General features: G+C 47.3%; 7 protein-coding genes and 3 long non-coding RNA genes across 23 annotated transcripts; 8 read left to right on the top strand and 2 right to left on the bottom strand.

Annotated features, from left to right (window-relative positions):
- The first annotated feature begins 1001 nt into the window (after window positions 1-1001).
- Window positions 1002-8335, top strand: HOXA7 (homeobox A7). Of its 2 annotated transcripts, XM_014841020.3 has the most exons (4): window positions 1002-4156; window positions 4752-4895; window positions 5273-5860; window positions 6800-8335. In XM_014841020.3, exons 3-4 carry the CDS (start codon window positions 5482-5484, stop codon window positions 7123-7125), a joined length of 705 nt encoding a protein of 234 aa, XP_014696506.1. In that variant the 5' UTR covers window positions 1002-4156; window positions 4752-4895; window positions 5273-5481; the 3' UTR covers window positions 7126-8335. The 2 variants fall into 2 exon arrangements, with proteins under 2 accessions (XP_014696506.1, XP_070367118.1); XM_070511017.1 differs by lacking the exon at window positions 1002-4156 and having other exon boundaries at window positions 4209-4895.
- A 1294-nt stretch (window positions 8336-9629) lies between these two features.
- HOXA3 (homeobox A3) lies at window positions 9630-54325 on the top strand. Of its 11 annotated transcripts, none has more exons than XM_070510933.1 (6): window positions 9630-9769; window positions 21850-21953; window positions 35110-35289; window positions 39573-39655; window positions 50829-51474; window positions 52895-54325. In XM_070510933.1, exons 5-6 carry the CDS (start codon window positions 50949-50951, stop codon window positions 53701-53703), a joined length of 1335 nt encoding a protein of 444 aa, XP_070367034.1. In that variant the 5' UTR covers window positions 9630-9769; window positions 21850-21953; window positions 35110-35289; window positions 39573-39655; window positions 50829-50948; the 3' UTR covers window positions 53704-54325. The 11 variants fall into 11 exon arrangements, with proteins under 11 accessions (XP_070367034.1, XP_070367030.1, XP_070367020.1 ...); XM_070510919.1 differs by lacking the exon at window positions 9630-9769 and adding an exon at window positions 11613-11749; XM_070510941.1 differs by lacking the exon at window positions 9630-9769 and adding an exon at window positions 11613-11749 and having other exon boundaries at window positions 39573-40071.
- On the top strand, window positions 11746-16401 carry HOXA6 (homeobox A6). Of its 2 annotated transcripts, XM_070511029.1 has the most exons (3): window positions 12399-12527; window positions 14498-14759; window positions 16133-16401. In XM_070511029.1, exons 1-3 carry the CDS (start codon window positions 12414-12416, stop codon window positions 16390-16392), a joined length of 636 nt encoding a protein of 211 aa, XP_070367130.1. In that variant the 5' UTR covers window positions 12399-12413; the 3' UTR covers window positions 16393-16401. The 2 variants fall into 2 exon arrangements, with proteins under 2 accessions (XP_014696509.1, XP_070367130.1); XM_014841023.3 differs by having other exon boundaries at window positions 11746-14759.
- On the top strand, window positions 16425-20987 carry HOXA5 (homeobox A5). Its single transcript, XM_014841024.3, has 2 exons — window positions 16425-18975; window positions 19961-20987. The coding sequence occupies exons 1-2, from the start codon at window positions 18081-18083 to the stop codon at window positions 20209-20211; spliced, it is 1146 nt and encodes a 381-aa protein (XP_014696510.1). The 5' UTR covers window positions 16425-18080; the 3' UTR covers window positions 20212-20987.
- Window positions 31327-33618, top strand: HOXA4 (homeobox A4). Its single transcript, XM_070511003.1, has 2 exons — window positions 31327-32052; window positions 32586-33618. The coding sequence occupies exons 1-2, from the start codon at window positions 31419-31421 to the stop codon at window positions 32930-32932; spliced, it is 981 nt and encodes a 326-aa protein (XP_070367104.1). The 5' UTR covers window positions 31327-31418; the 3' UTR covers window positions 32933-33618.
- LOC123283133 (uncharacterized) lies at window positions 33780-37430 on the bottom strand. Its single transcript, XR_006523679.2, has 3 exons — window positions 37019-37430; window positions 34665-34795; window positions 33780-33915 (listed from the first exon to the last, which is right to left on the bottom strand). It is a non-coding gene; the product is annotated as an uncharacterized lncRNA (long non-coding RNA).
- An 893-nt stretch (window positions 54326-55218) lies between the features above and the next one.
- Window positions 55219-61534, top strand: HOXA2 (homeobox A2). The gene is made up of 2 exons (XM_014841016.3): window positions 55219-59492; window positions 60137-61534. Exons 1-2 carry the CDS (start codon window positions 59111-59113, stop codon window positions 60874-60876), a joined length of 1122 nt encoding a protein of 373 aa, XP_014696502.1. The 5' UTR covers window positions 55219-59110; the 3' UTR covers window positions 60877-61534.
- Window positions 61535-61681: 147 nt separating this feature from the next.
- On the bottom strand, window positions 61682-65456 carry LOC106831032 (uncharacterized). The gene is made up of 2 exons (XR_001398047.3): window positions 65173-65456; window positions 61682-61820 (listed from the first exon to the last, which is right to left on the bottom strand). It is a non-coding gene; the product is annotated as an uncharacterized lncRNA (long non-coding RNA).
- A 186-nt stretch (window positions 65457-65642) lies between these two features.
- HOXA1 (homeobox A1) lies at window positions 65643-68252 on the top strand. 2 transcript variants are annotated; one of them, XM_014841018.3, is made up of 3 exons: window positions 65643-66002; window positions 66206-66300; window positions 66760-66893. In XM_014841018.3, exons 1-2 carry the CDS (start codon window positions 65643-65645, stop codon window positions 66263-66265), a joined length of 420 nt encoding a protein of 139 aa, XP_014696504.2. In that variant the 3' UTR covers window positions 66266-66300; window positions 66760-66893. The 2 variants fall into 2 exon arrangements, with proteins under 2 accessions (XP_014696504.2, XP_014696503.2); XM_014841017.3 differs by having other exon boundaries at window positions 65643-66300; window positions 66760-68252.
- A 4825-nt stretch (window positions 68253-73077) lies between these two features.
- On the top strand, window positions 73078-79151 carry LOC123288222 (uncharacterized). Its single transcript, XR_011503598.1, has 3 exons — window positions 73078-73645; window positions 78146-78187; window positions 78543-79151. It is a non-coding gene; the product is annotated as an uncharacterized lncRNA (long non-coding RNA).
- Window positions 79152-108713: the final 29562 nt, after the last annotated feature.

Here is a 108713-nt window from a genome sequence, read left to right as displayed (position 1 = left end):
GGCTGGGGTCCTGGGGATCGCCGGCCCCTGGCAGTGAAAGACCACTTTTTCACCTTGGCGCCCCAAGAAATTTCCCAAATCCGGGTCCACGGAGACTCCTGGGGCTTCCCCTGGGCTGGGGGGCCATGGGGACCAGGAGCCAGAGCTGAGGGCCTGCCTCCCAAGGAAGGCAACAGGGGCCCGGCTGCCCCAACAGGACCCCGGGACAGACATTTGGGGGTTCTCAGGGGACCGAAGGCTGGCGCCCCTGCACCCCGCGTCCTGTCCGGCTCGCCCGGGGGATTCCGGGTCCTGCCCCGCAAGCCCCTCCAGAGCACAAGTCCTGGCAGAGGCAGAGCCCAGGCAACCGGCGAGCCCGGAGCGCCATAAAAGAAAATGAGGGCTGTTACCATTTATGGGGTGTAAAGGGCTGCGGAGGCCCCAGGGTCTTCTAGATGTGGCCAGAGGGTTCAGCCTCATCTCCCCCCTTTTCTTTTCTCGCCCTTCCCACCTCTCGTCCCCATCTCCCAGCCCCCACCCCCTGCGACTTCTGCGAAGTTATCTGCGTTCGGGCGCGAAAAAGGGGAACCAGGGCGCCTGGGCATGGGGCGCCCCCTCACACCCCCACCCCCACCCAGCCGCCAGGTTGGGACGCCCTCTGTTGTTGCAGACAGAAGGAACTTCAAAGAATGGGCAGTAAGGGTGTGCCATAAAGGCCGGGTCTGCGAACTGTCTGGAATTCGGCCCTTAATGAGTTTACAACTGTCCAGCCCCTATTAAGATTTTCCACCAAAGCCTTTTCATTTGTTTGGTCTGTCTGCCGCCGATAAAGCGGCTGCGGAAACAGCTTTCTTTTATGGGCACTCTCGGCAGCCTAGATTCCCGGCCCCACGCAGCCCCCCGGGGACCTGGCCCTCGCCCCGCTCCGGGAGTGGGGCGCCCGGCGCGCGGCGGCTGCTGAAGAAGTTCGGGCCGCACCGCTGGGGCTGCAGTACCAAGGCGCGGCCAGCAGATGACAGTATGGCTCCACGCAAGAGGCGACCGCGCCGCCATCTCCCGCCGCCGCGACCCTGGGAAGTTCCTAAGATGTCGACTTGACGCGAGCCTTCTGGAATGGGAGCCTCAGATTTGAGTGAACAGCTGTGGTATATTTTCGGTGCTGGTCACGCCGGGCCAGAAGCCTCGCTGGGAACGAAGCAGGCGGCGGGGGCTCACCGGACCTGCGCGGCTCGCGTTCCCTTTTCCCCCATTGCGGGGGCCTAGCGCTGCGGGGCTGCGGGGCTGCAGCTCCGGGGGCGGAGACGGCTCTAGTAACCGTCCCCAGCCCGGGACAAGCCTCGGGGCAGCGCGGCGCTCGGAGAACCAGGCTGACTGGCAGACAGACGCAAGGACTAAGGCCTACGCCCGCGGAGCTGGTGACCCCCCCAGAGGGTGTGCAGAGGATGCACACTGGGGTCAAGGGTCCCTCCGCAGCCGGGAGGCCCCCGAAGGCTGCGCTCCGGGACAGGGCCCGGCCAGCCAGCGCCCGCGGGCTAGCCAGGACCCCGGACTCGGCCGCCTTGAAGACGTGACAAAATCAGGCGGCTGGAAATTGGGTGTAAAGGCGCTTTGGTTGACTGTCTAGGGTGGGTCTGGCGCCTGAGTTCGTGGGATGGGGAATCCTTGGGGACAGACCAGGAACTGCTTTGGTTATTCTAAAATAAATGCGACATTTAAAATAATTATAACCTCCTAGCTCCCGGATAGGAGCTCACGTCGTGAAAGCCGCCCGGTTTTCTCTCGCCTCCGACTTTCCTCGGCAGTGGGAGTACTGAGGCTACTCTGGCGTCCCCTGCTCAGGAGGAGAGAGGGGACCCCAATCCAGGCCCAGCTTATCCCCGACCCTGGAAGGGGAGCACGCCCCGCAGCCTTCCCGGAGGCAGCCCCGAGCTCGGGTGCGAGGATCAGCCCCGGGTGCAAGATGGTTTCAGACGGAAAACGCAACAGCAAACAGAGAACCTTCGAAGCACCCCGGAGGCCTGTGAACACGGCACACGCGGTGCATTTATTTGGGTTGTAATAGAGTGCGCCAAGCCCACAAAATGTTTACAACCTGCTTCTCCTCTCTGTACACGCTGTAAAACTGGGGACTGGACTTAGGCTGACGTCTCTCCCGGGTGTTTCTCTCTCTCTCCCTCTCCTCCCTTCTCTGTTTATATACACACGTTGGTGTTACAGACACACGCCTTCATTGTATTTCCTTATATAATACACAATATTTCACAGCATCCGATTGTAAGAAGGGTTTTATAGCTACCCCGAGAGCCGCCGGTGGCCGTGTATCCAAGCCGCAGATACAAAGCTCGATTTGTGTCACTACAAGTGAACGGCAAAGGAGCAGATCGGTAGCGACCTCTTCTCTCTCCCCACCGATCGCGCAGGCCCCAGGTAGGTGCTGGCCGGCCCGGGATCTCAGAGGACCGCCACGAGCGGCCTCTCCTGCCCTTGGCCGGCCAGTGGCTGGGAGGCGGTTCTCCATGCTCGGCTGCCTGGGAGCGGCTTCCCTGTGAGCCGCCCAGCCCGGACCCCGCGACAGCCCGAGCTCCTTCGCACTCGTCAGGGATGGGTCTGTGCCCGCAGCGACCGGGGACCGCTCAGTGGATGGAGAACCGACGCGCGGCTCGCGCGAGGGGCGCGGTGGGAACGTTTAGAGAAGCAAATCGCCAGCCGCCCCGCTCCCAGCAGGTTCCATTCGCTGCCCTAGAGCCGAGTTTAAAGATTGAGGACTATTTACTAACAAAAAGCAGAGGACGCATTCCGCTCGGGTAGGTAGGAACCCAGCTCCAGGAGAGCGGTGGAAAATGTCTACCTAAAGATTACTGGCCTGATTAAAACCCCGCCTACACTTGCCTGCTCCAGGCCGAGCGTCAACCAGTATTTCTGTGTATGTTGTCACACATAACACACTGCATTTGTGTCATTTCAGCCAACTAAGAAGGAAACCAATGGCTCGAAAACACGCCATTAAAGAGACCTTATTGAAAGCCTAACTTTGGCCTTTTCGTTTTAAAAACCCTGCCACAGAAGGCAGGAGAGAGACAAGCAGCGCAGAAACGAAAGGGAGGTCTCGGCACCCGCGGGAGTCGGCCCAGCTGGCTGACTTGGGCCCGGTGAGGCCGAGGTCTTGCCGGCAGTATCTGGATCATCCTTGGCCCAGGCAGAGGGGCAGCGCGTCCTGCCAGGGCCGCTTGGACCTGCGCCGGACAAAACCCGGGCAGAGATGAGCCTGTGACACGGGTTGCCAGCCCTCTTGGCCTGGACTGCGTTCCTTCCTGCACTCCTCGAAATCGCTCCTCACTCGGTCTGTCGGGTCGCCTCGCTGACGGCAGGTCCTACTTTAAACGCCATTGCTGTCGGCCGCTCCAGCCACCAGAGTCTAGACAGACGGCGGCGGCGGGGCTCGGTTCTTTCTCTTTGCATCTTGCTCTGTGTCACCCGAGGAACAATTTATTGGTCTAAAGCCGTCTAATTCCGCCTCTTTGATCTCCTAGCCTACCTCTTGTTTGTGGGTCTTCCTTTAACTTTCTTAGATTTTTATTTCCTGCCAGAAAGCGATACTGTTGGAATATTTGGCTTTTTCTTCCCTACTCGGCTTGCCCCCAACATTCTCCAACCCAGACACGCTATCATCCTGATCCGCCATAAAAGGCATCCCCGGATATTGCACCTCCCCCATGGCCCCTGTACTCCCAGGGGAAACCACCGTGGCCCCACCTGCCGGGACAGCCCCAGCCTTCCCACCCACGCCCCAGGGCGGTCCACTAGGCGAGAGCTGGGATGCGGTGCATCCGGGTCTAACCCTCACGCCGCTTTTGTGCTCCTGGGACCCCTGAGAGGGTGCGGTCTACGGGATGGCCTGGACCCTCTGAAAGTGATGAGGAGCGCTTTGTACACGAGGAAACAAACTCTATAATTTAGAGGAGAATTTCCGGGGCAATTCCATTGTGAGGTCGGGTTTATGGTGTGCAATCGAGCTGAGCAGTAAAAGGCGTACTGACCTGGCGGCTGGGCTTCCAGCGCGGCCTGGGCAGTTTATGAGGAGCTTAGAGGAAGGATTCGCCCCACCAGCCTCCACGGAGCGGGGGCGGCAGGGGCTTCGGCTGTTCCAACCCTGCGCAGGGTTTGGAGGCTTGAGAAGGTAAGCTCCGTGAGTTGGGGGCCTGGATGTGAGGGAGTGAGTGAGTCTACTGTGCGCTCTACTCTCTGCCAGCCAGTCCTTGGAAAGGAGAAGCCGCCAGAGCTGGGTGGCCTTTTCGGGAGGAGCTCCCTATCTCTTTTTGGGGTCTCCAAAAGAAATGGAGATCCATAGTGGGCTGCCGTCCTCAGGCGCCTGGGCCGCCCTCTGTCTTCTCCAAGTTGGCTCTATAGCAGGTATAGCTTCCAGGCATCCAGGCCCATGAGCAGCTGGAGGAGGCCCAGGGGTGGCCGCGGTGACGCCTACCAGAAACCTCAGTGTTCTAGGATTACCTAGAAAGGTGCGGGGCCTGAGGTTCCTCTAAGCTGGGGGAAAGAGACTTGTTTCCCATTCAGCCAGGGAGAACTAAGCATTTCGGGGAGGACGAAAGAGTGCCAAGCCCCTTCTCGGGCTGTCAGAAGCCAGCCAGGTGCCCAGGAGCTAATGCACAGAGTCTGCGGAGCCAGCGTGTCTAGGAGGAGGGAAGGGAACCCCATGTTAATAAATCTGTTGGCAAATGAGGCTCATTAATAGATAAATATTTCACTGCTTCCTCTAGGGCGGATAAACAGTGCGCCGCTGATTAAGGAAAGGAAGCTGGGAGACCTTGACTTTATTCGAACCACATGGTTCCAGTTTGCGGTGGCATTCTCTCTGCAGCTGGAAGCGACGCTGCGCCTGCCCCATCTGGATCGGAGTCTAAGTCGGTTTATCGCCCACTGGATCTGGGCGGGGTAGATGTGGGCAAAGAGTCGACTTGCCCAGAGCTGAGATTTGCCCACCAGGCCACCGTGGGGGGCGGGCGGGTGTGCGGGGTGCAGAGACCCTCCCTGGGCTGGGTCACTGGGCAGAAGAGGGGCAGGGAGGATCCCCAGGCTTGGTCCAGGGTTCGGTAATAGGCAAGAGGGGGCTGTGCGGGGTCGGCCCCGCGCGGCCTGTGCAGGCCAAGCGTCCAGGTTGGCGGCGGGCCGAGCGCTCTCGCGTAGCCTGGGGGTCCTTTTCCCGCAGGACGCGCCAGGCGGGCCTGGCGCGGGCAGATTCGTTGGCCACATATTTGAGCCTCTTCCCCTTCCATTCTAGGCTGCCGCGGGCCCCGCCGAGCGAGACCACCTGTGAGGGCTGCTGAGATTGGTGGAGGCGGTCATGTGGGCGGTCACGTGTTGCGGCGAGCTCGGTCCAAAAGAAAATGGGGTTTGGTGTAAATCTGGGGGTGTAATGTTATCATATATCACGCTACCTCGTAAAACCGACACTGAAAGCTGCCGGACAACAAATCACAGGTCAAAATTATGAGTTCTTCGTATTATGTGAACGCGCTTTTTAGCAAATATACGGCGGGGGCTTCTCTGTTCCAAAATGCCGAGCCGACTTCTTGCTCCTTTGCGCCCAACTCGCAGAGAAGCGGCTACGGGGCGGGAGCCGGCGCCTTCGCTTCGACCGTACCGGGCTTGTACAATGTCAACAGCCCCCTCTATCAGAGCCCCTTCGCGTCCGGCTACGGCCTGGGCGCCGACGCCTACGGCAACCTGCCCTGCGCCTCCTACGACCAAAACATCCCCGGGCTCTGCAGTGACCTCGCCAAAGGCGCCTGCGACAAGGCGGACGAAGGCGCGCTGCACGGTGCGGCCGAGGCCAATTTCCGCATCTATCCCTGGATGCGGTCTTCAGGTAGGCGCAGCCGCTAGGCGGGCCGGGTGGGCGGGCGGACTGGGAGCAGGGAGCGCGGGACTGGGGAGCAGAGAGAGTCGGCTGCGAGCCGGCGGCCCCGTGACTCCTGGCGGCGCTGCCTTTCTGGTTTTAATTAGAGCTGAGGCGCCATAGCGTGGAGAGCCCACAGCATTGTATGTAAATGAGGCTCATAAAACTTTTTATGGCCCAATTAATGGGTTCGTACCTCGTAAATTTATTTAACTCCATTTGCCTTGGAATTTTAACGTTAAGTTTGTTTGTTCGCTATTCTCTCTTTTTTCCCCTCCCTTTCTTCTGTCTCTCTCCCTCCTCCTTTTCCTTTTAGCCTGGCTTTTCTTTCTCAAAAGCAGGGAGAGACAAACCCTTCAGGGCCCCTCTGTGCTAGGGGCCATTTAAAGGCGAGAGTGGGGGAGCGGGGACAGAGGTTCGGAGCGCCCTGGGAAGGTCTGGGGATGGGGGGCGCGGGCTGCTGGGGAGAGAAAGCGCCCCTGGAGTGCGGGCCGCCCGAAGGTCGCCCACTTGTTTAGCAAGGCGGGGAAGCAGCCCGGCTCGCCTTTGAATGGCAAAAGCGCAGCGTCTCCCACTTGCCCACACTCTATATTTACAATTTCCCTTTGTCAGGGGGAAGCAGGACATTGTGGAAGCCTAGCCGGCTGGAAAGGGCGGTTGTAAAGTTGGGATTCTGCGCCTTCCCTCCTCACAGAGCTGCCTGCGGATCTGGCACCGCAGTTGGGATCTTCCACTAACACTCCCGGTCCTCCCCCAGCTCAGTTTGGGCGCGCAGGGCAGAGGGGGACGCGCTCCTGGGTCAGGGCCGGGAGGAAGGGTCGGGCTTTGGGATGGCGGCTTGGCTAATGCACTGCTCTGTCTGTATCCCTGTCGGCTTGTCTGTCCGTGCGTCCGCATGTCTGCTCGCAGGGCCCGACAGGAAGCGGGGCCGCCAGACCTACACGCGCTACCAGACGCTGGAGCTGGAGAAGGAGTTCCATTTCAATCGCTACCTGACGCGGCGCCGCCGCATCGAGATCGCCCACGCGCTCTGCCTCACCGAGCGCCAGATCAAGATCTGGTTCCAGAACCGCCGCATGAAGTGGAAGAAAGAGCATAAGGACGAGGGTCCGGCCGCTGCCGCAGCCCCCGAGGGCGCCGTGCCTACCGCCGCCGCCACCACCGCCGCCGACAAGGCGGACGACGAGGAGGACGACGACGAAGACGACGACGACGATGAGGAGGAGGAGGAATAAGTGGCCGAGCCGGGGCCCTGCCTGCACCACACAGTCGGGAAAGCGTCTTTAGAGACTCGCTGATTTTATTTACAAAAGTAGAAAAAATAAAAAAATGTAAAAAAAAAAAAAAAAGCCCTGTCCCCAACCTGCACCCCATCTACCCCATTACCCACTTCAACTCCCAACTTTTCTGGACTGAGCAGCCGCCTAGACTGGGTCTCCTTGAGGATCCCCTCTGCCTCTGAGGACCCCTGACAGACACTCCCCCAATCCCGGGCCGCCAGCTCTGTGCTGGTGCAGAAAAGATACTACCTAGCACAGGCCTCCGTGAGAGGCACCCCCAAACTACCTATGGGCCCAGCCCCAGTGGGCCTCCACTCCAAGGAAGCCCAGATGTGTTCCAACACTGGCAAACACCCAGCAACCCCCCCCCCCCAATACCGGCAAGGACCTGACTCTCAGTACTACCTACTGGCCCCAAACTACCTATTTTATGCTCACTGGCTTGCCTGCTACCTAGTGCCGGCCCCTGCCCAGCCAGGCCCCTGCTGCTTCCTGCTGGCAGTCTTTGGGGACACCCCCCCCCCCAGGCTGCGCCAAGAAGGCACTGGGGTCTGGGGATCAGGGCATTGGCTTCTATTTAAATTGAAAAATAATATATTTATTCCAAAGCATTCTAAGTGCTGCAACCTAGAAGCCCTCCTTCTCTGGCCTGGGCACCCCAAGTTCAGGCCCGTCATCCCCCCAATTCTGGAGGGGAGCATTCCCAAGCTAGCTGCAGATCTCTGGATTAGCTTCTGCTTAGTAGGACTGCAGAGATGCTCCCAGCCTCCTTGCCCTCTCCTCTGGCCCCTGTGTCCTGCTGTCCAGCCATGTTGAATATGTACACCCTGACTTTTCCTACAATAGCAAATATTGTATATTTGAACAAGATTTTTTTTTTGGTCATTTATATAGTCTTGGAGCTCATTTGTAAGGCAATGTCTTGAGAAGGATGTGTTACTGGGGTGACTTTGTAGCATGGTGTGTTGTCTTGAGCTAACTCTCTAGCGGGTGGAGAGGGCCATTGCCCTCTCCAGTGCCCTTCATCTCCTGTGTTGTCCTGCGTCCCCCTAGTCCCCCTCGGCTCTAGCCTGGGGTTTCAGGAACAGGAAGGTTTGCTTCCCGTCTTGCCCAGCTGTGTTTCATGTAACAGAAAAATAAAGATGCTTGGTGACAAAGAAACAAACATGACTGCTTTATCTAGAGGGTCCTGGGGAAGAGAGGGTGAGCATATGGGAGAGCAAGCTCTGGTTGTGCCTGTGTGCCCAAAGAGGCTTTGGGGAAGCAAAAGTGGAAGGATGAATAGGATCCAAGTGTTGGGTTCCATGTTGTGGTGTATATGTGTGTCGAGTCCCTTTTTGTGTGGATTTTTTATGTGTGGACTTGTATAGGTATATGTGTACCTCTCTTTGTATGTGTAGTTTGGTGTATGTCTGTGTATTCTTACATGAGAACATACTTGTATGTATTTCTGTGTTCATGATTGAGAGCATGAGCTTCCGTGTGTCCATAATTGTGTATGTGCATTTCTCTGTGTGGAGATTTTTGTCCGGTTTTTGTGTGTATGTGCCAACATCTTCCAGATCCCTTGAAAATAGAATCTTCGATGGATACATTCTATCCTATGAACCTCCCTAAAAGCTTTCATAAACTCCGTGAGCGAATCTAAAATCTGCCCTTTTTTCGAAGGCTCTGCGGTGGGCTTGGAAAGGAATATTACCCTTAGACTGATCCCGAATTCTTCCTGAGCCCTGAACCCGGCCCCAGGCTAGGAGGTGGGATTCAGGGCCTCTGACGCAGCCCCCACCCCCACCCCGCATTCAGGCAAGTCAGGGCGCCCCAGGGCCCAGCACTGCAGCTAAGGGGTGCGGGAAGGTGTAGGGGCCGCACCCCATGCTGCAAAGCCTGAAACCTCGGTAGGGGTGTCTGGGCGCGGGAAAGGATGAAGGGCCGGGGAAGGAGCGAGGGGCGGTGGGGACAGCGCAGAACAGCGTGAGCTCAGCGGGCAAAGACCTCGACTCCAGTCTCCTGCCCGGGTTGGGCCCGCTTCTTATTGCTCTTTTAGTAAAACCCGGCCCAATTGGGTCCGTGAAACCTGCGGCCCCAAGTCGGGGCGGCCTCCGTGGTAAGATGGCGCCGGTGTAAGAGCTGCCTCCTCTTAGTGATGGGGAAAGGGTCATAAATCCGTTGTTGTTTATGAAAATTTACAACTTTGCAATACAACTTTATGAGTTGTTCGGCCCTTCCATTGGCCGCTGTCGGTCATGTGGATGGGAACCGTGAACATGAACTTTTTTATAATTTCCCTTGCGAGAATAGAGCCGCATTCTTTCGCTCCGCTCCGTCCTGCCTGCTTCGGAGCTCTGCCTTCCAGCCTGGCTCGGCTATGCTTTGTCCGGCGATGGTGAGCGAGATGAGGCCCCTGCCCGGCCTGGCCCGGCCGCTCCCGCTGGAGGTGGGGCGCGCCCAGTTCCCGGCGCCGTGGCGGCCGCTTTGCAACTCGCAACCTGGCTAATTTCCTGCGTCCTCTGGCACCAGGAAGGAGGACAATTCGTCTCCTCGGGCTGCCCAAGCGACAGCTGTCAGAGGTGCAGGAGCTTCTGGGAGCCGCCATCTGAAGGTGAGACATGTGGGGAGACAGGAGCAAAGGTGGTGAGATGGCGCCGGGGGCGGTGGGTGAGGGCACCCAGGGCGGCGCTGAAGAGGGGCATACTCAGCCTCACCCACACTCACCGTTCACATTCGCCCCCCCAACACACACACTACAGCACACACACTACAGCGCGCGCACACACACGCACACACACACACACACACACAGCCTCTCTCTCCTCTGCCTGGCTCACCATGGCAGTAAAGGCCGCCTTCCCTCCATGGCACAGCGCCTGGCACCGCGTGGGAGCACTGAGGTCTTCTGTCTCCCCTTCCCCAGAGACCTCAGGAAGACCAAAAGGAAGTGGCTCTGCACCCTGCCTTCCCTACCAGCCCCTCGGGTTTGGATTTTTTCTCTCTCCCCTTCATGACCAAATTGGTTTGATTGAATTCCCCAACAAGTGGAGACAGTTCCCGACATGGGAAGGTGGGAAGAGGTGAGGGCAAGAGTGAATTAATCGACAGACATTTTATTAGCATAAACACACCACCTTCTATTCCATGGAAATTGGTTTCTGGAGAGAAAGGGGGAATGAGGGAAAAACAAACAAGGACTTACTAATTCAGCCAGAGTCCTCTGCTGATTGCCTGCTTCCCTTCACGCTGTTTTCCGATGAGAGAAGTGTCTGAAGCAGCGGGAGAAGGAATAGGTGCCTGGGTGCAACTCTGTGTTGGAGGAGATGATGGGGTTAATTGGCTGGGTGTTACTTGGCGGGAAGTTTCGGCGCAGAGGATGTAGTGGTGCTTTTGCGAGTGGCAGGAGCCCACAGCTAAGGTGGAAGGAAGGAAGCAGACCGAGTTTGGGCGATAGGGGGACCCCCCACTCACCTCGGCGCGGCGGGCTGGAGACCGCGCGCCCCACTACCCGCCGGCGGGGAGAGGACGGCGGCAGCGCCCGGGAGTCGGCGCGGAGGGTGCCGCGGGCATTGTCTTTATGTAGCCCGGTGACCCAGACTGTGGCTTGGCCTGGGTGCGCCTTGGCCAGATTTGCCCCAGGGAGCTTCCCGGGACAGCGAGTAGAAACGATCCTGAGGTTCTGGGCTCGTGTTCTTTTTGTTTGTTTTTTGGCTTTGGCTGTTGTTTTCCCACCTTAAGATAATACTTTGCTGTGCGTTAGATAATTAAGAAGGGGTTGGGGATGTCTGGGACGTCCACTGGCGGTGCGGGTGCGCTCAGGGCGGATAAAGCGGCGCGTTTGCATCGCAGAGCCGCGGGCTGCCTGACTGCGGCTGCCGCGGGCAGATTATTTATTGCGACCGCGCTAGCGCTCGCTGCTGCCACGCTGTGGCCGTCGCCGGGACCGACGCCAGCCACAGCCCCGCGTCGTGCAGCCTGGCGCAACTGCTGCGCGGGCCCCTCAGAGATTCCCTAGCAGGCCGAGGAGAGAGGGGCGAGGGAGGACCTAAGGGGCGGCCTTCCAGGGCTGACGGGCCCGGAACCTCCCCTGCCTTGGTCACCCTTGGCAGGAACTGGACTCCCGACTAGACTCGGGTCCTCCCGCCCCAACCCCAGCACCATGGAAACTGGTTGCACAGGCCGCCTGGCACGTCATGGCTGCTTCTGTCCAAACCGCGCGTCCCAAGGCGCCCCGGGGGCGCACGCTGGTTCGAGGAACGCGCCCGCTTTGGGATTTTGAAATCGGAGAGAGCACTCCTAGTCCTGAGGCCTGCAGGCCTGGCTGGCCCTGAGGAGGATTGTCTATGGCAAGGAAGGCGGGCTTTGGCTCCAAGCGAGGGCCTGTGACAGGCAGAGGCCGCACCTGTGTGCTATGGGCTCTGGCCTGGGCTCGAGATCCCGGCGGACAGGGTGGCCTTCAAGGTCCCCCCAACACACCAGCAGGCCGCCCTCCAGGCTGATGGAGGTGGAGGAGCTCAGTGGGCAGCCCAGGGAAAGGGCGGACTATGGGGCCCTGCTCGCCATCCTGTCCCCCTTGAAGAGCAGCTGAAAGGTAAGTGGACTTTCTGTGTGGCTTTGACCGAGAAGAGAGCCCTGGTGGCCATTCTCACCATCCCAAGAGAGGCTCCCTCCAGCGTCTGGGGCTCCTATTCTTGCCTGAGTGGGTCTCTCTTCCTCTCTCTCTCTCTCTTTCCATATATATATATAGGCACCTAATGCTGGTTGGAGAAATAAATTGGGCGGCTGCCAACATGATATGTACCAGCCTTGGCTAACACGCAGGGATTTCAATTTAATATATTTCTTTCCATCATAGTGCCTGTAGAAGCTAAAAATACGGGTTTTTTTGCTCTTAGCTAAGAAATCAAATTCTCTCGTTGGCTAGTACAATTATTAGATCGAAAATTCAAGTCAGACCATAACAAGCAATAATGGTAGTAAACTGCCACTGGCCCTAACACTGTGTGGGACCTGGGGGAAGGAAGCAGAAATTATAAATGTAAACATTTATGAACATCTCCAAATGGTTATTTTCGTCTTACATGATAACAACTTGCTTGGAATCACTGTCATCTGATGGTCTTATTTAAGAAACTATAACTCAAACAAGATTTTCTTCGAACATAACTTTTAAAAAACAATTCCCCTTTTATTTTTTGGCTCATAAGCTTTCATTTTCACCTTTCAGATCCTTTTCCTGAGGAAATGCAAGGGAAATGTTAAAATCTATCCTCTCCCTGGAGGTCTTTCTTTGTATATGTAAAGGAGAAACTTTCGGGGCTTGGATGATTGGGGCACAGTCAGAAGGCTTCTGGGCGAACCTCCATCAGGTGGGCAGCTGCGGCTTTCCATGGTGTACTCTAGGCTCTGTGGAGGGCGACCTTTCCCAATTTTTTCCTTTTGGGGGAAGTGAGGGCAGGAAAAAAAAATCGAGAAGCAGGGAAGAAATTAAGGAAGTCATTGCCAGATTCCTAGGGGGGGTATTGCCACTCTCCCCAATTCCTGAACCCCATCAGCCTGCATTCACCAGTTTTACAGGTCTTATAAACACCTTCCAGAAATTCAACCAAATCGTATAAATAGTCTTTCTTCAACCTCTACAGAATTGAGGATTTTAAAGCTAATTCAGGGGATTTTACAAGCCCAACAAATACAGTGGTAAAAATGCCATTGGAAAGATATCACATTTTACAAAACGAGATTGATCCATGTGCTGTAAAAGTCAACTATCTCCAAGGCACACCTCTCAGGGGAGAGACAGCAGCCCAGCACAGGCTTTTCATGTCCTGTCTGGGGAAGGCCAGGCGTCGGACCGCGGTAAAAGCAGTTCAGACGATTTCTGGAGCCGATGAGACAACTGTTCCCGGTTTGGGGGCGACTGCGGGTGGCAGGCAGCCGGAACGGTCCCAGGAAAGGCAAGAAAGAGGGCACATCCCAGGACAGTGCGTGCTGTCGGGCGCCCCGGAAACCCAGCACATCAATTATCCCGCAGCCTTGCGCCGGCCGAGTTGCCCTCTATGCCTGGCTGGACCAGGCACCCTGGGTCGCCCGCGCCTCTCGAATGAGAACAGAGCTTCCACCAGTGGATCTGTCTCAGCTCTGAGCTGTCCGGGTGACGGAGGGCGAGTCCCGGGGCGCTGGGTGAGGGGAGCAGGTTCCCGGCTGGCTTCGGAGTTAGTCTCACGGCCACTCCTCTGCAGGTCCCTTTCTCGTTCAAACCAGTAGCTTCTGGCCTCTCGGTTCCTGACTTCAAAGACGGGGCGGGGGTGCACAGCTTGTGGGGGTGTTCTGAGGCCAGGCAGTCGCTGGCCATTGGCCGGGAGTCCACTGGGACTCAAAGGAGACATATCCTATTGTGGGCGGAGGGGGCCGGCGGGGAAGAGACTACGTTTGGCGACGTCCTGGTCAGCTCAAGGTGAGCCTTCCGCTCTCAGCGGCCAGGCCCAGGCCCTCGGTGGCAGTGGGAAAGGCGGGACAGAAGGGATGCACCGATTCCTAAGGCGCAGGAAGGCCTGGTTTCGCAGAGCCCCCTCTCCAGCTCCGGAACCCGCACCCACTGGTAGGGAATTGCGGGGGGAGGGGCAAACTCAGGGCCTGCCGGGAGGGAGGCCGGCGGGGAGCAAAGCCACCCTTGTCACCGCCCCTCCCGGCGCAGAGCTGTCAGGTTTCCTGTTTGGAGAGAAAAAACCAGCCAAAATCCAGCAAGGCAAAAAAGGAGGAGGAAAGAGCGGGCCTGGTGGGGCCTTTGCTGCGGCCTGGACGCTGGTGCCCAGACCCCGGCCCCGGCCGGAGCCGCGCGACCCTGCCCGCCGGTGCCCGCCGCCGGCGTTAGGGAGGACAGCCGGGCCGGCTGGCTGTGCGCGCCCATTAATCTGCCGCGCGGGCGGCGGGCGGGCGGGCTGGGGGCTGTTTGTAACTTTGCTGCCTCGGTCGCCGCGGTCCCCGGGGAGCGGGCTCCGGCGCTCACTCCCATTGGCCGCCGCCGCGTCAGCTGGTGCGATTTGCTGCTGTCGCTTTTGGCGTTCGGCCATCCAGAAACAAACCAGTTCGATGACTACTAATAGTTATAGCCAGATGTACTAATACACAACAAATCACAGTCCTGCAGAGGGGCGCGCAAATGAGTTCCTATTTTGTGAATCCCACTTTCCCCGGGAGCCTGCCCAGCGGCCAGGACTCCTTCTTGGGCCAGCTGCCCCTCTACCCGGCCGGCTATGACGCGCTGAGGCCCTTCCCGGCCTCTTACGGGGCGTCGAGCCTCCCGGACAAGACATACACCTCACCTTGTTTCTACCAACAGTCCAACTCGGTCCTGGCCTGCAACCGGGCGTCCTACGAGTACGGGGCCTCGTGTTTCTATTCTGATAAGGACCTCAGTGGCGCCTCGCCCTCGGGCAGTGGCAAGCAGAGGGGCCCCGGGGACTACCTGCACTTTTCTCCCGAGCAGCAGTACAAACCCGACAGCGGCAGCGTGCCAGGCAAAGCCCTCCATGACGAAGGCACCGACCGGAAGTACACGAGCCCTGTTTACCCCTGGATGCAGCGGATGAACTCCTGCGCGGGTAAGGCATTTCCCTGCAGACCCCCCCAAGAGAGTGGAGGGAGAGGGGGAAGGAGGCAGGGAAAGAAGGAAGGAAGGAAAAGACAGAAAGTAGAAAGAGGAAGTAGAAAACAGGAAAGAATGAACAAAGTTTCTTAGTTTTTTAAAAAAGGTTAAAAAAAAAAACCATTCCCAATGAGGCAATCAAGCTGTGGCAGAGTAAAGGCAGGGCATTAGTGTCCATGTAAAGTGACACCTCAGGGGACCGTGGGAGGTCACTGCCACGCTATGTGAGACCCATGACAGGGGCAACCTGAAGAGAGAGCCAGGCTGGATGGGAGGGAGCGCCTGCCCACACCGCACCCTGGTAACATCCTGCTCAGATGTCCAAGCGAGATGGCCCTTCTGTAACCATCACTGATAACACCCCTTCACTTCCAAACCCCCTCTCCTTTCTGCCCTTCAGAAACGCAGTAGATAAAGGCCCTCATTTGGGCTCTTCCAGCGTCTCCCCAAAGCCTTGGAGGGCCACGTCCCCAGCCTCAGGATTTTTCTCTCTCTCCTCCCTCCCCTCCTCCCCCTTCCATTCAGCTGCTCACTCAGCCAACTTCTGCCTCCTTCTGAGGCCCTGCCTGAGTCTCACACACCCAGCTTGGGGGGAGCCCCCCACCCATGGACCCCTTTGGCACCAGAACAGATAGCCCATCACAGTCCTCCATTTCCAGAAACCTCGGATGGCCCATAGCTCCATCTCTTTGCCCCTGGTTTCCAAAAACTCCACAGGGAATCCTTGGAGCAGGACAGAATCTAATGTGGATTCTTAAACTTACAATGTTTTGCTTTAAAATCCACTTTTATTATTTTTTTAAAGGGAGCTCTGTGTTTCTCAGAAGGGCCATATAATTTGGGGGAGTTTGCAAAGATTCAAGAGGGCCGACCATTTTAAATTTTCCAAAAAGCATGTTGAGTCCTGACATGGCTGGCCACAGTAACATCTTTATGGAGATCCATGTGTGAATTCAATGTCTATTCTACTCACAGGGTTCCACACCCACCACTCCCAGACATACACACACTGCAGTCCCACAAAAACACGACTTAGGTACCCCGAATTAAGAATGGTTCGTTCTATTCTTTTGCTTGTAGTAGTTTTCTTACAGAGCAGATTTTTCAAAAACAATAACTTCCCACGCCAACTCGTTTTAAGTGGAAAACGTCTCGACTGGTATGAAATAATTTTCTCCCATCCAGCCCGCTTTTGGCCCCAGATATAGTGGGGGAGGCTGAAGTAGAGGCGGGTGATTCCAGCCCAGAGGCCTGGGGCGCGGGGCACGGGGCTGACCGGTTGGGCTGCCCGGATGCTGGCTTATCCAGGCCGGCCATTTCTGCCCGCAGGTGCTGTGTACGGGAGTCACGGGCGCCGGGGCCGCCAGACCTACACGCGCTACCAGACGCTGGAGCTGGAGAAAGAGTTCCACTTCAATCGCTACCTGACGCGGCGCCGCCGCATCGAGATCGCCAACGCGCTCTGCCTCACCGAGCGCCAGATCAAGATCTGGTTCCAGAACCGCCGCATGAAATGGAAAAAGGAAAATAAACTCATCAATTCCACACAGCCCAGCGGGGAGGACGCTGAGGCAAAGGCGGGCGAGTAGACGCCTGGGCAGGGACCAGGCCAGCGCCGCAACATCTCTCGGCTTTGCCCCTTGCCTTCGCCTGCTCCCCAACTTTTCTCGCCGCCTCCCATCGGGGAGCTTCCGCAGCTTCAGAGGAGCCCGGAGTTTTGCAAACGCCTGAGCATTTATTTCTTACAAATAATAATAATAAAAACCACACACAGCCAATCCCAGCGGTGGAGCGGGGCGCACTGCACGTGCAGTCCCGCTCTCCAAGGCTGCCCAAGCTGGCTCCGCATCCCAGGGCTCGCCCCGAATTCGTCCCCGGCTCTTGTGCTATCGCCTCTGCGCGCCCCTGAGCTCCCGACGCAGGGTTGCTGGAGAGGAAAGAACCCCGGGCTGAGCCCCTTTTGGTGTCTGGGCGTTTCCGCCTCGGCCCCTCACCACCGAATCTCGGAGGACACCACCAAATCAACTCTGGCCACTGGAAAGAGGGGGCCTAAAGGCTGGGGCCCCAGCACTGTGGTGGCCTCCCAGGCCGCCCCCAGACAGGAAGAAGCGCAAGGAACAAAGGGGGCCCTGAGAGAGCCTGGTCTCTCGGCCCCGCGCGCAACCGTCCGTGGAAGAGAAGCAGCCTCAGCTGAGCTGAACCAACCTGGGCGCGGGTGGAACTTTACAGCCCCGGGAGCGACTGGGCTCCCGAAGGCTCTGGGCTTCGGATTCCGGCTCCCCGCCTCCGACAGTGCCGGTGCTGCCACCAGAGCAGCCTTCAGGACCAAAGGAGGCGGCCCAGGGCCATGGGAGCCGCAAAAGTCCTGGTTTCCAAATGTGCCAGGGGTGCCGGCGACGCCCGGCCTCCAGCGGGGAGACTCCCCCCATGCCTTTCGGCTGTATTTGTGGTTTGCTTTCGTCTTTCAGAACCCAGGAAAAGAACAACGGAGATACTAGGCACTGCCACGAAATGCTTGCATTAGCGCTCTCATTTTACTCCTGGAGGTCTAAGCGAGACCCGAATAACTCGGCCCACGGATTCCCAGCCCCTAAGCAGCTACTGTGGCTACGGGGAGCCTCGGCCCACTCGCTGGGTTCACTGAGAACCCTCCGATTTGGGGCCGGCTGGCTCGAGGAAAGGGACCCTGTGTGAAGATTCTCCAGGCTGGATACTTCAAGCAAATCAAACAGCAAACTAATGACACGAAAACCATATTTACACGAAAGAAAAATCGACTCCGGTTATAAAAGTGTATGGAATTTGACCTCGCCTCGGAGAAACACTACACAAAAGCTATCTTTAATAGACGCTTGTCATTTAAGAGCGGCAGGGACACTGTCCCTCATGCGCTCGCAAAAACAGAGCCGTAATTGTAGCTACTGCTGCGGGCAGAATTTATTTCTCCAATTGGCTAAATAGCCTCCCCCCTTCCCTGAAGGTGATATCTGTATTTTCAAATTTCGGAGCTGCCGGCACGACGGGCAGAACCGACCCCAACCTCGACACAAAAATAAGAGGGGCTGCACGGTGGGGAAATAAAGTTGTTGTAAATAAAATCCAAGTCACCATCTCCCCCCAATCCTCTGCATCCTCGTCGGGCACGCGATCGGCAGCTGACGGCCTCACAATTGGTACATCCTAATGGAACTGCGAGGGAAATGCAATAATTTTGCCATAATGGGCTGTAACCTCAATTCGACCCCGGCCCTTGCAGCCCTGGGTCGGAAGCGGAGCGATGCGCCCTGCCTCCAGCGGGTGGCGCTCGAGTCCGACTGAACGGCAGCAGCGGGCGGCGGGCACGCGCCTGGGGCGCGCGCGCCACCCCTCTCGCCTCCACCCAACTCCCCCATTAGTGCACGAGTTTACCTCTAGAGGTCATCAGGCAGGATTTACGACTGGACAACAAAAGCACGTGATTCGAAGTCGTACCCCATATTTGGGTGCCTACGTAGGAGGGAACCAAGTACATGTCCCAGTCATTTCCATAATTCATCATAAATTGTGCAAGGGTGCTATAGACGCACAAACGACCGCGAGCCACAAATCAAGCACACATATCAAAAAACAAATGAGCTCTTATTTTGTAAACTCATTTTGCGGTCGCTATCCAAATGGCCCGGACTACCAGTTGCATAATTATGGAGATCATAGTTCCGTGAGCGAGCAATTCAGGGACTCGGCGAGCATGCACTCCGGCAGGTACGGCTACGGCTACAATGGCATGGATCTCAGCGTCGGCCGCTCGGGCTCCGGCCACTTTGGCTCCGGGGAGCGCGCCCGCAGCTATGCGGCCGGCGCCAGCACGGCGCCCGCCGAGCCCAGGTACAGCCAGCCGGCCACGTCCACGCACTCGCCTCCGCCCGACCCGCTGCCCTGCTCCGCCGTGGCCCCCTCGCCCGGCAGCGACAGCCACCACGGCGGGAAAAACTCCCTGGGCAACTCCAGCGGCGCCTCGGCCAACGCCGGCAGCACCCACATCAGCAGCAGAGAGGGGGTTGGCACGGCGTCCGGAGCCGAGGAGGACGCCCCCGCCAGCAGCGAGCAGGCGAGCGCGCAGAGCGAGCCGAGCCCGGCGCCGCCCGCCCAACCCCAGATCTACCCCTGGATGCGCAAGCTGCACATAAGTCATGGTAAAGCCAGCCTTTTTCTAAATCCACGCGGCCGCGGGGGCGCGGCTCTCAGTCCTCCCTCTTTCCTTTACCGCCCTCTCTCCCCGTCTCTCTCCTCGTCTCGCCTCTCCCAGCCCTGTGGAGCCTCTCCCCGCCGTCCTCCTTCCCCTGCCTTCCTCCTTTCTCCTTCTCTTCTCCGCAGCGCCCAGCGCTCGCAAATGAGGGGGAAAGGGCCGCTGGCCAGGCAAGTTTAGACGTTGCAAGGCGGGGAAAGGAAAAACCCATATCGAACCCCAGCGCCTCGGAACGTGCTCCCGGGTCAGGCCAGCCAAGCAGGGCGCAGAGAGGTAGAGGATGGCAGTAGGGCTGTGAATCGGGCTTGTCAGGGTGGATAATTTATGAGGAGGGCTACGCTGGGGAAACAGCGTTACTAATTAGAGTCCCCGAAAAGGGGCTTGGGGGGGAATAATGGAGACGAGAGTCGGCGGGATTCTGAAGTTTGGGGGCAGGAAGGAGAACAGAAAAGGAAAGGGAAGAAAAAAAGAAAGCAGGCGCCCCAAGCGTGCAGGCTGGAACAGGAGGCGGCTCGCGGGGCTGGAACTTTAAGGGAGGGTGACCTGAAGGCCACTTGGGCGCTCAGCAAGGGGCCTTGCTTTGGTGGGTGTCTGAGCGGTGGGCAGCCTGGGAGGGCGGTGCCCCCGCCTCGCCTCGGGGCTCCAGGGGCAGGGCCAGAGGGCAGGAGAGGGGTGAGGGAACGCCGGGCGAGCCTCCGGGACGCGGCTCCAGCCTCAGATGGGCCGATTGTTCCCTGAGTCCAAATCGTATTGTTTTCTCTCTAGAAAGGAAGAGGGCAGGAAATTCGGGAGGGGTGGGCAGGCGAGGAGGGAGGACTTGTTGAGCTTTTCTCCCCTGTTCTCTGCTCAGGACCCTGGCTCATCCTGCTGGCGGGCCTTAGTAGCCAGGGACTGACGAGTTGGTGGCTAAACCGCTGACTTTTCTGTTGCAGACAACATAGGCGGCCCGGAAGGCAAAAGGGCCCGGACGGCCTACACGCGCTACCAGACCCTGGAGCTGGAGAAGGAGTTCCACTTCAATCGCTACCTGACCCGCCGAAGGAGGATTGAAATAGCACATGCTCTTTGCCTCTCCGAGAGACAAATTAAAATCTGGTTCCAAAACCGGAGAATGAAGTGGAAAAAAGATAATAAGCTGAAAAGCATGAGCATGGCGGCGGCGGGAGGGGCCTTCCGCCCCTGAGTATTTGAGCGTTTAAAGTACTGAGCAGTATTAGCGGACCCCGCGTAGTGTCAGTACTAAGGTGACTTTCTGAAACTCCCTTGTGTTCCTTCTGTGAAGAAGCCCTGTTCTCGTTGCCCTAATTCATCTTTTAATCATGAGCCTGTTTATTGCCATTATAGCGCCTGTATAAGTAGATCTGCTTTCTGTTCATCTCTTTGTCCTGAATGGCTTTGTCTTGAAAAAAAAAATAGATGTTTTAACTTATTTATATGAAGCAAGCTGTGTTACTTGAAGTAACTATAACAAAAAAGAAAAGGGAAAAAAACACACAAAAAGTCCCCCTTTGACCTTGTTAGTGCCAATGTTGTGTGTTGCACTCCAGTTGTTTAACTGTGCATGTGAGTGGAAGTGTTCCTGTCTCAGTAGCTCCAAGCTGTTAAAGATATTTTTATTCAAACTACCTATATTCCTTGTGTAATTAATGCTGTTGTAGAGGTGACTTGATGAGACACAACTTAACTTGTTCGACATGTAGTGACTAGTGACTCTGTGACGAAAACTGTGACTCTGAGCGGTGTGTCCCTGCGTGCCTTTGTAGGACCCTTTGCACGAACTCTGGAAGTGGCTCTTATAAGCGCAGCTTCAGTGATGTATGTTTTTGTGAACAAAGTTACAAATATTGTCCAAGTCTGGCTGTTTAAGCAAACTGTGATCAGCTTTTTTTTTTTTTTTGTATTTGTTTTTAAGGAAAAAATACTGACTGGAAACAAAAAATAAACTTTCTATTGTAAGTTCTCTTGGTCTGGTTTGTGCCAAATAGCAAGCGGCTCTTTCTGCTCTTCTATCTGTCTGTCCAGTGTGGAAGGCTGTGAGTCTGAGGCTACCTGAGCAGCCTGCCTGTGCAAGGCGCCCTCAGACCGACACCCTGACCCGCGGCCTCCCTACCTCTGACCCATCAGAGAGTTCAGGGCAGAAGGTGGAAAAGCTGGAGGTGGTGGCAAAGCCTGAGTCCAGCCTGCCCATCTCTGAGGAAACCAAATTAACTTGCTGGGTACAAAAAAGAGAAAGAGAGAGAAAGGAGCAAAAGCCCAGGGCTTTGTTAGCCGCCCTCGGGGCCCGCACAGATGCTGCCTCTTTCCTAAGGCCATCCTAGGCCTCCACTTGCTGAAGAGGCTGCTGTGCCAAGTTGTGGCCCCCAAACCCCCTGCCCCTGACCCACCCAGACACCCCTTTCCACTCCTCGCCCTGGACCCAGTTGGCGTCTTTTGCTACAATTAATTTGCTGCAAATGGAAGGTACTTACCCCATCCTAGCTCGATTGGGAAACTCCTCAGAGCAGCTAAAGCGCAACTAGAGATTTGCACATTTACCGACTGCTTACTCTGATGCCGTCTTTCCTTTTAAAAGTTATAAAACAGTAAACTTTATAAGCCCCAGTTCCGGCTATATGACATTTGGGTGCCAAATGAATAGGGTTTTGTCTATGAATTAGATCGTAAAATCATCCATAGCACAGACAGATCGGCTCACTGGCTATAAAACGTCACGTGGGGCCATTAAAGTAAGTTTTATGGTTTTGGGGAGTTGACATCCAACATTATATACCACATAACATATAATCTCACTGACGCTGGACTCCATTTGACTCTTTTGCAGGCTACGTGTGCCGCCTGGTCATTCAAATTGTCAATTTTAGGTCCAGAAGTGTCCAAACTACAAGTTCTCAAAACTCTCTGAAAAATGGCTCCCTCCGAGTTAAGGTAAGCTCGCCTCTTGAGCGCTTTCAACTTTATTTGTACTCTGAAAACTTTCTTCCTCGACCTTTCTCTCTTTCTCTTTCTGTCTCTGGTTCAATACCTCTGTGGTCGCCTCTGAATTCTAAAGGGGAGAGCAAACTTTCCCCCTGCCCAAAGGAGCAGCGCCAGGAGCCAGCCCTGCGGAGGCACCACGGGGAAAAGCGCCTGTGGCCGCGCCGCATCCCCAGGCCCAACTTTAATTGCTGCACAACCGCGGATGTTAATGACTTCCGCTGCTCTCGCAGGCGCGCAAAAAGATGATTTTTGTGTGCGAATGGGCCTGTGTGTGCAGCCCTAGCAGGGCCGCCTCCCATTGGGGCCTGGCGGGGCAGGGCTCCTGGGAGCAGCGGAGCCCTAGGGTGGGGGCTGGGAGACAGCGGGGCGCCGGCCGCGGGCGGGCGCCGAGGGCCGCGCTGCGCCGGGAGTGCTTGGGCGTTGGAAAGAAAGGCCGGGCAGGGGCGAGGCGGACTCTGGCGGGATTCCTTACGGGGCTGTGGCAATGTGTCTTCGCGGGCCGGGGTCATTTGGCAGCCCTGAATTGAGGCGGCTGCCTTCGGGGACGATTTCAGGCTGGCTGGTGAGAGCCCGGAGGGTGGCAGAGGCCGGCGAGGCGCGGGCTGCACCTCAGGCTGGGCCCCTGGGTTACGAGGCCGAGCCCAGGGCACTAGCGCCCACGGGACGCTGGGCACCGCGGGTCGCCACCTGGGGGGAGGGCGCAGCAGCCCCTGCCCCGCACCGGGGACCAGGCCCTGAACCTTGTTTGCCTGTACGTTCTTTTTATTTTGGTGGGACTATTCTCACCCGCCTGTGAGTCTGAAGCAATAAACTTTATGGCCGGATTTAACTTTAGTCTTTGAATCTCCAGGCTAAATGAAAGGAGGTAAAGCGCCTTCTTTTCTTCGCCTTGCCTTTCTTCTCCCTCTCTTCTTTCCTTTTCCTCTCCTCCTTTGTAGAATTAAAACATCTAGTAGGCACAGGACCCTCAAAAGGCAACTTAGGCATCCCCCTGGATAACACGGAAGATTAGAGAAATTTACTCCCCAGCAACATGCTTGCAAATTCTCTCTCCCAAACTGTGCCCTAAAGTTTGGGGGGAAATCGAGGTGTCTTCAATGCCCAACTTAAAAGTCCCCAGAGCCATTAGGTTGTTTTTCCTGACACGTCATAAAGGGTAGTATAGGGAAGAAACTGGTTGTTTGTCAGTAGGAGATTTCCGCCGTTCTTTTGTTAGCTGCTCTTTCTGTTTGATCCCAGGAAATTTACATAATCTATGATTTCCAAAACAGTCCCCATTATTGCACCAACGGGTGAAGTAAGGTGAAATAAATTTTTCCTGGGTACAATTCCAGCTTGGCCTCAGCTACCCACTCTGGCCCCAACCCCCCACATTCTTCAGTGGCAAAGCCATGACTGGGGATTGCTGGGGTCTTTCTCTGGATGGGTACCCACAAGGGACCTCGCAGATTTCCCCGTATTCCTTCTGAAGAATTAAGCCATATTCTCCAAGTCAGAAATGAAACAAAAAATGGGATCTTCTGTCCCCAACTGCTTTTCTCCTTAGAGGCTGGGTAGTTTTCTGCAAGTGCTAATTGATAAAGATATTTACTAAGTGCTTAAAGTGAAAAAATTTAAAGTGTAGATTTGGAATTTCAACAAACTTTATTGTGCAGAGACCACTTTCGCTCAACATAAGTCCAACAGATGTCCCCAAAGTCAGAGGTCCGAAAAGCAAAACCTGGGAAGTTTTTAAAAAAAAATTGAAACCATCCCACAAGTCCAGCTTCTCTTGAATAGTGGCAAGGTGAATGCCTGAAGTCATTTTGGGTAACCTGGTAAAGCGAGCATTGATGCTCAGCACTCAGGAAGATGGGTCTGCATCTCAGGGGGAGCCAGAATGTAAACTCTATTTGGGTTCTCTTTTATTATGTCTCTCTGAGAACTCTGCAGTCTTTGTTTTACTGCTTTCAGTTTTGAGTTCTTTATTGGAAAATATTGGGTTAAGATTTTATTTTAGTTACTCATTTGGTGATCTTGCTTGAGTGATTTCTTGGTGACTAAAAGTAGTAGCAGAAAAAAGAGTGATAGGGCTGCTGGCAGGTTCATTTGAGTAACTTCCCTGGAGGAAGCGTCCACACCATCTCTGTGTCCACATCCCACCCTGGGGTGTGGGAATGGCAGAAAGGCTGTTGGACTGATATCCAGCATCACACAATCTACAGAATCTTTCTCATGAATTACAAAAATTACAGGCTATAAATATTGTCAGCCTGCTTATTTCTGTCTGTTGTAATCTTCAGAAAACTTTAGAGTTTAAGACAGCAGGCCAACTCACAAGGAGTTAAATGACCTTTAAAAAAAGTACAGCCTCCAGTCAGACTTATGGGAGCATTATTGGAGGATTTTTTTTCTTTCTTCCTATTTTCATAGGAAGCATAGTAAAGAGGATGGCTGGCTATCTGCCCATTTTGTAGATAAATTATTTCTTCTTGTGCATCCTTGGGGTTATTTTTGCAGAAGAACTTACTTAGAAAAAAATCTCTGTCATTGGGGGTTTTATGAAGACATCCAGCCTCAGCCAGTGGCAGAAGTGTCTGTCTGTGCTCCTCGTCTTGTAAAAGGAGAAGGCGTCTGAAATGTTCAGGGCCCCGTGTTTCTACAAGCTACAGAGACAATATTTCCTGAACTATAAATATAATAGGAAGCTTCTGGTCACACTTACTTAGGGGTTTGTTAGGGTTTCCATGGTCTAATTTCACAACATTATGCCAAGATTCCTTTTCTCCTGCTCTTTCCCCTGCTTCATTGTTGGCGGCTCTGGGAGAGCAAGACAGAATTTTCTACAAAAAATGGAGTCATGTTCATTTGTTGAGATGTGAAGAGTATTATATCCAAACAATTAGTGAGAGGAGAGCAAATTTCATCCCGAAAGATGGGCTATTAAAAAGGAAAACAATCCTTTTAGCTTAAAAGATGCCCTTTGAAGCCTCTCGGGCCTTAGCTGGGCAGTCTGTCTGAGTTTGCCCATCATGGAGACTGCAGAACATTGTGGGCTCCATCCCTTTGGCTTCCAAGGCAGAATTTCTTTCTAGTCAATGACAAAACTATAAACGAGGCTTCCAGATGGGACTGAGGGGGTCAGCCTAGGCTCCCACCCACACAGGAGAGGGGAGCCACAGTCCCAGCCATTTGAAAACCCCAGAACTGGAAGATTTGCCTAGGTCTCTTTTGTTTGGTGTTTTTCACAAAGAAATCTGTTTTTCTCCCACCAGGTCCCCTCCCCACAAACCAGTCTTTTCAATAATAATATTTGTTATGAAGGTTATTGGGTAATTATTGCGATTTTGTGAAGCAGCCCTTGCTGGAGGTGAAGTCTGTCATCGCCTAACAAATGATGCCCGCGCAGTTCACTGCCGGGTTAAGTAAATGCAGAGAAGATAAATCTGCACACCCTAGGAATCGCCAGCAGAGCACGCTTTAGTACAAGTTCACAGTCAACTCGCCTGCCTGGGCCAGCTCTCCCAACAATTAGGGCTGCATCTTTATTTTTAAATAAAGAAAAAAAAATGTCTCCAACTCCCATTGCCTGCTTCCTCCCCATCTTGTTCCTTTCACTTTTTTCGAGGTTCCCCGTCCTACTCCAAATTTTCCTTGTAAATGTAATGATGAGTAATTTCAAAATAATCTCATTTCTATTTAAGTGCTGACAAAAAGAGGTAGGAGGCTGATTTGACAGGAAATACAGTCAGAAACACACAAAAATATCCAATTCACCCTTTTATTCCAAAAGGCCATGGCAGAAGCAGAGCATCCCTGAGATCCTGGGGCAGGGGTTGGGGGGGGGGGCTTCCCCCTGAAAGAAGAAGCGCAGCTTTGTGTATTTTTGTGGTTAGTGCGTTACAACTGCAGGTCAAAAAGTTGAGGGTCAAAAGTTTACGTTGTGCAGCACTCTTAGCCATCTGCCCAGACAGAGTTTGATGTCAATGTTAGAGCTGCGATCTTGACTATCAGCACAAAAGATAAAATGGCTCGAAGTGACGCGTGTATCACGGTATGGACTCCAGGTGAACCCTAGTGGTTGAATGACCTCAATTACGGAGGAAAGGATAGAAAATTCCTCTTTTCAAGAGTAATACATGCTGTATTTCATCTTGAATTATCGCTCCCATTCTGAGGGAATAGCAGCAGGTAAATAGGCATAGATTACTGAAACACCAACACCTTAGATGTTGGAGAGCCAGGAGTTTGTTTGGGGGTTTGTCATGAAATAAAAAAGCTCAAAACTCATCAGTAGACTTTTAAGAAATAATGCAGCAGGTTTCCAATGTTCCATCATACCTTCAAAGGCAAGAGAATGGGGCAGGAAACGTCCTTTATTTGAAGCCGGTGATTGTGATTGGCCAGGTTTTTTTTCTTTTTAGTACATATAATGATCCCCAAAGTGTGTGAGAACAAGGGCAAACACAGGCACTTCTTGCAAAATGTATTCTTAGCAATTTTCAAACACAGAATGCTTTGGAACTGCCACCCACTAAATGCAAAGGGTTCTTATTGCTGAGAAGGGGAGGGAAGGAAATGAAAACCTTCCAGAAGAGACAGGATTCCTCCACCCCTCCACCAGTGAGAAAGTGCTTGTTGGTTCCACGAAAATGTTCCTGTTGTTGGAAATTTTTCATTATATTTGTTGTTAAACCTAAACTGAATGTAAGAGAAATGCTACAATCTATAATTGAATAACTAAACTGTAAAGAATATGGCATTTGAGCAGGAAGGTGGAATCCACAAATGCCTTCCTTCCTAAGACCACCCATGACAGACTTCTATTCTCCGGAAAGTAATCTTTAAAAATACATTGGGAATAAAAGCTAAGGAGAGGGGAAGCAAGCTAAGGAGGAAGAGTGGGAGAGTAGAAAAGAAAGGGGATAGTGTCTTAAGGAAGCGACTGGAACCATGTCTCTTGTGTGAGTTGCAACTGGAGAGCTAAACAATATTTTATTTGTCATGCACCTATATTAGCTGTAAGTGCTGGTGCCATTAGAATCTATTTTCTGGGGGACATATTTTCCTTTTCTATGTATTGATCTTCAGGTAATTGATCTTCAAGTAATCAGTGTACTAAAATAGAAGAGAAAGATGAAAATTGTTTTCCTAGACTTTTCTTTTCAACTTTAGACATAAGCTAATTCAACTACTCAGAATGTAGACTCTTGCAGGGATGTGTAAGATCATCCCAATATGTTCCAGTTGATTGGATTTGCTGGTGCCAGGTACATCCAGTAGTAAAGTAAATATTTCCCAAACACCGCTTTCATGGAAGTAGTCAGATTGCTTCCACTGTGCAATGTGTAAAGTTTTCATGCCAGTCGAGAGCTTGAAGCCAAATGGGAGTGTGCCAGATGAAAATAGAAGACAGGGAACAACTGTGGTGACTGCTGCTGCAGCAGTGAACACTTCACCACATCTGGGCTATGGAAATGAAGAAAACTGAAACCCCTCTATTACTCACCAAGACAATTAAGTGTCTCTTTGAGAAAACCTCGTTATTGTATTATTGGTTAAAAAGGTGCCACAACTTAGCAACATGTCGGCTTCAATAATCATAGATACATCTTAACCAGTTTTTAAAGTAAAAGAAAAAGGTATCTGCAGAAGTTAGTTGCTTTAGAGTGCTTACTTTTTATTTGGAGGATTTTGATTTTTAGGACTCTCACACAGTCCTGGTTAAAATTCATGTATAATCCGAACATGAATTTCTCTTCTTATGCCTGGGTCGTGTACATTGTTTTAAACTACTGCAAGGAAACAACCCCCAAACAATTAATTGGTCAAATGGCTGATAAATTACTGCTTCTCTAAAAATCATATGCCTAGTGTAGGTCGGGGGAAGCCCTCAAATGCGACCATCAGGCATTTTGAAATTCAGCCATTCCCGTGTGCGCTCCAGAGACGTGCTTCAGATAGAGAACAGTCAGTCTGGGGGACTCTCGCTCTAAAGAACAAAGGACAAATACAGTCAATACATTCCATAACGTTTACATTTCCTTTGCTTTTCCCTCCTTGGTTTTCCCTGAGAAGGAGTGACCTGGGCAAAGCACCCTGCTCTCTAAAAGACACTGTATAGACCTTTTAGAAGCACAAAGTCCAAGGCCGAGGTGAACTTCAGGTCAGCGCGTCTAACAAATATGAAAATGTCGGCTGGTGAAGGGCGAGCCTTGTGATTTAACAAAGACTGTCAATGTGTAAGATTAATAAGAAACAAAATGCACACGGTGTCACTGTTCGGTCACTTTGAAACTTGGGACAGGGTTGCATTCAAGAGGGAAGGCTGTTCCAAATATATTCAAAATGATTCAAATCAGATTCAAACTAGGCTGCAAATACTGCCTCCCTCTCGCCCTCCCTCTTCCTTGGACTCCCTTCGCTCTCCTTCTCCATCTGGGATTCGAGGACATGATGAAAAGTTATTTCACTTAATGGGATTTTAAGAAAGCTTTTGTTGGGAATATATGTTATCCCTGCACGTGGAAATGAGCAAATGTGCTTACCAGTTTCCCAAGAAAAGGATAACGCTTTCACCCTGCTTGGGACTGGAGCCAGTTGGTGTGCGAAGATTAGCACGCTCCCTCTCTGCTCGATTTCAGAGCATCCCATCTTTTCTCGGGCCAGATGCTGCTGGTAAACTTGTTTATTTATTAATTGAGTTAGTTTCTTCCTGGCTTTACTTTGGTGTCTTGAATCTTATGTGAAGGCAAGAGTTTGGTGTTTTTTTAAAAATGTTTTTCAAAAGATTATTTGATTCAATGGAATGATGCTATGGCTTGTAAAGAGAGATTGTGGAAGGATCAGAAAAGGTACTGAGATTGTTTATTACAGCCATAAATCTTGCAGTAAAATGTCAAAATGTCGGTGTGTGAGATAACACTTGGTGGTCCTGGCTCCATTTGTGTTTATGATACGAACCACAAAGACAAGTTACAGGCCATGGGGGATTCTGTGTAAGCCCATCTTCCTAAAGTAATAGAACCACATGAAACACAGGCACAGTTAACTCGTTTAGGTTAACCATATACAAAACAGCGCCCGTGCCTCGTTAATACTTTAAAATAGAAACTCAGTAGAAGGTTCTGAGGCTAAACAACTTGAATTTTGTGTTTTAGTGTCTGTAAATAATATTAAACAGATATGGGTAGGACCCTAGTGCTGAAGGCTGATGACATGAGGAGGAGGGTAAAATTTCCTTGTCATGTTTTTTCTCCCTCTGAAGCTTAGAGAGCTCTGTTTTGCAAATTACATTATGTATGTATATATTATTTGTATTATATAGTATTTATGTATATATTATTTTGTCTTGCTGTAGAGAGATATGGGTTTGGGCAGCTATATCACAGGCTAGATTCTTCCCCGAGTCTAGAGAGGGGGCTCTAAAGATTACACTCAGGGTTGATTTCTGTCTGTGGCTCAGATTTCATTAAAAAAAATTTTCAGGGTGCCCCACATGGATAGACAGCACTCTTCACAGACACACATCCAATGTGAAAAACCTCTTTGTACCACTTCAGGGTGATTCCAGTTAGAAAGCTAACATGATCCCTTTTTTAACCTCTTTTCCTAAATTAGTTTAAAGATTAGTCCCATATAATAGGCTTTATGTGGCTAAGCATTAAATGACTATCCATCAAATGGATATATTCCAGCATTTAGTAACTCATATGAGTAACCGATATAAATGAAGATAGAATTGACATTCCTTTTGAAGTGTCTCCAGGCTTAGGCTATAACTTTCCTTGTCTGCGTTCCAGACTCAGTTGCGAGAAGGCTGTTTATACTGTTCTTTGAAAAATCAGCTAAGGTACACCAGCTGAAATATCCTTGCTTTTCATGCCAATATGAAACTATTTTTAGAATGGTAACTATGCTAGTTTGCACTGCTTTAATCTACGCTGAAAAATAGAGGATCTAGGTGTGTCTCTCAGAAAAGGAAAGAGAAAGTACACACTACGAGTAAGGCATCAGTATTTACTTCAGAGATCAACATTAGGTGGAATTAATATGTAATTTATTTGTTAATAATGGCATAATTAGTTTACCCATCAAATTTCAATTACTAAATGGCAGGCAACAGTCCTCTCTCCCCCGCTTCCAGAGCTAGTGATATCGTTAATATGCTAATTTTCAGCAATTCAGAAATTATAGACTGGCCTGTAAATAAAAGTTTAGCAGATACAGCCTGAGAAAGCAGCATCCAAAAGACAGAACATAAAATTCTTAGCGGATAAAAACTCCTCGTTGGCGATCAGCTGGGGACACTCCCTATCCTATCCTTAGCTTGTTTTTGTTTGCGGATTGTTCCAAAATAGGAAGTTGCTGATTTCAAAGCTCGATTTTGTGGAGGGGTCGCTTCTATCCATTCCCATCCTTGTGACACCTTCTCTCTCACAATCGCATCTAGTAAACGCGAGCATGTTTAACTCTCACTTCACCACTTTCATCAAATAAGTGACTATTAGGAAAGTTCTGATTTTTCTTAGGGAAAAAACCAAATGGATTCCGTCTCTAACAGAAAGAAAAAATAAAAAGTGCCCATCTGGTTATACTGGAATAGACTGGCTTTACATCCTTGGCCCGATATCTCTCAGCTGCTCACCCACCCACCCCTTGCGGCTCCTGCCTGGCTTCTCAAAGCAGGGCATCTCGGGCGCGGACGCGGTGAGTGCGATATAGGGAAGGGGATCAGCTGGTGAGAAAACCCGTCTGTTGGCCTCATTCGTTTTCTTCCGGGGCCAGGATTAAAGCCAGGATACCTCCTTGGTCCTGACGCCATTCCCTCCCCCAGGCGGCCTCGAACCCTGGAGGACGCCAGGCCAGGCTAGGCTGGGCCCGAGGTCAGCGCCCGGCCGCGGCCACCCGGCCGCCCCGAGGCCTGGACCATGAGTGGGGCACGCGCAGGGCCAGGCCTGGGTGTCCGTGAACACTAGAAGGCTGGCTGGCCCCGAATTCCCCGCGGGACTCAAAGTTGGGGGGTTGGGGGACCAAAGCGCCAGCTCCCTCCCTCCGCCCAGAGCCGGACAGGAGCATCCATCACCCACCGGCGCGCTTCCTGATCCGGGTTCGCGCGGGCAGCACACCCATTGGCAGGACTGGGTCACGTGGGGGCTACTGGGCGGGGAGCGCGCGGGGCCGAGAAGAAACGCAAGCTCGCGCGCGCGAGTGGGCGGGGGAGGAGCGGCGCGAACTTCGGTGGCGTTGGCGGCGGCGGAGGGAGAGGGAGGGGGAGAGAGAAGGGGAGGGGGAGGGTGGGCGCTTGACAGCGGGGGAGGGGAAGGGAGGAGAGGAAAGGGGGGATGGGAAGCGAGACAGGAGGGGGAGGGGCCTCGGCGAGCCCAGAAAAACGACAACGCGAGAAAAATTAGTATTTTTGCACTTCACAAATTAATGACCATGAGCTCGTTTTTGATAAACTCCAACTACATCGAGCCCAAGTTCCCTCCCTTCGAGGAGTACGCGCAGCACAGCGGCCCGGGCGGCGGAGACGGCGGCCCGGGCGGGGGCCCCGGCTACCAGCAGCCCCCAGCGCCCGCGGCCCAGCACCTGCCACCGCAGCAGCCCCAGCTCCCCCACGCGGGCGGCAGCCGCGAGCCCCCCGCCTCCTACTACGCGCCGCGGGCTGCCCGCGAGCCCTCCTACCCCGCGGCCGCGCTCTACCCCGCGCACGGGGCCGCCGACGCCGCCTACCCCTATGGCTACCGCGGCGGCGCCGGCCCGGGGCAGCCGCCGCAGCCCGAGCAGCCCCCGGCGCACGCCAAGGGTCCCGCGCACGGCCTGCACTCGAGCCCTGTTCTGCCGGCCGGGCGGCAGCCCCCGCCGCCGCCGCCGCCTCCCCCGCAGCATCGCGCGGCGCCCCCCGCGCCCCCGCGGCGCTGCGAGGCGGCTCCGGCCACCCCGGGCGTCCCGGCAAGGGGCAGCGCCCCCGCGTGCCCGCTGCTCCTGGCCGACAAGAGCCCGCCTGGCCTGAAGGGCAAGGAGCCCGTGGTGTACCCCTGGATGAAGAAGATCCATGTCAGCGCCGGTACGTGGCGCCGCTGGGGAGGCGCGGAAGGGTGTGCTGGGGCCAGGGCGGGGGTCAGGAGGCGAGGCAGAGGGGAAGGGGGCCTCGGGAGGGGAGCCCCCATCTGGCCCAAGCTACAGTGAGATGCGGGTGTGTGCGCGCCAGCCAGCCGCCTGATCCCAACGTGAGAACCCTTTTGTACCCGGGGTCCCTTTATCGGGAGATTTACGAGACGCCAAACTGTTAGGGCAGTAATTATAGCCCCCATAAATTTAATTGCCCTGGCAGAGGCTTCAGGCCATGTGTCTTTGAAGCTTTTCTTCAGCCCCAATGCCCAGCACCATTCTTTATGGCTCTCGGGTGTTTCCCGTTGTCAATAGCCTGTGAAACATTTTCTTTGCCGTTTTATGTATCTTGCGTGAACTTGGTGTCAGGTTATTATATAATGATGATGTCCAATTGCTCTTCCCCACCCCACCTTCTCTCTCCTCCTCCTTTCCCGCTCTTCCACTCCCTCCTCCTTGGCTTTCTCCTTCGGGGTTATGGGCTTTCAGTCAACCCCAGTTATAACGGAGGGGAGCCCAAGCGCTCTCGAACCGCCTACACCCGACAGCAGGTCTTGGAGCTGGAGAAGGAGTTCCATTTTAACCGCTACCTGACCCGGCGGCGCCGCATCGAGATCGCCCACACGCTCTGCTTGTCGGAGCGCCAGGTCAAGATCTGGTTTCAGAACCGGAGGATGAAGTGGAAGAAAGATCACAAACTGCCCAACACTAAGATGCGATCCTCCAACTCGGCCTCGGCCTCAGCAGGCCCGCCAGGGAAAGCACAAACTCAGAGCCCGCACCCGCATCCCCACTCCCACCAGGGCACCTCCACACCCATTCCCTCCTCCATATAATCTTCTGGAGATCTGGATCAGTTTCTTTCCCCCACCTGCTTTTCTCTCTTCTCCCCCTTTCCCCATCCACCCCTCCCCATCTGGACCATAACAGACCCCAAAACAAAACCCAACTTGGTGAAAAGGATAATAGAAAAGAAGACATTATCCTGGTAAGAGTTTACTGGTTGCCATCCAAGAGAGGACAATAGCCAGGATGCTGGCTGGTGGAACAACCTGCTGGCCTGAACAAGGCTGCCAGGATTGGGTACCTGAGAAGGACCACTTGGCATCAGATACTTTTGAGATGGCTAAAGTCAGCTAGACAGCCCAAGCTGACTGGGGACATGTACATGTATATTTGTTGCAAGCAGAAGAAAACAGACCTCTTTCCCTCATTCCTTACCTCCCCCTCCCTCGTTAAGGCAGCTCATACAAGCTTGCATTGAACTGAATAAATGAGTAGACATTGTGGACCTCACAAGATTATTTAATTCTGAAAATGTATAGACTTTGATGGTAAATGTGACACATGTTAGTTTCCCTTCTTTGCATTTATTTAAAATATTGTAGAGATATTGTTGTCTTATTCTGAGGCACAATCTCCGGGGAGAGGGGAGTGCGTTTAGACCCATGTGCAACTGTACAAATTGTGTTGTGGCTATATAGAAAGCCATGTGCTAAGAATAAACTGTTTTAAAGTTCTAAGACATATTTGTGTGTTTCTACTTTAAAAAAACAAAAGTTCTTTGGCTTGAGATGCTTGACCCTGGATATAAAAATCTTGTAGATGGCTTGAGTTGTATTCACTTAGATTCTGAATAGTCACGTCATTTGCGTGAGTGTGTTCAACTTGAGCTGAACTCTTGTCAGGTTTGACCCACTGTGGGAAAAGTTCCAAAGAGCATGAAGGCTCTTGAGCTCTGAGAGGGCTCCTCTGCTTCCCAAACTTGGCCAGGCTTTCGGGCTTCCAGTCTCTGTAAGGCATAGAAACGTGTCCTTCCCTGCAATGAAAGGTGAAACCATGCAGTGCTTTGGGCCCAGGAGTTTCTGCAGCTGTTCTACATGCTGAACTCTGAGCACACTTGGAAAGAAGTGGTCCCTGTGGTATTTATTGCACCTTCACACTTAATCTGCCTGTTTCCCTGGAGATAAAAAATAGTTTGTGCAAAGGGTTGAGATTGCTTTTTCTTTCTTGCTGTTTTTAAGATTCTCTTCACTAACTACAGCTTGGGAATTTTTATTTGTTTGCTTGTTTGTTTCTTTTCTTTCTTCCTTTTTTCTTTGTTGAAGCAAGAGCTTTCAAGATAAACTGAATTTTCCCAGTACACCCTCCAAAGTTTATTCTGAGGGGAGGAAAAAAAAAATCATAATGACATTCCACAATGCACCCCAAGCAAGGTAGACCTCAGAGTATTAAGTCCTGGAAGAAAGCCAAACTCTGAACCAGGGTCACTTTCCTCAAATGCTCCTGGATCTTTCTGCCTAACCTAGAGATCTAGAGTCAAAAGTTTGAAAATCAAAACCTACCTCTCAATCTCTATAACGCTAGTATTTGTCTACTGATTTACAAATCAGCAGAGAGGACTTAGACTTGGTTGTCACTGAAAGGAGTACTCTGCAACAAGAGACAGAAAACCAACACACACTAGCCCCAGAATATTAGAATGGTCACCTGGCCTTGAATGAGTGTGATTTTTAGTTCATGTAGTAGTAATTTTAGCAGAGATGGGAGGGGGTGGCACTCACCTACCTCTGCAATATCAGAGGAATTTTAAACACATTTTTCCATCAGTGGCCAGTGCTCAGCCAGTGGTCAGTCCTGTTATTCCTTTAGCCTCTGCTGCCCGGTGTGTGATACAGGGTGGGCGATCAGCTCTTTACCTGTGAACAAACCAGATCTGAGAGGAAAGTGAAGGACACTAATCTCCGAGGGGCCTCCACCTCTCCCCAAGAAAATTCAGGGACAAACAAATACGTGCCTTCCGGAATCAGGCCAAACCCAGCCTAAAGTGCATTTTATAAGGTGTGAATGGGGGGCCAGGGATTTCTAGAGGCACTGCAACTGCTGCCGAAACTTATTAACTCTCCCCTACTACACGCACTTGCAAAACGAAATTAAATCACGCTGAAAATAGCAATTTTCCCAGGAATCATTAATCACCTCATACAATAAATACTTCTTTGTAATTCAACAGCAATTCTGAAAGGCATTCTCTGGGAAAAGTCTGTGGAGAAGCGAGGGATCTTCTTGCAAATAATATGGTCTCAGGCAAAGACACAGCATCTTGGCTGTCTGCTCAAAAAATGCCTAGACTCATGGTGGAAATTGAGTGTCGAGCTGCAAAACCTCAAATGGCAGATAATCATCATTTAAGGTAAATTCTCGTATTTCTCCTTTGTAGTGAAGGAGGGGTATGGGGGCCTTCATTAGCTTCATACTGGAGGCAGTTATGGGGATCAAGGGGGTAACTTTCTTTCACTCACTCACATAGTCTATCCAGGAAAGGAAGAGAGGATGGAGATTGTTTTTCTAATATTCCAGGACAAAACGGCATTTTTCCCCAAATTGTCTTGATTATTAAAGTATTGCTAAGTTTTACAAAGCCAAAGTGATACAGAATGAACCGAATGATCATGTCATTTCTTCACAGTGTTTTGCCTGTTTCAGTTGTGGGTTTTTAAGGGAGCTTGTTATAACAGCTTAGAAAATCCCACTTCGTGCTTTAAAATCAAGCATTGTCTGCGCTTTGCTAGGGCAACCATAAGAGTTCACCCAGAGGACAAATTTTCTATCTCATTAATTGTTTTTTTTTTTTAAGCAAACCCTACTGGCCCCTCAAACCCTTGACCTTTAAAGACAGTATTTTGTGTAAGCTCTATAATTCTCCTACCCAAGTGACCCTTACACATGCTCTCCTCTTCTTTCTCTCTTTCTCCTTCATTCCCTCTAACACACACTCATCTGCTTTAGTCACAGAGCCAAGCTGTGCATGACTCTGGAGATAAAAGTTTTGTCAACATCTGAAATCAACCTAAATCGGATCGGAGACACTTTAATGGTCACAGTTTGAATTAGGTACTTAACACTCTCCCCCCTGAAGAAAAATGGCACTTTGCAGGCTCTCTTTCCTAGTTTTGCTGAAATCTACGATATACCCGGTGTTTTATTACAGCGGGAATTCAACTGTGACAGGCATAGTAGAGTACTTAATACCCAGGATGGAGCTCACGGGAAGATTACCTAGATATATGGGGAGCAGGCCCTCCGCCCTGCATCTCTCTGACTTTATACCCAGCTGTCCCAGGGTGCCCACATTCCCCCCCACCTCTAGGCCTCCTCCCCATGGGGTGGGTATTGCCATCTCTCCTCTATCCCCCTGCTCCCCTAAGCTTCCAAACTGTTCTGCTCTTCTCACTGCTGGCTTCCCTCCAGCAGTTTCAACATAGAAACAGATCAGTGACTCTTTAGAATGGAAGGAAAGAAAACCCCCAAAGAGTCAATGTAGCAAACAGAAACCTGGGGCTTCCCATCTGAATGAGTGGGCTCTGTGCAGCAATAGTCTGTTCTCGGCACTCCTTTGGTCTCTGCAGCGCTAGCTGTGGTCCTGTATTCAAGAACACAGGCTCACCCTTCCCAACTACTGCTCTTGTTGCCCCTTCTCTATATTATACACTGGCCCAAGAATAACTCTGCTTCCTCTTTCAAAGAGTATGGGTTGGGAAAAATAAGAGGAGGAAGAGAGCGAGTTTTAGCTCCTTAATAGCGTCAGGGAGCCTGCTAGGGCTGTTGTGAAACATCCTAGTCTGAAGCTTCTGTCTTGAAATTCTGTCATCTCTTCTTAAGAGCCTAAACTCATGGAATAGCCTTCTCCCCTCTTTCAAGCCAACCCTGCTTTCTCTGGAATTGATTCCTGGGACTAAAAGAGATTCCCTGATTGAAAGAATGTGCAAGGCCAAAGAGATCTGGAGGCTATTTTGGTTCAGTCTTCTCAGTTTACCGATGAGGAAACTGAGGCAGCTGAATGTTCGCCCCTGCCCCCCATGCTCCTTGTGTTAATGTTTATGTTAATGAGTACGGAGGTTGAATAGAGCCTTTGGTCTCACCTTGGATAGGGATAAGTGCATCTTTCCTCAGCGGAAGCCTGTTCTGCCTGGAATGGACCCGTGCGTCGTCGGGCTTACACTTGACACGGATGGCCACAGGTGTGCGGGGGGCCAGGAAGGAAGGGTGGGTTCTTGCCTGTTGCGCTGTCACAGCGGCCGCGGGAGATTATGTAACCAAACCACTTTAGCCGGAACGCTGAGGCAGGTGGGCTGACCTCTGTGCTCAGGAGGGGAGGGACATCAGGGTGTCTGGGAGTGCGGTGGGCACCCCACTGTCCACAGTTCTTATAGTCCCAGAGTGACTAATGCTATGCTTGCCCTGGTATTTCGGTGGCGGGGGCTTGGAGTCGGACAAGGGCATCTGCGTGCCTGGGAACTAAAACAGCCAAACAAGGACCCTGGTTGCAGCAGATAAAGGTGTAGCGCCTGTTCGAGGGAGATATTGAAATTGTAATCTTTGAGGTCACGTGACTCATTAAATAATTAATGCGGATCGTCAGGAATGGATCGGCGTCGTCAGGGCCTCACTAGGAATGAATCTCTCAGAAGGGAGACCCCAACTTACTATTTGATTTTTAAAAACACACGTCCTCAGATTTATCTCCAAAGGCTTTTAACTCCTTCAGGAGAGCTGGAGAGAGCCCTTCAGCGGGGAGGACCGGAGCTGGCGGGCCCACGCGGGGGCTTGGGGCTTTTTCTGCAGGGTTTCTGCGAGTCCCGGGAGCGCGCCGCGTCCGGGGAAACGTGAGTTCGGGCTCGGGTTTTCTGCGGTCACAGCCTGGCTTTGGTGATGAAGTGGGACGGATGCGCAGACAGTTGGTAATGTTCTGATTCACACTGGGGAAGGCTGCAGAGATACCACAGGAGCGGCGCGCGGCTTTGTTCAATTTTCCCGGTGTTCATAAATCACCCGCGCCGGGCGAGCGAGGGAGCAAGCGAGCGCCAAAAACGCCGAGAGAGAGGCCACAGCGGCGGCGGCGGCCATTGCAGAAGGAGAGATCTGGGCAACATCTCTTTGTGACTCATTAGTCTGAACGATTTATGGGAAACAGCAGCCATGAATATTTGACTTGGGGATAAGGAAATAGCAATAATAATAATAACCATAATAATTACAACACTCCTAAGCGTCGCGGGGAGATGTTGGAGAGTGGGTGGCGGACGGTGGCATAGTGAATCTTTCTGGGGTGAAGTTGGGTGGCAACGTGCAGGGTAGCTAAGCCCCACCTTCCTCAGGGTCACACCAGGAGCCCCAAGGCCAGGGGGCACTCCCTTTGGGGACATAGAGGGCGAGTTTGAACAAGAGAAAGTGCTTCAGTGTGGATTCTGAGTCCCGGGTGCTTTATGGAGAGGGGGCTGCAGGTGGAGGTGGTGGCAGAGGGCAGCTAGCTGCTGGTTTTCTGCCACTTGTTCAATGTGCTACGGAGCCCTGAAGCCTGAGGGTCAGGGGAGTTGTCAGCTATTTGGTAGCTCTCTTGGTGCTGTCAGCAGGATTGCATGGATGCGGGGCAGCCATCGAGGGCTGGTTTGGGGCAGGCTGGAGTATAGGAAGGCTACCCAGACCTGGGTGAAGGGGCAATGGGGCAGGGATAGGGCTGTGGAAGCAACCTGCCCCACAGAGTCCCAGCCCAGCCAAGGACTTCCTCAAGCCAGGGCCCAGAGCCCAGGACAATTCTTTGCCCCTTCCCCAGTGACTTCTCACTCCTGAAAGTTGGCTGACCATTTGCTAGTTAGAGAGTAAAAGAGGGCTGCAAATATCTTGAGGGATGAGGTGGCAGCAGAATTAGGGCATCAAGCGGCTGGCTGCCCTTGCGCAAGGCCAGGCTGGATAGGGCCCCCAGATCGGGTATTCTCTGATGCCGGCGTCTTTCCCAGTTTCCCCCTATTACCAACAGCCTTCCAGTTGGCCGGCTCTGAGGGACTGGGCACTGCCGTACTCCTGCCAACCCACTGGCACCGAGAAGTGACGTACCCAGGGCTTGAATGAACCAGAAGACAAAACCTCTCGTGACTACCCCAGGCCCATGGTCTGAGCCGGGGTCTGATTTCGCGCCAAACAGAAATGAACGCTATTAGTGAGGTTTCAGGAGAATCCGTGATTGAATGCTCCCAGACAAGGCTTCCCTTTGTTAGCAAAAGAAAATAAAGCGTGCATTCACATTCCCCAAGTTGAGGTGCGTGAGGAGCTGTCCGAGCAGAGCCGGCGCCAACAGCAGCAAAGCCTCTTCCACCTTCCTATCTTCCTTTGCCTCGTCCCTTTTCTTCCCCTCCCCCATCCCCCACTCCCTAAAAAGAAAGAAAAAGGAGAGTGTGGGTGCAGAGATGCAGTATGTATTTATTTTAGAAAAATAAATCACCATCATCAGGCCATTTGTAGACTGGAACCTTTCGAGCAATGAGTGCGCCGCATGGACGAGTGCCCTGGCGACTCCTCCGTGTTCGTGTCACCCCGGGGGCCACCCTGGCGCCCGCGCCGGCCGCGCTTCCAACTCCGGTCCTCTAACTCCTTTCTTTGGCAGCCGCCGTTCACCCTCTGCTGTTTGTTTGTCCGCAGAGCGCCTGGACACCGGAAAAGACGATTCCCTGAGCGCCCGGAGCTGGAGACAATCTCTGGTTCAGTCTTAGACATCTTTCGAGGTAAGCGCTGCGCCAAAAGTCTTCACTGCGCCGGGCTTTGCAGCCGCCCTTTGGGAGGAGTTCCTCTCCCGGGCAGCTGCAGCCCTTTCAGAAAGGCTCTGGTCAATATTTAACTTCAGAGGAGCTGGGGAGCTGGGTTCGCTTCAGCTGCACGCCCCGCGAATGCGGGGCTTCAGGCAGACAAAGAGTCTGCCCCCAACGCTGGCCCGCGTTGTGCTGGAGGGGCGGTTGCAGAGATCAAAGATGTGTGTGCGTGGGGAGGCGGGGGTGTCAGGAGGGTGTGTTTGTTTCTGCCGGCAAGCCCCAAACAAACCACTACACGGAACAGCAGGGCCAAAGCAAGTAGAGGCCACGGGCGCGGCGGCCGCTGCGTGGGCCGCTCTCCCTGTCGACCGTTTGCGGCGCCTGCGGAGACCGTGAGTTCGGAAATTGTCGTCAGCCCCAGCTCTGCGTTGAGGAAACTTGCCTCGCCGCCTTGTAGTTTCTTCTATTCTTTTGCCTTTCCTCGGCATGAGGGAAGTTGCTGTATTTCAAATGTGTAGACTGTGTCAGGCGGCGGGTCTTCTCGCTTCCTTTAGCCGGGGTGATCCGCTCTTCTTCCTACGGGAAAAGCACGGGTTTTCTGGGTCTCGGCGTTTTCTTTTCCTATTTGGAACAAGGGAAAACTCTTTAAAATTCTTTTCAAGTTCTGGCTTAATTTGTTCTCTTAGTTTGGGATGCAGGGAGGTAATTACTGTGGTTTATTACCTTGTAAAAGATCCATAAATTTCGTGCCTATTTGGGGGAGGGGCTGTTGGAATAGCTTTCAGAAGCTTGGTATGAAGGAATGGGTTTGCTTTGTTCTTTCAGGAATTACCTATTTTAAACAGTTTTCTGAGATTTTGTTTTCTATTCCCTAGGCCTCAGTCTTTCCTAAAATTTGCTCTGCAAATAGATATCAAGTTATTAATTGCAACATGCTATTCAGTGACACTCTAAGGCTGATGTGGTGTTCTGCATACAACTATTATTTTATCAGATAAGGAGTAAATAAAGAAATAGTAAAGCTGGGTTACTTTCTCAGCTACTGTATGTCTATTTATATCAGGTATAAATGGAGCATTTCAGGAATTTGCAACTCAGTGTGTACATATGATTTGCAATTCTGCACACAACAGAACCATTGCATGTATAAATAGTTGCAGGAGTTTGAGACCATGAGTATAAAATGATATACACATCCACATATGTCCAGAGAACTTGGAACCCATTTGCACTGCAGTTGCACCTACAGGAAATGTCTCATGTTAAATAATGATCTATAACCTCCACAAAAAAAAACAAACCAAAAAAAGTGGGTTAAGAGGGCCTTACCCGATGGCGAGTAGAAAAACTACTAGAGTTAACTAAAGGGAGAAAAATGTTAAGTGTATTTTTGACAGAGAAATCAGATTGTAGTATTTGAATACAGATAAATCTAATCTGCCAACAGCCTTGCAAATATTGACTAAAGCTTTGTATCCTTGGTCACCTGCTCCTTCCAAGACAACTTTCTGCCTATTTTGACTCTGATGGCATGGATCCAGGACATGTGTCCCAACCCTGGTCAAATTAGGGGCTAAGGGAGTGAGTAGAGGAGGACGGGCAGCTGGGTTTCCCAATCTGGGCCTAGATTCTTGAGCATCTCTATTCTTGTTTTCTGGAACTGAACTTTAAAAGGCTCATAGCCTTGCTCCGGGGAAGTGGATTTCAGAGTGGTGAAGGAGGACTCACAGCTGCTGGTTCCTTGGTGGTTTGCCCAGACCAAGGTCTCTCTTAGGGAATCTGTTTTCACCTCAAAAGTTGAGTTTCCTTTGATTTCCTCAGATTTTTCCTTTCACATCCCACCAAATCACCCCTTCCTACCCCAACTCATTAATGTTGATTGCTAAACAGCAGTTGGAGCATTAACTGGGCTGTTAATGGTCGCATGGAAGTTCCTGGCTAGAGCTGAGATGCCGTTGGGCCTTGCTGGCGTTAAGGCATTTCTCTGAAGCAGTACCAAAGACTTCTCTCATTGATTTATGGCCTCAGGAGTTTCGATTTGCTGCAGATTGTTCTGAGAGTTCTGAAGGGGGCCCCTTCTCATCTCTGACTTGAAGCCTTTGCAGAAAGTTTGGTTAGGGGGGAAGGGAGTTTACCAGCAATTCGGCAATACTTCCAGGTTCTTTTCAGGCTATCTGGAGATCTCAGTGTGAAATATTTATGGGGGGGAGCAGAAGACAGTGTATTAGTGATCTGAGTCCTTGGGGGACTGGAGAGAGCTTTTTAGGAACCAACCTTTGGTTCTGTCCCCTATCCCCCAAACCTGAGAGATCCAGGGTTTCTCTTTGGGTTCTTGCTTTCCAGCTTATGGCTTAAGTCAGAGCTGGGAAAGTTCACATAGAGGTTCTCTCCTAACTATACTACAGACAGAACTTTACTGGAATTCTGCCACCAGTTTAGGCTAGGCCTCACTTCCAAGGGATTAGGTCTCCTCCACTGTTATTGCCCTTCTGATTTGGACACCTCCATGACCAGGCCCCCTTACTGAGGGCCTTACATTCTCACCAGGCCCCTTCTGTCCCCTGCAGGGGAGGAGGGGAGGGGAGAAATCATGCACAGCCCCCTGCAGCTGCTACAAGTGAGTCCTCACACTTAGAGAGGCCTAGCCAGCTGAAGACCCACTCTTAAGGAACAAAGGAATATGGCATGGGGATCTCACCAGCTCAGAGCACTCCCAAAGTTCAGAAACTAAGACCTGAGAAGAGGAACTTTTTAGACAGCTCATGAGAGAGTGAAGTGTTGAAATCAGTGGACAGTGTCACCAAGCAGAAGGCAGGAGTAGGAGGGGGGAGGGGAGGGGTGCTTATTTGTTTCAGCCATGTTCCTCCTGAGCAGAGTTGGTCCAGTTCAGTTTCTGTTGGTGGACGTAGCGTTGCTATAGGAAATGGTAGACAGACCCATCTGCAGAGAGGGTCCCAGGTTGTCTTATAGGTTAATTTAAGGGATGCCAGCAAAGGTTGGTTCTTTCTTTTTCCTCTTGAAGAGACAACCAGACCATTTCCCCTTATATTTTTCATCATTAGAAGCTTATAATTTTGTGTATCACCCAGCTATGCACTGAGGAAATGCCCAAGTGCAGGTTTGGCCAGGACACTGGGTCCCTCCAGATTTTGCAGAAACCCTGACCCACCATTCTAGAACCAAGCACCTCTTTCCTAGGGGGCTCCCATCTAACGAAACCAACTGGACTGGAAGGAGGTGCTTTAGCCTTTTGTCAGGTAATTATGGGCCTTTTGGGTTTCTCCAGTGGCTGTAGTGTATGGCATGGGTGTTAGCAAACTGCATACAATGACAGGCCATGAGGGAATCCACTGACTAGGCCAGTCATTACTGGAAACAGTGGCCTTGCTTTTTGATGTACTGGCCAGCCGGCCAGAGGAGACTGGAATGTTTGGATGTGCTGGGTTCTGCTTGTCCGTGAGTGGAAGACTTTATAGAAAGTTATGTGGACTCTAGAATGGGGACGGCATTGCTGTTCCCTTGTGTTTGGATCGTGTGTAAAGAAATATAAGCAGAGATAAGTGGCCTTGTGTGGCACTTGTTAGGGGGGAGAGATGCCCCCAGCATCCTACTGCCCTAGACAAAGCTCTTCCCCACTGCTGGTCAAGGTCCCCCCCTTCTGCTCCCCCAAAGCTAAATGTTCTGCTTGGAAACCTAGTTCCTTCAGTGATTCCCTATTTCAAATAAAAGGATTTAAGTTGACGTATGACCACGTGAGCACATAATACAGCGCATTATTGTGGCATTTGGAGCGGAGACCCGGGCGGGCTTCGCCTGTGATTACGTTTTCTAGATTCTCTACAGAACGAGAGCTTTTTTCCCCCACCCCCACGCACCCACCTCCTCCTTCTCCTTCCCCTTCTCCGGAGAGCGCTCTCCTAGCGTGTTGCAGTTTTCAGCGCTCATGGAGTGGTTCTGGACGAGCTAGCCGATGGGATTGGAGGCTACACCGGGAGGATGGAATTTATTTTAAGGTATTTCCGCTGATTGTTCATATCTAGAGTGAGTTATGGCTGTGAGAGACAAAGGTCAGGCAAGGAGATCCTGGTTCATGGACAGGACCCTCAGCCCCTCTCTTCCTTTGTTTCTCCTTTAGAACTGAAACCATTTGAAAGATCCTTAGTAGCACCTCAGACTGAGTTTAATTCCCTGGAAAGTGTTAGGGGATTAAAGGAAGGGGCACTTGGGGGCTACTAGGTGGGCCCGGTGGCCTCCAGCACTCCAGTGGCTTTGTCCACTGCAGCCGGGCTTAGTCCCAGGAGCTGAGCCCCAGGCGGAGGGATGTCCCGAAGAGCTGACGCGGGCCAAGGTGGCCTGCGCTGCTCTCACTGAGAGAAACTGCCTGGAGGGGTGAGGACTGGGTGAATGAGAAGGGGCATACTGTGTTTGCCAGCCTGGGATGGAGGGTTAGGGCTGACCTGGGCAGCCGGAGCAGCTGGGAGAGGGAAATCAATGAGTGTGCAGATGCGCTGCCATTTTATTGATGATGCTTCAGGCTACTTTGCTCAGTGCTGGGTTGCAGGACATGCTCTCCTACATGCTGGACAGAAGGAGCCAAAGAGGACACACCATTGTTCTCCGGAGAACCCTCTGCCTGGGTAGGGGTGGAGAAGGACAGCTCAGATCTAGGAGAGGCCTGGGATAGGGGAAAGCGCGCTGGATGCCCAGAAGCTCTGTTACTCTAATATTTGGGAGACAGAGGAAGGAGGGAGCCTGGAGCAAGGTTTGGGCTTCATAAATCCGCATGGCCTGGGTGCCCCTTTTTACGCCCCCAGCGGGCTTGGAGAGTTTGAGGACTGGCCACTGTGCCCTAGGCTGGAGGGAAGTTCGGAGGCAAAGTCTTAGGGAAGCAGAGGCAGACATTTCTCTGGCTTCAGAGCCTCAGAGCTGTGCTGTAGCCAGGATGGAGGCAGATGAGAGTTAAACTATGTGCTTCCAAATTACTGGGAAAGCTCCAGCTAATTGGGCTTTGGGGACCCAGCACTCCTGGGAAGGATGGAAACTCCCTGAAAAGGCGAAGGAAACTTCACTTTCCTCTGCTCCTGGAGCTCTTGGAACAGAGGAAAGGGGAGCCTACAAGGAGTTGGGAATCGGATTTGCTCTGTGACTTTTTAAAATAATATTTCTTTCTGTACTTGAAAAAAAAAATCAAATCAGGCTTCCCTTACTTGAGTGGGATTTACTTCCCCAGAACGGAAGGGCTGCTTCTGCCCTCCCCGGCTGCCGGCTCGGTGCTAACTATGTTTAACTGAGGCTGGTTCAAGTGCTCTAAAACACCCCTTGGAAATAAAATGTAAGCTTTAATTGCTGTTCAATTACTTGTCAGCATTTGGTATGATTTATGACCTGGTTCTGGCGCATTTTTGACCCAGTTAAAGACTCATAAATAATATAGTTTCACTAGAAAGAATGAGATAGGGAATATAGGTTTGTTAAAGGCATCTTTTTATTGTCGCTTCAGTGCCAACAAGCAAAATAAACATCTAAGGATGGATTCTCGAGCTGGTTCTGTATGAAAGTGTGCACAGTGAGAAGAAGCCAATAGTCACATTTATAGAGCACAAGTTGGTTTTTCCTCCACAGAAAGAGCTAAAGCCACTCCATTATAGCTAAACTGCAGCTATAAAAAAGGCTAGTTCCCTCTTACCCTCAAAATGCCAGCCTCACCCTCATAGGCAAGTGTATTTCCTCATTAATTTTGCTCCCTATTCTGGGATCTCGATGCCTCTTCTTGCCAACAATTATTCCTTACCTTCCTTCCTGGCTGCACAGCCTTGGAGCCACCCGAGGCCCTCTCAGACATGCTCACAAGGAGACCCCTGTGAAGGGTAGAAAGGCACCAGCGCACCCTTGCTGCTCCAAATAGTCTAGTGCTGAGAAAATATTTTCTTCTGGTCCCCATGAGTGAGAGATCGGGGAGCACAGGGACTTGGGGGAATTTGGGGAGCCAAAGAGTACTCTCAGCAAAGAAAACCTCAGTGGTTTTGGCGGAGCCGGGTGACTAGCTGTGGGATTTGCCTAGAAAGGGCAAGGCGGCAGGGCCGGTAATTTCTGGCGGTGGAAATCGACAGGCGGTATTTTTCTCTTAAAAAACAATAACAAGCAAAAAACCTTCAGCTACTATAAATTGCTTTAATCACCTCGGCTACCTTGTTCCAAAAGCCAATCCTTCGGATTTCAGCAGAGAGGCCCGAACCCCGGCAGTCTGCGTGCCTGGGGGCCAAAACCGAGTCTTGAGGTCGGAACCCGACCTCTGCCCGCTGCAGCTCGCCGCCCAGAAGCCGCTGGTCGAGGGCGGGCGGAGGCTCTCGCCCGAGCTCCTGCCCGCCTTTCCCCAGGCTCCTGCCGGTTGGCGTGTCCAGTCCCCCGTTGTGCCCGGCGCGGTCTCGGTGCCGGTGGAAAGGTATGCGCCCCGAGCGCCCCAGCCCTCACCTCGGTGCCCTCGGCCCCTGGGCCCGGGCCGTCCCCTCCCCCGGCAGGTTCTCACGGACTGCTGGCCTTCCTTGCAGCTGCATTAGCTGAGAAAGCGGTGAGAGGCGCGTCAGCAGTTTGGAGGAGAAAGTACGGGTTGATTATTGACCCACGCCTTCTTTCTTCAAATGCCACATCCGACCCGGCCGGTTTGAAGAGAAATTGCCTCCGAGCGGATTTTTGCGGCCGGCTCTCGCCTCCTACGCGGCCCGGCTCCCCCTTTCAAGTCGCGCTGCCGCAATACGCCATAAGGAGCAAGTGTTTGCTGTTTTGTGCTCTGTTTACAGCTTTGGGGCGCCGAGTCATAAATCTTGCCCAGCCATAAATGACAAAAACCATTGGTATGCATGAGGCCACCCTGGCCCGGAGTGCTTTTTGATTTCTCCCTTTTCCCTTGGCTTTGTTTTTGCTCTAAGGTGACACTTTGGCTCCCTGACAGTTTAAACATACTACTTATATTTTTAACACCTTCCTTTGAGAAGGACCGGCCGTTGACACCTTGGAATTGCACGAAAGCTCCTTTTCTCTCTTTTTGCCACACACATACCGTTGCAGAGTTTGCTGCTGAATCTGGGGAGTTGAGGGAGGCGTTAGGAGGGAGAAAGACCATCCTCCTTAAAGTTGTGGCAATTTTACCGGGCACACTCGGGCCTTTCCTCTGTGTATACCACTGACTAGGGGGGAAATCATCATAGATGTCGGTTCGTGGTGGGGTCAGATCTTTATTCGTCTTTTCCTGTGAGTGAGCTGCGTGTCTGTGCTGTGAAATGGGCGCAGACGAGCTGGAGACCCAGGTTCCTAGGCACCCATGTGTGTACCTGAGCGCAGAGCGTCCCATTTCACTGCCGGGACAAATGAGCATCTCCCCAGGCTCCTTCCCTCCCGGCTGCCAGGATTTCAAGGGTTTCTGTCTTAAAATATAACCAAAGACAGCCCAGTTGGCTCTTGAGGAGGTCTCTCGAGAAAGGAGACCCTATTCCAACCCCCAAAGATGGCTTTAAGGTTCTTGGATTGGGGGGCAGGTGAGGTATACTGCCCAAAGTCTGGGGAACTCTCTTCTCCTGGTTTTCTTTCCCCTAGCCCCCCAACTGGAAATGTCCAGGGCAGAGGGTTACTTGGTTTCTCAAACGGATTCCTAAGAAATAGAGCCCGGCCAGAGAGCCCCTTTGTGAGAGCCATTTGTCCTCATTAGCATAATTTTCCTGGACTTTAGTGACGCCTAGGAGTGAGGAGAGGGAGGGCGTTGGGGGTTGGGGGGAGGCCGCCCTCCTCCCGCCGCCGCCGAGCTCCCCGTCTCGCTCCTGTCCCTCCCCTCGCCTCAGCCCCATCCCCCACGCCGGCCCGCGCTTCCCTAGCCGCCTCGGCCTCCCCGCCCGCCCGCCCCCAGCACCCCCCAGCGCACCCCCGACCAGACGCTGCTCCGCGTGTAATATTCATAAGAAACATACCCAAGTCGGTGCCACTAGCCCAGGCAGAGCCCCGCGCCGCGCCAGCGCTTATCTGCGGGCCGCGGCTGCTGCCCTCGGGAAGGGCAGGGGGCGGGGGGTGTGGGGGAGGGGTGGGGGGGGCGTCCAAGCAGCCCCAGTCCGCCCTGGGCGAGCCGTGCTGGAGCAGCGAGGCGACCACGCTCTGCGCGCCGCGGCGTCCGGGCCTCGGGGTCTCCCGCCCGCCCGCCGTCTCGGCTGATGCTGAGGGTCGGTGCCCATCCCGTGCCGAGGGGACCCGGCCGGGCTGCCGAGCCGGGCCGGGGGCTGGAACCCGAGTCCGAGCCCGAGCCTGCGCTCGTGGCGCTCTTCAGAAGTTAAGGTAAGCAGGGCCACAACCGGCCGCTCTCAGCGCTGAATGGCGGAGTTTACGTCTCGGTGATTTATGGCTGCAGACTTAAATCTCGGTTCAAGAAGAGTTCACAAGCCGGAGCTTCCTTCCCGGCAGTGACTGATACCCTTACACTTCGAGTTCAAGCCGCTTTCCCATCCCCGCCCCCACCTCTTCTCTCTCCCCTAGCCCAGCCTCAACTTTTCTGGGTCGGGGAGGGAGAGAGGGATGGGAAAAGGGACGTGGGGACTCTTACCCGATGTTCCCGCTTAAACTCGGGGTGAAGGCAGGCTGAGGAAGGGGCAGGAGCGAGAAGAGGGAGCGGTATCTGAAGGAAGGAGGTTGAATTTGGGCAGATCTTCCAGAGAGACAATAGGGCTTGCTTCCTGCACTCAATTTAGCCTCCTCAACCCTCTTTCAGCTCTTGCACCTGGGGTTATCGTCCAGAAACAGATCTTTTCGGAGGAATCTCCTCATATCCCCAGCCCTTGCTTGGGGGTGCAAAGTAAAGTTTCTTGGCTGGCAGATCTCCAATTCAACTTCTTTAGATTGCAAACTTCGGGGGCTGGGTTGGGGAGGGAATTGTATGGGCCCCAAGGTGGTTGTCTGCTGACCTCAAACAATAGGAAGGACTTTGGTGGTATCTCCGAGGTGAATTCATATTTTAAGTTTATGGCAGTTGTTGTATGCTCTTTGATTTTTAAGGTATTTTTGTTATTTTACAAGACAATGCACAAGTTGATTAAAAAGGACTTAAGTAAGCAGCAGGCCGGTGTAGCTTGTGATAATGTATTAGCAAGTCAATGGAAATATTGCACATTCCAAATCAACTTAATTTTGTTTTATCTAATATCTTGCTGTTCAAGTGTCTGGAGTAATTTTCTTAACCTGTTTTATTTTATACAAGCCTAGCGTCTTAAAAATTTATAATGGCAGACATTAACATTGCCAAATGTAATAGGAACTGTTTCCAGTGAAAGGACAGGAAACTGAGACATTAAATTGCTAATCAGTTTTAAATTTTATTTTATCTTTTATTTACTTTCGATCATGGTATCTATAGCTTCCTATCTATTTCCAAAAGAGAAACAATACTCCAGGGCTCAAGATTATGCACAATAACTCCGGATAAGGGATGCTGTAATTTTTAATTGAGGTTCTGGAAAATTAATTGTGCCTATTTTCCAGATGTTGGTCAGATTGTTGGTTTAATAATGAAATCCGAAGGAGTCCATTATTAAAAATGAAATTAGAATCATCCACTGGTAGATGCTTATTACATTATTTTTTTTTCTAGTTAAAGTGTCTGCTAGTCCTTGAAAACTTGAATAACTCCAGGACTCAAATACATGTAGTTTGGGCGTGAAGTGTAAACCATTTTCTTCATGAATTTGTCATTATTTTCTTAAATGGTCAGAGAGACTACCATTCTGAGTGTGTGTGTGTGTGTGTGTGAGTGAATATATGAACTCACATGGAACTTTTCTGAGCTGAGAATCAGAAGTAGACCATGCAAAGGTTGAAAATAAAAATAAAACACAGATTTCACTTCTGCAAACTGCTTTCTAAATAAAAAAAGGGTTGAGAAGACTTTCAATTGCTTTTTAGATTTCCAGGCTTGCCCTTTACTTGGTGTTTCTGAAGCAGGTAAATAGGCCAAGGAACAAATATCAACAACAACAACAGCACACAAAGATCAGGGAACTCTGGCAGGATTTTATGGCTTGTGCTTCCATCCCTAGTCCGGAGCCAAATGACCCCCATACATCAAATTACATAGCAGTTTCTCAGACAGAACCTATTATCGTTAAGTTGGAAGGAGAGTTCAAGCCGTGGTCATGGAGATGAACGCTGGTTTTTCAGGTTCCTGGTGGGTTGTTTTTTTCTCTAATCCATCATGTTTTAACAGGTAGAATTTGATAGTTGCCCTGAATAACAGCACCTCAGAAAGCCGAAGGCAGGAGGGTCTAAGGACCTTCTGTATCAGGGGAATTGAGGTGGGAGTGGCTTGCTGGGACATGCTTGAGAAATAGGAAAGGAGTAAAGAAGTGTCCAGGATTTGAGTTTGACTTGCTGGAGCAAGTGTTGTTGGTCCCACCCCACACAGGATGTTCCATCCAAAGTTTCTCTCTCCCCTTCTTGGGCGCAAGGAGCTCATTTGGAAAGGTGTGTCATATCCCTGCCTACCAAGCTCAGCTTCTGAAATCAAGCAGGGTGGAGTAGGGCAATTGCCTGAAAAATTTTTGTGCATACCTCTTTTGGGTGCTGGAAGGTCCAAGAAGGGGCTGGATGGGAAGTCACCCCGTGTCAGGGCTCTTTTGGCAAATACCAGTCCTAAAGCGAGGATTGGAGAAAAATTTGGCGACCCAAGCTCCACTTTGCCTCCTCGCCCCTTCCCTGGGATCCCCAGAGGGAAGGAGTCGCGTGGCTCGCTGGATGAGGCCAAGGAGCGGAAACGAAGGGACACCCCAAGTTTCTTCTTCCCTGGAAAAGAAGGATCCCAACCCTGTTCCTTTCTGGCCCATCAGGCCTTTCTTCTTTTGGACTCCAGCTCCCAAGACTTGGCTTTCAGCCCTCACTCACTGTCCTCCTCTCTCCCCGGAAAACCCCCCAACTCCAGACACAAGTTAAGCAAATATTTGTAGCTGCCAGTAAATTCCAGCGGCTTTTTATAGCGCGGCTCTCTGCGCCCGGGGCCAAGTCGTGCTGCTAAATATTGCTGACCACTTTTTCTTTTATGGCTTTCATGTCACTTAGCTATTGAGAGTAAGATGGATTTGCGCGGAGCCCTCACCGCGCTGCGATTCTCGCCCCCCCCCCCCAGGTCTGCGCGGGGCGGCCATTGGCGGCGGAGCGTCACGTGACCGCGGGGGCGTGCCAATGTGCGCCCTCACGGGTGTCAAGCCCCTGCCAGTGTGTGCCATCAAGATCGTGAAACAACGCGATGCAAAAAGCGACCTACTACGACAGTTCGGCGATCTACGGTGGCTACCCCTACCAGGCAGCCAACGGGTTCGCTTATAATGCCAGTCAACAGCCCTACCCAGCGTCCGCGCCACTGGGCCCCGAGGGCGAGTACCACCGACCCGCCTGTTCACTCCAGTCGCCCGCCAGCGCCGGGGTCCACCCCAAGGCGCACGAGCTGAGCGAGGCATGTCTGCGCACCCTGAGCGGCCCGCCCAGCCAGCCCCCGGGGCTGGGCGAGCCGCCTCTGGCCCCGCCACCGCCCCAGGCCGCGCCCCCTGCCCCACAGCAGCCTCAACCCCCGCCGCAGCCCCCTGCGCCCGCTCCTGCCGCGCCCCCGCCCCCCTCTTCAGTCTCCCCACCTCAGAATGCCGGCAGCAACCCCGCCCCCGCAAGCGCGGCCAAGAGCCCCCTACTCAACTCGCCCACGGTGGCCAAACAAATCTTCCCCTGGATGAAGGAGTCTCGGCAAAACACAAAGCAGAAAACCAGCGGCTCCAGCTCAGGTAAAGGGGTGCCTTCTGGAGGAGGGTCCTCTGGCCTGCTCCCAGGCCCCCCAAGCCACCTCCAGCCACAGCCAGCACTGCCTAGGAGCGCTGGAACATTTCCAAGAATTCACTGCTCCTCCTCTCCCCACCCCACAAAGATTTCCAGAGTTTTTGCAACTAGGAAGGTGACAGGACACTGTGTGCCCAGGAAACCCCAGAGGAGTCTCTCTGGACTTCTCCAAGAGTAAGTGAGGCCTAGTGGGTTTGGAATCCCTTCTTGTTCCACTCTGGAGTTGGGACCTTTGAGCAGAGCAAAGCCGAGCTCCACTCTCTCTTTTTAACGCAACTCCTCCTTTCTAATGAAACAGTGACATGCACCCCACACTGAAATGTGGCAGAATAAAAGCGGGCCTAATCACCCTCCAAGTCAGAATCAATGCTTTGCCTACAATCAGAGCTTATTTTTAATTTTTGCTCCAGCAGATGGAGTGGCTGCCTTACCTCTGGGAAAGCCCTACTCAGACTCAGTACAATGAAGGCAGCCAGGGATCTCCTGGGGAAAAGGCTTTGGACTTGTCATCCTAATAGGAACCACATGGGCCTCCTGGAACTGGACTCCAGTGCAGGATAGGCCCTAGGTCTTAGGCTTCCCAGCATCTTGGTCAGCTTTGCCCCTCCCTTCTCCCGTTCCCAGTGCTCTGCTCCAAGCCTGAGCATCTGGAACCCTCTGGAGCCAGGATTTGGGGGGCCAGGGAGGACAGGAGGGCACAAGATTAGTGGGCAAAGCTCAAGCAAACTGCTTAATGACATGGGGAACCCTAATTAATAGGACCCAGCATCAGGGGCCTGGGCCTCCCGGCCAGAAATGGATACTTTCAATGAGATCTCTTCCTTTTGGCAGAGAAGGCCTTCTAGATTGGGGCTTCCATGCCACCCTTCTCCACTAGGTAGATTAAATAAGTGGCTGGTTGAGGCAACTTTCCAATCCTTCAGTCAGATAGTGAGCAAGGGGAAGGTTTACTGAGTGTGTATGAGGTGCCCACGTTCCAGTTACTGTGAAGGGAGTGAAGACGGTGAGACCTGCCCATAGGGAACTTGTGGCCTGATAGGCCTGAAGGATCAGTAAAAGAGTCAGGAAGTGAAGGCTCCAGAAATACAGACCAGGAAGGCAGACTGGAGGTCCTGCTTTTCTGTCCCTCCTCCCTCAGAGAAGCCTATGATTTGCAACTTGACTGAATGAGGGGCTAACTACTCAGTTACCGACACTGTTTCTCCACCAGAACAGAGGACAGCACCTAGTTCTTCCTCCCCATTTCTGGGCCCTGACAGATGGAGGAACTTTGGGGCCTGGAGCAAGGAGGGGCCTGGCTGGGTCAGGGGCGAGGCGGGCCGCGGTCGGCCCCTGACGCCATTCTTCCTCTCTCCTCTGTCCTCGTAGGGGAGAGCTGCGCCGGCGACAAGAGCCCGCCTGGGCAGGCGTCGTCCAAGCGGGCGCGCACGGCCTACACGAGCGCGCAGCTGGTGGAGCTGGAGAAGGAATTCCACTTCAACCGCTACCTGTGCCGGCCGCGCCGGGTGGAGATGGCCAACCTGCTGAACCTCACCGAGCGCCAGATCAAGATCTGGTTCCAGAATCGCCGCATGAAGTACAAGAAGGATCAGAAGGGCAAGGGCATGCTGACATCATCAGGGGGCCAGTCCCCAAGTCGCAGCCCTGTGCCCCCCGGCGCGGGTGGCTATCTGAACTCTATGCATTCGCTGGTCAACAGTGTCCCATACGAGCCCCAGTCGCCCCCGCCTTTCTCCAAGCCCCCCCAGGGCGCCTATGGGCTGCCCCCCGCCTCCTACCCTGCACCCCTGCCCAGCTGTGCACCCCCGCCACCCCCACAGAAGCGCTACACGGCGGCGGCGGGGGCCGGCGCGGGGGGCACCCCCGACTATGACCCGCACGCGCATGGTCTGCAGGGCAACGGCAGCTATGGGACCCCACACTTACAGGGAAGCCCCGTCTTCGTGGGGGGCAGCTATGTGGAGCCCATGAGCAACTCTGGGCCGGCCCTCTTCGGCCTAACGCACCTCCCCCACGCCGCCTCGGCCACCATGGACTACGGGGGTGCTGGGCCGCTGGGCAGTGGCCACCATCACGGGCCTGGGCCAGGGGAGCCGCACCCCACCTACACGGACCTTACCGCCCACCATCCTTCTCAGGGAAGAATTCAGGAAGCCCCCAAGCTCACCCACCTGTGATGGTGGGTTCGGGGCTGCACGCCAGGAGAGTTCCCCCCCCCTTTCTTCTTCGTTTACTTTTTTTGTTTTGTTTTGTTTAAGGTTCTTCCTGTCCCTCCCTTTTCTCTCTCCTCCAGCCCCCGCTTCCCACCCCTCCCCCCGTTTTGTTTTCTTTGGTAACGCGTTTTTATAGTTTATGTGACGTAGCAATCTTGGTTGCTGGAATGGCTGTCAGTATCAGTAGCGATATTTATCTCCTCCCTCCCCTCGCTCGGCCACTGGCCCTGCACCCTCTTCCTTCTCTACTCTTTGATCAGAAACAGGGTATATGAACAAATTTTCTAGCCGAGTTCTTCAATGTGAATTTGTTCGTACATTATGGCTCCCGAGGGGAAGCGATTACTTTTAAAAATTTTTTGTTTTTTTTTAATTGCACTTCTTGTAAAGAGCGAGAAAAATCAAAGGCGCTTTGGAACAGGGGCTCCCTGTGCAAGGATGACTAAGTGTACGTCTTTCCGTGTGTGTATGCTGGTGAACAGTCAGATTTATTTATATTTTTTTTGCAAGCATTGAATAATCTAAGTTTTAAATATTATTTATCCCCATCCGTTCGTATTTATATTAAAGAAATTCTGTACCCTGATTGTTCAGAAGGTTTCTTGGGCCTTTTGTTCAATGGTGTATTGGCGTACATAGTAAATTTTTTTATTTGAAAGGGAAATATAATTCCTTTATAAAAACGGTAATGATGCAATAATACCAGAGAGGATCCAGCTTTTGACAGCGGTGATTTAGGTTTAACATCCGGCGAAACTGAAAAAAAAATCTGTAAACGTAAAAAACGCTAGATTTGTTTTGAGAGTTCTACATTCCTTGCTGCTCACATTCTGAGAAACAAAACAAAAAAATAAAGTTTTTATTCTGAATAATACCCGTGTTCAGAAGGGGTTCTTTGGCCGAAGACGGGGTTCTGCGTGGAATTCAAGCTGAGGCAAACTGGCGGAGCAGGCCGCGGCAGCCCTCCGGTCCCGGCGTGTGGCCTGCGAGCACGGCGAACTCTCGGGACGGCAGCCGGAGCTCGCGGCGGCGGCAGCTCTGGAAACGCCGAGCGGCCAGCCCGCGGGGCTGTCTGGTTCCCAGCTGCCACGGAGGCCGGCCGCGGACGCACAGGCTGCGGAGTGCTGAGTGCGGAAGAAACAAAGGCAGCCGGCCCGAGGCGCGGCGGGGGGCGCACAGGTGCCCGGGCGGCCCGGCGGGGAATAAGGCAGGGCTGTGTTCTCCACCATGTTCCTCGGGTCGAAGCGGACCAGCCAACGCCTTAAGCCGGAGAGTCGCCAGCCGCGCGGAGGATGCCCAGCACTTTCTAAGAGCAACCGGACTCTCCGCGAATGCTTGGAGGTTCCTTATCGCGCCGCTGAGCGCGAGGCGGCTGGAAAGAGACTGAAGTTCACCCAGGTCTTCAGCAAAAGAAGGACTGAGCTCCGAGAAGCCTCCCTGAGCCCTCCTCTGGACTGCTTGAGTCCCAGCATCGTCTTCCTCCCGGAGTTTGGGATTTGGCATTCTCTGAATTTATTTCCTCTCCTTCTTCCCTCCCCGCTTTCCTTTTATGGCCCCAGGGGGAGGGGGAGAGAGAAAGGAGATTAGTATCTTTCTAATAAAAATGCAATTTTATAAGTACTTCTTTCATTTGGTGCTACAGGAGCTAGACATTACATTTCTACTCCTGGATTTAAGATAGGTCTGCCTACTGATGGCTGGCAGAGGCAAAGGCACGCATAGAGATGGGAAATATTTTCATCTTCAGATTGAACAATTGTTTGGAGAAGGAACCAAATTCAGAAAAAGCAAACCTCAGAACTGCATCCCCATCAGAATCCCCCCTCAAAGCTGGAAGTAAGGCACCACCTGCGTCTGGGGATCAGGAGCATCTGATGTGAGAGAGAAATCCCCCTTCTCCCTGGATTGTATCTTTCAAGAGGCAGAAGTGAAAAATGTCGCCATTTTGTTTGCAATCCAAAATATCTATCATCATGGCCTCTATGTTCCCCCTGAGAAGCTCCCTCAGATGATCTTTAGAACCAGGCACTGGAGCCATTTCTGGGTACCTGCTGGGTCCGCAGGAGCTACTTTCAAGGAACCTCCTCACATTTTAAGAAAAAGAAAAAGGCTCGGAAGATGCAAAGCCAGGCAGCTGTAGAGATCTGGGTTTTTCTCTCACAGTGAGAGTGCTTCCCCCACATCTTTCCTGGGGCTCCTGATCCATGCTTTTTTATTTTTAAAAAGTTTATGCTGTGGAACAAGGAGATTTTCTCCCTACCCCACCCCAGCCCACCCCACCCCACCCTAATCTCCCTGCCGAAATATGGCGCTCCTCAGAAATGCAGAGGCTGGAAAGTCAGTCTTTGTGAGAACTGGAGCTTCTGTTCTTTTGGTTGTTCAAATTTGAACTGAGCAGGCTGAGCAGACACAGGGGGCTTCTTTCAAGTAATAATTTTAGAGAAGTGTATAAAATTACCTGGGAAATAAGGAACAGTAGAGGGGGGAGAGAGACAGCTATCCACTCAGAGAGGAAAATCTTTCAGAGATACCACCATTTGAGCCCATTTCTAAAATCCACTCTTTCGCTGCGGGAGAACTGGTTTTGAGGCCTCCTCCTTGCCTCAGGGCACAGATTTTTAAATGAGATTCCAATATGATTTCCCATATCTGGCCAGTCAAGACATTCATTTTGGCTTTCAAAGAAAAAAACATCAATCTCACCCCCAGTTTCTTAGACATTAAAAAGAAATCCTTATTAAAATATCTCCTGAGTTAAAGTAATAGATTTGGGGAAGATTTCAGTGTTTCAGTGTTGAATGGTCAAAGAAAAGGGTTTTCTTCCAGATGGTATTTGAATTAAGGCCACTGAGTCGAGCAGACAGCCCTCACCCACGCAGCCCCTGACAAAGCCTCAGCGATATGGGGGCAGCGCTGCTGCTCCCTCTCGGTAGCCCCCCTCCCCTTAACCCCTCAATATTTCTGGAAAAACCAAATGCCCAAAGCCACCATCCCCAGAGTCCGCAAAGCACCTTTCCTAAAAGCAGTCTTATTACTCTCATAGTGCCAAAAAAACATCTTTAAAAAGACTAGTTTTCCTTGTTTACTTGCGTTTCCTGCTCTCCTCTTTGCTCAGCCACATTTGATCTTGGAAAGAGGTTGAAGCTGAAATGTGTTCTTAAGGGCCAGAAGCTGTCAAGGCTTTTGGTGAGCAAGATTGATCATGCCCAGACTTCCTTCAGAGCTTTGTTTGGAATAAAAGCAAGAAAACTGAAAAACCTCACATTTTCCAAAATAGCATCTCTATCTGTAAGGCGATGCTCTGGGCTAGCCAACGATGGAGGCCACTTTATATCTAATTTCCAACCCAAGCCCCCTTTGATGCTGGCCTCAGAGATGGAGTCCTATCCTTGTGCCTCGGCCGGCCTTTCTTGTTTTCTACGTAGATTTTTCTCCCCCACCAACCTCTCTCTCTCTGGCCATCAGAATGATTTATTTTCCTGCCACCGATGCCTGCCGGCCTGGGGGAGTCTGATCACTTGGTCCATTTCAAAGGAAGCAAAAGCGAATCATCATCCTCAGGGGGGAAAAGAGATACCTCCAGATTTCTCTCTCAGCCTGCTCCACTCTTTCTGGCTTGGTGGATTTTTAAAAAGTTATTGTCTGCTACTTAAAGGTGTTATCTTTTGAACCCTCCAGCACAGTCTAAGATGCGCTCAGTCTCAAGTCTCCGAATTGGAAAAAAGAGAGAGTGGACAGAGAAAGAGAACCTTTATATTCTTCCTTGGGTCGCCCTCTCTCACCCGCGGTGCTATTTCCCACAACAGAACCTGGTGCAAATATTCCTGGTGGCCAAGGAGCGGGAAGGTGCGGGAGGCAATTCGGGCTGCCAGGGAGCACCCACCGCATCTGAACCAACAAGTCCCTAGTCACAGCGACAACGACAAGGAGAAGAAGGGGAGGAAAGAAAAAGAAAAAAAGAGAGGAACAAACGCCTTCTCCCTGCTGCTAACTTCCAGCAGACTTCCTGGAAATCAGAAATACTCACCGCACCCGAGCCCTATGGGTATGAAACCCAGAATGCCAGGAGCCGCGCTCGCCCGCTCGGGCGCGGCATTTCTTTGGCTAGCCGCCGCCCTGGCTACAGGGATTTGGGCACAGGGACCTGGGGTTGTTGTCTCGCTTGGCACATGCATCTATCTTTCTGGAGCCACTCCTGAAAAGTTGATGGCGCAGGAAGGTCGGGAAGCTTCGAGAGCCGCCTCCCATTTTCCGCTTCCCGTTGCAGCCAGATGCATAGCTGCCTTGGAAAAGCCGGTTAACAATGGGCCGGGGTCCGGGGTCTGGGGGCGCGGATTCCGAGCTGGGCTTTGGGAGGGGGGCGAGGGCCTGCAGGAGGTGGGGGAAGGAGAGGCGGACAGAGGAGAGAGAGGGAGGGAGAGAGGGGTGAAGAGGGAAGAAAAGAGGGAAAGACAGACGGACAGAGAGAAAGGAAAACAGAGCCAGAGAGATCAGTGCTGAGATGCAGGAAGTGGTTTTAGAAAAGGCGGAGGAGGAAAAGGAAAATAAGAGTAGGGGAACCCCAAAAAGCATCCTTTTTCGCTCTCTCTTCTCTTTCTCTCCTTCCCTCTCTTTTTCTTCTTCCTGTCTCATCTCTCCTCTCCCTCTGCTCCTTCCTCCTGCCTTAGCAGAACTTATGTGGCTGGGATGCGAGGCCCTTGGGTGTCAAAACTTTGAAGATTAATGGATTACTTTGTTAATGACTGCAGGCGTCAGACTGAGGTGCTTAAATGATTTGTGAGGTGCGAGGCGTCTTCCCGACAGTCCCAAACAATGCGCGGAGTGTGCGGGGGAGGCAGAGGGCAGCCGCCGGCGGGACCGGCAGCAGGGCTCACACTCGCACACACACACTCACACACACTCCCAGGCGCACACACCAGATCCTTGCTGATCAGGAGGCAGGCAGGCACCCTCGCCCCCACACACACCCAGGCATCCCCATCCACACCCACATATATGTATTTTTGCCCTGAAAAAAGTGTAAATAAAGCCTCGCTGGCCCCCAATGAGGCGTTCCTTCCCGACTTTTTTGGATCAATCAAACAGACAGTGGCTTCTTTTGATTAAAGCCCAAATTGTCATTGGGCAGAAGCAATCATGTGACAGCCAATTCGGTCCAATTTCAACCTTGTCTCCATGAATTCAATAGTTTAATAGTAGCGCGGTCCCCATACGGCTGTAATCAGTGAATTAGAAAAAAAACACCCCAGCAGCGATCTTCTATGATAGATTTTTTTTTTCCTCCGCGCTCTCCTTTTTCCTGGGCCTTGCCCCCCCAAAGCCCCTCCAGAAGAGGGAACTTTTTCTCCGAGGGGGCTCCAAGGAGAAGGCCATGAATTACGAATTTGAGCGAGAGATTGGTTTTATCAATAGCCAGCCGTCGCTCGCTGAGTGCCTGACATCTTTTCCCCCTGTCGCTGATACATTTCAAAGTTCATCAATCAAGACCTCGACGCTTTCACACTCGACACTGATTCCTCCTCCTTTTGAGCAGACCATTCCCAGCCTGAACCCGGGCAGTCACCCTCGCCACGGCGCTGGCGGCCGCCCCAAGCCGAGCCCCGCGGGCAGTCGCGGCAGCCCAGTGCCCGCCGGCGCCCTGCAGCCGCCCGAGTACCCGTGGATGAAGGAGAAGAAAGCGGCCAAGAAAACCGCGCTGCCGCCCGCCTCGGCCGCCGCCGCCGCCACCGGCCCTGCCTGCCTCAGCCACAAAGGTCAGTCCAAAGACTTGGCCCCAGGTCCCCGGGACCCTCTTCCCCCTCTGGGCTGCCCCAGGAGCGGTTATGGGGGGAGGGGAGCGTAGGCTGAGAGAGAAGGGGGAGAGGGAGAGATGCTTGGCTGCCTTCCCTTCCCCTGTGGGCTCAGGAGTGGGTTTGATGGAGAGAAAAGGGATTCTGCGCTCCACAATGAGACACACATATATTTTTAAGAAGAGGGGGGGAAACTTTCCCTAACTTGTGTAATGTGGGATGATTTATTTGAGTTGGAACTGACCTCCTCTTGTCTAGTTGTCCTAGAGTTTGGCTTTTTGACAGTAATGAAGAGTGATAGATCGCTCTTGCTCAGCTAAGCAGCTGATGCATTAATTATAAATTGTGGTGTGGCTAATATAAAGTTTGCTCCCGGATGGAGAGGTTGGGGGGAACTACAGGCAGGAATTTGATGGAGGTGGAAGAGATGGGGTCTCCCTGGGCTGGGCTCCCAGGAAAGGCAGCACAATAGCTCTACTGCATCCAGGGGCGGCCATTTTGTTGCAGTTGATCTTTTCTGCTATATTTATTCTCCAGTGGAATAACCCCGCTCGGACCCCTCCACCTCCAACTGTGCGTGTGTCTCTTGTTGGTTTCCCTTTCCGCAGAATCCCTGGAAATCGCCGATGGCAGCGGCGGGGGCTCCCGGCGCCTGAGAACTGCTTACACCAACACGCAGCTTTTAGAGCTGGAAAAAGAATTTCATTTCAACAAGTACCTTTGCAGACCCCGAAGGGTGGAAATTGCAGCTTTGCTGGATTTGACTGAGAGGCAAGTGAAAGTGTGGTTTCAGAACCGCAGGATGAAGCACAAGAGGCAGACCCAGTGCAAGGAGAACCAACACAGCGAAGGGAAATTTAAAAGCCTGGAAGACTCTGAGAAAGTGGAGGAGGACGAGGAGGAGAAATCGCTCTTTGAGCAAGCCCTCAGCGTCTCCGGGGCCCTTCTGGAGAGGGAAGGTTACACTTTTCAGCAAAACGCCCTCTCTCAGCAGCAGGCTTCCAATGGACACAATGGCGATTCGCAAAGTTTCCCAGTTTCGCCTTTAACCAGCAATGAGAAAAATCTGAAACATTTTCAGCACCAGTCACCCACTGTTCCTAACTGCTTGTCAACAATGGGCCAGAACTGTGGCTCTGGCCTAAACAATGACAGTCCCGAGGCCCTCGAGGTCCCCTCTTTGCAGGACTTTAACGTTTTTTCCACAGATTCCTGCCTGCAGCTTTCAGATGCAGTCTCGCCCAGTTTGCCAGGTTCCCTCGACAGTCCCGTAGATATTTCAGCTGACAGCTTTGACTTTTTTACAGACACACTCACCACAATTGACTTGCAGCATCTGAATTACTAAAAACATTAAAGCCAAACAAAGCATCACAAAACAAAAACCCCTTTGACCAGGTGGTTTTGCCTTCTTTTATTCTGAGAGTTGATTTTTATTTTATTTTCTTCTGGACCTACCCTCTCCTTCCTTTAAATGTTGAAGATTTTCTGTTTAGTGAGTCCCCTGACCCAGTTTCAGAGCCATCTTTTACAGATTATTTTGGAGTTCTAGTTGTTTTAAATCTCATCCAACAACCCTCTATGTGATTTCCTGAAAGCAATATATGAGGCCTGCAAGAAAGTGATCATAGAATTGTACCTTCACTTTCTTTTTATTTTTGTATTACATTAGGATGCATTGTCATGCGTATTTTTGGTAGAATAAATTCTCCTTTGCTATAAGTAGCTTTCTTATTTTTTTCTCCCCCTCTTTCTCAAGGCTCATAACGGTTTCTTTTTCTTCTTTTAGTCTAACTTGGTAAATAAAATTCTCGTCATGATTCATCTTCTTTTTCAATTTTAATATATTTCTTAAGGGGGCATGTTCAAAGTCTTCAAGAGACAGCAACAAAAAAGGAAAGCCAGAAAATGCTTAAGGCTTCTGAGAAGTGTTTTGCTTTTTTTTTTTTTCCTTAAGGGAATGGATTTGGTTTTTAGTGTAGAGGTTGAAGCCATAGATTTAAATTGGTAATAGAAACAGGATGGGGCAGCTCAGAGTTGGGTCAAGCCCAAGCTTTTGAAAGTGGAGAAATAAAGTGCCTACAGAAACCCCAACTCCAGGATGGAGGAACATGGAGTTTCTTTAACAAGCCACCAGTCTGCAGGTCAATAACTAAGTTATCAACAATTCATTTATTTATACACATTTGTTTCAAACATCTACATTCCAACCCCCTCCCCCACGAATCTCCCCGCACATTTTCAGTGTGGTCGATCAGTCTCCCAGCTGTTGATGGGTCCAGGCAAACAGACCTAAAAGAGAAAAACAAAAATAAAACAAAACAGTGGTTACTAGCTGGACTTCAGAAAGGGTTTTTTCCAATCCTCTGGTTCAGTCATTCTAGGATTCTTTTTTTTTTCAGGGCCAGAAAAATCAATATTTCATTCTTAAATCTGTTTACATGGCAAATAATGGATCATTACAGCTTTGAAGTCAGGTTAGCAAGTTGAGATTTAAAATGGAGTGTTTCTGCACCCGAGGTTATAAATTAACCCAGTTTCTAGAAAGAGAAAGAGAAAAAGCACTTTAAATGAATTATCAATAAAATGTGATCTAGGGTATGTTACTGGGCTGTTCTGGTTTTTTTTCTCCCTGCTTATGTCTCCCCCTGTTTGTTTTTCCCGTACTGAGCTGTACTGATGGCTACTTACTTACCGTGAGAAAACGCAGCGTGTAAGCAACATGTGTGGGGGCGGGTTGATTTAAGAACCCGGCTCTTAATAGCAAAGGCTTGGAAGTTAGAAGGAAATAGCCATCTTTCTCCACGGGTTTGCTTCCTACCTTCCCCCACCTCTTTGCCCCCTAAGTCCCAGCAGCGACGGTAGCTTGTGAGGACCCTGGCGGGTCTCCCGCCCCAGGCGCGGAGCGGAGCGGGGCGGCCCGGCCGCGGCCAGGGCTGAGGCGCTGCTGTTTTCGATTCGTCCTACGCTCATAAATCAAACGCTTTCTATGAATGAGAATGTCATCAAAGAGATCAATTGCAGGAACACATGCACAAATAAAAATCCTCTTACGTATTTGCCGGGGATCCCCGTCCGAAAGCATTAAGTTAGAAGGCGTTTAGTCATAATTCATTTTTATTGCTCTTTTAAAACAGCAGCTTGGCTGAGCCGCGGATGCCATGAACAGCTCCGGGCCTCGGCGGCGTTTTGTCTCCTCCTCGTTCCTTCCTTTTCTAGTAGAAGAGCCCTGAAAGAGGCGCTTTGAGCCCAGCCAGCCGTTTGCAGGCGATCAGTTAAATAGTAACCAAGCTCGCCTTTCACCCACTCTTCTGTGGCGTTTAAAGATACTTTAGCTCGAGTCGTGGCGACTTTAGCTCGAGTCGTGGCGCACCAGCCGACTTGCCCAGAGGACCAAGGGTCTCCTACACGGCGGAATGAGCCCCTGGACTTCGTGGGGGTGGGGAATGAATGGAGGTACGGAAGCCTGCGGGCTCGAGGCCAGCGGAGGCTGCCTTTGTGAGCAGCACCGGGAGAGAAATGCCTTGGGCGGCCAGCCGGGGCGGAGCCGGCTCGGCTGCAAGAGCCCGGCCTGCGGGGAGCAGGGAGCAGTTCTGGGAGGCGGGTCGGTCGCTGACCCGTGTGTCTGCGGGCCTGTGTGCAAGTGCAAGCTTGTGGTTCCAAGAAAAACACCCCACCCGTGCTGGCCCAGAAAAGAGGCCTGGAGGAAGGAAGAGAGGTGGAGGGAGAGGCGCGCAGAGGCCGAGAACTAGCAAAGGAAGGAGAGCGGTGGAGGCCCGGGGCGGCTTTGTGGCGAGAGCTCTGTGGCCGAGGGGGTCGCGCAAACCTGGGCCGAGGAGGCCAACAAAAGGACACGAATGGGACATGGCGGGAAGAACGTACCCGACAGGCTTTGGCTCGGAGAGGATATTGTCTGCAATGCCAGCACGGACTCCCTCACGTCCTGCCTCCTCCCCCCAGGAGCCCCTTCTCTCCCCATCGCTGGAGGACTGATGCTCCCAAGGAAGCCGCCTCCAGGAGGGCTGCCTTGCCTTTTCCACTCTCCAAGATGAGGTTCCCCAGGTGCTGAAATTGAGGCAGGAGTGACCTTTCCTGCCTGCACTCCCTCTTAACAGTGATTGGGGATGGGTCAAAGGTCACAGAACAATATTTCAAAAGGAAATGTTTAGGGAAGATGTTTCTCTGCTACTGAGGGAATCCACAGTCAAATGCTTGCAAGAGTTTTCCCTCTTGCTGGGACAGGTTTGGGGGGAACTTCTACATGTGGAGAACAGAACGCAGAACCCTGAAAATTTGACTAACATTTGAAATGTGACTGCCTCAAGCAAAACTTCCTTCTTCTAATTGGGAAGGGAAAACTAGAGGGGAGTGGGAACCCCAAATCCACATACAATCCTCAGATAAATTTCATCTGTCGGGTTCCAATGTGGTAAACATGGTCAGAGGGACATCTATACAGCATTAGCTGCAAAGCTTCTTGGACGATCTCTGGGTTTCTTTTACCTAAGAATGCATCAATTTCCAGCCTCTGTTTGGCCTTTTCTCTCTACAAGCCAAGGGTTGACACGAAACCTAATAGTAAACAGCAATTAACGACCCCATCAGTATCAGAGTAGGATGAGGGTGATGGAAAACAGGACCCCTGGCCTGGGATGACGTTCAGATTTGCACGTGTCTCTCTAGGGAAAGACTTGAAGGTTCACACAAGGAACTACACAGTCAGTTACAAAAGGGGAGGAGGTGTTGTTGCAGAAGAAGAAAATGTCGGGTTCACCGTCAGCCATCTGTCCACCGCTCCTCCCACCTGCCGGCCCCCACCCCCACTTCAGACGTGCAGTAGAATGGGGGTGAATGGATAAAGGAAGTTCTACCACTCCTAATATCCCCATTCAGAAAAGGAGTAAACGTTTCAGGGGGAGTTCAGCGTACTTTGTTGGAGCTGTGGTCTCGCCCTTTGAGGCCCCCACCGAAGCGCGCAGGCTCCTGGGTCCTGGGGAACCAGCAGATGGCCTGCAGCTCACGGCCCGGCCCCCACGCTGGCCACGTCCGCTAGCGTCATCTCTCTCCCCCGCCTCCTACCCCCTCAAAATCCAGCGTCCGAGTAGCTGCAGATCCCGTAGGGCTCCTGAAGCAAAGCTGAGTGGGGAGGAGAAAGGGGCGGAGAGCGAAGAGAGAGGGAGGGCGAAGAACCCGGCCACCCGCGGCCTTTTCCGGCAAGCCTAGCTCCTAGGGCTCACCCGTTCCTAGGGCGTCGAATTACAGAAGCTCCTCATAGCCATGCTAATAGCCAGTGTGTGTGTTTCAGGGGGAGAGCTTCGGAGACCGTCCGTGGAGAAGGGAAGTTTCTTTTCTTTCCCTCGTCCCCTCCACGCCCACCCAGGTTCCTTCCAGCCAGCCCTCTGCGCACTTCCTTCTCCATTCGGAGGTTGGAGAGCTGGCGGCCCAGCCTCGTCCTATGCCACCGTTCTCTGCGTTCCTCACTGCCCCACGGCATCACAGCAGGAACTGTGCAGTGAAAGCGCCCGGGGACCTCCCTTCCAGTTCGGCGCGCTCCGGGCTCGGCCTGCGTGCTAGTGGCCGCCCAGCGCGCTCCGGCCCACTGATTCCCGACCCAAGAGAGCGCGGAGCTCTCTTTCCTTCTCACCTCTTGCCAGTTCAGCTTTCTTTGCAAGGTGGGGAGGGGGGCGGAGACGGGGGATGCCTCCCAGCCCCCACCCCCTGGAGGGGGGCGGCGAGCGAAGTCGGCGCGCGCAGAAGGCAGCCTCTGCTCCCCTTCACCCCAGCGCTCTGAATCTGCCCTTGCAGCCACCGCAGCTGCTGCCGCCGCCTGGGCTGCCTGGGGGGGCGACTGCGCGTCACCTAGACTGAGGAGCGCCCGGGATTTAAATGCCACTGAAACGGTGATCCATCACCGCGCGAGCCAGCAAAGTTTCGCAGGAGGCTCCTCCATTGGTTGACTTAGTCACGTGCCCCTCCCCAAGTACCCTCCGCCCTCTTGCCCCCCCTCTTGCGCACTGTACATTCATATCATTTTTCTTCTCCGGCCCCATGGAGGAAGTGAGAAAGTTGGCACGGTCACCCAGGGCTTCGCAGGATCCGGTCACTCAGTGACAGATGGACAATGCAAGAATGAGCTCCTTCCTGGAATATCCCATCCTCAGCGGTGGCGACTCGGGTACCTGCTCAGCGCGAGCCTACCCCTCCGACCATGGAATTACAACTTTCCAGTCGTGCGCGGTCAGTGCCAACAGCTGTGGCGGCGACGACCGCTTCCTAGTGGGCAGGGGGGTGCAGATCAGCCCGCCCCACCACCACCACCACCACCACCATCATCACCACCCCCAGCCAGCCACCTACCAGACTCCCGGGAACCTGGGAGTGTCGTACTCGCACTCGAGTTGTGGTCCAAGCTACGGCGGCGCGCAGAACTTCAGCGCACCTTACAGCCCCTACGCGTTAAATCAGGAAGCAGAAGTAAGTGGTGGGTACCCCTCGTGCGCTCCCGCTGTTTACTCTGGAAATCTCTCATCTCCCATGGTCCAGCATCACCACCACCACCAGGGTTATGCCGGGGGAGCGGTGGGCTCGCCTCAGTACATTCACCACTCATATGGACAAGAGCATCAGAGCCTGGCCCTGGCCACGTATAATAACTCCTTGTCCCCTCTCCACGCCAGCCACCAAGAAGCCTGTCGCTCTCCTACATCAGAGACGTCTTCTCCAGCGCAGACCTTTGACTGGATGAAAGTCAAAAGAAACCCTCCCAAAACAGGTCAGTCTTGCCATTCTGTGGATGCGCCTTGATGATTCTGGAAGGAGCTAGTATGCTTAGTTTCCAGGGAAAATTAATAATTTTTTTTTTAAGTTCTTCCTTCCTACCGGTGTTGCAGGGTGTGGGCCGATTGCCCAGGTGTGTTGGGGCAAAGGAGCACCTGGGACTGTTGTGTTTCCAAAGGGGTTGAGTTTTAGAGGTTCTGGAAGTGGGTAGGTCTTGGGGGGGGGGGGGTTCTGTTAATATCTGCAGGCTCCATTAATCACAAGTCTGACCACGCTAATGGTTGACTTCAGATTAACACTTTACACCTCATCACTCACTCTCCCCAGCTCGGTTTGTGTGGAGAAATTCTTGATCGCCCCTTTACCTGAATGTTGCTCTGAAGCGTGTAGGGGATTTCATATCGATTGTAAAAATTTTTCCTTTTTCTCTCGTCGCTTCCCACCCTGCCCCCAGGGAAAGTTGGAGAGTATGGCTACGTGGGTCAGCCCAATGCGGTGCGCACCAACTTCACCACGAAACAGCTCACGGAGCTGGAGAAGGAGTTCCACTTCAACAAGTACCTGACGCGCGCCCGCAGGGTGGAGATTGCGGCGTCCCTACAGCTTAATGAAACCCAAGTGAAGATCTGGTTCCAGAACCGCCGAATGAAGCAAAAGAAACGAGAGAAGGAGGGCCTCTTGCCCATCTCTCCGGCCACCCCACCGGGAAGCGAGGAGAAGGCCGAGGAATCCTCAGAGAAGTCCAGCTCCTCGCCCTGCGTTCCTTCCCCGGGGTCTTCTACCTCAGACACTCTGACTACCTCCCACTGAGGCCGCCCCCAGCCCAGACTCCGCAGCCTAGACTCCTCCTCGGGCTGAGACTTGTTACTCAAAGCACATTCTTAGCTTATCTTCCTTTCCATTTACAGTCTCTCTTCCTTTCTGATCCTATCTGGGGAGCTCCTGGCTAGAATAATGTGTTTCCAGAGAATTCTGGACTAAAGGTTTGATTGGTGGTGGTGGTGATGGTGGGGCGTTAGCTCTTTAATGCGGATTGAGTGCCAGCATCAATTTTCTCATGGTCCCTAATACCCCTCTACTTTTAGGAGATTTCCACAGGAAAATAGTCTTCTTTGCCAGCAGAAACATGTCAGAGGAAGGCCTCTCATCTTTTATCTATCTGCATATTTACAATTCTCCCCTACTTTGCCCTTAAAGTAGGATGGAGAGAGAGTCCAGGAGCTCATGAAGAAGAGATGCACTATGATCGTGTTTACACAATTAATTCAGCTCTTAATTTAAGTCAGTTTCATGTGTGTGAGTTTGCTGGTTGTAAATACTTTGTCCTGAGAGATTTATCTTTATACAGATTTTCTAGAAATGTTTAGATTAAGTGACTAAAACAGGGTGGGAAAACTCTTAAAGCTGGTACAATTTTATATGTGATTATAAGTTAAAGAATTAAAACCCTCATTTAAACTCAATCAGATGCCTCAGAGGATGGTCTCAATTTGTTCTTTCAGTGTGTTCAGAACAAGGTTCAGAAACCTTGCTTCCTGTGCTAAGTGTCTCCCCATCCCCACCCTTTCTTGTTTCTCTGGCCACACTCGATTTAAAATTTGTGCTGGATTATTCGGAACCTAAAGATATTCTTCAAATAAGCTTTTTCCTTTCATAGTTATCTTAGCTGGACATGATGTATTTTCAGCTCAATTGTTAATGTGATGGATGGCACAATGAATGTATATTTTGTGTGATTCGTGAATAGTCTTTTGCATGTCGCACAATGTTTTGATGTCCCTAAAGTACCACACTGAGTTCTATCAGTTATCCTTTGTGAGTCTATGATATTCCCCATTTCCTGTACAATCATGAACAGCTCTGAGATCCTGCAGTAATGTGATCCAGAGCAAAGTTTACGGGTCTTAAGATGTCTGTAATAAATATATTCAAGTTTCAGATATGCTTAAGCATCTGTGTATTTGACTTGGCTATAATTTGTTGGTTCCTACAAAGTTGGCTCATTTCATGCAGGAAAGGAGAGAAGGGTGGTGTGTATTTTCAAAGAGGTGGGCCTTTTCTTGAAGACAAGTAAATGCTTTCCATTCTGTAGCTGAAGCTTCCCCTATGAGTGTAATTGCAACTAACCAGTGTTTATTTAATAGGTTTTCTTTAAAATAACAATAGCTCCCTTATTATAATCAAATTTCATAATGGAAAAAATGAATGGTGAAGAAATTTATGAAGCAGATCTATTTTTGAAACAAACATGGATACTTCGTGGGTCAAGTGCTAACCTTTTCACCTCCAACCGAATGTTGACGTATGTATAAACAGAGCCCCCTTCAAAAGCCGAAACTCTTCAGTCAGTCTTTCCTCACATCAGCGAACCAAGAGCTAGGAGATTCACATTTAATTAGCTCCAGTATAAAGCTGTTTGAGGATCCGTCCCCCACCCCATCTTTCTTCCTTCTTTTTGGATTGCCAGAGAGTGTTCCAGGATATTCCACTCTTTAAACTGAGTGGGGTCTGTTTTCAGTAAACCTTTGCATCTCTCCTCTCATTCCTCCCGTCAATATCCACTCCTTCCTGCCACTTCTGCAGCTCCCCTCTCCACCCCCCTGGGTTCACATCTCATTCTCATTAGATGCAGTTTTGATTTCATAGCCATCACAGCTGTAATAGATCTGCAGTTCTAATTCCATGCCACCTAACCCAGAAAAAAAGGTTTTTATCTTCTTTGGGCTCAACAGGTTCTTCCAGGTAAACTTGTGGAAGCCGCCGTGGGGTCTTTCAATATTCAAGTTGCTTCCGATCAAGGCATGTATCTGCTCTTAAACAGAGGAAGCCAACAAATCAGAGAGTTCAAAGTGGCTCTCCTCCTACACTTCTTACCACTTTCCCTTTACTTTCACACATTTTTAGAGGCTTTTATTTAGCCCCAAGAGTACAGCAGAAATTTTACAGCATCACAAACAAAAACAGACATATGACTTCCTTCCTCTCCAAAGGGTGTTTCACAAAGAATGAGCAGGGGGTTGGGGGAGAAATCCTACAAAAACTTGGAATTTGCAGGCCTCCTATAGCACCCGTGAGATTTCCTGTACTTCCCTGTCAAAGGGGAAGCCTGGACTTTGCAGGCACCGTTGCTGCGGCCATATCAAGGGCACCCGGTGCTCTCCCCTCGGCTTCTGGGTTCTGGGGTTGCCTCTAAAAGACTCAAGTGGATGCAGGAGAACTTCAAAGTCGGCCAACTCTTTCTTTCATTTCCCTTCCTGGCCTTATACGGTATCTTTTGTTTATTAGTGTAAGGCCACACAGCAAAACAGATGGCTGGTTTCCAAATACTTTAATGTGTTAAAATGTCATTTGCATGCCACTGCCATGATTTCAATATCTAAAAGCAGGGCCCGACCAGCTGGAATCCCAGAGATTCCAATCTTCAAGGTGCTGTTTTAATGTAGCTGAGAGGAGAACGATAAATTATGGCTGACCATCCCAAGCCTTCTCTAGGTCGTGGAATAAATCAGTTAACAAGCAATGCATTTAGGAAACATTAATATACCTTTCAACAAGGAAAACATTTGTATCTTTTTAGTTGTCCCAATCAATTAAATCAAAGGCGCTTAACACATTCTATTTCAAGGTCTCCCTTTTTCCACTTTGGTCTCTGAGGAGCACAGTTAGCTCCTTGAAAAATGACAGCAATGGTAACTGAAACAACAAAAAAGGGCAAACAGAAAAGAACATTTTACTGATAAATTAAAAAGGACAAGAGTCTCAATTAGGGACTTTAGATAACTGCAATATAAAATTCCAGTTTCAAATGCTTTTTCCTCACTTCCCTCACATTCATTCAGAGTACTTCCGAAATTCAGGGTGTCCTCAAACTAGGCTGAGTTGAGATGGTGCTGTGGCTCTGAAGTCTGCTCTGGGCTTCACCTTTGAAAGTTTACTTTTGGAGGCTATTCAGATGCCACGGTGTTTTCCTCTGGGGCAATCAGATTCAAACCGATCAATATTTACTCAGTCTGAAAGGGTTGTTGAAAAGGCTGCTAACAACAAACTGCTTAGCTGCTCACCCCTGTTTAATCTCAGGTTCACCGAAAGTTCAAGAAGAGATGAATGCAGTGATGGGTCACTTTAGAATGAGTCCCAGCGGTTTATCTGAGCTCTCCGCTAAAGGCAACAATTATAGTTCCATCCCTCTTTGGGAAAGGGGCAACTTTCCTATTATTCTTTTGCTAAACAGTGTTTACTAGAAACTTAAAACACTTTCCTCTCCCTTCTTGGCTCTTTTTTTGGGGGAGGAGGGAGAGGAGCTTCCAGCTGCCCTTCTTGTCCTCCTGCCTCCTCCTCTAGCTTTCTGCCAACCCACTAGGTTTCATTTGACTTAAAATAAATCACATTGAATATTTAAAACACATTAAATTAGCCTGACAGAAGAGATCCGATTTATTTCAGATGCCATGAGCTATGAAATGAAGCTCTTTGGGCCATTAGAGTTGATCTTCTTTGAGAAAGTACAGGGCAAGATTGAATTGAAATCCGTTTGCGTTTGAGTAATATCGACAATCAGAGCCCCAATACCCATCTGAGATGGCTGTTTAGACAGGAGTGGTGGGGAGAGGCGGGGGAATTGACTTGTGCAGAAGCAAATACCTCATGTGGAAAGTCAACTTTAAAATTTTACACCCTCCTAGTGCATGAACTACTAAGATGAAAAAGGAAGACCCAAGAAAGCCAGTAGGGAATGGTGGGAGAAGATGCCGGACACTAAAGCTAATTGCTACAGCTCTTCAGAGGTCAAAGTTCATGTAATCACTGCATAAATGCATACTAAATAGGGACTTATTAAGCTTTTCTGATGGCTGAGCACGTCTGTGGAAAAAACGGTCACTGCTGTTTGTGTTTCTTCCTGAAGAATAGTAATCCTTGCAGTAGAAGCTCTAGGAGTCTGAGTCTTCAATTTACTATTTTGAATGACAGGCAACCTTTCTGTTTCAAAATTTTGAAATCAGTGCCTGGACAGCACCTTTCTTTGTATTGGATAGGATTGTAAAATACCTCTCTCACTCTTAGAAATACTATGGCTTTTTCAACACACACAAGAACACAAGTTAGCATATCCTTATCAGATAAGCTACTCACTAGAGAGCTAACTTTGGTGACCCTCTGCTGTAGATCAGGCTACTTTTTGCCTGCATTTCTGATAGCACACACAAGTTCTGCCTCACGACTTCTTGTGCCTAGATGACCAGAATTGAAAGGGACCCATCTACCAACCTCTCATTTTATGAGTCAGAAAAATAAGGCGCCCAAAGGTGGCTTGATTTGACTTAGAGCACATAGTATCAATACTCTTACTTCCTAAATAAAAAACGGAGTGGCTTAGAACCTGAGGCCAGTGCACTTCTTAATTCTAAGTTCTTGATTCAATTTTGTGCCTTCTCATTTATTCTACGTGATTTGTCTCAGGCTGGATAGTGTTTACATTTTTCCACTTCTGGCTTACTAGCCACCCATTTAGTCAAGTCCTTGATTTTGAGGCCATCAGAATTACTGAATCTTTGAAACAACCTCCCAGTTGAATATTTCTGCCATCTTGTTTGAACAATAAAATCTTGGGCTACTTGCTCTTAAAGACATCTGCTCTTAAAATATAAAAATAGAGATGGAGAGAGGAGGTAAAATTCAACACACATATGTTGTTGTTGTTGTTTTTAAACCTACACTAGGGAAGAATAAATGAAAGAGGAGTTAACTGCACCCAAGTTCAACCTCCATTAAATTGTCAAGACGTATCAGCTAGAAAGGGCTTAGAGCTGCAAGGAACATTCCAGGAGTTGTCTTATCCCTGAATCTTTTTTGTGTGTGTTTGTTTCTGTTTGGTTTGTGGCACACTATAGCCTCCTGAATTGTTCTGATCCATATTTCTTAATTTTTTCCATGACTCACTCACATACCTAAAACACACACACACACATGTCAAGCCCAAACAATTAACATAATGTTTCCTGCAGCACAACTTTCCACATTTTCCTTCCTCTCTGGGGTCCTTCTGACCTCAGCAGAACCTGCTGCCTGAAAGGATATCTATGGCTATCAGTGTTTGAAAAGCTGAACTGGAAACTCTAGCGTTTTAGAGCCTTATTTTTAATTATACCAGTCATCAAATATAGCTGACCTATATTGCAGAACTGCAAACCAAGTATCAATCAAGCAACTTTGCTCCTTAGACGCTAGCCTACAAACGCTTTTTCTTTCCTTTTCCTTTTCCTTGTTTTTTTTTTTTTTTTTTTTTTGGCCAATCGCAAAGCCCAATCGCGTCCTGCAAAACATCCTGGAAAGACTTCATTTGGTGTTTATTAGAAATAAGTGAAAAGACCAATGTTTCCTTTTTAACATTTCCAGACACAACTAAAATATGTATGTCCATTTTTTGAACAGCCCATTAATTTTTTCTCATTAAAATGTGTTTGTAAAACCTCTAGTCCCAAGGCTAATCTATAGGAATCAGATTGTTTCGCGTTTTCATTTTAGGCTTGGGTATTACTTGGTTAGGCAAAAAGAATACGCAATTGGTTGTAATAGAAAATAAAGGAAAAATTATCAAATGATTTTTCTTTTTAAACTAGGAAACTTTTTAGCCGCGCTGGACATTTTAAAAATTATGACCCGCTTCCTTTTAAAAGAAAAAAGGCCACAAACGCGTGAGAATGCAGAAAGCGAGGATTTAAAGTGGTAGGACGCCCCCTCCACCACCAGCCCCCGCCCCCAGAAATATCAGCAATACGGTTCTGGGTAAGAGCGGGCATCTTCCATTCTGAGGAACGAATGGGGTCCCTCCTTGGGAACGCGCAGGGGGCAGCTGCCCGCGCCTCGGGGACCGCTCGGCTCCGCGCTCAGCTGGCCGGCTCTGCCCGCTGCAGACCCGCGCCGGCGTCGTGGCGGCCCGGCCGGTGCAACGGCCTCGGGGATGCCCCCCGGGGTTCGCGCGCGCCCGCGGCGGGGAGGGGAGTCCCCGCACCAGGTTGAGACGACTTTCCTTCCTCAGCTTCCCCGCCCTCTCTCTCCGAATTCTTGAATTCTTCAGCCCGGGCCGCCGCTGCCCTCCTGGTCCCTCCGGGCCGCACGCGCGGCAGGGAGCGAGCAGCATCCGGTCCCTTCCGGAGCGCGCAGGCGGCGCCTTCTCAGCGTGCGCCCGGGGTGGGTCGACAGCGACCGGGACGGGAGGCGGGAGCGTTCCCGGAGGCTGCGGAGAGCCCCGCTTTGTCTCAAGGGACCGCTGGGAAGTTTCCTCCTTTTCCCGCCCGCATCCCTCTCCTTCCAGGTGCTCCAGGAAGTCGCCGGAGCTGAAGGTGGGCCTAGAATGCCGTGGGCGCTGCCCGACGCCCAGTGAGGGGTCTCGGGGCTCCGTCTCGCCACGCGGGGTGAAGGACGTAGCTACTCCAGAAGTACTCCTTTCCCAGGAGAAACAACTGGTTCCCTGGTTTGTCCCTCTGAGATTTAAAAGGGAGAGGGAGCTTTTACTCCCTGTCTGTTCTCTTCCCGTAGTTTCAAAATACGTTTAGTTGAATTACATATTCAATTTCAGTATTGGGGAGTGGTGGGGGTTGCAGGTGTGATGAGTAGAGATCTCCAAACATCGGAAGTTCCTAGAGAGACGAGTGCTTCTCTAAGTTAGGGAAGCATCCTTGCTTCTCGAATGTCCTCTTCTCATTCAGTTGCAGAGTCAAACCCCACCTTGCCTCAAATTTCACTGCTTTCTAGAAAGTTTCCCGTACTACTTGCCACTCTTTCAGCTGAGCCTCCCCTGAGAACTCCGCCCTTTACGCAGGAAGCTTTGTTAGACAACACCTAAGTGGGATTGTGACGACTATCCATGTGTGTTAGTCTTGGCTCCCTCGAATGGATCTTAAGCTTCTTGAGGGCAGGGCCCTTGACTTGCAGTTACATGAAGAGACGGTCCCTGTGGAAAGAGCTCTGGAGAGAATTCAGGACACCTGTGTTTAGTCTTTTCTCATTCACAGTATGAGCTTGGGTAGATACTTTATCTTTCTATACTTCCAGAATTCTTGAACTGTAAAATAGGCGACTGTTCTTGTTGACTTTTAAGTTGTCCTCTAAAATTTATGTGGCTTTTCAGTATGCTGTTTTATACTGTGTTTATCCAGGATTTCTCTGAGCCAAGCCCCTATGTCAAATGCTTTACGTACATGAACTCATTGAATCCTTACTCAGCAAGCAAGTATTTTGATTATTTTGATTTTACAGTAAGGAAATGGAGGGGTCCAAGATGCTAGGTAACTTATCCACTGAATCCAGAGCCCAAACTCTTGCCAACTTTGTTGTAGGGCTTCTCCACAGGGCCAGCTGGGTAAGTCCTCTACACAGTTATCAGGCTGTTGTTGTTTGATACAGGTACTATAGTGGGTAATTGCACGCTAATAAAGAATTAGACAGCTGGCAGAACTGATTGTTTAATATCAGACATATATGCCAACTGTGGCTACACATTCTTGGGAAAATACGTAAATGACAAATATTTGAATGAAAAAAGCTGAAGAGAGAGGTCAAATCTAACAAAGACAATGAGAGGAATATTTTAACAATAAAAGTCTTTTTTCATATCTGACATTAATTGATTATGGGAATTATTTTCAGAAAGAAGATAGATATCCTTTATATTCACAAATTATGTCTGTGGCACTCCTAACATGTGGACAAAAATGGAAATATTCAATATAAAATACAAATGTTTTGTCTCTGTGAAAGCTAGCAACGGTACGGTTGAAAACATTTGAATGCATGATATTACAACCCTCAGTTTTCATTTGGTTATTTTATATACAGGCATACCTTGGACATAAGGTGGGTTCAATTCCAGACACCACAATAAAGCAAATATTGCAATAAAGTGAGGCACACAAATTTTTTGGTTTTCCAGTGCATATAAAAGTTATGTTTACATTATACTGTAGTCTATTAAGTATGCATAGCATTTTGTCTAAAAAACCATGTCATACCTTATTTAAAAATATTTTATTGCTAAAAAATGCTACCTATTGTCTGAGCCTTCAACGAATTATAATCTTTTTGCTGGTGGGGGGTCTTGCCTCAATGTTGATAGTGCTGACTGATCAGGGTGGTGGTTGCTGAAGGTTGGGGTGGCTGTGGTGGTTTCTTACAAGAAGACAATAATGAAGTTTGCCGCATCGATTGACTCTTCTTTTCATGAGCCATTTCTCTGAAGCATGTGATGCTGTTTAATAGCATTTTACTCCCAGTAGAACTTCTTTCAAAATTGGAGTCAATCCGCTCAAACCCTGCTGCTGCTTTATCAACTAAGTTTATGTAATATTCTAAATCCTTTGTTATCATTTTAACAATCTATACAGCATCTTCACCAGGAGTAGATTCCATCTGAAGAAACTACTTTCTTTGCTCACCCATAAGAAGCAACTCCTCATCTGTTAAATTTTTTATCATGAGATTGCAGTCATTCAGTCACATGTTCAAGCTCCACTTCTAATTCTAGTTCTCTTGCTATTTCCACCACATCTGCAGTTACTTCCTCCACTGAAGTCTTGAAACCCTTGAAGTTGTCCAAGAGGGTTGGAATGAACTCTTCCAAACTCCAGTGAATGGTGATATTTTGACCTCTTCCCATCAATCACACATGTTCTTAATGGCATCTAAGATGGTGAATCCTTCCCAGAAGGTTTTCAATTGACTTTGCCCGGGTCCATCAGAAGAATCACTATCTATGGCAGCTATAGCCTTATGAAATGTATTTCTTAAATAATAAGACTTGAAAATAGAAGTGACTCCTTGATCTGTGGGCTGCAGAACGGATGTTGTGTTAGCAGGCATGAGAACAACATTAATGTCGTACATCTCCCTCAGAGCTCTTGGGTGACCAGGTGCATTGTCAACCAGCAGTAATGTTTTGAAAGGAATCTTTTTTTCTGAGCAGTATGTCTTAACAATGGGCTTAAAATAGTCATTAAACCACGTTGTAAACAGGTGTGCTTTGTTATGCCATTTACAGAGCACAGGCAGAGTAGATTTAGCATAATTCTTAACGGCCCTACGATTTTTGCAAGGGGAAATGAGCACTGGCTTCAATTTAAAGTGACCAGCTGCATTAGCTCCTAATAAGGGATTCAGCCTGTCCTTTGAATCTTTGAAGCCAGGTGTTGACTTCTCCTCTCTAGCTATGAAAGTCCTAGACTGCATCTTCTTCCAATATAAGGCTGTTTTGCCTACATTAAAAGTCTGTGGTTTAGTGTAGCCACCTTCGTTAATGATCTTAGCTAGATCTTCTGGAGAACTTGCTGCAGCTTCTGCATCAGCCCTTGCTGCCTCACCTGCGCTTTTATGTTATGGAGTCAGTGTCTTTCCTTAAACCTCATGAACCAACCTCTGCTAGCTTGAAACTTTCCTTCTGCAGCTTCCTCCCCTCTCTCAGCCTTCACAGAGTTGGAGAGAGTTAGGGCCTTGCTCTGGATTAGGTTTTGGCTTAAGGGAATGTTGTGGCTGGTTTGACTTTCTATCTAGATCACTATAACTTTCTCCATATCAGCAATAAGGCTGTTTTACTGTCTTATCATTCCCATGTTCACTGGAATTTTAATTTCCAGCACTTTTAATTTCCTTTAAGAACTTTTCCTTTGCGTTTACAACTTGGCTAACAGTTTTCCACGAGAGACCTAGCTTTCAGCCTGTCTTGGCTTTCAATTTGATGCCTTCCTCACTAAACTTAATCATTTCTTGGTTTTGATTTAAAGTGAAAGATGTGTGACTCTTCCTTTCGCTTGAACACTTAGAGGCCACTGTAGGGTTATTAATTGGCTTAATTTCAATATTGTCATGTCTTGAGGAATAGAGAGGCCCAAGGAGAGGGAGAGAGATGGGGAAATGGGAGGTCAGTGGAGCAGTCAGAACACACACATTTATTGATTAAATTTGCCTTCTTACGTGGGCGTAGTTCATGGTGCCCCAAAACAATTACAATACCAACATCAAGAATCACTGATTGGGGGCTGGCCCCATGGTGTGGTGGTTAAGTTTGCACACTCTGCTTCAGCAGCCTGGAGTTTATGGGTTTGGATCCCAGGTGCAGACCTACATACCACTCATCATACCATGCTGTGGTGGCATCCCATATACAAAATAGAGGAAGATTGGCACAGATGTTAGCTCAGGGACAATCTTGCCCAAGCCAAAAGAGGAAGATTGGCCACAGATGTTAGCTCAGGGCCAACTTCCTCATATGCACACGCAAAAATCACTGATCATAGATCACCATAGCAAATGTAATAATAATGGAAAAGTTCAAAATAATATGAGAATTACCAAAATGTGACAGAGACATGAAGTGAGTAAATGTGCCAATAGACTTACTTGACACAGGGTTGCCACAAACCTTCAATTTGTAAAATACACAATGGCTAAATCTAGTCACAATTTACACTTGAAGAAAAAAAGAAGAGACTAATTCATCTTCATCCTAAAGGGCTAGTCCCTATAGTTTACAACTTAGCCCTTCTTGACTAAGAATAACCAGAGGAGCCAGGTTCGACTAGAACTTGAAGGAATATAGTATGAGGCCTAAAGAGAGCCAGTCTTTAGAAGCCAGGTATTCCCACAACTCAATTCACATGAAGTCAGATTAAGAGTTGCAGTAAAAGAACATTCTTTGCTCCTTCCTACTTTTCTAACTTTCATAAGTGAACAAGGACTTGGCATAATTACAAACATTACAATATTACTGATATTATTTAGTTATAGAATCATGGAACCTAAGACAAGAAGAGACATTAGATGTCATCTAATCCAATTTTTCCAATTCACAGGTGAAGAAACTGAGGCCCAGAAAGGTGCTAGCAGCAATAGTGGTAAGAAAAAAATATTTACTTATATCTTTAATATACACTTAAGTGGATATTAAGAATGGCAGGCAAAATTAATCTCAGGCTAGATGTATTAATAACATTAATAATTAATTACTGTATTAAGTATAGTGATTACAGTAATTAATTGCAGTAATAATTAAATACTGAAGACTTAAAAGTTATTAAGAATAAGCAGGTTTGAATAACTAGATATATGGCCAGAGGGTCTCTCCTTCCTACTTTCCTCTATTCATCCTACAGAGTGACTGCCCAGCTCCCTGCTATCCCATAGGTAAACAGAAACTGGCTGATCCATTTCATTTCTTCCATTTCTGAAATTCTTTATGTGGTTTGACAGATGAGACAGAGACAAAAAATCAAGAAGAAAGCCAAGCTTCTTAATTGCCCTGCCTAAGCTACTCAGATGGCATATTAGCTCCCTGGTTGCTGCTTGATTCAAGCTCTGTGGAAGTTGAGGGCATTCTGGCTTCGTTGATGTGTTCCCTGTGGACCACAAGGACTTCACCTGCAATTCATTATCTTGTATAAAAAATACTCCTCTACGAGAGAGATCCAGACGTTAACAAGTTGTGACAACTTATTTTTTTATGTTAACATTTATTGAAGGCTTTCTTTGTACCTGATGCTGAGCTAAGAGTTTTATATGTATCATCTCAGTTATTCTTCACAGCAGCCCTATGATGTGGGTTTTATTATCCCCATATACAGGTGGAGAAACTGAGACTTAGGGAAGTTCTGTAAGTTTCTGACCATTACACAGTGAGTGATTAGTAAAGTTGGAATTGGCAGCCCATTCATTTAATCCTCACATGTGAAAGCCTCATATCTTAAGAATGTAAGAGTAATAATGTAATTAATGCTAACCTTAAATTTCATTTCAGATTAAAAATATTTATATTTTAGAAGAGTGGGGTTAGGTTGTTATATATATGTTATATATGTATACTATGAAAGATCTTAATTTTTTAAAATAAAAAATATTAAAAGTATATAACTGTACACATGCACATAAAAAAGTTTATTTTTCTATCTGCAGTTTTATTGCTGACAGAATTGAAGCTCTCAGAATAAGAATGACTTGCTTGCAATGCGCATAGCATAGTGAAAAATAGCATGATTCTATTATATCACACAGATAAAATTATTATAGAAAGAAAGAAAAAAAAGACCAGTAGCATCACATTCCCGCAAAGATAGCTGTTTTCTTTAGGCCAGTCTTTGTCCCTATGTATACTTTTACTTCAGGGCCATTATTGTGTGCCATGATTTTGAATTCTACTTTTGTCATTTATGTTATATCATAAACATTATCTGTGTTTGTGTGGCATAATTTTTATTTAATAATTAGTTAAAACAGTGTATGTGCACATATTGCATCAGATATTTTTCTTTCTTTCTTTTTCTTTTTTTAAACATGAATGATTGTTCACCTATGGAAAGAATACAAGAAACTGAACAGTCTTTGCCTTTTTAAAGATTTTATTTTTTATTATTTCCTTCTTCTCCCCAAAGCCCCCCAGTAAACAGTTGCATATTTTAGTTGTGGGTCCTTCTAGCTGTGCCATGCGGGACGCTGCCTCAGCATGACCTGATGATCAGTGCCATGTCCGTGCCCAGGATCCGAACCAGTGAAACCCTGGGCTGCCCAAGCAGAGTGTGCGAACTTAACCACTCGGCCATGGGGCTGGCCCCTCTTTCTTCTTTTTTCATTTGAGTAGGATTAATCCAGCCAACAACTGCACCTTTTATGTTTAGGGAATTTCTCACTGTGAGTCAGAAAAGGCTATATCCTTGCTTTCTCCATAGCCTCATCTATTTTCAGCACATCCGTGGTGAAAGGTCTAGAGATGGCATCCAGCAGCAACCAGGTTAGTGGTTTAGCAGGGCAGGTGGCAGCATCAGGGTTTGGGGCAGGGGCAGTGGGGTCTCCCTGTCAGACTGGCTCTGTGGTGACATTTAACTCTGGCTCCGGCTGCCAAGCTTTCCATTTTTTCAAGTTTAATTTCCAGTCTTCCCAGCAATTTTCTGAGCTACCCATATGATCCTTTTCCAATTAAACACCAATAGTCAGGTTCTATTGCTAACAACTCACTATCCTGATACATGTACTGTGTGATGTACCAAATGATGGTACTTTGAAATTTTTTAGGGCCTGTGGGCTGTGGCCTGGAATCGTGGGAGGGAAGTTGGACAATATGATTTGGAAAGTATCTATATAAGATGGGCCAGATAGCAGCTTCTTCAAATTCCATTTTCTGTCCTTCCTCAGCTTGGGGCTCTTTTAATGCACACTCTTTTTCCTTGTTAAACCTAAACAAATACATAAAAAGAGCCAAAGATGGCCCTTTTTTTTTGCCCACTCAAAAAACAAATGTATCTAATTGACTTGTAGAACAGAACTCATTTCCTATTTTATTTTACAGCTTTCCTCTCTTATCATCTTTGGCAGTTCTTCTTCTGAGACTGAGCCTATGTGTACAAGAGTCACTGACTTGTTGATAGCTTGCATTGTGCTGGGCACTGTGCTAAGCACTTTACATGGGTTGGCTCCTTTAAATGCTCTCCACAACGCTATGAGGTGTAGGTACTATTATAATTGCTATTTTAAAGAAGAGAAAACTGAGGGGAGAGCTCACCCAGCTAGAAAATGGCAAAGCTCACTTTTTTTTTCTAGTATGCTTTTTTGGTGAGGAAGATTGGCCCTAAACTAACATCTGTTGCCAATCTTGCTCTTTTTTTTTCTCCCCAAAGCCGCAGTACATAGTTGTATATCCTAGGTCACTCTAGTTCTTCTATGTGGGATGCTGCCACAGCATGGCTCGATGAGCAGTATGTAGGTCTGTGCCTGGGATCCAAACCAGCAAACCCTGAGCTGCCAAAGCAGAGCACCGGAACTTAACCTCTCAGCCACAGGGCCAGCCCTGAAAGCTCACTTTTCAACTTAGCAGCCTGGCTCCTGAGCATACATTCTTAATAACGTCGTATATACTCTTTCCCTTAACTGGCTTGACTAACCCGATTTTTCCTTTTCTTATCTTTCCTCTTTCTCACCTCTCTCCCTAGTTTTTTCTTTCTTATTTGAGAATGACATGCAGGCATCCAGTCCAGCCCCTGAATGAGCATCCATAATTGTGTGAGATGAGTGGTTCCGTACGTATCAGCTGCAGGTGCCCTGGAGAAGCACCTATAGGTTTGCTCTTCTGGTGCTAGGAATTCCTTCCGGCTTCACCTCTTCCTGCTCTCCACTAACTCTATCCCCCCCCAACCTGGAACTTCTGCTCTCATCTCCTTACTCTAGTTTCTTTTTTGCTGGCTTGTATTTGAATCCTGCCTCATGACTTTGCTCCTTCATTAATAAAAAACATTTATTCAGAGATGATGTAAAACTTTACAGAGAGAAGATACCATCCTTTTTCAAGGTGTTTACAAATCATAATGAAGCATATAACCTATTACCTAATTTATGTTGTATTACATTATTTATTAATATTTTTACTAGAATTTAGTTAGACATTTAAACTTTTAGGATTTTATTTTAAAAGTCCTGTAGAGCAATTGAGGTGACCTTCCTCCCTAAAATATGTTGCTTGAGAGTAAGCCTTTAATTCTGGCTGAGGCAGTGATCAACATGTGATTTGGGCTGAATGCTAAGGTTTTATGATGACATTTTCCAGAGAAGACAAGGTGTCTGGGAAATGTTAACATAAACTTCATGCCTCCAGTTTGACTCTGAAAGCCAAGGGAATGGAAAGAGAAGAGAGTGAGAATTATAGAAACTTGGGGTTTTTAAGTGTTTGTAAGTCAGAAAGGATGAAAAGGAGTATAAGATAGATGGAAATGGCCCTAGAGAGATTGTGTGCTTAGGAAAAAGGGGACCTAATTTTAGGAAAATTCTGGAGATGGAGTCTAAGGATGCTATCAAGTTGGACAGAGTTCTTATGGTTCTCACGGTGATTGGGTTTTCTAGATCCAGTGCTGGAATATGGGAGAGACTAAGGAAGTTTAAAACAAATTTGTTGTTTGAAAAAAAGAAAATAGAGTTAGGAAGAACTGTAGAAACAAAGATAATTTACGCATAATTTAATGTGTCTGTGCAATTATGCATATGTTTATGTGTGTATATATCTCTGTAGGAAGAGCCTTTCCTCTTAATGCCACGCAGCTCACATTGTTCACCTGCCTGAGTTCCGTCCAAAGCACTTTGTTGCCCCAGGGACTTGGCAACTTGGCATTGATCCCCCACCCCCACCCCATTTTTTTCCTAAAACCTTGAGGCCTTAGCTAAATGATGCTTCCTCAGAGAGGCCTTAATTTAGTACCCTCTTTGTTTCCTTTACACACTATCACCTTTGGCAAATGTAGTTTTACACTTTTTGTCTCTCCTTCTAGACCATAGGCAACCTATGTCCAGAGCGCTTTTCTGTCTATTCACCACTTCATGTTTCCCCTACATAAAGTACCTGTGACACAGTAAATGCTCAATAGACGTTGAATGAATATTTATATTAACTAGGGTCCAGCTAAGCTGCTATAACAAAGAAACCTAAAAATACAGTGGCTTAAATATGGCTGGAAGTTTACTTCTCTTGCATGTGAAATTTCAGAGGAATGTGAGAGCCCAGATGGGTGGGGTGCCTTAGCACCATGAAGTCATTCACAATCTGGCTTTCCTCCATTGTGCTGCTCCAACGTTCCTCAGGTCTTGTCTGCATGATTGAAGCTATGTCATCTCCACGTTCTCATTTCAGTTTTTAGGAAGAAGGATAGAATGAAAGTGGAGGGCAAGGAATTTCCTATAAAGTAAGTGACTGGTAAGGGGCACACATCATTTCCACTCACATTTTATTGTGATAAACTTAATCATATGGCCACCTAGTTGCAAATGATACTAGGAAATGCTGTCTCTGGGTGGGTGGCCACCAGGGAGCCATCTAAAATGGAAGGAGAGAATGGGTGTTGGAGACTAACTAACCATCTTCCTTGTTGTTGGATAAATGCTTGTTGAAAGAATGAATATTCATTCTTACATTATCAGAGGTTGGAACAGTATAGCGGTTTGAGGGCTGTGTTTTACACTCCAGAAAATATTGATGTGATACAAAGAGATTTGATATTGAGTAAGATATTGCATCAAATATGTCTCATGCCATAACCTATTCACATGCAAATTTGGGGGCAAAGGAGGGTTAAAGATCTAATGTAGTTGCTTAGGCCAAGAAATTGAGCAAAGGGGCTACAGGGCAGCTCTGGGTATTGTGAGTATATAGGCTTTGTTAGAATTTGGAGGCAAAGTTTCTGCCTTCAGCAAGCTTCCAGAAATAAACCATCAGCTGCTAAGGTGAGGTACGACTTCCCTTTAATCCTTCCCTGGCCAGAAGGGAGCTATTTTGAGACAAGAACATTACTTGACTATCAACCTGTTCTCTTTGTTATCCTGAATTTGACACTAACAAATTCTAAGGTCAAAAACAGAGCAAAATCACACAGTAACTATCTTAAAGGGTATGGATACAATTTATGTTCCACTCATATATTCTGATACAAAAATAACATTTTAACAATTGTAGCTTGTTTGTGGAGTTGTATGGTGATACTTGCACCTGTCTTTCCCTCTAAGTGGCTCTGCGCATCTGGGCAAGGCTTATCATCAGCTGGCCTCTCAGGTGTCTGCAGATGGGAGGAATGGGCCCAGCTGCTGCCACAGCCTGTGTTATCTTTATGTTTGTGGCGGCAGGAGACACTGTGCTTGGTGTTAGCCCCTCTTGCCTTAAATTCCCTCTGCTCAAAAAAGGTAACCATTTCTCTCTCATCTCCCCTTAAATTTGGCCAAAAGATTAGGCAACCCATTTTGCCCCTTTTCTCCTTTTTGAGCTGTCAAACTCCTTCAAGCTGAGCTCACTGCTCTGTCTTCTGTGAAACTTGCCCCAGGGAGAGTGAATCCCTGCTCCATTGTCCTCCTTTAGCATTTTATTTGTCAGACCGCTTCTCAATTTGGGGCTGCAAATTCTTTTAACCTGTTTGTAACTCTTCTTTGTAAACTACTTCAGGATAGAGATCATATCTTATTAATCATTGCTCCTCTCTGCCTTGTATAATACCTGGCACATGGTAGGCGCTTGATAAATGTTTGCTTAATGCATAAAGGAGTGAATGAGTGAGGAAGTGAGGGAACAATTCTTTAGGTTCTTTCGGAAGCCTCTCAGATATTCTAATATGGTTCATGACTCCCCAAGGCTAGGAACACAAAGTGTGATTTCAAGTTCTTTCTTGTTTCCAAAATATTTTCTTACTTGCTTACTGAAGCTAAACTGAAGTTCCAAATTCTTTAATGGAGAATTGACCTTTCATTCTACAGTGAGGTGTAAAATGGTTTAAATGCAAATGTTGCTTGAATTAACATACTGACTAAAGCTCATTGAAACTAAAGTGTAACTGATCAGTCAATCACAAAGTGTAAATAACTGATACCGGACTCTTTTCTGTTTTGACAGGAGGGTGGAGGTCAGAGAGAAGTTGGTGCTTGGGCCTTAGTGGGGGTGGGAGAAGATGGAAGGTCAAAGGGTCATCTAGGTAGAAACAGTATAGAAAGGCAAACTAGGGGCCACTGATTTAGCACTTCCTTAATGTTTCGATTTTAGAGAGAAGTATGACACAATTGCTCATGTTGGCAATTTTTTGAGAACATGTTGGCAACTATATGGCACGTGAATACTGCTTTATAGGATTTGTTAACATCTGGATGTTTGAGTATGTGTGTACTTTAAAAGGTGGACATTGTTGCAGAGGAGATGTATTTTCAGAGGACTTAATTAAGGGTCATACCCTAAACTCTCTCCTGGTAGTAGAACAATTTTGGTACTTTGCATGGCTGACTAAATGATGTTGGAGATGGCCCTGGACACGGAAGGGTGGAAGATATGTCAAGATTTGATTTTGAGTTGGAGCTCCCTAAATGGGGACTGCCATAATCTACATTTTATGGTAAATTACTACCATCAAATGATCTCTGATACTTCCGATTATTCTGGTAGAGCTGCTTAAATAGCTTGAGGAACTTGACAAGCTTCTTGTTCGTTCTCTCGGTAGCTTTAGAAGTGGAGAGCAAATATGTGCAAACAGAGGCCCAGTAGTACACAATTGGGTGACAATTTGCAGCTTATGCAGTGCCAAATGATCATTTTGAGTTTTGACTTTTTTTTGTTTTAATCTCCCTTGAACTGGAATTGGAGTATTGGGTGGAGAGTCGGATGTCCTGGGATTTTGTTTCTGGGTCCACACTGAGTAGCTGTGTGACATATCACAGATCACTTCTCCTCTTTGGGTCAAGGTGAGATTATATGAACCTCAGGGCTCATTCCAGACCTAACACTTTCTACTCAGTTGCAAAAACTAGGGTATTTGACATGGCAAACCAGTAACAGAGTTTAGACTTGAACACATGTCTTATAACCCATTTAACCTCTGCTTTTTTTTTTTTTTACTTTTTGAACTTTTTAATTGAAGTATAAAATACACATGGTATAGTTAAGTGCATAAAATACACTAATCTTAAGTATACAGAGTGTTGAATATTTTTAAGGTAGCTATTGAATTATAATTTAACTATGTTAAAAATGATTAAAGTAAACAATTTAGGTAATACAAATTTTATTTAACACTTCAAGAAGTGGACGGTTTTCTCTCAGAGAACTGCAAAATGGGGCAGAAGGCAAGAATCTTTTATAGGATAAAGAATAAAGAACAAGGAAGAGACAAATAGAAAACATCTGATTGGCTAGGGCCACATAGTCAATCTCATTTGGGGTGAGAAGGCCCTGAGTTGGCTTCGCGTTTGGGGATTTGCTGACTGGATATACTACGTTTCTGGTCAAGTGGAACTTTCACAGCGACATGAAAGTTATCTAAGTTTCAGTTTGCTGACGTGGTACCCTGGGCAGGAGTGGCTTCATCTTGGGCCTAGAAAGTGGTTTCAAGAGCTATAAGAAGATTCAACCTTTTTAAATGTATAGTTAGATGAGTTTTGTTTTGTTTTGAGGAAGATTGGCCCTGTGCTAACTGCTGCCAGTCCTCCTCTTTTTGCTGAGGAAGACCTGCCCTGAGCTAACATCTGTGCCCATCTTCCTCTACTTTATATGTGGGATGCCTACCACAGCATGGCTTGCCAAGCGGTACCATGTCCACACCCGGGATCCGAACCGGCGAACCCCAAGCTGCCAAAGTGGAACGTGTGCACTTAACCGCTGCACCACCAGGCCGGCCCCAAGATGAGTTTTGATCACTGTATACTATTGTATAACACCACCACAGTCAAGATATAGGCCATTTCCATCATCCCAAAAAGTTCCCTTGTGCCCCTTTGCAGTCAATCACTTCCTTCCACTCCAAGCTCTTGGCAGCCACTGATCTGTTTTCTATCCCTATAGTTTTGCCTCTTCCAAAATGTCATATAAATGGCATCATACCATGTGTAGACTTTTCTGTCTGACTTCTTTCTGTAATGCTAAAATTCATCACATACCTGTATAATTGCCATCTAGATCAAGACAGTACTTTTCCAGTACCCCAAAATATTCTCTCATGTCCTTTTCTAGTCAATACTCCCCTTCCACTATTCCTACTTCTGCCGCTGTATTAGTCATATCTGTTTTGTATTATGTGATTTCATATAAATGATTTCATATAGAAGATACTGTATTGCTTTTTTGCTTAATGTAATATCTGTAAGATTCATTCATGTTATAGCTAGTGATAATAGTTCGTTCTTTTAAAAATCACTGTATAGTATTCCATTGTATGAATATACCACATTTCACTTATCCATCCTACTGTGATGGCATTTGGGTTGTTTCTAATATTTGTCTAACTTGAGTTAAGCTGTTATGAACATTCTTGTCAATGTCTTTTGGTAAGAATATCCACTCATATCTCTTGGATCTATTCCCAAGAGTGGAATTGCTAGATCATAGCCTAGGCATATGTTTAGCTTTAGTAGATGCTGCCAAATAGTTTTCTAAAGCAGTTGTACCAATTTATACTCTCACCACCAGTGCATGAGAGTTCCAGTTACTCCATATCATTGTCAACACTTGGTATTGACAGTCATATTTTAGCCTTGCTGGAGAGTTGTAATGTTACCACTCCTTTTTGTTTTCCAGTTTTTTTGTATTGTGGTAAAATACACATAAAATTTACCATCTTAACCATTTTTAAGTGTATAGTTCAGTGGTATTAAATACATTCATAATGTTGTGCTGTCATTACAACTATCCATCTCTAGAATGCTTCATCTCATGAAACTGAAGGTCTATACCCATTAAACAGTCACTCCCCATTCCCATCCTCCCCTACTCCTGGAAAACAGCATTCTACCTTCTGTCTCTATGATTTTGACAACTCTAAGTATCTCATATAAGTGGAATAATACAGTATTTATCTTTCTGTGACTGGCTTATTTCACTTAGCATAATGTCCTCAAGATTCATCCATGTTGTGGTACATTGCAGAATTTCATTCCTTTTAAGGCTGAATAATATTCATTGCATGTTTATACCACATTTTGCCTTATCTATTCATTCATCACTGGACACCTGGGTTGCTTCTAAATTCTATTTATTATAAATAATGCTGCTATGAACATGGGTCCACAAATATCTCTTTGAGAACCTGCTTTCACTTCTTTTGAGTATATACTCAGATGTGGAGTTGCTGGATTATATGGTAATTCTATTTTTAATTTTTTGTGGAACCACCATGCTGTTTTCCACAATGGTTGTACCATTTTACATTTCCACCAACAGTGCACAGGGTTCCAGTTTCTCCATATCCTTGCCAACACTTGTTATTTTCTGTTTTTTTTGATAGTAGCCACCCTAATGAGTGTGAGGTGGTATCTCACTGTAGTTATGATTTGCGTTTCCCTGATGATTAGTGATGTTGGGCATCTTTTCATGTACTTACTGGGCATTTGTATATCTTCTTTGGAGAAATGTCTATTCAAGTCCTTTGCCCATTTTTTAATTGGGTTATTTATTTTTTTGCTGTTGAGTTTTATGAATTCTCTGTATATTCTGTATATTAGTAACCATTACTTTTAAACAGAGTGAAATTGCATGTGCAACACCAATAGTGCAATTCAGAGGTGTGGAGAATCCAGAGTGATCAGTAACAAGGCAACCAACAAGGGCAAGCAGTGGTGGTGCCACTTTTTGTTGCCAAAAAGACCTGAATTTTTAAAATTTATCATTCCTGTATCACTAAGAAATAGTGATGGGGGCGGGGGAGCCTTCTCTCCATGATTTGATCATCCCTCTTCTCCTTTAATATTTATTTAATCTCAGTTCCCCAGGAAGAAAATATCTGGGGGATTGGTTGGTGACAACCCCCCTCCTTCAGCCTTATCAAAAGAAGTAGATGAGTTTATTCCTTCTTCATTTCAGAAGGCCTATGGAAGCCTGTATCAAACCACCACTGAAATCAGGGTAGTAATTATTCAAGAATGGTGAAGTGGCAAGCCATCCCTGATGGCCTAGTGGTTAAAGTTTGGTGCGCTCTGCTTCTGCAGCCCAGGCCTGGTTCCTGGGTGTGGAACCACACCATTCATCTGTCAGTAGCCATGCTGTGGTGGCGGCTTATGTGGAAGCACTAGAAGGACTTACAGCTAGAATGCACAGCTATGTACTGGGGCTTTGGGAGAAAAAAAAAAAGAGAGAGGAAAATTGGCAGTAGATGTTAACTCAGGATGAATCTTTCCCAGCAAAAAAGAAAAAGAATGGCAAAGTGGTTGCAGAAAATCCACAAATGGAGTGTGGGTCCATGTGCAAATCTGGAGCAAAAATATGCTTTATATTTGAATAGATAGCAATTTCCAGGAAACCTAGTGAGGCTGAAGGATCCATTTACGATTCAGCTGTTATTTTTTGTGTCTACTTAGGGAAGATTGGCCCTGAGCTAACATCCTTGCCAGTCTTCCTCTACTTTGTATATGGGATGCTGCCATAGCATGGCTTGATGAGCAGTGTATAGATCCCATGCCTGGGATCTGAACCTGTGACTCTGGGCCACCAAAGCAGAGCACACAAACTTAACTACTATGCCACCTGGCTGGCCCCTCAGCTATTATTCTTGATGTTGATAGCTCCAGGCAGACTTTTGCTGGTGTGCTATGGATGGGCCTTGCAATGTGGTTGTTCCTCTAATAACATGCCAATGAAAGTACACCCAAAACTGCCAGATTTCTTGTGCTCAATGTAATGCAGACTGTATAATGGAGTTTTTATGTGTACCGAAGAATCACTATGCATTTAGAGTATTTCTGGCTACTCAACAAATACATGAATCAGATTAAAGAATAGTCAGTCAGAGTTGAATTAAATGTATATTCCCATAATGGTGATTATCTTTTTTTCTTGGCTTGACATTATTATAGCAAGCTAAAATAATTGGAAATAAGTAGCTATTATAAATGAACCATTAAAAGGAACAGTAAGCCAAAGTTATCATTGATCTCTCCCTGTCTCTTACTTTATAAAAACTAATGTAGTGAATTGCCATGGAGTTACCTACTTTAATAACAAATCTGTTGTGTCAGGGTATTGACTCGATGTTTTCTTTTACATGTAATTTATAGTCTATTGATTTAATTCTCTGAATATCTCAGCCTATTGGCATAGCATAAAACCATTTCTGAATTGAAAAACAAAGGAAACTTGGGATGAAACCACATGGCAGGATATTTTTATCGAAGATTTCTACTTGATCAATAGCCAAATAAATATCAACTTGTTTTCAATGACAATTTCAATTTTAAAAGGCTAAAAAAGGAGATGCTTTGATTCATCATCTATTTGGGTAATCAATTTATAGATGTATTTAGAAGTTTAGATTTTTTTTTCCATGGGCGGGGATAGGAGGCTTATGGAGATATTTTAGGAGGATACCAGCTTCTTTTTTCTTCTTTTTTTTGGTGAGTCATAAACTAGAATGTGGAAAATGAACTCAAGTAGCAGACAGTTTAATGTGACTACATAAAACATTGATGTTGTTCTGCTAAAGCTCTTCCCTCAACTTGTAGAACAGAAAGCCAGTGCTTTATGCTCTTCCAGCCAATATTGGCACCTTTCCATTTGGCTACATGTGCCAGGATGCTAGGCACCACGTCACTGCTCTCTTACTTCAATAGAGCTGCTGACTTCCTCTTACTGCCAGTTTTGAATTTGGGGCAATGACTATTACCATAGCCCTATCATATCTCCTGTTTTTCTACGCAAATCTTGAGCTTAGTGTCCAGCTCCTGAGCTTTTTTTCATTTATCTCAGGCAAAAGTATAATGAGAACCATCATTATGATCACTGAAAAAAAAGCTGAGACATAGCAAATAAAATACAAATTTAACAGGATTAATTTGACAGAAGGCTTTTCTCTGTTTTTGTCTACTTGCCTACTTAATTGTTTATTTTTCTTTAGATGTCACAGATCTTATGCAGGTAGGCTAAAAAAATGACCCTGCATCATTGTCATATCACAAGGATAACTCAGTTGGGAAGGAACCAATTAGAGGATGGCTATCCTATTACCATGCTTTATTTTTTCCTCACCTAATGCAGACAGCTGTAGAGAATAGGGAAGAACACCTTAATACTCACCCTTTGAAGAGAAAGCAGTAATTTTTTATGGTGCTTGTAACTCATGCCATCAATTTTATCTGTGGTAGGTCCATGTCAAAATCAGAGTAATTAAATGGAATGACAGTCCTGTTAAATGTGTTCATGCCATTGCATTGGCAATAAAGCATGTGCAAATTTACAATTAAGGCTTGTCTCTCTCCTTAGCCGTGGAGAATTGTGATAAACATTAAGTTGCACAGGCATGGGGACCCAAAGGGGTATTCATCAAAATAAAAACACCAGGTGGATACTCTCAGGATTATAATGTCTTCTTATGCAATTACTCTTTTTCACTGCATATTTTTTGACTGAATAATAATTACTTTTGCACTGAGAAAAGGCAGGATCAGCTAGTTTCAACTTGTTTTATTATATCCCTCCCTTTTTCAAATTTGCAAGGCAGCATAGAACCATAACTGTTTATTCAGATAAAAGTATATTTGTTCCAGTTCTTAGCTTTCAAAGGGTAACAGACTCTTTCAAATACAGCACACTGAGCTTTTAATACAGTCACTTTGGTGCTACAAAGCACACCATTAAGATGCATATGGATGGTGTTGTTAGTTTCTTAAGCTATCACTAGGAATCATCAATATAACAGAGATAAAGGAGACTTGAAACCTAGCCTAAGCAGTGAATTGACAGCCATCTTTAACCACTATGACCTGAGAATGACCCTGGGCTCTGCTGGGTGCAGGAGTTAGATATGTTGATGAGCACAGGAATCACATATCTAACAGGCCTGGAGGCCCCCACTGTGTGGCAACTGCAGAATCACGTGTAAGTTCTGATATACATGTGGGTGACAAACAGTGATGCCAACTCCATGTCCTTTTATTTTATATTTTGAAATAGAATTGTGAATGTTTAGTGTTTATTTTAACTACTCCCTCCTTTATAAAGATTCATTAAAAAAAGAATTTTTATAGTATTTAAAATATTCTAATTTGACTGTGTCTTCAAATGTTGGTACTGTGTATGTATACATTTTGTACCTACACATATCGAGAAATAATTTTACCGCAGTGGAACAATATATTCTAAACTGCTTAAAATCACATATGGCATTTTATGGTAAAATGTACCCTTTGTTTTGTTTTTGAAAGCTCTTTATCCCTAAGTGTCGTTTATATTTTAAATTTCTTGCTTAAATCTTTATGACTTGGTCAGTAATGATAGTTTAGGGGGAGCACACATACAGAGCTGTAGAATATAGATTTAGGCTTGATTTCTATACTCCCTTGTTGCAGAAATGCTATGTGAAAGGGCTATTTTAATAAAGCAGAGTTGTTAATAAGGGGCTAGACATTTGGAGGAGCTAAGCAATAGGAATGCAGGTTACCTCATTAGCTTTCAGCGACTAAAGTGGAGAGTTTTGGGTTGTTTTCTCTTTTACAACACTTCTTTTCCTAGAACTCTCATGAATGAAACGTGGATATACTCACCTTAAGAAAAAAGATATAAATCAAATTATTTGTACTATTAGCATATGCATAATGACTAAAATGTTTACATGTCAATTAGTGAATGTGCAAATGGAATGATATTGGTATAATCTCCTCCAAGTGTAAAATGCATGTAAAACATTATTTATAAATACTCAAAATAATCTTCTGTTTCTCTAAGGTCCTCTCTGATTTTCAGTTTTTCGAAGACCACTGCAATTCGCAAGTAGATCCTGCATTTGGAATTTGCCAGAGTCACTTTGGAAGTTCCCGGGGCAGCACCATAGGTACTGGGCTCCCAGGCCTTTGTGGGATCCAAGACCCTGAGGCCGTGCTAAACACGAGATAGACCCAGAGCTCCCGCCCTGGCCCCATTGGAAAACAAACTCCTCTGCCTCCTACTTGCAGTGCTGAAAAGTGGTAGAGGTTTTGAATCAAATCTTCGTAAATACCAAATTTTAGCCGAATCACCTTCCCTCCCAGGCCATTACAAGATGCCAAATAGAACTGTCTCATTTCCTTTCAAGCCCATGTTTTTCCCAGGGTGGTATTTCATGGTTATTATTCTTTGCCCTGCTCTTAATGAGAGAAACAGGTAGTGATCTGCATACTCTAGTTGATAATGCTTCCTAATAATATTGTAATCTGAGTTTATATAATATGTAATCTGAAGGGTGTGGAGGGATCTGTGTCTAAGAAAAGAGTATTGCCTCCCTGCCTCTGTGACAAATAAAGGATTTTAGTCTGATTCATAACCTTTTACAAACAGCTCCATCTTGACCAGACCATTGTATTTGGTGACCTATTCAATTTATTAATGTTTCACATTGGGCCTAAGTGCCTACAATGGGAAAATGACAACAAGTGAGTACCAGTGACCTCATTAACTTGGCTAACGCTGCTAAACGGATGGCTTGGCATTATGAAAGTTTGCCCCATGGAAATCCTTCTGTCTGAGGACAAAGATAGTAAGACACAACCTTACTATTAGCTGCTGCAGAGATTTATATGTTCTGTTGCTTTGTTCATTTGCATACATCCAATGCCTTTTCTTTTATAAGTACTAACTTTTGTGCCCAAATGACACCACCCTGTAAATGGGATTCATCTTTGGCTTAATTTGCCTATCAGCACAAATCTGTAATGCTTTAGGAAGTAGAGTGTTTCATGGTTCAGTTTCGGGAACCAGAAACCATTCTAGCTCTTTTAAGAAGAGATTTAACTATAGGGCATTTGTCCTTATAAAATTGGAGTTCTGAGCTCAATATTGGGCCTGCAGGAGTAACTCCCAGAGCAATGCCGCTGAACTGGCCTGAAATTTTAGCTGCTGCTTGATCAGGAAGGTGGGGGGATCAGGAGGCTGCCATGGAACTGTGGAATTCAAGAGCTCACACAATAGCCTCACAAAGCTAGTGACTAGACACTGGAACTCTGCCACAGAAAAACCTAATATCTCCCCTCCCCAACTCTACGAGAGCAGGGTGATTGCCCTCACCTCCCTTGGACCTTCCAGATCTCATGTGATTGCGTCTACTTGGTGGGTCCTGATTCCAGAACTCCTCCTGCAAGGGAATGGAAAGATGTTTTTTAGCTTTCTGGTCTCTGTACTACTGGAATGCACATTAGAGGGTAGTTGGAATGGATGTTGACTGCTAATTCACCGTTTCCATCTCACAGCCTGAAGAAGCAAAATGTGTAACAGGATAGGAAATCCGTGGGTTCTCTTTCTCTTCCTGATGCCCTTTGATTTTCACTTAGACAAGTGAATTTTTTTTCACTAATGTAGTAAAAATAATGATGATTCTACAGTATTTTTCTACTATTTGTCTGAAATAGCTTGGCACCTTCACAGCCCTTTCCCAGGTGTTGATTGAAGATATAATAACCTGAGTCTCTGAGATTCTCCATTCTTTCATCTTCTGTTCTAACTAGTTGCTTCTGACTTCTCCATTCGCTCCCCTTTGTTTCTTTCTCACTCAGTGCCCATTCCCCTCAAATTATTGTTTTGGCAGCATTGTGTTGCTTGGCCTGAGTTTTCTTTCTGGAAGCTATTTTGGGATCTTCCTTGTTCTTAGGCTCAGGAACCAGAGGAAGCCTTAAGCAAATGCCCACCCCTCTTCTTCTAACCCCATCCTTGGTGTGTCACTTGGACCACTAGTCATCCAGGAGGGAGCTGGGCCAGTAATAGTTATGTTACTGAAATGCTCTTAAAATTTTTTGTTATAAAAATTCAAACAGAGTTAGATATGTAAGTTGATCAAATGGCAACATCTAAGGGTTGCATTCATTTCCCATTGCTAAGCTGACCTTGCTAGAATTGGCACCTAGCATGGTCAGAGTAGGCATACAATATTGGTTGAATTAATTACAGAATTTAATGGCCATGAAGCCACATGTTCAAAACTCATTCAAGTATTTTGATAGGTAAGAATTCTGCTTTAAGTTTATGCATCTTCCTTTGGAATACAAACCTTACAGAGTGCTGTGCTATCAAGCTATCTGACTATACAGTGTGGCTTAATTACCAAAGGGAGCGATTAAGCTACGTGTCAGAGCTCTTCAGGTAATTGATTGAATCACACAGCTGAAAGGCCTGGGACAATCTTCAAGAGCAGCTCATCAGGGATCATATGGTGTCATTAGAACCTGTCTTCCTTTCACCTCCAATGGCTATATGCCTACCTTCTGCTTTGTTCAATTCATTGTCAGGCTATACATGATGGCTTCAAGCAACTGCAAAAACACATGAACCCCATATCAAATCCAGTGGGAGGGCCTGGCCCCATGGCCCAGTGGTTGGGTTCCCGGCGCTCTGATTCGGTGGCCCAGGCTTTTGCCGGTTTGAGTCCTGGGCGCGGACATGGCACCTCTCATTGGGCCATGGCAGCATCCCACATGCCACGGCTGGAGGGACCCACAACTGGAAATACACAGCTGTGTACCAAGGGGCTTTGGGACAAAAAGGAAAAATAAAATCTTTTAAAGAAATTTAAAAAGATCCAGTGAGAAAGAGAGTTCACTTTCCCCATAGTACAAACAGAAGTCTAAGACCTGAAACTCCTTAGCCCTGATTGGCTTGATTTAGGTCATGTGCCCATCTAGGAACCTATCAGTGGCTGGGGGGGATGGATGCTCTAATTGACTTAGTCTTGGTCTTAAACTCAACCCTTGAATCCAGAGATAGAATCAGCTTTTTCATTGAAGGATTGAGAATGGGGCTGGAGTGGGTCCTCAAATGGAAATTTAGGAATTGTTATCACAGGAGGAAAAGTAGATAGATGCTAGACAGCAAAGCAACACATGTCTACCACAAGCAGAAAGCAAGATATCTATACCAAGAAGATTGTGTCCCTAGAAACTTAGAGAGGATATGAAGTCAAGAACCATCCTGAAATTTCTGGCTGTGTTTCAGTGTTCTGAGCCACAGGTCCAACTGACTCTCTGAAAGCAATTTTTTTTTTTTTTTTTTATCGTGAAATAAATAAAAGAAAAACTGAGAGCGAGCTTTAGGGACATGAATCTAGAGTCACACTGAAATGGACCATGATGGAATACACCCTGCGGTTCTCAGGAATGATGCAAGACTCTGGGTACTATTTGTCTGGATTTCTGTTTTTAATTTAAACTTGATGTAACGCTTAAAAAGAAAAAAATTTCAAACATACACAAATGTAGCAAGATGGTACAATGAACCCACCCAAATTAAATCACTATCTAGATTTTGTCCTTTTTTTCATCTATTGTCTCCCTTTTCCCCTTTGCTGAAATATTTTAAAGCAAATCTCAGATTTCATTTCATTTTACCCCTGTACACCTCAGTATCAAATATTCTTTTTTAATAACCTTATTTTGTTATTGTTATTTAATACAGCTGGGAAGCATTCAGCTATAAATCCAAATATTCTTGAGTATCAGGAGCTTAAACTCCTTTCTCTAGAACCACAGAAGCCAAATACACCGCTGACCGAGTAACAGGCCTACAGAGTATTCACAGTAAAGATTGCAGCATTCCAAACAACAAGAAAGGAATTAAAAAGATAGTGTGTTCTATGCCTACATGGACGGGACTTTGGCTAGCTTCTTGTTGAAGCAGTTTGGACATTTGAAAGATACTACAGCTCCAGGTTTTGAATCTGATCATGTTTAACAATTGCCTTTTTATTAGGGAATTAAGGTTTTCTCCTTTGAGACTTGAACATGATTGGGTTTTTTTTTTTTCCTAGAAATTGATTCCTTTAGAAAACTACTTATGAGAGGAGCATGAAGCTCAAAGTTTATTTTAATGTTATTAATATTATCTTAGGTTTTAATACAAGCACAGCAATATTGGTAGCTTGAGCAATTTTCTTATGTATGGTTTGATATGCAGGGATAATCGAATTCCAAAAGAAACTTGTGGTTAGAATTTTTACACTAATACATTCTATTGGGACTGTTGTCAGAGAGAATATAAATCAAAGTTTAGACACGAGGTTGAGCAGTGTCTCTTTAAGTAAAATATCTGGCATAGTTTTTACAAAGTTGCCAGTGAATCTTGTTCCCTGAACCTCTAATTCAGAAGGTCCCATGAGGCTTTGGTCTCTGGCAGCATTTCCATTGCTATTGATCTAAGTGAAACAAGGCAGCGGTGGAACAAGCAGCTGGAAATAGTTATTGATTTATTTATTTGACACATATTTAGGGAGTTTCTGTTAGCACCAGGCACTGTGCTAACTACTGTGGGTAGATTAAAGAAGAAATGACAAGGACCTTGCTCACAAGGAGCTTATAGTCTCCTGGAGATAAGACCTTTACACAAAGTAGAATGTGCAGTGTCATAAAAGGAATATGGGAATTCTGAAGAGGAAAAGTCTTGCTGTTTCCAGATTCCGGGATCTGAGATGGCTGCATGGAGAGATGGCAGTTGAAGTGAGCTGGGGACTATATTTCAAATTTGGACATGCAGATGTGGGCAGGAAAGAAAATAAAGGCCCTACAGACTGTTACAAACTATCGTATCTTTTACAGAAGAGCCATAGGGAGGCTGCTGCCATGGTCCTTTAGCAGTGTAGACGAACAAGTGGTTAATTGCTGTTTTGTCAACTTAGGTCATACATTACTTATGTATTATGTACAAGTTCTGTATTACTAATTGTAAAAGGGACAAAAGAAATTACATGTCAAAAATTATGATGCTATACCCTATCAGTATTCCATGAATCTGTTTTAGCTTTGCTTCTGTAACTGCTCCAAGATTTGGGGATGAATAGGGAGCCAGATATTACTTCCACCAATCTTTAATGAGAAATAACTTTAATTCATAAACTTTGAACCACCTCTCCCTATGTAAAATGCACAAAAAGTATAAATAGATGAGGACAAGATACGATAAACAGCAATAATTAAGTTCTATTTTACCTCTTTAAGTCTCTCTTGAATCTGTTTTTTCTCACTTTCAGTGTCACTATCCAGTTCCAGGTTGGTAGTTCTCATTGAGGACTCCCTGCCTTTAGCTCTGTTCTCTTCCATTTCATTCTCCATCCTGCAGAGTGAAATATCTAAAAAACCAATCTGATAATATTTCTCCTTGCTTAAGAACCCTGCAGTGACACTGTATTCCTCTTAAGGTAAAATTTCAGTTACATTACATGATTTGCAAGGCCTTCCATGACCGTTTGATCAGGGTTGATGTGTGTGATTAAAGAGTATCTAAATATAATACAAGCAACTGAAAAAAAATAGTTGAATGTTATGTTACAGGGTTGTAAACAGGACTAGATATCATATGATAATATGTTTACTCTGGCTATATCCTGTTTCTTATATGAGCCATTTTGTTGAAGTTTATGGAATAGATGGATTCTTTTCTCTGTAAAGTGAATTTATGCATTTTAAGTCTTTTCCACACTAAATTTCATTTTAGAACTAGAAATGGGTTCTTCTGTAAGGACTGTTGACCTTAAGATAAAAAAATTTAAACTTTCAAATGTCATATATTGAAAGGAAATAAAGATATATTTACTTAACTCAAATCTTAATATATAAATTTATATATATTTAATATATAAATTTAAAGCAGTTAGGATATTTGTTTTTTAAGAAAACCAGGTAAAGGTCATTTTGAAAGATGCCAATGATTTGGTTGAATATAATCCAGCAGAATGAATAATCCTTATAATTTATCAACCTCCAAATCTCAATAATCTACAGCAGGATGGCATGTGATTTTCATATTCTATTTCTTGGTACCTTTAGAAATTGTTGACTTTAGGAAACACAAGTTGATCTGGGCAAAAGGGGAAATGAGTTACAGAAAAAAAGCCAGATAATGATTTGAAATCAACAAAGGTTTTAACAAATGGGATAGTACATTTACTGACACTTATTCAAAGGGAAATAGAATGATAAGAAAGTAACATCAGAAAGATATTATTAAAACATAGGCCAAGAGGTCCTGAAAGTTTGAACAATTTGCTGAGGTAATACAGATTCATTCATTCATTCATTCATTCAAATGCCTAGTCAACATTCATTCAAAAATATTTATTGAGGATCCACTCCATACTAGGCACAGTAAGTAAGCGGTGGCAAAGAAAGTTATGACTGTCTTAGAATTTTCAATCTAGTGGGGGTGGGGGTGGAAACAGACAGTAAATAAGTACATAATAAGTAGGAAAGTTAATTTTTGTTAGAGTTAAGTTGCATGAAGGAGATAAGACAGTGGTAAATGACAAAGACTGCCAGGGGAGTGGTTATTTTACATAGGCCGGTCAGGAAAGGACTTCCTAAGGACAGAGCAGAGACCTCTATGATGAGAAAGTGCTAGAGGAATAAAGGACTGGGAGAGGAGTATTTCTGGTTGAGGGAACAGTTAATTAAAAGGCCTGGAGGTAGGAATAAATTTGGCATGTTTGCAAGAAACTCAGGAGCCAGGGGAGATGTGAGGTGGACAGGCAGGGAAAGATCACACCAAGCCATGTAAGCCATGGTACGGAGTTTGGAGTTTTATTTTAAATGAAGTTATTGAAAATCTGCTATGCCAAATACTGTCTTCAAGGGGATCTCAGTCTAGTAGAGTAAACAGACATATAAAGAAATAATGACAAGTCAATGTGATAAACTTGGAAGTAGCTGCTTTTACCTTCTAGTAGTGATTCTCAATTCTGGCTCCAAAGCAGAGAAAGTTAGGAACTAATATGCCTGGGTACCATCCCCAGAATTTCTGATTTTAATTGAACTGTCCTGAGGTTGGACCTCCGTGTGTTTAAGCTGCAGAGGATTCTGTTGCCATCAAGGTTGTGAACTACTGCTGAGGATAAAGGCTTGGTTCCAGTGGGCAGATGTTGGTAGTTTCCAGGCAGGTTCACTCAAGAAACCACAAGTGCAACACCCTGGAGAGTTTCCTTGAAGATCAAGGCTGGAATCGAATAGCTTATATAATGTCCAGAAGTTTATGCTCATAAAGAAATGTGTTCAGGGGATAATCACAAAGCCCAGAGCAGGTAGCTTGATGAGTCTTGTGTAAAGGAAAAAAATTAAAAGAGTAGCTTTTCAATAGAAAAATGGTACAAGAAGAAAATCAGAGGTAACATATTTTAGAATAGAAATAAAAATGAAGCTATCAATTTGGCAAATTATCGAGTCCTGATGGTTAGCCACTATTTGGTGTTCTAAACAGTGTGAGACATCTGCCCTACAGCAAGAGAAGAACAAAGGGAGCTATAGTAATGCTGCTTTTTAACATGGAACCTTGGCAGATGCTGTCGTCTGCAATCCAGCGACTCATCCCGTGAGTTGTAGGACTGTTCTTGGCACATGCACACAAAATAAATAACAGTGGTTACCAGTCTTTTTCTCTTATTATATACTCTGAGAAAGCCAAAGCAGTGACGCATTATATTTAGGTCAGTGTCACGATCCGAAATTAAAGTTGGGGTATTACTAACTCAATTTACACAAATATTAAATTACTAATACGTCTTAGTGACTTGGAAAAATTAGAGATAACCCTTCAAGATTTACTCTTTTCCTTAGGCTCTGTAAACAGTAGAGTTGAACAAGATAGACATAATGTATTGAGTTTATTCTATCTCAATTTAGCACACACACACTAACCTTATTGTTGCCTAGTTGTATGGGGGGGGGGTGTTTGGAAATAGTTTGGACCATTTAAACTTATATCCTGCTCATTCTATTTGTATTGCATATTTTCTGTATTGAATTACTCTATGTAATAGTTTCTCCATTTATATGTTTTTAATGTTTTACATTTTACTAAATGACTTTTGCTAAAGTCTATTACGGAGAGGTCAACAAATAATAAGCCTCTCATCTATCACCATGATATTGCTCCAATCTTACCATTCTAATACTTAGAGACCACTCCATGGCATACAGAATTAACTATATGCTGCTTTCTAGATGACCTCTAGGACAATGATTTCTAAACTTTTGGATTTCATGTACTTGTAAAATTTTAAAGTAATGTAGGGAAACTCCTATGTGGTTGCAAATATTTTCTTTTTCCAAGTAAGGTAAATAAGGAAAATAAATACCACCTAATAGAATCATCAGTTCATTAAAAAATATTAACTCTGAAAAAGTAAGAAATGTCTGCTTTAATATTCCTTCTATTTCTAAAGTTCTATTTTACATGTTGATTATATAGAGGTGATAGTTGCCTCTCCACATTCCTCTGTAATAATCGCCACCGTACTTAGCACAGTGCTAAATACATAGGTGGTGCCCAGGAAATGTTTTAAAGCGGATGTTCTGGTTGTTTTAGACTGCCAGGATATCTGCCATAGCAGTAGCTGCTGAGTAAAGGTTTGTTGAATGAGTCAGTGAATAAATGAATGAATGCTCTTGTTAGGACATCCAGAGAGTGCAGACATTGATTCTCAGCGCTTGGAGCAGGTGGATGCGACCACCAAGGCTGCTACAGGGATGCTTCTCTATGTCTACCATCATGCTGCTGTAAACCAAACAGCCATAGGCAACAGAAATAGAAATTTTCATTACAAATGGTGTGTGTCTGCTGTTGATTATTTAGCTCATGTTATGTAGGTAATTTTTAAGAAGTATGTAATATTTTTCCAATTTAATTTTTAGTCTTATGCTTGAATGTGAACTGATCAATAACTTTGTAAGCAGTTTGGATATCTTTAATCTATTCCACTCTATCCCCTAAATACAATAACCTTTTCCTTAACTACTCAACACTTTGACGTTGAAACGTTGATGTAAAAGGTCAGGTGACTTCTTAGGGAAATGATACAAGTGTTTAAATGTTTTCAATTCAGCTTTGATCTTCAGGCTGCATGCTTCTATTGACTGCTAAACTGGATACAAGTGACTCAGCTCATTACTCTTTCATTGACTGTTATAGCAATTAGGATCAAAAAACCACAAACGGATCTAGCTGCCACCCCCAATTTTTTTTAAAAAAGATGTAAAAGTAGTATCAGCTGACTGAAAATATTCAAGTTGTCCAGAAGTATTCAAAGTAAAAAAATTCCCCTCCTGACCATCCCCTTTCCCTACACCAAGGGGAAAACTCTTGCTAACAAGTTGGTATTTTATCCTGATACACAGCCCCACACACACCAATTTTCGTATAATTTACTTTTTTAAAGATTGTGGTGAAAAACACAATATTTACCATTTGAACTATTTTTACGTGTACAGTTCGGTAATATTAGTTACATTCACATTGCTGTGTAACACATCTCCGGAACTTTTCATCTGGCAAAAGTGAAACTCTATACCCGTTAAACAACTCCTGGTTTCTCCCTCCCCTCAGCCCCTAGTAACTACCATTCTACTTTCTGTTTCTATGAATTTAATTACTTCATACATTTTTTAAAAAACAAAAATAAGACCAGTCAACATGACTCTTAGGTAATTTTCTTTTTAAAAATTTGAGCATGTATGAAGAACTTTCTTCCATGTTCCCATTTTTTAAAAAAGTAAAATTTATTAGCTTTCAGTTCCCAACCCATTAATTTTTTATGATTATAAAAATACTTCTCATTATAAAATGTTTAGAAAGTACTGAAAATGATTAAGAACCAGAAAAAAAATTACCTACAATCTCCTCAACCTAGAAAGTACCACTATTGTTATTTTGGCACATTTCCTTTTTGTCTTTTTTAAATCCACTTTCCTCTCTCCATTCTCATTTAGATCACAGAACACATACAATTTTGTATCCTTTCTTTTTTTTTTTGAGGAAGATTAACCCTGAGCTAACATCTGCTGCCAATCCTCCTCTTTTTGCTGAGGAAGGTGGCCCTGAGCTCACATATGTGCCCATCTTCCTCTACTTTATATGTGGGATGCCTACCACAGCATGGCTTGCCAAGTGGTTCCATGTCTGCACCTGGGGTCCGAACCGGCGAATCCCAGCCGCCGAACTGGAATGTTTGAACTTAACCGCTGTGCCACCTGGCCGGCCCCATGTACCCTTTTTTTGGTCACTTAACATTATATCAAAGCATTTTGACTTTTCGTTTAAAAATATTTGTATACATAATTTCTAATAGCTATAAAATGCTCTATTCTTTCTATTACCATAATTTGCTTTAAGCATTCCCTTTGGTGGGCATTTAGATTGATTCCAACATTTTGCTATTTTAAAGAACTCTGGCACATCTTTTGGGGTTAAATAGTCAGCATTTTGCATTATTTCCTGAGAGTGGACTCCTAGAAGTAGTAATACTGGGTCAAAGGGTGAGCTTATTTACAAAGCTCTTGATTCATGTAACCAAATTGCCTCCCAGAAATCACCAATTTATTTTCCAAACTGAAGTGAGCATAAACGTCCATTTCATTGCACTCTGGCCAGTATTGGGAATGAAAATAAATCTTTTCCAATTTGATTTTTGGAGATGGCATTTTATCATTTTCAAATATTTTAAAATACAGAGATTGTTCTCTTCTTTCCCAGTTGTTCTTGTTGTATTGACACATGTATTTTATGTTTTATCAAATTCCCTACATAGAACATTTGGGAAGAAAGCTAACAAATTTAGGATCTAAGATCCTTGAATGTAAATAATTTGTCCAAATTTGAAATAAGTAGCTGACTAATCGTGCTATATTAGAAGTGATGTTTGTAGCTGGAATGGAGTCCTCATGTATCAGATTGCAAATATTGTTAAATTACACTAATTTAGTACCTCTCTACCACTGTCTCTATAGAAAAGAAATTGGAATATAGAGATTTAAAAATATAAAAGCCATCTGAAATAGCACTGCCAGGAAAATTTTACATAAACTCCTATAATAAATAAGCTAACGAAAAGCAAGTTTCATTGTGAAGTAAAGAACAAGGACTTTTATTTAAATGGGTGAAAACACTTCCATTCAATTTTAATGTCATTAAATGATGCATTTCCTACTGTTAAGAGTAGTAATCCCCATGGAGAGTAACGTTCTTGTTAAAGTCATAATAGATCTCTGTTCACTCATTTAACAGCTTGAAGGTACACTTTTTAGACAGTACAATGGTAATTAATCTTTGCTGCAATATTTCTTCAATGACTTATGAAAAAGCAGGATTTTTGTAATGTATCTTTACAGTTGGTGAATCTGTGTATTTAACACTATACATTTTAAAGGAACTTTAAAACTTTTAATTAGGGATTACCATTTACAAATTTACAGATTTATCTTTAACAATTAATAGTTCTTTTCTTTACAACTGTAAATCCTAACTTTGGGCAATGGAAAGAATTATATGTCTTTACATGTCATAGTATGTTTCTCATTGAAAATTTGTGTCAAAATGTTGTTCTGATGTTTAGCAAAGTGTTTTAATATACTAATAGTCTAGTTTATATTCCATGGTCAATAATTTTAGTTATAATCCAAGAACATATTTCTATCAAATTGAAATTTCATGTATTATATTAGAAAAGTAGGCTAGCTGAACTAGGTCTTTAGTTTACATTCATTTCTCATTTTTTACCAAAGGCTCTTAATATACTTTGTAGGTATTTTTCTAATTCAACAATTATTATTATTCGTTTTGAAAGAGAAACTGAGGTGATAGATGTTAAGTGGCTTGCCAGGGTCATAGAGCTAAGAGGAAGATGTTAAGATTGCTGATTCAGTCCTTATCCATTAGACCAAACTGTTAGTATATAATGATATATAACAGTATTAACCTTTTGGGGCCTCTGGAAAACATATATATGCATATGAAAGGGGGCATGTTCTAAATCAATATCCAGCTAAACCCAGATTTGATTAAGGAAGAGCTCATTAAATAGGGAGCATTGATAACTACAGTATTTTTCATTGAGTTATCTCAGCATACTTACAAAATATTATCTTATGATAAATGTTACAATTTCCTTTTCCCTATCAAAATGCAAAAATGGATACTTTTTAAAAAAGAAAACAGCTCCATAATTGCATTACTCTGACTTAACTATTCACTTGTCTATAGAGTGCATTGCTGTTTGTAGATTGTTTTTAAGGCTTTGCTCACATCCATGATTTTCTTTTTGCATAATTACAATCATAATATACATAAAATTTTTACTATGGATTTTTATAATTTTATTTTACAGTGAGATTTAAATAATTCCCTAAGAATCCATATGAATTGAAAATTCATAAACTCATAAACAAAGTCCAGGCATTCTAATAATCTGTCACATAGTGAGACTGTTTTGTAACACAGACTATTTTGTTAAACTTTCTTGACTTTATACTGATAACCTGCTGGAAGCATCTAATTAATTCTTTAGGTTTAGTTGTGAAAGGAGAAGAGTGATACAGAAATTCTCAATCATGTCTCAGTATAGAGTCAGGCGTGAACAGGCTACTTGGGGCACAAATGGCAGACTGGGAAGGAATAAGGCTAACTGAGTTCAGGTTTTTTTTTTTTAAGCAAGATTAGCCCTGAGCTAACTACTGCCAATCCTCCTCTTTTTGCCGAGGAAGACTGACCCTCAGCTAACATCCATGCCCATCTTCCTCTACTTTATATGTGGGACGCCTACCCCAGCATGGCTTTTGCCAAGCGGTGCCATGTCCGCACCTGGGATCCGGACCAGAGAACCCTGGGCAGCTGAGAAGCAGAACATGAGAACTTAACGGCTGCGCCACTGGGCTGGCCCCTGAGGTTTTTGAAGTGGGACGCTGGGTGGGTCTAGAGGGGAAGTCCAGGCTGATGGACCCTCCATGGTATATGAGGTGGAAGATGTGCCACTAAAATTATATGTATCTTGAAAGTCCCATGTGGGAATAGTGGTGTTCCTCAACAGGCATGCAAAGTACAGGTGCAGAGCATCCAGGAGCTTGTGGTGTTTGAAGACCAAAGTGCACTTGACAAAACTGGGCTAGCTGGGTCAGTCAGAAGGGGTAAATTGAGTGTGGTTCCATAGTATTGAGTTAAAACTCATCAAATCATTATTGTCTAAGGTCAGGGCTGATTGTAGAGACAGGGATCAGAGGTGAGCTTAAGGGTGGGAGAGTAAGGGAAGGGGATGAGGACGAGAGTGGAACACAGTTAAGTCAAACAACTTGAACTGTCTGGAAGGGTTAGAGAGGATGGGGAACCTGGCAAAAGTGGATTGAATGGATGCGGCTGAAATACACTGGATTTTTTTTTTAAATTTTTATTTTTTTCGGATGTACATCATATTTCAAATTCTGGATACATTACAGCATGTTCACCACCTGAACACTAATTATAGTGCATCCCCTCACATGTGACCCTAATCACGCCTTTTGCCCTCTCCCCTCCCCACTTCCCCAATGGTAACCACCAGTCCAATCTCCAATGCTATGTGGTTTTTTTGTTGTTGTTGTTTTTATCTTCTACTTATGAGTGAGATCATATGGTATTTAACTTTCTCCCTCTGACTTATTTCACTCAGCATAATACCCTCAAGGTCCATCCATCTTGTCACAAATGGCTGGATTTCGTCATTTCTTATGGCTGAGTAGTAGTCCATAGTGTATAAATACCACATCTTCTTTATCCATTCGTCCCTTGATGGGCACCTAGGTTGCTTCCAAGTCTTGGCTATTGTGTATAACGCTGCAATGAACATAGGGGTGCAAGTATCTTTATGCCTTTGTGTTTTCAAGTTCTTTGGATAAATACCCAGCAGTGGAATAGCTGGATCATATGGTAGATCTATCCTTAATTTTCTGAGGATACTCCAAACTGCTTTCCATAGTGGCTGCACCAGTTTGCACTGCCACCAGCAGTGAACAAGGGTTCCCTTCTCTCCACACCCTCTCCAACATTTGTTGTTTCCTGTCTTGTTAATTATAGCCATTCTGACCGGAGTGAGGTGATACCTCATTGTAGTTTTGATTTGCATTTCCCTGAACCATGAGACTTCTAGAAGAAAACATAGACAGTACGCTCTATGACATTGGTCTGAGCAGCATATTTTCAAGTCCCATGTCTGACCAGGCAAGGTAAACAAAAGAAAAAATGAACAAATGGGACTACATCAAACTAAAAAGCTTCTGCACAGCAAAGGAAACCATCAACAAAACGAAAAGACAACCTAACAATTGGGAGAAGATATTTGCAAACCACATATCAGATAAGGGGTTAATATCCAAAATATACAAAGAACTCATACAGCTCAACAACAAAAAAACCAACAATCCAATTAGAAAATGGGCAAAAGATCTGAACAGAGATTTCTCCAAAGAAGATATACGGATGGCCAACAGGCATATGAAAAGATGCTCAACACCATTAGCTATCAGGGAAATGGATGTTTTTAATATTCTTTACAACTCAAAATGGAATGTCAGAAAATTATTTCTTAGTGAAAGGGGTACTTGGGGTAAAAATTACCTGAGATTTTTCAGTAAAGATGCACAAGTATTCAGGCAAAATAATAGAAATGTTATATCAGCTATGTGAAAGTTTCAGTTGCCATTTTTAGTGGCTTATTTTAGTGATCAGACTAGCTTTTAGGGGCGGCCCGGTCACCCAGCAGCTAAGTGTACACTTTCTGCTTCGGCAGCCCGGGGTTCGCCGGTTCGAATCCCGGGTGCAGACATGGCACCAATTGGCGCGCCATGCTGTGGTAGGCATCCCACATAAAAAGTAGAGGAAGCTGGGCATGGATGTTAGCTCAGGGCCAGTCGTCCTCAGCAAAAAGAGGAAGATTGGCAGCAGATGTTAGCTCAGGGCTAATCTTCCTTAAAAAAAAAACCCCAAAGCAAACTAGCTTTTAATTTTTCCTGACATAATCTCTTTCCTTCTACATAAGTACTTGAAGTCCCTTTCATTTAGTGATTATTAAAATCATGTACATGATTTGACTTTCCGCTTTTTGGCCTCCATTCTTTTTTGTTGTATTGAAATATATTTGACATATAACATTATATTAGTTTCAGGTGTACAACATAATGATTCAATATTTGTTTACGTTACAAAATGATCACTATAATAAATCTAGATAACATCCATCCCACACATGGTTACATTTTTTTTCTTGTGATTGGCACCTTTTAAGATTTACTCTCTTAGCAACTTTCAAATATACAATACAGTATTAATTATAGTCACCATGCTGTACATTACATTGCCAGGTCTTATTTTATCCATGGAAGTTTGTACCTTTTGACCACCTTCACCCATTTCACTCACCCCCCACACCCCCCACCTCTGGCAACCATCAGTCTGTTCTCTGTATCTATGAGCTTGTTTTTTCTTTTAAATTCCACATATAAGTGAGATCGTATGCTATTTCTCTTTGTCTGACTTATTTCATTCAGTATAATGCCCATCTGTTTGTACTTCTTAATCCCCTTCACTCATTTTGCCTCCCCCCCAACCTCCCTCCCCTCTGGCAACCACTAATCTGTTCTCTGTATCTATGAGTCTGGGTTTTGTTTTGTTTATTTGCTTTGTTTTTTAGGTTCCACATATGTATAAGTGAAATCACGTGGTGTTTGTCTTTCTCTGTCTGATTTATTTCACTCAGCATAATACCCTCAAGGTCCATCCATGTTGTCTCAGATGACAAGATTTCATTCTTTTTTATGGCTGAGTAGTAGTCCATTTGTGTGTGTGTGTGTATACACCACATCTTCTTTATCTATTCATCTGTTGATGAATACTTAGGTTGTTTTCCATATCTTGGCTATTGTAAATAATGCTCTAATGAACATATGGGTGCATATATCTTTTCAAATTAGTGTTTTTGTTTTCTTCAGATAGATAACCAGTAGTGGAATAGCTGGCTTATGTGGTAGTTGTATTTTTAATTTTTTGAGGAATCTCCATACTGTTTTCCATAGAGGCTGCACCAATTTACGTTCCCACCAACAGTGCACGAGTGTTCCCTTTTCTCCACATCCTTGCCAATACTTGTTATTTCTTGTCTTTTTGATAATAGGCATTCTGACAGGTGTAAGGTGGCTTTGATTTGC

Source organism: Equus asinus, chromosome 1, assembly GCF_041296235.1.
Source record: "Equus asinus isolate D_3611 breed Donkey chromosome 1, EquAss-T2T_v2, whole genome shotgun sequence".
NCBI classification, from domain to species: domain Eukaryota; kingdom Metazoa; phylum Chordata; class Mammalia; order Perissodactyla; family Equidae; genus Equus; species Equus asinus.
Note: the sequence above shows the minus strand (reverse complement) of the source record. Positions and strands in the feature narration are given on the sequence as shown.

Excerpts from the sequence above, each read along its gene's own strand:
- HOXA7 (XM_014841020.3), top strand. The coding sequence starts at position 5,482 with ATGAGTTCTTCGTATTATGTGAACGCGCTTTTTAGCAAATATACGGCG. Across the intron at positions 5,861-6,799 it reads TCCCTGGATGCGGTCTTCAG|GGCCCGACAGGAAGCGGGGC; the intron begins GTAGGCGCAGCC and ends GTCTGCTCGCAG.
- HOXA6 (XM_014841023.3), top strand. The coding sequence starts at position 14,318 with ATGAGTTCCTATTTTGTGAATCCCACTTTCCCCGGGAGCCTGCCCAGC. Across the intron at positions 14,760-16,132 it reads GCGGATGAACTCCTGCGCGG|GTGCTGTGTACGGGAGTCAC; the intron begins GTAAGGCATTTC and ends TTCTGCCCGCAG.
- HOXA5 (XM_014841024.3), top strand. The coding sequence starts at position 18,081 with ATGCGCCCTGCCTCCAGCGGGTGGCGCTCGAGTCCGACTGAACGGCAG. Across the intron at positions 18,976-19,960 it reads CAAGCTGCACATAAGTCATG|ACAACATAGGCGGCCCGGAA; the intron begins GTAAAGCCAGCC and ends TTTCTGTTGCAG.
- HOXA4 (XM_070511003.1), top strand. The coding sequence starts at position 31,419 with ATGACCATGAGCTCGTTTTTGATAAACTCCAACTACATCGAGCCCAAG. Across the intron at positions 32,053-32,585 it reads GAAGATCCATGTCAGCGCCG|TCAACCCCAGTTATAACGGA; the intron begins GTACGTGGCGCC and ends ATGGGCTTTCAG.
- HOXA3 (XM_070510929.1), top strand. The coding sequence starts at position 50,949 with ATGCAAAAAGCGACCTACTACGACAGTTCGGCGATCTACGGTGGCTAC. Across the intron at positions 51,475-52,894 it reads AACCAGCGGCTCCAGCTCAG|GGGAGAGCTGCGCCGGCGAC; the intron begins GTAAAGGGGTGC and ends CTGTCCTCGTAG.
- HOXA2 (XM_014841016.3), top strand. The coding sequence starts at position 59,111 with ATGAATTACGAATTTGAGCGAGAGATTGGTTTTATCAATAGCCAGCCG. Across the intron at positions 59,493-60,136 it reads TGCCTGCCTCAGCCACAAAG|AATCCCTGGAAATCGCCGAT; the intron begins GTCAGTCCAAAG and ends CCCTTTCCGCAG.
- HOXA1 (XM_014841017.3), top strand. The coding sequence starts at position 65,643 with ATGGACAATGCAAGAATGAGCTCCTTCCTGGAATATCCCATCCTCAGC. Across the intron at positions 66,301-66,759 it reads AAGAAACCCTCCCAAAACAG|GGAAAGTTGGAGAGTATGGC; the intron begins GTCAGTCTTGCC and ends CCCTGCCCCCAG.